This window comes from Mustelus asterias, chromosome 1 (assembly GCF_964213995.1).
Source record: "Mustelus asterias chromosome 1, sMusAst1.hap1.1, whole genome shotgun sequence".
Classification (NCBI taxonomy): domain Eukaryota; kingdom Metazoa; phylum Chordata; class Chondrichthyes; order Carcharhiniformes; family Triakidae; genus Mustelus; species Mustelus asterias.
In genome coordinates, this window is record NC_135801.1 from 171400801 (window position 1) to 171544979 (window position 144179).

Below are 144179 nucleotides of genomic sequence, written 5' to 3' on the forward strand. Positions count from 1 at the left end.
CCTATCCCCACATATTTTACCCGCTAATCCCTCTAACCTACGCATCCCAGGACTCTAAGGGACAATTTTTAACCTGGCCAATCAACCTAACCCGCACATCTTTGGACTGTGGGAGGAAACCGGAGCAAACCCACGCAGACACGAGGAGAATGTGCAAACTCCACACAGACAGTGACCCGAGCTGGGAATCGAACCCGGGACCCTGGAGCTGTGAAGCAGCAGTGCTAACCACTGTGCTACCGTGCCGCCGAATTAAAATAACTCTCGGGGTGTGAGCATCACTGACAAAGCTGGTATTTATTGCTCAGGTTTGTTGCCCCAGGAAGGTGAGTGCGAGCCTTCCTCTTGGATCTCATGGGATAAAGGGGGAGGTGATTAGATGGGTGGAGAACTGGCTTGGTCACAGAAGACAGAGGGTGATAGTGGGTCTTTTTCCAGCTGGAGGCCTGTGACTAGTGGTGTTCTGCAGGGCTCTGTATTGGGACCTCTGCAGTTTGTGATTTATATAAACGATCTGGAAGAAGGTGTAACTGGGGTGATCAGTAAGTTTGCGGACGACACAAAATTGGCAGGACTTGCAGATAGTGAGGAGCACTGTCAGAGACTACAGAAGGATATAGATAGGCTGGAAATTTGGGCAAAGAAATGGCAGATGGAGTTCAATCCTGATAAATGCGAAGTGATGCATTTTGGTAGAAATAATGTAGGGAGGAGCTATACGATAAATGGCAGAACCATAAAGGGTGTAGATACACAGAGGGACCTGGGTGTGCAAGTCCACAGATCTTTGAAGGTGACGTCACAGGTGGAGAAGGTGGTGAAGAAGGCATATGGCATGCTTGCCTTTATAGGACGGGGCATAGAGTATAAAAGTTGGGGTCTGATGTTGCAGATGTATAGAACGTTGGTTCGGCCGCATTTGGAATACTGCGTCCAGTTCTGGTCGCCACACTACCAGAAGGACGTGGAGGCTTTGGAGAGAGTACAGAGGTAGTTTACCAGGATGTTGCCTGGTTTGGAGGGGCTTAGTTATGAGGAGAGATTGGGTAAACTGGGGTTGTTCTCCCTGGAAAGACGGAGGAAGAGGGGTATAAAGGGGTATATAGAGGTGTATAAAATTATGAAAGGCATAGATAGGGTGAACGGTGGGAAGCTTTTCCCCAGGTCGGTGGTGACGTTCACGAGGGGTCATAGGTTCAAGGTGAAGGGGGGGAGGTTTAACACAGATATCAGAAGGACATATTTTACACAGAGGGTGGTGGAGGCCTGGAATGCGCTGCCAGGCAAGGTGGTGGAGGCGGACACACTGGGAACGTTTAAGACTTAGCTGGACAGCCATATGAACGGAGTGGGAATGGAGGGATACAAAAGAATGGTCTAGTTGGGACCAGTGAGCGGCACGGGCTTGGAGGGTCGAAGGGCCTGTTCCTGTGCTGTATTGTTCTTTGTTCTTGAACTGCTGTAATCTATGTGGTGAAAATGCTTTCAAACTGCTGTTAGGTTGGGAGTTCCAGACTTTTAACCCATTAATGAAATGTATACTTCAAGTTTTGTTTGATTGGAACATTTTAGATACATTTGTTAAGAGTTACACGTTATCGTGGTTGCTTTGCTTTTGTTTGTAATTGATAGAAGTTATTGCTGATTTTCTTACTATACATGTTAACTATATTCTTCAATAAACTTTGTTTGACAAAAGCACCCTGGTGGGTCATTTGAAGTGAAACATATCAGGCTTACCCTAGCCACATTCAAAGTGCAAAACTTATGATCCAGGCGGGCTTCATAAAACACTTGGAACGCTTTGACAAAGGATCATCTGGACTCGAAATGTCAGCTCTTTTCTCTCCTTACAGATGCTGCCAGACCTGCTGGGATTTTCCAAAATTTTCTCTTTTGGTTTCATAAAACACTTTGGAGTTTCTGACCTGAATTATAACATTAGCCTCCTGAGAAGGTAGAGGCAGTGGTGGGCTTTCTTAACTCCAGATTCGGCGTGGATGGACCAGGACAGATTGTGGGGGATCTGGACAGCTAGTCATCTATGTCTGCCTTTGTCAAGAGGACGCTCCCAAATGTGGAAAATTGTCCACGTTTTTCCCAGATCTCACCATTTATTTTAATCAAAGGCAGGAAATTGTTTTTGCAACTTTTTTTGTTTTCTGGGTGTTCTGAAAATGATCCGTTTTCTCATATGCTTCGGTGGAGGAGTCAACAATGACCTGGAGCTCGTTTCTGAGTTAGCGTACACACAATTGTCACCCTACAACCATTGGTGAAGTATCACCAGCAAGATCCTCCAAATCCAGTGGCAAGGAATGCAATGCAGCAGCAGCCTCCTCTCCCAAGCTAATATGCCCAGCAGTGGGCCAGCTCTGCTGGGCATGACATGTCATTTGTATGCCTGACACCAGACTCCTGAAGCAACTGTTTTATTTGGAACTCTGTTGGGGCAGAAGATTCCAAGAGGACAGCAGAAATGATTTAGGGATGCCCCCAAAGCAAACATCCTCGCAGACTCATGGGATTCCCGAACCTGTGACCAACCAAAATGGCGAATGTTCATAGACATAGAAAACTACAGCATAAAACAGGCCCTTCGGTCCCACAAGTTGTGCCGAACATATCCCTACCTATAACTCTCCATCCTATTAAGTCCCATGTACTCATCCAGGAGTCTCTTAAAAGACCCTATTGAGTTTGCCTCCACCACCACTGACGGCAGCCGATTCCACTCGCCCACCATCCTCTGTGTGAAAAACTTCCCCCTAACATCTCCCCTGTACCTACCCCCCAGCACCTTAAACCTGTGTCCTCTCGTAGCAGACATTTCCACCCTGGGAAAAAGCCTCTGAGAGTCCACCCTATCTATGCCTCTCAACATCTTATATACCTCTATTAGGTCTCCTCTCATCCTACGTCTCTCCAAGGAGAAAAGACCGAGCTCCCTCAGCCTATCCTCATAAGGCATGCCACTCGATACAGGCAACATCCTTGTAAATCGCCTCTGCACCCTTTCAATCTTTTCCACATCCTTCCTGTAATGAGGTGACCAGAACTGAGCACAGTACTCCAAGTGGGGTCTGACGAGAGTCTTATATAGCTGCATCATTATCCCCGGACTCCTAAACTCAATCCCTCGATTGATAAAGGCCAGCACACCATACGCCTTCATAACCACCTCCTCCACCTGCGGGGCTGATTTTAGAGTCCTATGGACCCGGACCCCAAGGTCCTTCTGATCCTCTACAGTACTAAGAGTTTTTCCCTTTATATTGTACTCCTTCATCCCATTTGACCTGCCAAAATGGACCACTACGCATTTATCTGGGTTGAAGTCCATCTGCCACTTCTCCGCCCAGTCTTGCATCCTATCTATGTCCCTCTGTAACTTCTGACATCCCTCCAGACTATCCACAACCCCACCAACCTTCATGTCATCGGCAAACTTACCAACCCATCCCTCCACTTCCTCATCCAGGTCATTTATGAAAATGACAAACAGCAAGGGTCCCAGAACAGATCCCTGGGAGATCCCTCGGTCATCACTGGTGACCGACCTCCATTTAGAAAAAGACCCATCTATACCCACTCTCTGCCTCCTTTGGGCAAGCCAGTTCTGGATCCACAGGGCAGCAGCCCCTTGGATCCCATGCCCTCTCACTTTTTCTAGAAGCCTTGCATGGGGGACCTTATCGAACGCCTTGCTAAAATCCATATAAACCACATCTACCGCTTTCCCTTCGTCAATGTGTTTAGTCACATTTTCGAAGAACTCCACCAGGCTCGTAAGGCATGATCTGCCTTTGACAAAGCCATGCTGAGTATTCTTGAGCATACTAAAACCTCTCTAAATGCTCATAAATCTTGTCCCTCAGGATCTTCTCCATCAGCTTACCAACCACTGAGGTTAGACTCACCGGTCGGTAATTTTCTGGGCTATCCCTATTCCCCTTCTTGAAAATAGGAACCACATCCGCAATCCTCCTATCCTCCGGCACCTCTCCCGTCTCCATCGACGACGCAAAGAGCATCGCCAGAGGCTCTGCAATCTCTTCCCTCGTCTCCCACAGTAACCTGGGGTACATCCCATCTGGACCCGGCGACTTATCTATCTTGATGCCATTCAAAGATTCCAGCACAACCTCTTTGTTAAAGTCCACATACTCAATTTTTTCAGTCCACCGCAAGCCCACAGTACATCCACCCAGGTCATTCTCCTCTGTGAAAACCGTGGCAAAATACTCATTAAGCACCTCATTCAGGAAAGAATTCACTTTCAATCGAGAGACTGTCGGAGGGAGCGCACAAACCTCTAAACAACTCATCTACCTGACCCTCCAAACACCACTTGTCCTGCATGTGGCAGAGTCTGCAGATTGCACATTGGACTTACCAACCAGCTCAGAACCCATCCAACCCAAGTGGTCATCCTCAATCTCGAGTGACTGTTTTAAGATTGAGAGAACATGATGATTAATGTTTAAAATGTACGGCTTAGGTCACTGTCTGTGCGGAATCTGCAAGTTCTCCCTGTGACTGTGTAGGTTTCCTCCAGGTGCTCCAGTTTCCTCCCACAATCTGAAAGACATACTGGTTAGGTGCATTGGCTATGCTAAATTCTCCCTCAGTGTACCGGAACAGGGGCCAGAGTGTGGCGACTCGGGGATTTTCACAGTAACTTTATTGCAGTGTTAATGTAAGCCTACTTGTGACACTAATATATAAACTTTAACTTTAAACTTCAAAAGTGGACTTTTATTTATCTGGCCTTTATGTTTCCAGGCGAATCTAATGGCCACAAAGAGACTGGCCAGAGGCACTTTCGAGTGGTTCCATTTAATGAATTGAAATCTAAGAGGGTTTTTTGGTAGCTCTTTGGCGACGGACGTTGATCTGTTCCCCAGCTCCAGCAGATGGCATCACTGACCTAGCCGACAATGTGTCAGAACTGTAGGCACTTAGCATAAATAGTAATTATACATTTAATACGGTGAACATGTTGTTCCACGCGTTTTGTGAATGAAAGAGGAACTTGGGTGAAGTCCTTTTTGCTATTTAAAACATTTTGTAACATAAGTAATAGAAAAAAAGGCATTATTTCCACATTATGAACCACAGCAATGAGTCTCAGTGAATGGGATGAAATCAATGAGTGGCATGCCTTACTTCCCTACTCGGCCTATGTTTTAAAGCATAAGCAATGCAACAGGCTTGTGGTGGGGTGGGGGCGGAGTCTCATTGAGTTTTGGATTGAATGAGACAACACAAGAATCTATTTAAAAATAACAAATTGACTTGTGCTACCTTTATTTCAGACACATATCTTAAACATATTGAGACTGAGAGTGGACTTTAATGCAGGTTGTTTCTGGGCAGACATGGTTTGCAGAGTGGAATGCAGAAAGCTGAATGGAATGAATGAGCTATATTGCAATGATTGCTGTGTGTGTGTGTGAATGCTCTTCTGTGATTTATTTTCCCAAAATATACTTTATTCATAAATCTGTGAAAACACTACACTCATTCCAAAATGAGCACACAGAAAAAGCAATAACATTCAGGTTCTTTACATACATCAAGTAACATTCTGAGAGTGTGTGTGTGTGTGAGTTACTGAGTGATTAACCTGCTGCCGGGCTCCCACGAGGTCCCATTGTTTATAATCTGGGACCCGGGCTGGGCCTGCTCCATCCCGGACGAGGGGGAGGGGGTGCAGATTCTGGAGGGCCGCGCGCTTTACTCAGGATGGGCGCCCTTCCCCCATCTAATTCCCCCCCCCCCCCCTGACGCTGCCTGAGTGGTGGATGCCGAGGTTATAAAAGCGGCTGCGCCGGGCCACCGGCTCAGTTCTCCTGGCGGTTGGGAGAAAGATGCAAAGGTGAATGAGACGCTGCGGGTTGATAGTCGTACGTTGCTCACCTTTCTCATAAACAAATGTGCCTTGTGTGAAGAGAAAGGGAGGAAAATAGTAAAAACTGGGGCAAGATTGTTATTTTAAAGAAGGCGAGCTTGATGTCCTGTAATTTTGTTGCAGAGATGTGTTAAGTGTCCAGGTATATATATATATCTATGAAAAGGGCCGGTACAGTAACATAGACATAAGTGGCTCAGAGAAAGGTTTTTTTTACGGACGAGTTTTTATTGTTGGGGGGGGGGGGGGGGTCGACCGTTGGGGCCTCTCCTGTCTGGGTTTCGCACGGCCTTGTGGGAGTTGTAGTTCGCCCACTCGCGATGCGATGCGGCGGGAAGGGGGGTGGAACTCCATCTCCCGGCATTCCGCGCGGGGCGTCGCCCCGGAGGCTGCGCACTGAGGTGGAGGGGAGGAGAGACGCTTGATTGACGGGCACGCTGGCCCAATCGGACGCGGCGAAGGCCGTGCAGGCTGTGGCGCGGAGCCACCAATCAGCAGGCGGCGGGTGGGCGGGTCTAAAGCGGTGGTGGGAGTCAGCTTGAGTTTGCTCCTGGGCTTGTGTTGCTCTTGCGGTTGTTGTTGTTGATGGAGGGGGGACTTGAAGCTCTCTGTCAGACAAAAAGAGGGGTGGGTAGCACCTTGTTGTTCAGCATCTCTCAGACGGAGGGAAGTTCAACTTTAATGGACACGGTAAGAAATAACGGTGAGTGATTTTCAAAGGAATGCATTAAAATAAACATTTTTTTCTCCTTTATGGATGAATTGGAAATGAATGCAACATGAATATAAATACAATCTTTGATTCGACTCCATTGATTTAAAGCCAACAATTATTTACCCTGGATGGTTTTCTTTGTTTAATAAAAACAAACTGAGCAGGATGTTTATTTTCCCAAATGATTTTTTTTGACCCTTTTATCTGTTGTGTGTTTCTGGTTTTAATTGGCAAATTTGTTTTGGTATCTATAAATGAAAATTTTGGTTGTAAAAATGTGTCCAGTCTGTGTGAACATCAAATGAATAATCAAATACATCTCGGATCACTATTCGTCTTTCTGTTCTTTCTCTCTGCGAAAGCCTTTAATGATGTCATTGTGATGTTGTCCTGAATCTTGTTTTTAACGCTATATGGCTGTTGCTGTTTTGCAACAAGAGCTGAATTGTTGCTAAAGCAATTTTGTAGCTTTAAAAAAATCGTCTTTTATACTTCCACAGTGTTGAAACATCAGACGTGTTTTGATTTTTTTTCATACGAGCTGCATTGAATGGTCAGGACTCTTTAGGATTCACGACATATACTGAGAATATGCACTGTGACGTACAGGCAGCAGACAGCATTTCACCAAGGTCTCGCTACTGAATGTTTTTGGATTGGGAATGTGAAGGGTTTTTCCAGTTTAACCATATTCATGTTCCCCTGTATGTAAATCATGAGCCGTCAATCCTAAAAGAGCTATTCAGTGATTTATGAACTTATTTGCATTCCGTGGTATATAATCTCGGTATTGAGAGGATTCAAAACTTGACATTTTTTTGAATTTGCCCACTGGGCAAGCCTTTTTAGTAAATTTTATCTTTCAGTACTGAGAAATTGAGGTGAGTTAGTCTGTTATTCACGTTCTCAGACGTAGTCATCTAATCTTTTGTGCTGATGTGGATTAGCTTTGCTAAACTGCAACCACAAGTCACTCCAGCTTGTTTAAAGAAATGCTTTAATTGTGGGCAGTAAAATTTCCTTCCAGGGAGATTCCATGAGCTGCATGCAGATTTGAGAAATCATGTTATAAGTAAATAGACTCTTAGTAAAGGTGAATTTAAGGGAAATAAACCGATTTTAATTCTGAAATGAATAAGCATGAGCAGTATGTCGTTTTAATTCACTTCAAGTATAATGAGGTGAGCTGTACATCTATTGGAAATCTGTTTTTAATGATGTTGGAATAGTCTGAGCAAATGGACTTCATGTCCTGTGGCTGTAGATCTGCAACAAGCTTTAACATAGGAATAGTGTCACAAGAAATAACATTGACGATCAGTCCCTTGACCTAGATGTGGTCATGAAAGCAGAAATGGGGACCTTACGAATGGTGGACGCTATCTGATGTGCACCAGAAAAGTATATGGAATTAACAATTTGATAAATTGTTTATTATAACTCAGCTATGCTTAGTCCCTTTAATTTTGGTTTCATCTCCCATTTTCCATCTGAAGTGTTTGCAAGGCCTTGATTTCCTCACAGGGGAAAAGGGCGAAAGAAAATTTCACAGGACCTGATTCTAAAATTAGCTAGTATATTTAGAAAGAAACTGATTCAGAGTTTATCAATTTTACCAGAAGTGATTTATTTTTCCTGTGTACAGAAGGAGATAGAAATGTATTTCGGAGGCCATAAATATGCCTATCTCAGTTTGAAGACTTATCTGTTAACCCTAAAGCTTCTAATTTTTTCCCCTCTTGCACCCCTATTTTTCATCTTGGTTGACTCCATTCAACATAAATCAAAAGATCACGGCTGCTCTGATGTCACATCAAGGCTCTACTTCCACTGAAGTTTGAGGAAACGACATACATAGACTTCAGATCAGCCATGATCTTGTTGAATGGCGGGGCAGGCTCGAAGGGCCAGATGGCCTACTCCTGCTCCTATTTCTTATGTTCTTATGACACGCTGAGAGAAAAAAATTCTCCTCCTCAGTCTTTAGAGGGCGATTGCTTGTTTTTAAACAGTGACCAGAAGAGGAAATGTCCTCTCCACACCCACCTTGTCAAGACCCCTCAGAACCTGTTTTGTTTCAATCAAGTCACCTCTTACTCTAAATTCCAGCAGATACGGGCCTAACCGTTCCAGCATTTCCTCAAAAGACAATCTGCCTATTTGATGTAAACCTTAGAACCTACAGTGCTGAGGGAGGCCATTTGGCCCATTGAGTCTGATTTTGATTTGATTTATTACTGTCACATGTATTAGCATAGGGAAAAGTATTGTTTCTTGCACGCTATACAGACAGAGCATAGCGTTCATAGAGAAGGAAAGGAGAGTGCGCAGAATGTAATGTTACAGTCATGGCTAGGGTGAAGAGAAAGAGCGACTGCACCGACCCACATTTTGTTTATTAATCCCCCTAAATTGGACATCTTTGGACACTAAGGGGCAATTTAGCATGGCCAAACCACGTAACCTGCACATATTTGGACTGTGGAGGAAAACATACCACCCAAAGGAAACCCATGCAGACATGGGCAGAATGTGCAAACTCCATAGAGTCACCCAAGGCTGCAATTGAACCCAGGTCCCTTCATTGAGGCAGCAGTGCTAACTACTGTGCCAACGTGCTGCCTTATCTGCACTGCTTCCACCCACATTTGTGACCTCCTTTATATAAGGAAACTAATACTGTACACTCTACTCTACGTGTGGTCTCATCAATAAGTGAAGCGTAACCTCTTACCTTTGGGTTCCCCTTGCAATAGAATATAATATTTTATCAGCTTTCCTAATTACTTGCTGTGCCTGCATACTAACCTTTGGTAATTCATGCATCAGGTCACTCATGTCTCTCTGCACCTCAGAGCTCTGCAATCTCTTGCCATTTAGATGATGATCTTTATCTATCCTTCCTGCCAAAATGGATAATTTAATGTTTTCCTACATTGTATGCCATTTGTCAGATCTTTGCCCATTCAACCTATCTTGCAGCCCCTTTATGACTTCACAACGTGATTTCCTATCCGTCTTTGTATTAACAACAAAGTTAGCAATCATACCTTTGGCCTTTTCATCCGTGTCATTTAAATTGTAAAGTTGAGGCTTGAGCCCTGATCCCTGTGGCAAACTGATTTATTATTGTCACAAGTATTAATGTACAGTGAAAAGTATTATTTCTTGCACGCTATACAGACAAAGCATACAGCTCATAGAGAAGGGAAGGAGAGAGAGTGCAGAATATAATGTTACAGTCATAGCTAAGGTGCAGAGGAAGATCAACTTAATGTGAGGTAGTCTGGCAGCAGGGAAGAAGCTGTTCTTGAGTTGGTTGGTACGTGACCTCAGACTTTTGTATCTTTTTCCTGACGGAAGAAGGTGGATGAGAGAATGTCCGGGGTGTGTGGGGTCCTTAATTATGCTGGCTGCTTTTCTGAGGCAGCGGGAAGTGTAAATAGTGTCAATGGATGGTAGGCTGGTTTGTGTGATGGACTGGGCTTTGTTCATGATCCTTTGTAGATTTTTGTAATCTTGGACAGAGCAGGAGCCATACCAAGCTGTGATACAGCCAGAAATAATGCTTTTTATGGTGCATCTGCAAAGGTTGGTGAGAGTCGTAGTGGACATGCCAAATTTCCTTAGCCTTCTGAGGAAGTAAAATTTATCTATTAGTCACAAATAAGGCTTACATTAACACCGCAATGAAGTTATTGCGAAATTCCCCTAGTTGCCACAGTCTGGCACCTGTTCGGGTCAATGCACCTAACCACGTCTTTCAGAATGTGGGAGGAAACCGGAGCACCTGGAGGAAACCCATGCAGACACGGGGAGAACGTGCAAACTCCACACACAGTGGCCCAAGCTGGGAATTGAACCCGAGTCCTTGACGCTGTGAAGCAGCAGTGCTAACCACTGTGCTACCATGCTGCACAGTAGAGGTGTTGGTGGGCTTTCTTAACTATCGTGTCAGCTTGGAGGGACCAGGGCAGGTGGTTGATGATCTGGACACCCAGAAACGTGAAGCTCTCGACCATTTCCACTTCGTACCTATTGATGTCCTCCATTATGCTTCGTGAAGTCTATGATTATCTCCTTCATTTTGTTGACACTGAGGAAGAGATTATTGTCATCTCGCCATTTCACCAGATTCTCTATCTCTTTCCTGGATGCAATCTTGTTGTTGTTTGAGATCTGAACCACTACGGTTGTGTCATCAGCAAACTTGAAAATTGAGAAAACCACTCATTATATCTTACGGATCAGAAAGTGGCTCACTGTTTTCTGTTAGCTAGTCAACCTTATCCATGCCACTATGCTATTCCCAGCACCATAAGCTTTTATTTTCTGCAATAACCTTTGATGTGGCACCTTATCGAATGCCTTCTGGAAATCCAAGTACAGTGCATCCACTGGTTCCCTTTTATCCAATGTTACTTTTCCAAAGAATGCCAATAAATTGGTGAAACATGACTTCCCCCTCTCAAAACTGTGTTGACTCTGCCTGCTTACCCTGAATTTATGCTGGAAAGTCTTTAATAATGGCTTCTTGGATTTTTTTGCATGACGTGATAAACTAACCGGATTTAAAGTTGCTATTCTCCAATCTGATAGAACTAACCATCTCACTAGCTACTTATTTTAAGATCCTACGGTGAAGTCCATTAGGATCCAGGAACTTGTCAGCCCACAGTTCCAACAATTTGCTCAGTGCCACTTCCCTGGTGATTGTAATTTTCTTGAGCCCCTCCCTCCATTCCATTTCCTGATTTACAGCTATTTCTGAGATGGTACTTGTGACCTCTGTTCAATTCATCTGCCATCTCCTTATTTTCCATTATTAATTCCTCAAACTGGCTTTCTTTGGGACCAAGGCTCACTTTAACGTGTTTCTTTTTAAAATATTTAAAGAAACTTTGATATCTCTTATTTCTAGCCAGCTTTCTCTCATACTCTTATTATTCTTTTAGTCACTCTTTGCTGTTTTTTATAATCTGTCCAATCTGACCTGCCACCCATCTTCGCACAATTATATGCTTTTTAAGTTTAGTGCTGACTTTAAACTTTTTATTAGTTAACCACAGATGGTGGGTCCTCCCCTTGCAGGAAATACTTTTGGGTTCCTTGAGCCTTCCATCATGAATTCTGTAATGAATGGCTATACAGTTTGTCATAACCTTTAAGTGAACCAGAAGTACGCAGTCTGTTATGAATAACCCATATTTGTTTAGGCTTTCCACAGGAACTGTACACTTTAGGCCAAAAAAATGAATTGTGGATTTTGTTTCCAGTAGCACCCGCCTATCATCTGAGTGTGTTAATTTATTCTGGCCTGGGAATGTCACATTTCTTTACCCATGGTTGGAAGCAAGTTCTAGCAGGATTGGCAATTCCCAATCGTATAAATTAAAAGTAAATGTTTGAGGGTGTATGTGTTGATCGCTTAGCAACTAAAGGAAATTGCGTTGCGTTCTGGTGGTTTGGGCCCTGGTCATAAAGAGCTGAATTATAAGCTTTAGTCATCCATTCACAAATGGAGTAATGACTATAATAACCTCTAGTACACAGTGTAAAGTTGTCCTGCTGGAATATTTCTACTGGACTGGTAGACTGGGTGATTAGCAACTCTATAAATTTAGAGCAGTGAGGTTGATTTTTAAAGGTAAAAATGCTATACAAATATTTGTGGTCAAATAATTCACATTTGGTCATGAGAACTGTTCTTAAAATGTTGCATTTTTGCTATTATGTCAATGCTAATTTTTGGAAGTTTTACAAAAAAAGTATTGAACTCCAGAAAATGTTTTATTTCAGAGCAAAAACAGCCTTGAATGTAAGCCTCTGCATAGCCAGTTATTACATTGGAGCAGGAGTAGGCGAATCAGCAAATTGAGCCTGCTCTACCATTTAATTAGATCATAGTAATCACAAGACATCTGATTAACTCTAGGAAAGCAGTAAGTGGTTTACATTGCTTTGGGACTGACATATCCAAGTTACAGGCTTTTGGGCTATTTCTCACCCGTGGAAGCGCTAGTTCTTATCTGCTTGTATTTTTATATTTTAGCCTCTCCAGTTTGATCTGGATGCTTGTAAAGTACTGCTTTCAGCAATGCTCTGGTTGCTGGTTGCATTTGACATTTATCCAAGTTCATTTGGCGTTAGCAGCTTGAGATGTTTATTAGCAAGTTCACTTAAAGTGAGTCTGTGGGCTTTTGTGGTAGCTATTTAAGCGACCCACAAAGTTAGGCTACTACTCGAGGTTTGCAGTGCTGGTACAAGTCGAATTTTTAATACAATTGTAAGGAATGTTTAACCCAATGTGATCTAGGTCAGTCAGTTTTGATGACTTTTCTTCAAACAGACTGAGGTGTAGCAGGAAGTACTTGGCTGTGTGGCGATGATCTTTAAAACTATAAACTAGCACTCCACTTTGGTTCTCCAGTGTATGTAATCAGGGTGTAGAACCTTGCTAATTGAACCTGTGAAAGGCTTTGTGATTTATCTTGTCCATCATTAAGTCAGTGGAAACCGTAGTGTCACAGTAACATCAGCTTCACCAGAAAGCAAGTGGTCCCCAAATGGTGTATCTTGTGATGTATTTATTCCTGTGTAGCCCTGCTTCCAAGCTGCTCCTTAAACACCTTCCCACTGTTAGCTCCTGCCATCACGCTCTCAAAGTAGTCGGCCACAAATCTCCAAAGCACAGCACTTTCTTTTTAAAAAAAAATCTAGCTAACTCTGATGCATTGCATGTTTTTATTTTTAAAACGTTTTTAAACTTGGTGTTGAAATTCATTTGCCATTCAAAGTGTAATCGAGAAGGGCATGAAGTGATTTGCAAAGAGGGAATAAAGGCAGCTGTTGAAGTATCAGCAATAATCTAAGATTTATTTTTTTCAGTTGTGCAGCTTTTAAGTGTTGGGACAAGTCACTGCACCCTTTTTTCAACATTCAATCGGTTGCTGTTGAGGCTGGAAGAAAAAGACATGAACATTCTGTTTGCTGCAGTTAACACACGTACCTTTGAGCTTTCCTATCCTCTCCCTCTTTTTCTAAAGTCATGAAAAACCAAAGCAGAACTGCAGATTCCTTTCAGATAATTTCAGATAACCTCACGTGGTTTGGAGTTGTCCCTCACCAATGAAAGGGTGAATCACTCGGGAAAGGTTAACACGTGCTGCGCTCACCATTCTTTTCACCTGTGTGGAATGATCCCTCAGCACGCTTGTGGCATGCCCAAAAATGGCTGAATTGGTGGTCAGAATGGCAATGACGCATGCTTCACTTTAGTGGACTAGAGACAGCCGTGGGCTGACAAAGCTATCTCAGTAAGCAGTAGTTTTGGACATGTGTAAAGAAATGAGCAGCTTTCTTTTCATTCGCTCCGGAATAGCTCCACAGGCATGGGCAATGAATTATGCTCTAGTTTTAACAGCTAATAATTTAAAACGACATGTAGCATTTTTCTCAGTCTCTAGAAAAATTATTTTCTCTCCTATTTGAGGTCACTCATTTCTCAGCCAAGGTGAGGTGGCAGGGGAGGACTGGGTAAGTAGTGGAGTGGATAATTTACTGAGTAGCGATTACTGCTCCTGATCCTGTTAGGTGACCAAAGTAATTATTTCTCCTTTCATTCAGGGCATTAAGTTGAGGTCTGTAAATCTGACTAGTGACTTGTTTGATAGCTATTGTAGTTCTATTGATGTTCTTCTATTGCTTTTTAAGAAGTAGCATTGACCAATGCTCCTACTGAGAGCCACATCAAGGGGAAATAGCCTGCAACTGTCCCCTCCCACTGCCAGTAGATAGTTCTGTGGTCTGACACTGGGAAAGGTAAAACATGCTTCAAAACTAGTTCACAAATCTCCTTCAGCTGGTGATTCAGCTGTATAGGATAAGGTTGACTTCACCCGCCTCCGCCAAGGCAACTAGGGAAGGGCCATTAATGTGGCCTTGCCTAGCCAAGAATAAGCTTTGCATGTTTTCACTTGCTGGTATAATTTTCTGATTAAGTTTCTCTGGACTGCAAGATAGATGTAATTAAATCAACAAGTGCTTGCTCATCAGTAGGTCTTCAGTAATAGTGCGATGTACCTTTGTGCTGGATTGGTGTGGAAATTATTTGTGCTGGAAGATAACCATTTTTGTAATGTTATCTTTGGTAAAATTGCAATATGTTTTTGTTGCTTTGGAGCTTTAATTTTTTTCACCAGTGCACTGCTTAAAGTTTGTGTCAGGCACAGCTATTTAAACTGAAATTGTATGAAATTCTTTTGTGCCAAATTCTGTGTTGCTGCAAAATATACAGCAACGGTAACTTAAGTAGAAAGTTATCTTGAAATCTGTGGTTAGTTGATTTTTGACTTTCAAAGCTAGTTATTGCAAGATTTTGTTTTGCATTAAAATTATACACACGGACCCAAATCTCTCTACTCTTCCACAGTTTCTGATCTCGCCATTTAGAAAATGTTCTGGTTTCTTTTTCAGAACCAAAGTATAATCTCATCTGCTCACGTTAGTCTCCATGTCTGTAGTTTTCCCCACTTGCTTAGCCTATGTCACCAAGCAGCTTTCCACTCTCATACTCAACCTACTGAGATTCCTGGCTTTGCCTCCAGTTTGTAAACTGAATTTGTGTGTCTGACTTGCTGGTCAATAATTTGGCAAGTGCAGTTCATCACTACTTGAATTAGTGGTGCTGCTGTTCTTCCCAGTTAGCCCAATGCTTTTGTTTTCACTTCTTGTCTGTCAAAAGCAGATTTGGATGTGGGGAAGGAGGAAAACTGTCCTGTGTTGGACAGACCTTTAGCCGATTGGGAAGCTAATCATACATTGTGTAGAAACCCTGTACAGATACTCATTAAAATTGTAAAATTGGTGTCTTGACAGTACTGGCAATTTTCCAGTAGCTTGGATAAAGACTGTTTTCTCTGTTAGCCTAGGTAGCCTGAGTTAGTATAACTATTTGACTGTGCGTGTGATCGCTGCCTGATCACTGGAAGTTGTTGGCTTTTGAGTAGCAGGCTTAGATATGGAGAAAGAACAGAGCCCTCCCAAACTTGACTTAACTCTGTAAAATTTATTGATTATCCCCAGCAGCACAGAAGAATTGGAGAACATTTGAGCCATGGGTTGGCTTTGACCAGAGGCCATGTGTAACTTGTGTGTACCAGATTCCATCCAAGGCTTTGTTCAATAATAGAGGATTAAGCAACAGTTTTATTAGCTTGGTGAATGTTGAGATGAACTCCTGATAGGACCACAAAGATTGCACCTGATGAGTTCATCCTGTGGTTTATTTCTCTCAAACGGCTGTTGCAAGTGAGACCTAGCTGTATGACAGTTCAGAAAAGCTCTTACCTGTTGAATGCTGAGTGAAATACTAAAGAACAAAGAACAGTACAGCACAGGAAACAGGCCCTTCGGCCCTCCAAGCCTGTGCCGCTCCTTGGTCCAACTAGACCAATCGTTTGTATCCCTCCATTCCCAGGCTGCTCATGTGACTATCCAGGTAAGTCTTAAACGATGTCAGCGTGCCTGCCTCCACCACCTTACTTGGCAGCGCATTCCAGGCCCCCACCACCCTCTGTGTAAAAAACGTCCCTACTTTGGCTTTATTTCTTGCTAGTACCAGCTTCACCGAAGGATCAATATTGAGTGTAACTGCAGGAAGGAAACCAGTTTTCTCTCTTTGATTCGGTTTAAAACCTGGTGCTGCTGATCAGAATTTAAACTTGGATTTGAAAGCTTTACCGTTGAGTTTAGCATTCATGTCCTTCAAAAAGATGTTAATGATGCAGTTATCTTTCATAACCTTGGACTGAAAAGTGCATTTGAGGTTTCCCTCAAGAGCGTGCAATAATTAATTGGATCTTAATTATTAAGGTAATGTTTCTGTTCCTGTTTTAGTCTGAGCAGTGTTTTCAGAGCAGGCTGTTGGATATGGATTGCTCTGAAGTCTTATTTTATTAGTGTCACAAGTAGGCTTACATTAACACTGTAATGAAGTTACTGTGAAAATATCCTAGTTGCCACGCTCCAGCGCCTGTCCGGGTACACACTGAGGGAGAATTTTAGCATGGCCAATATACCTAACCAGCATGTCTGTTTGGCCTGCTCTGAGATGGAAGCTTTTAATAAGATTTTTTTCCTCCAAGTTTGTTGTTATAGAGCATCAATTAGGCAGAAAAGAGGCTCGAGGACAAGCTGTTTAATTTTATTTAAGGATAGTTAAGACAACACGGTAGAGTGACAAGTCGACAGAGTACCCTCTTCACTTGTTCTGTGTATAATCCTACAGTTATAGTTTGCATTGAAATGGATAATTTGCCAGAGCTTAGTTTTTTTGGGTACGGTGATATTTTGCACTGGTCATTGATCAATGAGTTGCAAGCTTACTTTAAACATGCTGAATGTAGAACCAATTAGATTGGTGATTATATTGAATGATAAACATTTGCAATAGACAAGCTCAACCTTTCCTACTGGAAGTTTTACAGCCCTCAAGTTGTTTTTGAGCCTCTATCCTGTGTCGCAGTGTCAATATTATAGCTCTGGACAGTTTTCATTTGGTTGGGTGCTCATAATCATGTGCTACAAGGTGTAAGGGGATAATTTACATCATTCTGCTAGTCACTTCACTCTATTTCATAATTGGTTTCTTCTCATCTGGCACATTTTCTTCAACAAGAGATTTGGAAGTGGTAGTGTACAATGTTGCTTATAATTGCTTGCCCTAGAACAGGTATTTGTCAAAGGATTTGATCTTATCTGATAACCAAACCTCCTTTCATTTGACTTGGGTCTATTCAAATGTAAGTATTCTTTGTCCTTTTCTGTTTGCTCTTGGTGCGGCTGCCAAGCTGGTATTTATTGTTCGCTCTGTTGTTTTGGCAAGAGTGGCTTGCTTTGTCGCTTCAGAGGGTAGTTAAGAGGAGTCCATGTTGGTGTAAATCTGGAATTTCATATAGGCCATCCCAGCTTGGCAGGTTTTCTTTCCAAAAGGACACAAGTGAACCATTAAAATTGTCATGAAACTGCAACTGCTTCATAGTTTTAGTGATAGCAGCTTTTGTTAAAGTGCAAATTCTCAAAACAGCCATTGTGGAATTTGTATTCTGTGATTTATTAGTTCAGGCGTGTGGGTTATGAGTCTAGTAACATGACTACACTATTGTCTATGTGCATAATGCGTCACTTTAAAAGGTCACCTGTAATGTGCAACTGATGATTTTTGTGAAATTTATCATCTTTGGCTGTGTTTGTAGTCTTCCTGTGCAAAACATGGAGTGGTTAGGTGTTTTATGCCCCCATCAATATTGCCCTGGGAAATTGAGTCTTTCCTCTCTACAAAACTCTCTTCCAGGGACCTTTATATGGTTTGAGTTCCATTTTTATGTATTGAGACCTTACACTTGACAGCTGCTGCCTGGGAGTCTAATGTAGGAATGGTTGTGTTTTTGGCAGCATGGGCCATTTGGGTGCTTTGTATGAAGACTTGCTGGGAACAGTAAATTTAAGATAACGCTCTGTTTAATCTGCCTCTAATCTCAATCTGTTTGCACAACAGATGTAGGTGATTTGATTTGAGCTTTTGCATGTAAGGCAGCAAAGCCAGGAACAGACCTCTCCATATTTTCAGGCTCATAGCTAAATGAAAATCAAACGGAGCTGCCGGGGGTTTGTAGGCCAGAGTGGATCGTGGTTTTGGCACCCTCTTTTAATTCAAATTTCAAACAAATCTTGCAGGAGCAGACTGAATTTACAGCGGTGGCTGTATTTTTAATTGTTACATTTGCCCTAGCCACTCCCAGAGCATTTCCACCCAGTCCCTCCGTTTTCTTTCTTGCGAGTTTCATGGCTCGGTATATTCCTTGTATCTCTTTACACCTCCATAATGTCACCTGGCTATGCACCTGCCTTAACTTATCAGCTGCTGAAAACCTCACCCATGCATTTGCTATACCTAGACCTGACTCTTCTGACGCACTCCTGGTTGGCTACCCACTGTTTCGCCCTGCTCACCAGTGCTCCTGGTTAAGCTACACCTTGACTTTTAAAATTCTCATTCTTGTTTTCAAATCCCCCACCTCCCCATGGCCTCGCCCTCTTCCTCATCTCAACAATCTCTTCCAGCTCCACAAGCCTCTCAGATATCTGCACATCTCCAATTCTAGCCTCTTGAGCATCCCTGACAATGGTTCCACCATAGGCAGCTGCACCTGCAGAAATTCCTGACCTCCCACCGCCACACTTTTTAAAACTGAACTCTTTGACCAAACCTTTGGTCATCTGCCCCTTATGTGGTTCAGTGTCATATTTACTTCAGTGCACACCTTGTTACATTAATGGAGCTACATAAATAGAAGTTATTGCTTTGCCAAGAACCATAGAATCCCTACAGTGCAGGAAAAGACCATGGAGTTTACACTGACCCTCCAAAAATGCACCTTACCCAGGGCTACCCCCATGCTCTATCCCCGTAACCTCGTGTGTTGACCGTAGCTAATCAACCTAACCTACACATCTTTTGGACACCAAGGGGCAATTTAGTGTAGCCAATCCAACTAACCTGCACATCTTTAAAGAAAAATATTTTAAAAATATATAGAATATACTTGATCCATTTTGAAAACTTTTTGCATTACCAGATCTTATGGCTAATCTTCCTGTTTGGTTAATTTAGGCACTAATTTAGAACATATCAGATGGGATTGTGGTTTGTGGCTTGATGTTGCACATGTGTAAGAAATGAGGCCGCTTTAGCTTGTCAGATGGCATTGACTAAGTGATGCATTAGTGGGTCATTGTGCAGAGTCTGCATGTTTTCCTCATGTCTGCATGGGTTTCCACCCGATGCTCCGGTTCCCTCCCACAGTCCAAAAAATGCGCTGGTTAGGTGCATTAGCCATGCTAAATTCTCCCTCCGTATACCTCAACAGGTGCTGGAGTGTGGCGACTAGGGGATTTTCACAGTAACTGCATTGCAGTGTTAATGTAAGCCTACTTGTGACACTAAATAAACAAAGCATTAGTGCAGAACTTTAATGAGCTTAGGCCACACGATTCTGAAGTGCGTGGAATCAAAAGAATAATACAGAACAGAAGGGGTGATGAATTTTTGTTTTTACTATGCTTCTGTTTGTCATCCCTCTTTTTAATAATGAAAAATATAATAAACTCACCAGCTGCACTAAACCAATGGTCCTTCATTGAATCTGCATTGCTTTAGATTTTTATTCTTTTATGGGATGTGTGCGTCACTGACAAAGCTGGCATTTGTTACCCAATCCTTGTTGCCCTTGAGCAACTTGAGTGGCTTGCCACATCGTTTCAAGGAACAGTTAAAAGTCAACCACATTGCTGTGGGTTTAGAATCTCATGTTGGCCAGGCCAGACAAGGATGGCCAATTTCCTCCCCTAATAGGCATCAATGAACCAGATGCATTTTTACAACAATCGACAATGGTTTCATGCTCATTACTGAGACTAGCTTTTCAATTCCAGATTATCTCTTAAATTCAAATTCTGCCAGCTGCCGTGGTGGGATTTGGACCCTTGTCTCCAAAAACATTAGAGTCATTGAGGTTTACAGCATGAAAACAGGCCCTTTGGCACAACTTGTCCATGCTGCCCTTTTATAACCAGTAAGATAGTCCCAATTGCCTGTGTTTGGCGCAATAGAGTCAAAAAGGACAATTTAGTATGGCCAATCCACCAAACCTGCACATGTGTGGGACTGTAGGAGGAAACCAGAGCACCTGGAGGAATCCCATGCAGACACTGGGAGATTATGCAAACTCCACACAGATGGTCGCCCAATGCTGTAATTGAACCCAGGTCCCTGGCGCTGAGGCAGCAGTGCTAACCACTGTGCTACCATGTAGCTCATTAGTCTAGGCCTTTGAATTACTAGTAGTGACGTTACCACTATCCCATCGTCATGGAGATTCGGACTGTGGTGTACATTCTCACTTTTGCACTGAATGGCAAGATAGTTAATAGTCCAATTTTAACGGTGAAAGATATTTTCCTGTTTTGCGAAGGCCTTTGTTTCTCTGCAGGTTATCTGCTAAAGTTACACAAAATCGTGAACCAACGATTGATTCTTGTTCATAATTGATTGAATTGATGTATAATTCCACAAAATACTACAGGTGAACATTGATTTGAAGTCTCAAGTTAGCTAACCTTTCAGTTATTAACAAAATAGAAAATACTTACATGCAGATTGTTTTGTTAGACAGGCTTGGTAAGAGCTTTCATACTAAAATACTGGTTGAAATTGAACTTCTCTAAATGGCTATCCTTTTTAGGATCTTATTGACAATACAGAACCTTTAGAAGCTGTGTACTTTAATTATGCCCTCGCTTAAGCTTCCCAGAATTAAAAGGTATAATTAGGCTACTTTGATGCAGCTGCATTTAGTGTTCAGAATCCTGCCTTTTCTTTAAGGAAAAGACATATTATACTAAATATAGGGGGTAGCTTTAGTGTTGGAAGGACTTATTCCAAAATGGCAGCTTTGGAACATTCGGATTCTCAGGACAGGTAGAGGCTGAAGTCAAATTTAATTCTGTTTTGTTTGTGGAATTGTGCTTGTAACAATTACACTTTTTGTCCCAGATGTTGAATGCAAACTAATTTTTGAAAAAAAAAACACAAGGGAGCACAGTTCTTATGTAGATTATTTTTTTAAATTTGTGATGAAGCGGCTTAACACTGCAATGAAGTTACTGTGAAAACCCCCCAGTTGCCACACTCTGGCACCTGTTTGGGTACACTGAGAATTTAGCATGGCCCACCCATCTAACCAGCACGTCTTTCGGACTGTGGAAGGAGCAGCCAGAGGAAACCCACGCGTAAACGGGGAGAACGTGCAGACTCTGCACGGTCGCCCAAGCTGAGAATCGAACCCGGCTCCTGGCGCTGAGAGCAATGCTGACCATATCTCACCATGTAAAAATAAATAAAGCTTTGTAGCACCTTCCAAATGTCCTGTGAATGCTTAAAATGCGAGCATATTGTATGACACGCCTATGCAAGAGTCAGTGAGTTTAATCAAAATATCTTTAAAATGAATGGTTTTTAAACTGATATTGCTCCAGGGTGGAGGGGGTGTGGGGGAAAGAAAAGGGTGGACTCTGCAAGATTGCATTTGCTGCAGCTTAATTACAGCTTTTACTTGAATCTTTCATTTGGACTTCATTTGTGACCTTGGAGACTGTGTTGTTAAGTGAGTTGGCCTTTGCCACCTGTAGAAACCTATACCAAGAATGTTTTGGGAATTGTAGAAAATCTTGATGAAAGCAAAGCAGTGTGCCAGATGAGTTTCTTGCACCTAATTGAATAAAGGTGAATATACACGACCTGCAGTTTGTTTGAATTTGACATGATGGAAGGCTTTGAACATCTGGAGAAAGATGATTTACTGCTTTGGCAGTAGTGTTTGATTGCAAATTTCATGTTACAGCAAGGTGCCAAGTTAAAAGGTGCACAGTGTAGTCTTCAGGTACCATAACTGTGATGTGGATTGTATCAAGGTTTCAAGACTGCCATTTTGTGTAGTTATGATAAAGGTGTATGAAACTTTCCAATTTACTTGCGTACAAACATAGGAACAGGAGTAAGCTTTTGACCCCTCAAACTTGCTCCATCATTCAGATCACAGCTGACCTGAGTGCAGCCTCAACTTCACACTTCACTTTCTCCTGATAACATTATATTCCTGATTAACGAGGGAGTCCATCTTTTTTATTCATTTGTGGGGCATGGGCATCGCTGGTTGGCCATAATTAATGCCCATCCCTAGTTGTCCTTGAACTGAGTGGCTTGCTAGGTCATTTCAGAGGGCAGTTGAGAGTCAACCACATTGCTGTGGCTCTGGAATCACACGTAGGCCAGACCCAGTAAGGGCAGCAGATTTCCTTCCCTAAAGGACATTAGTGAACCAGATGGGTTTTTCCGACAATTGACAATGGTTTTGTAGTCATCGGTAGATTCTTAATTTTTTTGATTTGATTTATTATTGTCATGTATTACTATACAGTGAAATGTATTGTTTCTTGCGCGCTATACAGACAAAACATACCGTTCATAGAGAAGGAAACTAGAGAGTGCAGAATGTAGTGTTACAGTCATAGTTAGGGTGTAGAGTGAAAGATCAACTTAATGCAAGGTAAGTCCATTCAAAAGTCTGACAGCAGCAGGAAAGTTGTTCTTCAATCGGTTTTCCAGATTTTTTTATTAAATTCAAATTCCACCATCTGCTGTGGCAGGATTCAAATCTATATCTGCCTTAAAAATATTCATTGATCCTGCCTGCACTACTCTGGGGAAGAGTTCCAAAGATTCCCAACCTCAAAAAAAAAATTCTCCTCTATGGGAGACCCCTTATTTTTAAACTGTCCCCTAGTTTTAGTTTTTCTCACAGATGCTATCAACATCCACCCTGTGAACTCCCGTCAGAATCTTGTATGTTTCAATCAGATCATTTCAATTTTCTAAACTCCAATGGATGCAGGCCCTAGCCTGACCAATAAGATTAGGCCTCCATCCTAGGTATCAATCGAGTAAACCTTTTCTGAATTGCTAATGCAATTATATTCTTTCATAAATATGGAGACAGAACAATACGCAATCCTCTAGATGTGGTCCCTCCAACTATAGCAAAACATCTCTACTTTTATATTCCATTTGACTTTCAATAAATGACAACATTTCATTTGTCTTCCTAATCACTTGCTGTATCTGCAAACCACCTTTCCTGATTCATTTACCAGGAAACCCAAATCCCTCTGCAGAGTTCTGAAATCTCTATTTAAATAATTTCCTTTTTTTATTCTTCCAGCTTAAGTAGACAACTTCACATTTTCTGCATTATACTCCATTTGCCACTCTCTTAACCTGTCTGTGTTCCTTTGCAGATGACTTGTCCTCTTCACAATTTGCTTTCCTATCTTTGTGTCATAAGCATAATTAACAACATCCATTCAGTCCCTTCTGAATTTGCTTCATGATTGGGAATAAAACATTTATGAAATTCAGCACATGATTGGGAATAAAACCTCTAATGTAGTTGATATTTAATGAGGCGTAGGATTACGTAGCAACTGCATTTTAAAAACTTGTGCCCATTTTAGATCACTACCTATGCAAAAAATATTTGGGAATTGGTTGTAAAATAAATCCACGTAAGAAAACCCCAACAAAAGTGGGTGCGGTTGAATTTAATGTGTTCAGAATTGCAAGTGGTGGCAGATGCTTATTTGCCCTTTGTCTTCCCGGACATAATTTGACTAAAACTACTTTTACGGAGATCTTGCTTGCTTATCAGAATGGCTTTAAACTTGAGTAGTTCTCTCAGGAGATTTACTCAAGTAAATTCTTTTTGGGCAATGAATGTGACTGGTCAGAGGGTATCTGAGCTTGAATTGAGATACTTGGGTGACATTTGAAAAAAATCTTTTATTAAAGACATTTAGTAAGAAAGAATGCAAGCAGCATGATAGGAGAAAGGAGCTAGGGAGGTAAAAGTAGACTTCACTCACTCAACTGATGGTGTTAACCTGCTTTGCTATTCAAGGACCAGTTTTCATTAAGGTTTTGCAAGGGGATGGCATCACTGGATGAAGATATGGCAATCACATCTTCCCCTAATGTAGTTAGCGCTGCATGATGTCAAGAATTAAAATATGTTGGCTGTATGTACTTCATTGTTTGATGACCAAGTATCTGTCAGTGATGGGAGGTAACCATGCATGCTGCTTAGGCTAGAATGTACCTGGATCTTAATTTTTGAAGATGTTTTATCACCATTTGGGCACCATTGTTTTTGGATTGAGTTTCATAACTGGCGGAGCTTGGAGGTATGTTGCTTCCTGGTATGGGCTGGCATTCTAATCTGGATATAGCATTTTGGCAACAACCAGAGTTGTGGTGTGAGGAAGGATCTGCCTTGTGTGCTCAGCTGGTTTTAACTTTTTTCCATTTGAAAACTTTCATAGTGGGGCTTAAAGGATTTTTTTTGAATCTTGATTTGTTGTGTGAAGCCACTTGAGCAACCCTGTAGCAATAGAGCAGCTTGGTTGGCTTATTTGTTCAAAAGAAATCCTTAAAAGAACTGCTATGGGAGGAAAAATTAGTGACTACTTCAATATTTTTTTCAAAAAGGATGGTTAAAACTTTAGTGAAAGTACTCCTCCCCACATTTATTTCCCTTTCTGAAGACTCCAGTTCCTTGTCCATAAAAATGAAACTATATAGCTACCAAATTTTGAGTTTGTAGAGTACTTTTGTTTTTGCGACACTCCATTTTAGAACAACATCTAACATCTAGTGGTTAGTCCGAGGTAGGTTTTTTACTCAGAGTGGTTGGGGTGTGGAATGGACTGCCTGCAGGGATAGTGGAGTCAGAAACTTTAGGAACATTTTAGAAGGTATTGGATAGGCACATGAGTACTTCGGGATGATAGGGAGGAAATAGCTTGATCTGGGTTTCAGACAAAGCTCGGCACAGCATCATGGTCCGAAGGGCCTGTTCTGTGCTGTACTGTTCTATGTACTATCTCGTGCCTTTACCAGTGTCATTGGTGAATTTGGCTAGTTGTCAAGCGTCACTAGCTATTTGATTGAGACTTTGAACTCCAATCAGTAACCTTGTCAGTTTCAGCAGATTTTATTCTTTCACAGATGTGCCTGTCACTGCCCAGGCAAGCATTTTTATCGCCGATCCCTAATTGTTCTTGAGAAGGCAGTGATGAGTTGCCGCCTTGAACCACTGCAGTGAGTGTCCTGTAGGAATATCTACAGTGCAGTTTGGGAGGGCGTTCCAGGATTTTGATTCACCAACAGTGAGGGAACTGCAATATATTTCCAAGTCAGGATAGTGAGTGGCTTGGAGAGGAACTTGCAGGAGGTGATATCCCCATGTATCTGCTGCCCTTGTCTGTCTGGGTGGATTTGAAAGGTGCTGTTGAAGGAACTTTGATAAGTTCCTGCAGTGCATCTTGCAGATGGTACATACTGCTGCAACAGTGGTGGAGCATGTGACTTTGGAAGGGGTGCCAAATTGAGTGTTGGTGGAACTGCATTTACCCAGGCAAGTTGGGAGCATTTCATTGCACTGACTTGTGCCGTATAGTCAGGCTTTGGGGAGTCAGGAGGTGAGTTGCTCTCTACAGTTACATAAACTTTAGCAAGATTTTTGCACAAGACAATTATTTGAGGAAAAATAGAGCATATAAATAACTGGCTTTACTGGAAAATCTTATTGGTCTAAACTCCAATTGAGTTTTTACTTCAGACTTTGATGGGGCCACAATTAGTATTTAGAAATAGGTTGTATCTGAATTAACTTGGGCACGGGTTAACCTGACATTGTAGCAAAGTTCCAAGTTTTCCTTTTTCAGCTTATTTGTAAATTAATTTTGCAATAAAAGTTTTAATTAATTGTTGCATTTGCAATTTTGACAGATTGAATGTACCAAAGGAAATGTTGGCTTGTGAGCAAGTGCAGCTGTTGTGAAGGTCTATGAATAAGAACGGGGATGCAGCACGGCAACCAGGGAATGCATGGGGAATATTGAAACCCCGCATAAAGAACCTTCAATGCTTGTTAGTGTGAGCAGTGGAAAAGGGACAACTACCATGGTAACGCTAATCACAGAAAAATTGCAGAATCAGAGCCTGGAAGATATCACTTGCAAGGCCTACAGTATTAATCTGGTAAGAACTTCACAAACTCTTGGTAAAACTTGCACAATAGACTTGATTCTTATACCTTCTGTGCTAGTCCTAGTTACTGTTTATGTTGCATTTTAATATCTTCCTATTAATAATTTTAGGCATAATTATGATGAAAGCATATAGTGGAATTCCTTTAGTCTCAAATATTTATCAGAGCTTGAACTATATAACGACAAATCACCAACTGCAACATCACTGCTTCCATCACTTGAATTTAACACTTATGTCCACTGGGTGAGTATTTGTTGGCCAATCTTGCCAGTTTTATCATCTTTCCCCCCTCGGGGAATGCACTGCAGAGTGCTCTTTCTGAAGGTCAGATTAGAGGGGAGTGGGAGTTTTGTGTTGCTTGAGGTGCGGATTCTCCGCCTTTGAAACCATGGGAATTAATTTTTGTCTGGACTACTTTCCCAACCTTAAGAGACATCTGGATGGGTACGTGAATAGGGAGGGAATAGAGGGATACAGACCGAGTAAGGGCAGAAAGCTTTAGTTTAGTTAGAGGATCATGATCAACGCAGGCTTAGAGGACCAACGGGCCTGTTCCTGTGCTGCACTTCCATTTTTAAAAAAAACTTTACTTCCAAAGTTAGGCTGGCAAAAAAGCCACATGACCTTGTTGCGATACTTCTGTATGAGGTTATTCTTCTCCGTTTGAGCTTGCCTTACATATCTCAAGTCTGCCCTTCTGTGCACTATCCAATTGGGACTCATTTCATCACCTGAAGATGCTTATGATATCCTAAACAATATAAGCATTTTCTCTGTCTCAAAATGCTGCACATTATTCCATGCAAAGGCAGGTGGCCTGCTCCCTTTCTCTGCCAAGTGCCATCATTGAACAGGACTGTTGATTTACTTTATCCTATCTGAGCAGAAATGCATAACCTCCGGTCAAGCTGAGATAAGATTACAATCTGACAAATTGAGGGCAAGGCCCTTATCCTCTCGTCATGCGGCACCAGCTGACACTTGCGAATGCTAATCTGTTTTTGCATTTATGGGGCGTTATAACTTTTAATTACGTCAAATGTTTTATCGAGTCCAACATTGCAAATTGGGAGGGGTACATTAATAACATTTTCGTGTCTTTGGTTATATTAGTTTTTAATGGAAGATCACGCGTCTGAGATCACAAACTAATATCACGTTTTTAATATTGGTTTCATAATGGTGGCTAAGGTCTGTTCAGTGTTGAATAAACTTTTGTCCCCATAACAAATTACACCTGATTACCCATTGTATTTTTCGAAGTAAGATTATTTGGCCGAATTTTTCCGTTGATGGAAAATGAATGGTGCTTGCCGTTCAATACAAGTACAGCTGCCTGACGATTTTTCGTGAGCTTGTATGTGGCAACTTCTGATAATTCAATATGAATGTGTGGCATTTCTCCAGGGAATCTGGGACTGTATTAGGCAAGCAGAGTTTTCCTCAACCAATCCAATGGAGAACACACTCAGAGCCACGCAGAGTCTGAATCAGTAAGGTTTAATATTTAACTCATTTTAAAATTGCTTACAGAAAGTGAAATAAAGAAGAGAGAGAAAGATGGGATTGAGAGATGAGAAACAAAAAGTTTAAACAAAATTGTTCTTTTTAAATTGGACGATGATAGTTAAAATCTGAAGGAATGAAATCCCGTGTTTTTCAATGCCAGCGAGGTGGTTTGATAGTTAAGTCTTGTTACACCATGAAAAAAAAATCACCTGCGTTTGAATGGGCAATCTCTAACTTTTAGTAGGAAAGTACTGCAACTTCACACCCTTCGTGTGTTTTAATGCTAAATTTCTTTGGTACCGGTATAGCAAAGCTTGTGAAGGATCAACTTCTGGGTTTCTATGTTTAACTGTACATGTGTGGATACTGGAAATGGTTGTCCAGTTACTCAATAATTGTGAGCACAGATGGTGTTTCTTGAACAAATGACTTGAATCAAGGGGATCAGGTACCATTTTTCGAGGCCTAGATTGGTTTTCATTAAAACCCCACAAATTTTCAGCAAGTCTGCCCATTCTGTTCTAAAATGCACTGTTACACTGCACATTTAGGAAGCTGCTATTCTATTCAAAATGTTTTAGTTAATACTTAATCCTTCCTGTACAGTTTACTCCTGTCATATACACATCAGTGAATTACTTTTGAAATGTATTGATTTGTATGTAAACAGATGACACATTTGGCATACAACATTTGTCAATGATTTCATGGGCTAGTTTTGCTTATTTTAAAGGATCGGGGAGAACATTTCCTGTTGTTTTGTTCTGCCCTGTGGTTGTGACCCTGGGTGAGTAGGGAGTGTTTTCATTACATAACAAGGTATCATTCCATGGGGTGTGTTAGCTTTGTAATAGGCCTTTTCCTGTTACTTATTTTCATATGTTAGTATGCAGAGCTACCTTAGCAGCTCAGGAATATCTATGGTGGGGCTTGAACCCACAGCTGTCTGTCTTACTTTCACTGGAAGCAGGAACAGGCATAGGTCTGGTCTTGATTTCAGTTCTAATGGAAGATGAGTTGCAACTCTAATTGCCCAAAATAGTCAGCGCATGATATTTTTGGCACGAGATACCAAATTATCCGATGATTATGATGGAGGTGGGTAGCCTCAACATTTAAGTATTTTGATGAGCACATAAAACACCATGGCATACAAGGCTACGGACCAAGTGCTGGTAATTGGGATTAGAATAGATAGGTGCTTGATGGCCATTGTGACATGATGGGCCAAAGGGCTACTTACTGTGTTGTATAACTCTGACTACCAATTCTTATCTTATACCAATATTTAGCTATTTATGCTTAAGACAGCAAAGGTCAGAGTATCACCATTGTGACGATTTTCACTGCTTGCATTCTTTCATGGCGTTTGTTTTCAATTTCTTGGAAGTGGTGATATACATTATTACCTATGCCCCATCAACCTTTCACCCTCACCACCCCAAACAAACTAAAACTGTACCCATCTCTTCAGTCGGGTTTCTTCCCCATACCAAAATGGTCTTAATCAGAATGATGTACTATGACTGCCTCTACTATCTGTTTTGTCTGTTGCCTTTTGCATGAATTCAAAGGAACTGTGATTTTATAGTGCCTTTCATGATGTGCCAAAGTGTTTTACAGCTAATGAAGTACTTTTAACAGTGTAACTCACTATTGCAATGTGAATAACCTGGCCCAGTTTTGCGCACAACAAGGTCCCACAAAAAGCAGTTATTGTGATTAGATCCATTTGTGATGTTGGTTGATGGATCATTATTGGCCAGAACACTGGGGAGAATTCTGTCCTCAAAATAGTACATGAAATAGGGTGGCATAGTGGTTAGCACTGCTGCTCCACAGCGCCAGGGACCCGGGTTCAATTCCCAGCTTGGGGACTATCAGTGCAGAATCTGCACTTTTTCTCCCCGTGTCTGTGTGGGTTTCATCCGGGTGCTCCAGTTTCCTTCCACAGTCCAAAAGACGTGCTGGTTAGGTGTATTGGCCATACTAAATTCTCCCTTAGTGCACCTGAACAGGCACTGGAGTGTGGCAACTAGGGGATTTTCACAGTAACTTCATTGTAGTGTTAAAGGAAGCCTACTTGCAACTAATAAATAAACTTTAAACCTTATTGTCATGAGATCTTTTAAACTGATCTGAGAGCAGTGGGCCTCCATTTATCGTACCAACCAAAAGATGGCACCTCTGATAATGCAGCACTCCTTCAATATTGCACCTGAGCGCTAGCTTAGATTTTGTGCTTAAGTTTCTGATGTGGAACTGAACTGCATCTGACAATATCACCAACTTCCTTATGTAGCTCAGGGGAATTATCTTTAGTTTCCCTCATAATCCAGTCAAAGACAGATTGTCCCCAGCTGTGGCTTCTCTTCCTGCCCTGCCGCCTTGCCTCTGGAGCCCACAAAGATCCAAACGTGTGCCAGGCAATAGTTAATCTTTCTCATTTACTAATATTGTACTATGATATTCTCATTATATTATAGTGGGGACATGCGTCAAATTAAAGAACTGGTGGGCTATTGGATCAGGGTTAATGCTGCAACAATGGTCAGTTTCAGGGTGAAGTAATAATTAGACATGCCATTGCATTGTGAATCATTTGATAACTGTGTGGGGAAGCAGTTAGTTCTACAAAGGAAACATCTGAGCATACATCCTTTTTAATTGGTACGATTGATACAGAAAAAAAGACCAACTTCTAATTATAAGGTTTCACTTAAAAGAATAGCAATTGTATGGAACTAGAATGAAACCATCTAAGAATAAAGTAAGGGCGTTATACTTGTTAACAGAAAAAGAACTGCTTCAGTTAGGAAAGCCAAAGTTAGATATAGGCAATATGTCAATTAAGTTTTTCATATATGGTTTTGTATTTTTACTTCTATATATTGCATAATGCATAATAGTGTGGACGGTCATATGGAGTGAATAATTGAGAGGTATAAAACTGGCTGACTGCTCAGTATTTTGATTAGTGAAAGCTTAAAGTATCAAGCTTTGAATTGTAACTCAATGCCCAATCAACCATCACCATCATGCACCTTTAAGTGCATGTTTAAATACTTTACTGCACCTAATAAATCTGACATGATTTTCATGCTAAAGAAGCTTATTGATTTGAGGAGTAAATTACAAGCAAGACTTGCTGATATTTCTTCCTCATCTGCATGCCCTTTGGTGAAACAGCCCTCTAGTGAGTTCACCCTTCACATGTGGTGACAACATCCAGTTCTACTTCTCCACTATCTCACTTGATACAGGATGGCACGGAGGCACAATGGTTAGCACTGCTGCCTTACAGCGCAAAGGATCCGGGTTCAATTCTGGCCTCAATGACCTGATTTGCACATTCTCCCCGCATCTGCGTGGGTTTCCTCCGGGTGCTCCAGTTTCCTACCATGCTCCAAAGATGTGTGGGTTAGGTTGATTGATGTATTGGGTTACGGGAATAGGGCCTGGGTGGGATTATGGTCGGTGTTTGCTGTTAAAGGCACCATACAAATGCAAGTTATTGCCACAGTCAGTTCTGTAATAAGTGATTTATTACTGTTACGCAATCTTAATGCATTCTCTTAAATGAGCTTTATTCTGTATTCGAAGGGTTGAAGAACAGCCTTGTCATCATGTTTTAAGAACTTGTAGCTGTAATTGTAGCCTTTCCACCAAGCCTTAAAAAGGCAAATCTGAAAAATGATGCCTGCAATGCTAAAATTAATGAGGTGCAGTATGTGTAGGAGGTGCAACCGCAGTACGTTTTATGGGATTAAAGGAGAATAAATATCAGGTTTTTTTTTTGTTTGTGCATCATCATGCTCACTGATGAACTTCCACAGCTGAAAGATCCATAATGCGGAATTGGAAAAATGCTTGTTCAAATCTTAGATTTGGTTTTGGAAAGGGTTGCTGTATAATTATTTGCAAAAGATTAATGTATTGAGAGCCCTTTATAAATTTTTCAATTTGTTTGGATTATTCACTGCAGATATTTGACTGAAGTCAGCAAACATTTTCTAAAGACTCATTTGTTCTTTGTATATGGTGAGACTGGCAAGGGGGCATTTATTGTGCATCCTGTAGTGCTCTGGGAAGCAGGTGCTGAGCCTTCTCCTGCAATAGTGCTGTGACTTGGGGAAGGCTTTGGAGGGCATGATGTTATCAGAGCATTCCGACTATTCTTCTGCTGTGGAGAAAGGAGCTATAATTGAAGCAACCTTGGTGAGATCCTGTAGAGCTTGTCTTTTGTAGCTACAGTGCGAGGTGATTTGTAGAAGTTGATTGAGTCCAGTAGAATGGAGGGGGTCACCAAAGGGCATCTGCTCACCGATAGCCAGACCATTGTTGAGTTTGTTCCAGCAGCATCACTCTGTTCCAGACCTCATTTACAGCCTTAATCTAGACATGGAGCAGTTTAACTAGGCCTGCATCAGCTGGTCACAACGTTTGGTAATGTTGGAGAATTTGCATGTGTGTAGTTTCTCTCGGGAAATTGAAGGTTATTATGCTTGTTTAGTGAAGGCTGTATTTGGACAGCCAACTAATAAAAACTAGAAGCGGGAGTAGGCTATTTGGCCCTTCGAGTCTGTTCCTCCATTCATCTTGATCATGGCTGATCATCGAATTCAATATCCTGATTTCCCCTTCCCCATATATCCCTTGATCCCTTTAGCCCCAAGAGCTATACCTAATTTCATCTTGAAATCAGACAACATTTTGGCCTCCACTATATTCTGTGGTAGTGATTCCCACACATTCACCACCCTCTGGGTGAATAAATTTCTCCTTGGATTTATCCCCTATCCTCAGACTATGACCCCTAGTTTTGGAATCCCCCAACTCCGTTGTACCATGTGGCCTATCATGTTGCAATTTTTGTTACATTGCTGTTCTTGTGTTCACTTATGTTCAGCAATGTAACCATACGTGCCGTGCCCAGTGGAAGAAACCAAACCCCAGCAAAACAGTGTTACATTGCTGCTGGGTCTGAGGCAAATGCTATCCTCACCTTGAACACTGGTGACTGCACAAATCACAGAATCCCTATAGTACAGAAGGAGGCCATTCAGCCCATTGAGCTTGCACTGACGACAATCCCACCCAGGCTGTATTCCTGTAACCCCACATTACCCTGCTAATCCCCCTAACAGTTGGGGGGATTTACCATGGCCAGTTTTAAAGCTTTGCAACAAGATATATTCTCATAAATAAATTGCGCAGTTGGTAGCTCTGCAGGCTACATTGATTAATTTGTCCTTTATTTGAAAAGTGCTGTTTCAGTACGTCTGATTATTAATATTCTTTTATACATTCTATCTATTTTAGAATGTAAATGGAGTCTGGTGCATTTACACTGTTACACTGCCAGTGTAAGAAAACCGACATCCCAACAGCTTGGATATCTACAACATCAGCAACCTGTATTAAGATAGCACTTTTAATATAGAAAAATGTTCCAATGTAGAAACAGAGCCAGAGTTTTGAGAGGAGGGGGTGACCAAAACCTTCGCCAGAGTTGGGTTTTAAGGATGATCTGAGTGGAGCCTGATGTTGAATTCAACAATGTTGGACTTGGTATCCTTGAAGTCGCCCACGTGCTCTTCAGTAGAATAGCATTACATTGCATATATTATTATGCTTTTACCCTTTAAAAACACCATCTTCAGACTTCCCGTGAGCACAATGAGTAATTATTCGTAACCTTATAAAAGCAGTGAATGTGATACTTTCCATTTGTTTTCGTTTGTAATACCATATTACTCAGATTTCTGTACTAAGTTGCAAAAAAATGAAGCAGCTCTTGCTATAGGACCAGAGAAATGTCTTTTTTAGGTAGAATAAGTCCTCATTTAAAATTGTAGCTGTGTTCCTGAGAAGTACAGCCTGAGTGAAAGGACTTTCTGCAATGTAAAAGCTGTGGTTAGGTTTTGTTGGTCTCATCAGAAAAAACATTGCAATGTTATACTCTGTTGAAATACTCTATATTGCTAAATTTCTACAGTGAGTAAATTAACCAACATTTAAAATAAAACATTGAAATGTGGTAACTTTCTACTTCTCTCCAGTTCAGGACAAAGAAAAGTATAGCACAGGAACAGGCCCTTTGGCCCTCCAAGCCTGTTCTGATCATGATGCCCTAATTAAAAAGAACCTTCTGCCCGTGGTCCATATCCCCCTCTTTCCTCTCTATTCATGTACCCATCCAGATGCCTCTTAAATGTTGCTAATGTTCCTGCTTCCACCACCACCTCTGGCAGCGTGTTCCAGGCACTCGCCACTCTCTGCGTGAAAAACTTCCCCAGCACATCTCCCTTAAACTTTCCCCCTCTCACCTTGAACCTGTGCCCCCTTGCAGTTGACACTTCCATCCTTGGAAAAAACCTCTGACTATCCACCCTGTCTATGCCCCTCATAATTTTGTAGACCTCTATCATGTCTCCCCTTAGCCTCCATCTTTCCAGGAAGACAATCCTAGTTTATTCAATCTCTCCTTATAGCCAACGCCCACGAGGCCAGGCAACGTCCTGGTGAGCCGCCTTTGCTCTCTCTCCAAAGCTTTCACATCCCCTTCTGGTAATATGGTGACCAGAACTGCATGCAATACTCCAAATGTGGCCTAACCAAGGTTTTATATAGCTGCAACATGATTTCCCAACTCTTGTACTCAATGCCCTGGCTGATGAAGGCAAGCATGCCATATGCTGCCTTGGCTACCTGTGTTGCCACTTCTGGGGAACTATGGACTTGCACGCCCCGATCTCTGTTAATATTCCTAAGGATTCTGCCATTCACTGCCAGTACTACTTCCTGAACCTCCTGCGTGACACGCTCCACTCCCTAACCCACCCTGTCACTGCTGACCCTCTGGCTGTTCTTCTCCCAATCCCTCACTCAGTGAGGGTTCAGGAGAGGCAAGCTGTGAGCTGGAGAGTTGACATGAGGGAGGGTCAGGGAATGGCACACGCTGTTCCAAAATGACACCGATCAGGTCATGTGGCCCTCCATCAAAGCAGTGCAAAGTGACTTTAAATTGAAACTTTTGATGCTAAATAAGAATACAGATGCATTAAATGACCAATGTTAAAGCAAAATAAAATGGGGCAGTGTAAAACAGAAACTTGCTGTGTAAGATCCTCATGATTTACTGAGTAACAAGAGAACTGCTGTTTATTAGTCTTTGTCCATGATATCTGGCATAGAACATAGAACAGTACAGCACAGAACAGGCCCATCGGTCCACGATGTTGTGCCGAGCTTTATCTGAAACCAAGATCAAGCTATCCCACTCCCTATCATCCTGGTGTGCTCCATGTGCCTATCCAATAACCGCTTGAATGTTCCTAAAGTGTCTGACTCCACTATCACTGCAGGCAGTCCATTCCACACCCCAACCACTCTCTGCATAAAGAACCTACCTCTGATATCCTTCCTATATCTCCCACCATGAACCCTATAGTTATGCCCCCTTGAAATAGCTCCATCCACCTGAGGACAAGTCAAAAAAAGTATGATTTAAGATTCTGTTACTGAATAAATGCATAAATTCTAAGGGTCCAATGGAAGTTGTGCTTTTATTTTCATTTTAGTAAGAAAATATCCAAGCGGCAATTTAATTCACACATTGCTAAAATGGCCATCTCAAATGACAAAGGCTGGATACACAAAACCAGGGAACAGAAATTTTAAGTAATGCTCAGTGCCTCCTTGATAGAATTTATTCAAAAATTATTTAAACACATTGCACTTTCTTACCCTTCAATACAAATTCTCCAAATTTAATTCCTTAACTTTTCCACAACTGTATCTCCTCAGTAACCATCACAATCTGTTAGTGCTGTAGAATTTACCACCACTATCATATAGTTTTGGAGGGACCATTTCTTTAAAATCCTATCAGTGTAGGTAACCTGGCACAAAGGTCCTCACAGGAGTGGCATGGGGCTAAGGAGCATAACTGCAGCATGTATATGAAGATGTTTGCGCATAATTAAAGCATCCTTTAAGTATCAGATACATAATGATTAATCTAATCAATTCACACGTGTAACTTTGTCGTTATTGTTCATAGTATTCTGAGATCAGCTTCCTAAATTTAACTAGGAGGAGCCTTAAACCGCCATTTCTCTTTCTCAGAATCCTGTAAGCTTGTTGGTTTGCTAAAATGGGAAAAATTGACTAAGCTGAAAAGAACTCCATTTCAGCCATTTGCAAGCAAATGATCTGATTGGAATGAGAAGAGACAAGCCAAATATAAAAGGTTTTATTGCAGCCAGTCCATGGGAAGTTCATTTGTTCTGTTGGCAGCCACAGGGTATGATTTTTATTTTGTGTGGTGAGAAACTGGTCTGCAGAGTTCTTGCATGAAAATAGGTTGGTGACGAGCAGATTCTGCAGTGTTGATTTAAGCGACTGCATCATTTCTATGTGGTCGCTTGCTGTAGGTCGCAGAAGCAGCATTTCAAGTGTGAACTATGTGGAAGTTTAGAAGCTTGGTGTTGGGGTTTTGACAGCCGCACAGAGTTGCTGCCACACAAGACCCTCTTCACTAAAGTGGACAAATGATGTTTTGTTAGTCTGCGGAAATTAAAGGCAGGCAGTAAAGATGGAGGATTAATGAAATGTTTGCTTTCTTTTCATGAAAGTAACTGCAGTGCTCAACAGCAGATAGTTGTATTAATGCGGAGATAGAGGCAACTTCTGTTTACTTTTAAAATAGTTTCTTAACTTTGGAATTTGCCCAAAGTATTTTGGACAGGGGTTCATTGATTTGGTGGTGTGAAAGTGGACTTGGTCAAAGTCATTAAAATTCTAAGATGTTGAATTTGAGTGGAGGAATTACTCGCTCGCTTGTTCAATGGAATAAATGGTGGCTTCAAGAGTTTAATCTATCGAGTAACCTTTCACATGTCACTCTGGTGCCAAAAGAAAACTCTTGTTTATAATATTTAGGCAAAGTTTAGAAATTATAATGTAAAATAGTTTTATTGAGATTCTTTGGCCTACAATTTCATTTATAAGAACTTAGACTTTTCAGAATTTGTCATATTTCTATTCTCTGCAGTCTATTTCAGTCAAGGGCCAGAATATATAGCTTGCTGTTTCTTTCTCGAGTGAACAAAAGTTTTTTTGTAAATTTTCTTCCACATTACTCATCATCCAAGATTGACAACGTGCTTGGAAGCTAGCAGCTAGAAATTTTACATCATTGTGGTTACCTGTTAAATGTTATGGTGGCTGAGAGTCCGTTCCCGTGTTGGTGTGATTATTCTGCATTGCTTATTGTCCCGCTCACTTTTGCAGTTGCATTACAACTTGGTGCTTTTTATCTGAGCACTGTTAATGTTGTGATCCTGTTTTTATGCTAACCTGAAGATAAACACAGTCTACTGATGTGGCGGCAGCATTGGAACCCTTTCGCATCTCTTAGAGGAAATTGGTGGGTTTATGCAGCACAAGGATATTGACCTCTACCTAGTCCACAGCATTACGGTACAGTAACAACAGGCACTGAAGCAGTGATGTCAGGAAAGATTGAGGCAATCAATTCATTTAATCATTGGCATCAGAATCTAATCTGCACTTTGACAGTTGATCCTAACTTTTTCCCCTTTCTGATGGTTTCACCTGGGAGTAACCCTCTGTGGATGCAGAGACACAGCAGGTGATGGGATATCGCCCCGGCTCTCAGCTCAACAAAGTGAAGTTATTAGTCCTAATACTTGGGCCCGTTGTATCTTGCAACACGATATTAAGGTGTCAATGTCAGTTGAAGCTTCATCACTTGTCTTGATATGGCAGGCCATCCATCTGCACTGTGGTGATTACCACTTAGACTTGGCTCGCTTCAAAATGCAGTCAGATCAAGGGCATGAGGATCAACATCTGATGGCCTTTTAAATAACCTTTTGCTGAAAAATGGACCTAGTCATCGCAGTCTACCTCTTGACTAGGATGAAGAGTTGTCATCCTCACTGGAAAATGTATGGGTCTTACATTTGCTACAACCAATTTATCCTAGCCTATCACATCTAGTGAAGCGATGGTAACAGCACTCAGCTGAAGTTATGCACCCTGTCATCCATCAGGCCAGAGATCTCCATAGCCTTAGGTTCACTGTTAGTTGAGGTTATTGCATTTGCTGATGCCAAGACTCTTTGCACTGCGGCGACTTTCTTCCAAATGCATCAACCTTGACTTCTCCTGATAAGACGAGACCCTTTATTCGTACACATGACAGATCGTGCTTATTATGTAAGCAAGTGGGTCAATCAGATAAACATTTCCTCAGGAAGTGTATTTTCTGCCAGCATTGGGCTAAAGCTTGTAGGATAGCTTAGATGAAAGCATCTCAAATCCTTGTTTAGACATGGGATGAGGAACCTGCTGATGTTTTTTGGGAATTAACTGTACTTTGTGCAAATTTGCTACTCCCCCTACTGCTATTGAGTGGCCATTGAGTTTGTCACCTTGGTTGATGAAACGCACTCCTTTCTGGCCAGCGGCTATCACACCCTTGCATTCGAAAGATCCAGGTATTTAAAGAATGAACTGCAAGGTTAAGAAAGTAATTTTTAGTGCATAAAAATCAAAACATGAACACTAATAACTACACTTTACCTTGAATAGTCAGACTGGCCAAGCATCCAGTGCTAATTGGTAACTCCACCATCTATGCTTGCAGAATTCATGCTTCCTTTGGCCCATGTGGAGTTAGGTGAGCCAATTTGCCCAGGCATTTTATCAAAATGACTCTAATGGATAATCTTGCAGACGTTGGGACATTTGCAGTTGAACCATACCTCTCCCTTCTGGACCAAAATTTTATCAAGCCACTCAACACTTGGCTTCCACCACATTTATTGACGAGTGCTGCTGACAAGATTGCAAAACTTTCCCATGAACTACAAGCCCTAGCTTGCAATGAGCCTTGTGCTTAAATGTGATCTGTCTTCACCAGCAAACAAGATTCTTAATCTTTCCAGGGCAATAGACACAGCCGCTTACCAAGCAATGCACATGTTAAGTGCCATCAACTGTTTCTGGAGTCTGTTCTTGTGGATCTAGATCACACCCAGCCTCCGCACCCATGGTCAGTTCCACGCATACTTTCAGGATAATAATTGATGTCTTTGATCCAGCGTTCCCAGTTACAATGACAAAGCAAGACCCTTCAGGATTAATGTCAACGTGGGATCCAAATGACCCCCACAATGCAAGGGTTGCATTCCTAGGTATGCCGGAGATAAACTTGTTAAATTTTGATAACATTGAAGTGTTTACTCGACCTGAAGATGTGGGGGGGGCGGTCACTCTGGCATACCTTACTTAACCCATCATTTCTCATGTTGGGTGCTGCAATAAGCTGCAACTTTCACTCATGCCAGACTCAAGATTGCCCACTAGAAACACGTCACTGCAACAGATCAGACCTTTTACCAGATTCATTGGAGTGATCTGCCATGAACTATTGTGGAGTGGTCACACCTGACTGAGGTGCTTGTGTAAGCACTCTGCCATGGGCGTGCCTAGATCTGAAACTGCCCCCGATGAATTGACATGTCCATGTCCTGGGTGATCTTCTCAAAGGCATAATCACCAAGCGTGCAGACGACCTGACCTCTGATGGTGGTAATTGTTCGTAGCTGGCACCATGTACTACATGCTCTGTCACATGTGACCATAAAACTAAATTTATCACCAAGGATCCGCGATGATCTGTGATTGTGCCCATTTTACCTATTTCTATATTCATACATTGGGATGAGTGTTGCAAGGCCAGCAGTGATTGTGCATCCCTAATTGCCCTGGAGAAGGATTGGAGAGTTTGTCCTCTGCTTGCCAGTAATATGGCTGTAGGAGATCTGGGTGTTGAGGATTTTTAATGAAATTTTGTGTCAAAGTTTAAGCTTTCTTATTCCAATCTTATCACTTTTCTGTAGAGTTCAACATTGGCTAATTTGGGTAAAAGTCTTAATGTGGAGCATGTTCTTGCTCCAACTATGCTGTAGAGATAAGGTAAGTGTGTTTCTTCACCCAGCAGAGTAAAACACTAGAGTTAGATGGCACTTAACACTGTGACCTTCAAGCTGGCTGGTGTTTTTCTCAACATGAAGTTTACCAAACTTACTCAGCCCTGCATTCCTGAGCAGCAATGCGGAGACTTGGTTTTTACTTGTTTCTCATGTTTTCCTCCATTCTCATTAACTTTAATAGTCTAGCTCATTAGTTTAGAAGCAGCATAGAGTTCCTACTCTGCGTTGAAAAATTGTACCTCCTCCTAGTACACAGCAACCTGTGCTGGAAATTCCAAAATTAGGAAAAGATAAACAGGAGGTTTGTTGTGAGCTTTCAGTAAAATGTTAAAACTCTGAAATGAAATTTGTGGAAAGTTTGTGCTGAGACTTTTCATAGGCTGATGTTGAGCGTTAAACTTTCTACAAGTAAAATTGATTATGGAGCAAAATATATTTTTCACCCAGGAAATATTACAGCAAACTCATTTTTGCTTAACGAGCCAATCTTGAGGTCAGGGTGATTTGTACGGTTTTAATTGAAGAAAGTGGTAGAAAATCTGGCCCATCTAAGTTGATCTATGACTGTAACACTATATCCTGCACCTCTCCTTTCCTTCTCCCCTATAAGTTTATAAGTTGATTTATTTATTAGTCACAAGTAGGCTTGCATTCACACTGCAATGAAGTTACTGTGAAATTCCCCTAGTCGCCACACTCTGGCGCCTGTTTGGGTACACTGAGGGAGAATTTAGCATGGCCAGTTCACCGAACCTGTATGTCCTTCGGGCTGTGGGAGGAAACTGGTGCATCCGGAGGAAACCCTCGCAGACACGGGGAGAACGTGCAAACTCCATACACCAGAGGCTGGAATTGAGCCGGGTCCCTGGTGCGGTGAAGCAGCAGTGCTAACCACTCTACCGTCATGTCATTGTGTTCTAATGGTGACTGATGACCTTTTGGATCTTATTGTTCAAAGGATGGATTCTGGCTCACTGATTTCAACTGGAAACTGACACTCTCAAGCTCCCTGCACATGTCGGGCTCTGGAGGGCATGTTGGGAGTGTTATCAATTATGGAATTACTGCACATCTGTAGTCAAAAGCATGCTGCTAATTTTGTCGTCTATATGTAAGCTGGAATCTGTCTTGCTGTGTCCCTGTGCTGAAGGGCACGGACTGGTAATCTAACTGGTTGAGTTTAACTAAATTTTAACCAAATGTTTAGCATATACTCTGATATATGTATAGACTTGGATTTCCAAGTTGTGGGTGGGAGAGAGTTTGAGGCTCCCACCTTTCTAGTCTGGTACATGTGATCAGTAAGTTGCTTTAGGCTTTTCCCTGTAGTTCCGTCACCTGATGTGTACCATGTACTAAGTTTCTGTTCAGATGTTAATTTTCTTGAATTCCCATGTTCTATTGAAGTGGTGACTCCTAATCCCTCTTGAAATGAACTTCATTTTCCCCAAGGCTGATCAATTTGGTTTGAGACAGATTTCCAATTCTGCAGTCAGGCAACACAAAAACTGGCAGAATCCCAAGAGGTAAATGTCTTTTCTTGCAGGAGAAGGGTGTGGAGTGTGAAACTGAGGAACTTGAGAGGCTCAAAACATTGGCTCTTGCAACTTATATTCTGTCTTTTTTTTTAAAAACACCTCTTTCCTCGCACCCCCTCCCAAACCAGCAACCTGAAATAAAAACTCTATTGAAAAATGTAGAAACTAGAAGCAGGGGTAGGCTTTTGCATTGAGGCAGTCTTCTGCAGGTGGTTATACAGTGATGGACTTGAAATGTGAACATAAGTTAATAATTTAAATGCTGAATGTTGTTTGCTTTTTCACTATTAGCTGATTTGCTGGGCACTTATCTATCTTTGAACATCTTGTTGAGTCAAAAGCTCAGTGGCTCCTCCACCCATACATTCCACAGAATTTCTCATTCTGCGGATGGATTTTAATTTTATATATTGAAGTTTTTACTCAGGGCAGCATGCGTGCCGTAGTAATACTCCTATTACCCGTGTGCTTAACTTGCTGAACTTCACAAAAACCTGTTTTACCTATATCCCTAGAACTGCAGGGATCTATTGCGGTTGGCAACATTATGCATCTCGAACAGTATTGCTCAAGGATGTTTGTTTAATCCCTACACGAGTATCCGTGCAAGAGGAAATCACTAAACAATGCTTTGTGTTCTGCCAAGCTTCTCCCAAAAAAATAGAAAATGTACTCAAATATTGCAATAAACGGCCAGGTTTGCATCAATTAGATTCTACTCGTTCCAAATATAAACCAAGCGTTTCTACAAAATGGGTCAGAGGTCAATTTTATAAACACATTCATGTGTATATTTTGCACTAGGTAACGGTAAATTTATATACTGTTATCCATGGATAAGCAAGCCTATTGTATAAGCAATCTCAACTATCAAATCAGCAGGGTTGGTAACCTTCGATGAACATGGGAACAGCAATTTTTATCGTTAACTTCTGTTTTTTAAAATACTGGTTGCACTACTGCAGCCAGGAGGGATGAATCTTTGCAAGTTGATCCTTACTGAAGTGGCCACACCAATATCTTATTTCATCACCTCTGATAGAGCAACTGAACTCCTGACTGGGATTCATTTGAATATCGTACGCTATCCAACTGTACAAACCATAAGTCGGCCTTCAGAAGGTTACTGGAGTTTAGCCTTTTGACAAACCTGAAACTGTGCGGATAATCCCTGGTCCAGGCTTCCACTTTGTTGCAGTCTTTACCACCACTGACTTTTGCACCATTTTTGCTTCTATGGTGTTGAATTTTTTTCTCTTTTGGTTGATTTCAGCACTCAACTGAGAAACTGAATGAAAGTGGCAGCTTGTTTCCATACGAAATCGACGGTAAGTTTCTTTTGCTTTTTCTACCCCAGGTGACACCTCAGTAAAAATAATGACAGATTTCCGTCAAATATTTTAGAAGCTGGCAGTTCTTTGCAGTGGGAAGAACCAGAGCACAATAAACTTCCGTTGGAACAGGAGTAAGTCATTAAGCTGCTCAAGGGTTTTTCCACCATTCCGCTTGACCATGCTGTGTATAAAATTTTGCATGCCTCCCTCCCAAATCTCCTTAACATCAGTGAATATCTTGCTACTGAACAAAAATCTGTCAACAACCGCTTGCATTTTCTAAAGCAGTTTTAGCAGTGTCAAAGCCTTTCACAAGACTGTAATCAGACAATAGTTGACATCAAGCAAGGAACCTCTTCGACAGAGTTTTAAGAAATGTCTGAAGGAGAGCGAGGTGGAGAACCAAGGAGGTTTAAGAAGAGAATTCCATAGCTTGGGTCTGAGATGGCTGAAGTTGTGGCCGTCATTGGTGGTTTGAAATTACACAATTTGTCCTTTCAAATTAGTTCTTTAAGCATGGTGTTAATATGATTGTCTTAGACTCTAAAGACAGTGCATCCTTGCAGAAAGAACTCCAAGGTTTTGCACAATGTTGCTCAAGTTCACCTCCCCACTCTCTTGTATTCTAACAGTTTTGAGATGAAGGCCTATGTTTCATCAGCCTTTTTTGTTTATTCCATCTACTGGCTTTCCAAAAGTCAAGTACTTACATTAATTTAGCATCTTTGCATGACCTCAGGATGTCCCAAAGCACTTTACAACCAATGAAGTGTATTTACCGCCTTCCTGTGGCAGCCAATTTGCACTCAGCACATTCCCACAAACAGCAATGGAACAATGACCAGACTTTTTTGAGGTTATGGGGTAAATATTGATCGGGGCACAGGATAACTCCCATGCTGCTCTTCACCAAACCCATGGGACCTTGTATGGAGCAGATGGGGCCTTGTGTTGTCTTAGTGCACCCTCAGTTCTGTACTAGAGTGTCAGCCTGGACCTGTGTGCTAAAGTCTCTGAAGACTCACAGCTATTTGACTTTTGAGGTGCGATTGCCACTAACTGCACCCGGCTGACTAGCACAGTTGTGATTTTAGTAAACAGAACACCCAAATCCTTTTTTTTGCTTTGGTAGTAGCTAGCGTCTCAACTTTAAGAAAATATCCTGCTATGTCCTCCTCTAATATAAAGTGATTGACATTGAACTCTATATGCTAGTTATGCACGTTCATTTAGCCGTTGTCATTTTGTGATTTCCTTCTGCCACCTCCACAACTTACTGTGCCTCCTAAATTGTAATTTGCAAACTTTGATATATAGCTCTCTTCCTTCATCCTGATCATTGATGCAAATTATGGAAAAGCTGAAGGCCCCCAGCTAAAAGATCCCTGGAGAACAAATATTGCCCTTCACATCCCACCAATCGGAGAACAAATCCTTTATTCCTATTTGTCTGTTATCTCCCAATGAATTACCTGCCCACGTCACATGGTTGCCTCCAGTTCTGTGTACTATCATTTTTTTCTTAGTAACCTTTCCTGCAGAACCTTATCAGATCCCTTCTGGAAATCCATATAGGTAGTCCACAGGCATTCCCCTACCAACTATGCTCTTCAAAAAGAATGTGTTTCTTTGCTAAGTTGATATTCAAGTATTCTGTCACTCTGCCCTGATAGTAGAACACTGAGCTCTCCTGTGGAAATCACGTTTGTTCATTTACTGTATTCTAGTTTGTAATTGAAAACCAGGATCTTTCAAAGAGCCATGATCCTGAGTCGATGCACATTTAGGGGCACAATTGTGACTCTACTTATTGAGAAGTGATTTTCAGAGAACACTCTTTTGCAATGCTAAGTATATGTCCTTAACTGAATTACAGGTTGTTAGCCATATTTAAATATGAATAATCATTAAATTTCCTGTTTAGTACTCACACCTGAATATTTACCCTTATTGGTTGACTTTTCCTTATGGGTGAATTTCATGTCTGAGATCAAAGGGTTGTGCATCTTTGGAATCAACTACTTCGAGAGCTGTGGTCGCTCAGTCATTGGGTAAATGCAAGGCAGAGTTTGATAGATGTTTGGAAATGGGATAGTGTGATAGGTGGAGTTGAGGTAGAAAATCAGCAATGATTTTATTGAATCCGGCGCAGGCTTGAAAGGCCAAATGATCCACACCCGCTCTTACATGTAATGTATAAAATAGGCTGAATAATACATGAAAAAAATAGTGCTAGAAGAATTCTGCCTTAAAATGGTGTAGTAGAAATGTTTTTCTAAAAACAACTTTTAATGCTTCTCAAATTGACCTGTAAAACTTCGGCCTCTTTAATGCTTGTTTTGAAAATTCTCCAGCACTAGCAAATGGATTTTGAAAGCATCATAGGAGAGTTAACCTCTTGCCCTCTTACTAAACAGTGCTGAAAATAAAAGTACTCGACTCGCTGAATGTGCAGTTTTAAAGTTCATATCGCTTTGTCTGTAAATGTGCAAGTAAATTTGTATACTGAATTTGCATGTGTATGGGGTATAACTGCATATTGGAGTGAGCGTTGAGGTAGTCATCAACTTCAGTTGTTTGAGTAATTTCAAATTTTCATCTGCAGGGTTAAATGCTGAGTCTTGCATTTCTTAAGCATTTTCCCACCTGTTTTAGTTTTGCATGTTCAGCTATATAAATGAAAATAATTTTGCAGCTTTAAAAAATATCTTGCTGTGCCTTCAATGTTGATTGCATTCTTCAATGTGCTGTGGCACAAATTGAGTTCCAGGAGTGAAAATATATCCTTGGAATGCTGACTCACTCCTGAGTTCAGTAAGTCAGGTACAAATTAGCACGGAGCCTTGCAATGTCCTTGACAGTGCTATTCCCACTTGTCCTGACTTGCTCCTGCTCACACAGCTTCATCTCCTAGCTGTGGAGAGGTCGGGGTTGTGTAACTAAAATTGCATTGTGGATTGGCTGTGCTGCGTTCAGTTTTGGGTACCATACTCAAGGATATATTGGCTTTGGAAGTGTGTAGCTCATTCATCAGCATGGTGTAGGGGTTTAATTCCTATGTAATGGAAGGCCGTGTCCTATTTAATTACTTTAGTGTACAATATGCCATTTGTTACAGTGGCTTTGGAGCAACCCATTGAAATTTAGAAAACTGAATTCAGTAAACCTGGTAATCTGAGCTGACACGAGGAAGCAAATAGTGACCATGCTCTGCAAAGTAGAGGGTCTGTTTTAATTGTCCTGGTCCGCACATGGTTCCAGTCGGTGTAATTAAGTCTTAATCTGCTGAAATTGCTGAACAGGCCATGCAACTGCAAAAAAATTCTTTCCCAGTAAATATGACCTTGCAAGCATTGCCCATGTCCCGAGGAAAGTTTTTTAAAAAAGTAATAATTTGGACAGTATTGTGTTGGAAGGGTCACAGAACCAAATCAGTGTATTGATCATTGAGCATAAAATGTTGAGAATCATTGGCTATTCTTCATAGCAGTGTTTGATACAATTCTGTTGAATCTAGCTTTTTATTGACCTGCTATTTAGGGTGTCAGTCAATTAAAAGCTTGCTTCTACCCTGTCAGTGAATTTGTGGGAGCAAGAAGACAGGGCAAGAGTTTTCAGATGAGGCTGAGGATCTAACGCGAAGTGTAATTGTAAAAACTGGAAGAGGCGAGTGAAGGGTGCCAGGCAAGCGGAAATTCTGCTTTCACTGGAAAAGTATTTGGGACTTCATGATTCGTTAGAGTAATTATATTTCTGATATTTAACATTGAGTAGGGAATCGAATCCAAGGAAATTCCCAACTGAGCCATCTAGTGTTTTATTATTCAAGGAATAGATGGTGATCTGCCATCTTGAACTGCTGCATTTGATGTATGTGTCTGCTTGTATGGTAGCATAGTAACGATGTTACTGGGTTAGTAATCCAGAGGCCTGAACTAAAGAGCCAGAGGTAAAAGTTCATATCCCATCTGAGTTTAAATTCAGTTAATTAAATAAATTCAATTAAAAAGCTAGTGCAGGTACAGTGTCAAAACTGGGAGCTCCCTGCCAGTTTTTGGTTTGGGACAGTCGGGTTGAGTGGGTCAGGTTAAGCGTTCCTCGAAGCACTCTTTGCATGAGAAAGATCCATGCACAAAGATGGTATGCCACTGCACCAATGCCCATCAGTCCAGTAGGTTTTACTTGTCCAATAATAAAAATTCATGCCGGGCAGCTTAAAACCAATTTGGTTTTCAGACATTGGAGGTTTTTGGGTAATTAGATTTTAGACACTGAACCTATTTTTTCTGTTATTAAAGCCCATCCGGTTCACTAATGTCCATTCTTGTTTTGGCTTATACGTGATACCTAACCCACAGTAATGTGATTGACTCTTAATGTGACTGCCATCTGAAATGATGTCCAAGCTACTTAATTATAAAGAAGTGTTATGAACTAGTAAATAGCTGCATACAGACTGCAGAAGTTTAAAAAGGTAGCTTGAGGACAGTTGGGGATGGGCTGTAAATGTAGGCCATGCCTTTGATGTCTGCATCCCCAGATGAATAATTAAAACAACAGGGAGTTGGGAATTTCCTTAGATCTGCTGATGGTTGAAATGTTAATTTCAAAAAGTGCTCCAAGGTTGTCTAAATGAAACATTAGGCCAGATTTGGCCTAACGTTGCAATTTGTGTAGCACTGCTTTGAAGAATATTCTATTGCCAATTTTATTTAATTTTTAAATCCTGATTCCATTATTCTGACTGCTGCTCCCTGATGCTCAGTTGGATTGCATCAGGGTCACCCAGCTCCTGACCTCTTAACAATCTTGGTTCTAACATGATCAAAAGAGGAGGTAGGAGTGACTGCCCTTGAAGTCACCTTTCAGTTGTGCGGCTTCAAGGAGCCCTAGCAAAACTGCAGTCAGTGGGGGATTTCTCTGCTGGTTGGAGACGTACCTAGCATAAAGGAAGATGGTTGTACAGATTAGTCTCTCTGTCCCAGGGTATCACTGCTGGAGTTCCTCAGGGCAGTGTCCTAGGCCCAACCATCTTCAGCTACTCCAATGATCACACCTCCATCATAAGCTCAGAAGTGGTGATATTTGCTGATGATTTGTTCAGCACAATTCATAATTTCTCATGCTGAAGCAGTCCCTGTCCAAGTGCAACATGACCTGGACAATATCCAGGCTTGGCTGACAGCAAGTAACACTTGTGCCAAACAAGTGCCAGGCAATGACCATCTCCAACAAGAGAGGATCGAACCATTGCCCCATGACATTTAATGGCATTATCATTGTTGAGTTCCCATCATCAACATCCTGGGAGTTACCATCAGCGCAAAACTGAACTAGACTAGCCATGTAAATCCTGCGGCAACAAGAACCGGTCAGAGGCTAGGAATTCTGCAGCAGGTAACTCAACACCTGACTCCCCAAAGCCAGTCTACCATCTACAAGGCACAAGTCAGGAGTGTGATGGAATACATTCCACTTGCCTGGATGAGTGCAGCTCCAACAGCACTCCAAGCTTGACGCCATCTAGGACAAAGTCTGCTTGATTCGCATCCCTTCCACAAACCTTCACTCCCTCCACGATCAATGTACAGTGGCAGCAGTATGTGCCATCTAGAAGTTGCACTACAGAAACTCGCCAAGGCTCTTTGTACGACACCTTCCAAATCCATGACCACTACCATCTAGAAGGACTAGGGCAGCAGACATCTGGGAACACCACATGGAAGTTCCCTCCAAATCACTCCCCATCCTGACTTGGAAATATATCGCTGTTCCTTCACTGTCGTGGGTCAAAATCTTGGAACTCCCTCTCTAGCAGCACTATGGCTGTACCTACACCACATGGACTGCAGTGGTTCAAGTACGCAGCTCACCACCATCTTCTCTAGGGCAATTAGGAACAGGGAATAAATGCTGGTCTAGCCAGTGATACTCGCGTCCCAGGAATTAATTTGAAAAATTCTCTAATGCAATCTACTTCAAGACATTTTATAAAATGTTCTCCAGTTGGATTCAATTTCTGTACTCTGTTCAAGATTTGAAGTTGCGTGCAGTGTTGATGTACATCAGGGAAAAATGTAAACTGCCAACATTTTTCTTATGCTAAATTAGGATACGATGCCTTGTCTGGCTGAATGAAATAAATGTTGCCTTGCTTGAATTGAAGTTCATTAAAGTTGCAATTTGCTGCTTATAATTCTAATTCATCAAATACCACGGGACCAGCTCCAAGCAGCCCAAAATCTTGGCAATTTCTTAAGCACTCTCTAAACCTTGTTTTTTTTTTCATCCTGAAGTCCTTGTAACTATATCCTTGATTCCAGCATTGTCTTTCCATCGTATAATTTGAATGCTGAATACTTTTGAGTACCTTGAAGTAAAAGTAGCTGATGTATTCCATCCCAAGGCCTAATGTATTACGTAACCAAGAGCTGGCCTTTATATGGGTGCATTTGAAAGTAGTAGGAAGTCTCACAACACCAGGTTAAAGTCCAACAGGTTTTTTGGAATCACGAGCTTTTGGAGTGCTGCTCCTTCCTTAGGTGAGTGGAGAGGTGGGTTCACAAACACAGCATATATAGACAGCCAATTGCAAGATAATTGTGCAACCTGGTGTTGAGACTACTTACTGTGCCCACTGCAGCCCAATGCCGGCATCTCCACATCGTATTTGAAAATAGGCTGCGAAGTATGCTATGACTAGCATAAAGAAAAATCCTTTAGCCCGAAAGCAATTTTCTGTCTTATCCCAATTTCTTTTAAGATGTAAAAACTGACTTGTATTCAAATAGCCTTGTTACCCTAGCGTTTCAGGGCTTTATTGTGTAATAGAATAGGGAGGCACAAGGCCACTTTTATTAGTGTTTTGTATGAATGATTTAAAATATTTTTATGGATGTTTCAATGATCTACTATGCTCATCTGTAAACTGGAGAAATTGTTGACTCTACTTTCACTTTTCTCAACAGAAGAAAGTCCATGGACACTTGTAAACAGGACTTGTCCAACTAAAGCTGAGACAAACCGCAATGTGGCTTTTCCTTTTTCAACATGTACGTTTAACCATGGCCTAGCTGACCACGTTGGGTTACAGTGGCAGATCAACACAAATGAAACCTCTGTCTCCGGCTGGATCAGTGAGTTGAATCTCAATGAGAACTCGGGGACTCCCTTGGCCCCCCCCACAAAACGACATTGCAGGTCTCTCTCGGAGCCTGATGAATTGTCCAGGTGCCGGTCTCCATGGAAACCCTGCAGTTCCAGGGTCTGGACTCCTGTGTCAAAGCGGCGGTGCAACAGTGGCGGCAGTGCAACCTTGCAGCGCTGCAACAGCCATGGAAGTGCCACACTGCAGAGAAGCACAAGCATCAATCTGCTCCAACATACCAGTAAACATACATTATCGCTCAACAACAGTATATTTAATATCACCAGCTTCAATACTTCACCAGTACCAAGGCCCTCATCTGCCAGCAGTGGATTTGTAGACAGTAGTGAGGGAAGCACATCAAGTGTCCGTTGGAACTCTGCTGGACAGTTTGATTTTAACCCAAGGCGGCGGCTGTCACTTTCACAGGAGCACATTACAGAGACGTCAAATCTCTTGCCTTCAGCAAACAGCACTCCCACCTCCACACCCGAGCTGAGCCGTCGACAGGGATTGCTGCGATGCCGCTCACAACCTTGTGTGCTGAACGAAAGGAAATGTGGGCTAAAGCGCAGGCGGGAGGAAGACGTCAGGTGGACACGACCCTCTTTGGACTTCCTAAAGATGACCAGGGTAAGTTGGAGGAAGTCTCGATATTTATGAAAAACGTAGTAAATTTTTAGTTTGGGATGATTAGGAGAAGGAATAATTCATATACAGGAGCTATGGAAGATAGACAAATTTTCATTTTCCCTGTCTTTTAAGAGTACAAATTTGGCCAAAGTATGTTTTGCTTTAGTACCTGAGGCCACTTATACATTTTTGAGAGAATTCTAGTCTCAAGTCTTTCCATCAGGACCTATTTTAACACCACTTTACAAAGATTCAAACTATTTCTTTCTTTGGGGGGGGGGGAAGCTCTGTGCCCTTCTGTTTTCTGCTTAAATATTTTCCAACTTGTACAAGCTTGTCCTTGAGAGATTAGTTTAATTTGTAGTGCTATTTATGAATTCCCAGGTGATAAAGATTGGCAAAGTGTAAAGTTTACAAGCAGGGAAATTAACTCGAGTATCATGGGTCTTGGGTAGACCTTAACCTTTCAGTCACTTGGGTCAGTGTTATAGGGAGGCAAAAGTGTAGTGGTATTGTGGCCAAACTACCAATCCAGTGACTCGGTAATGCTATGGGGACCTGGGTTCGAATCCCACCATGGTAGATGTTGAAATTTGAATTCAACAAAAATCTGGAATTAAAAGTCTAATGATACCATGAAACCATTGTCACAAAAACCCAACTGGTTCACTAATGTCCTTTTAGGGAAGGAAATCTGCCATCCTTACTTGGTCTGGGCTACATGTGACTCTCTGAAATGGCCTAGCAAGTCACTCACGAGGACGATTAGGAATGGGTAATGAATGCTGGCCTTGCGAGCAATGTCCACATCCCATGAATGTGTTTTAAAAAAAATGTCCAGAAAGTCCTTCTGGCAGACCAGCATGAAAATAAACAGCTGTTCAGCAGGAAATGCTACACGGGAGAGGATTACTTCTGGGGTTTTTGTTGTGGCCTTTCGCCCGATACCTTGCCATTCTTTCTTGGCCTGTGCCTGAGTGTCTTATTAGGCTAGGTGATGGGGAAGGAGTTTCTTGCAGATGAGAACAGTTCTTACCCATTCTATATATTGTAATGAGACCATGGAGGTGATTTGTAGCATCGCCCAGATTGGTCGTCTGCTGAGAAATTGAGGACCGGGCACAATCCCTTTCTTCTGTATATCTTTTGAAAGGTGGCAGTTTTGGCATATCCCATCTCCACGATTTTCTCCAGCAGGCCCTTTGCTGCAATATCCTGCCTGATGTGAGGAGACCGGGTATTTGAGAGGACTGGTAGACAATTAGAGTTTGTTAGTCTCTTGAACCCTGTTATTATTTGTATTGTTTAATTTAATTGCGTGTCAACTAGTTTTGCGTGGGACATATTTAACCACATAGGGGTGCATTATTTTCCAACTGAGTAGCAGAGAGCTAATGCTAAAATTGCTCAATATTTGCATGTTAGCTCCTCAAATTGAGCTTGCAAGCTTTTTGGGAGGGATTTCTGCTTTTAAACTCCTTACAAAAATTTACCAGCGGTGCACAGCTGGGATGATTTTCAGTTAGAGGAAGGGAGGAAACTATGGTTGGATCATTGAACCAACATGTTGAATGTCAAGTATGGAAAAATCTTTTGCCTATTTTGACATTCTTGAAGCAGCTGTATGTATAATTTTCAGGTGTCCTTGTTCTTCCCAAATTACCTCCGATTTGGCTCCCCTCATAGTTCGGGTAGCACGGATCAATTCAGCCCGGTCAGTTATCTGTTTGTCAAGATAGGCAAGTAAATGAGGGGGAAAGCATAGAGTTAGATGAACTAGTGAGAAAATACTCCTATGGAACATGGGCAATGACGAGTTGGCTATGTCATGTTAAGTAGTTAATCTATTGGATTAACCGCTGTGACCAGATTCCTATTTTAAATTGTGTTGGCTGTATCCATTAGTCAGCATTTCTAACTACGTACGTTTCAGTTGGTAGCTGCATTTCAGGAACACCTGAAAATCCCAAGCTCACTGATGCCTGCAGGTACTCTGAAACCTCTCCAGTCTGGAATGCTTGGGGGCAAGGCACTTCTGGATTATAGAATGACATTGGAATGCCTAACAGCAAGTTTGACAAAGGGTCATCTGGACTCGCAACGTCAGCTCTTTTCACTCCTTACAGATGCTGCCAGATCTTTCGATTTTCCAGCATTTTCACTTTTGCCTGCAGAACACCATCACTAGTTACAGACCTCCATTCAGAAAAACACCCATCACTACCCCCTGTTTTCTATGGCCAAGCCAGTTCTAAATCCATCTAGCTAGTTCACCCTTGATCCTGTGTGATTTAACCTTTTGCACCGACCTGTCATGAGACACCTTGTCAAATGCTTTACTAAAATCCACCTCAAAAAAAGCTCAATCAAATTAGTGAGATGTGACCTCCCTTATACAAAACCATGCTGTCTGTCACTAATAAGACCATTCAGTTCCAAATGTGTATCGATCCTATCTCTAACAATTTTGCTATCACTGACGTCAAGCTCTCTAGCCTATAATTACCTGGGTTATCTTTGCTGCCCTTAAATAATGGGACAACATTGGCTATCCTCCAATCCTGGTACTGTGAATGCTGGAGGTCTGAAAAAACAAAACACATAGACAGCATGGACAGGAATAGACAGCAGGCTAGTCTATCTGTGGAGAGAGTCATTTTGAGTTCATACCTTTTCATAAGAATGGAAAAAGTTAGAAATGTAGTGGATTTTAAGAAAATGAAAAGGATGGGGTTTAGAAAACAACAAGGATAGATTCAATGACCGAAGAGCCAATGGGACAAGTAAAGAAACAAAAAGTATATCTCGTGAGGTCCAAATGGCAGAATGATGAACCGCTGCCATCGGAAAGGGAACTGAAAACGGAAACAAATTGGATGGGAGATGGGGGTGGTCAGAGATTACAGCCAAGACTAAGTGCCGTTCATCGAAGCTGCATTGTCATTTAATTTTTCCCATCTTCCACCTTATCATGGACCTTTGTGTGGCACAATGGTTAGCACTGTTGCCTCATCACACCAGGGACCCGGGTTCGATTACAGCATTGGGTGACTATCTGCACACTCTCGTTCTCCCTCGTCTGCGTGGGCTTCCTCCCACAGTCCAAAGGTTTGCAGGTTAGGTGGATTGGCCATGCTAAATTGCCCCTTCGTGTCCCAAGATGTGTAGGTTCGGGCAATTAGCAGGGTAAATGTGTGGGGGTTACAAGGATAGGAAGGTAGGCCTGGGTAAGACGCTTTGTCGGAGAGTTGGTGCAGCTCAATGGGCCGAATGGTCTCTTCTGCACTATAGTGATTCTATGATTCTACTTTCCCTTTTCTTTTTCCACTCCCTATCACTTTCAGAAACATTTCCATTGCACAAACATTGCATTTCCATCTCCCAGTTCAGGTGAAAGGTTATCAACCTGAAACAATAACTGTTTTTCGCTCTTTCTCTGCAGATGCTGCCTGACCTGAATATTTTCAGCAGTTTCTGTATTTATTCCCAAAGACCAGGCATCTGATTTTTATTGCATTTGAGTAGAAATCATTTTGCTTTTGTGCTCAAATCTGCATTATAACCTTGGCTTCAGTTTATCAATTCTGGTTGACTCTGTGCCGATATTTAAGTGCACAGTGTTGATTCTGGGATTTTTTTCTAAATTGGATTCTGTTGCATTAGTTACTGAGCAGAAGCCTTGCTAGACTTTAAGAATTACTCTGGTACAGCTTAAACAGTAACTGCACAAATTACACTGTTAACCATTAAAATGTTAACTTGAGCCAGTTGCTCGAAGAGCAAGGTTAAACAGCAACAACAGTCGACTCACCCAACATCCAAGTATAATCAATGAAGTAATTGTTTCTATTTCTACCTGGTGATTGGAGCTTTAAAAATGTTAATTTTGAGGCTCCAGGGTTGAGGTAAGCAGAAAATCAATGCAGCATTAAGTTGAAATTTATTTATTAGTGTCACAAGTAGGTTTACATTAACACTGCAATAAAGCTACTGTGAAAATCCTCTAGTCGCCACGCTCCGGCGCCTGTTCGGGGACACTGAGGGAGAATTTAGCATGGCCAATGCACCTAACCAGCGTGTCTTTTGGACTGTGGGAGGAAACCAGAGCACCCGGAGGAAACCTGTGCAGACTCCGCACAGACAGTGACCCAAGGGAATCGAACCTGGGTCCCTGGCACTGAGGCAACAGTGCTAGCCACTGTGCCACCATGCTGCCCCTGGGATCACTCCATATCATTCAAGCTCCATAACAGAGCAAGATTTTGAGTTGGAGCTGTATACGTATGTTGTAAGAATATTAAAGCGGTGCTCCCAAGAAATTGGTTTTCCACTGACTGCCTGCCAGAGTATATCTTGGCTCAGTGCTGAACTAACAGGGCTTGCTGTTGGTGTTCAAAGAGCAGCTGCTTTGCAGTGTGTCTCCCTAATTTTACTTTGGAAAAAGGGATTTCAGTTTCCAGAAGTTACAGTTGAGCAGCTGCGCAGGATGGATATAAATGGGCAAATCATTGGTGTGAAAAGACGTGCTCGTCTGGAATCCATTGACTTGGGGGAGGGGGGTGGGGGGGGGGGTCTGGAATCCATTGACGGGGGGGGGGGGGGGGGGGGGGGCAGCCATACTCTGGTAAGGATTTATGTTCTTATCCTTACAAAGGTTTCTTTGGTTTTTATATCCTGTTTCTCCCCCTTCCTCCAAGCTGTACACAATTTCTTTAGTGAACAGTGAAATTGGATAATCTCCAGGCATCTCCTGGTGCTGCTTTTTGCACAGTAACTGGGAACTGTGCACAATATGACTTGACCTTGCTTTCACTCATCGCCCCCCCCATCCCCAACCAAAATCTGAATCTTCAATCACTTACAATTGTGAACCTAAAATTTCATTGAAATGCAGAGCATTGAAGTTGCAAAACACGGATATTTTTTCCTGATCTAAAAGGAGCTTGCTTTAGATGTTCAGCAGATTCAGGATGTCCAGTCTGCAGGAAGTTTTAAGGATGATATAGACTTCACTAATTTGAGATTGCAATTGAGAATGTGAAGAGAACAAGCTTGAATGGTATTGTTTAAATAGGACCTTTATTTAAAGAATGTATTCTGTGGATTTCAGTGATGATGGCAAGGCTGCATTGATTTCCTATTTCGAATTGCACTTGGAGGTGAAGGGCATTATTCTTGAACTACTGCAGTCCTTGTGATGGCCCTCCCAGAAAGGTGTTAGATATTGACCCAGTGAAAGGCAATATATATCCAGTTCAGTAATTTGTGCGACTTATCGGTGTTTCCACAACATTGCAATGCTCTGCCTTCCCATGGTAGAGGTTGCAGGGAAGGAAGAACTATTGAACTATTGATGAATTGCTGCAAACATCCTACCATTAACAGTATTAGTAGTCGTGATGGAGAAAGTGAATATCAAGCCCAGTGTCACAGATACTGCTTAGAGAGGTTACTCTGTCCTGCTTGTTGTTGGATCACTTGAATACAGCTTCTTCTGGACACATCTAAGTGAGGGGTTGAATATTCAATCACACTCCCAACCTTGTCGATGGAAGATTTAGGGGGCAAGAGGTTAACCGCTTATCCCAAAGTACCAAGCAACTGGCTGTTGTAGCTACATTGTTAATATTTTTGTTGTATTTAAGCTTCTGGTCAATGATGATGATTTCCAGCAGTATATACCTCAGTATAAAATCATAGAATTCCTACAGTGCAGAAGGAGGCCATTCGGTCCATCAAGTCTGCACCGATCGCAATCCCACCCAGGATCGGCCCATCCCCGCAACCCCACATATTTACCCTGCTAATCTCACTGACATTTAGTATGGCCAATCAACCTAACCCATCTTTGGACGTGAGAGGAAACCGGAGCACCCAGAGGAAAGCTACGCAGACACGGGGAGAACGTGCAAACTCCGCACAGACAGTGATCCAAGCCGGGAATGAAACCTGGGTCCCTGGCGCTGAGGCAGCAATGCTAACCACTGTGCCACCCCATATATTGGCGTGGCATGAGGATGTGTGGTTGGTGCTGTTGAACATTAGGGGGAGATGGCTGGTCCAAGATGATCATTGTCCAGCACTTATAATCTTTAGGACCTCGACTCTTGTGGTTGGCCACTGTTGCAAACACGTTAGCATTGTACATGTGTTCTCCGCTCCTCGATTGTTGAGGACGGGGATGTTCATGGATCCTTCTCATTTTGGTTGCCAGGTATCCCATCACCATTGCAGTAGGGCTGGGGAGCTATGCTGCTTTTTTGGTTGTGGAATTATTGTTGTCTGTTGCTTTTGTTGTTTGTTATACAGCTTGCCTTGTGTAATAACTCACCAAGTTGGCCCAGTTCCTTTTCTTCTAGCAGGTATGTACTGTTAATGCAAATTGTCTGCTAGCAGCGGACACAAACCATAAAGTGTCAGTAAGCAGTTTTAGCTTCAAGCCCTACCTTGCTGACGTGGGAGTCACCAACAACCAAAAGAGAGGAACACACTCCTTCCATCAGTTGTGAAAATAATGACATCTTGCAACCTGAGCGATGACTGGTAAATAGAAACAGCAGCATTGCAGGAGTTAGACACTCCTCTTCAGGTGGATTGTTCATGTACAAGCTGAAAGACCTTTAATAAACTCCTCAATTTGCCTGAAATAGAGTTTGTAAAATGGTAAGAATAAATAATTAAGGCAATCTAAAGTGTGGAAAACTTATTAAATTGCTCCAACAATAGGCAAACCTGGCACGTTAAAACACCCATGGATTGCAATGCAGGCAGCATGCTAACTTGGTGCTGTATGCTCATCTGTGATATCCGCATCCAATCAGTGCTGGTCATTGGCTGAATGTAACATTAGGATTCAATGGCTAACACTTATTAAAAAAATGCATTGTGCCTGTAGCACATCCATAAGAAGGTGGATCTGATCTGGGAAACATTGAAGAATGACACAACATGGAAGGGCATGGACTTCCAAGGTTTTCAGGCCCTGCACTGGGGACCTTGGTGAAAGCGAGGTGTCCTTAATCCTGTTGAGGCAGCATATAACCCCTCGAGATCAATGCTGAAGTCAAGTACCAAGGACCTGGAATGCAGGGCTGGAAGAAGTTCAGATATCTGACACACACACTGGTCATGGTCAATGAATGCATCTAAAGTGCCGCCATCCTACCAACTGCACCACTAGCTTCAGTCACTACTTAATTCACCGCAATCCATCACTCATGTCCATCAATCAGGACTAATATCTGACATTCAAATGCGCTGCTGCTTGTCTTGCCCACAATCAAATCTTGCACATACTTAAACCATAGCTCTATGTCGCAGACAAATTGCACGACACTCGTTGACACACCGCCCCCCTTTTTTCCCAGACAGGATAGCACACAACTAGAAAAATGATGGGGAACATTTGGGGAGAAAAAGTGATGCGGCTCATAGGTGTAAGTGGGAAGTGCAGAACCATTAGCAGCAACTGCTAACCAAATGAATTGCTGTTTCAATGAAGCTCAATGTTGGAGGCTGAGGACAGTGGGATTGAAGCAGATAAAGTGATTAGTGACTGGAAACTCTGAGTCACGCTTGCAAACTGAACAAATCCCTCGGCAGATATTGGGCTGAATTTTCCTGTCCCGCCCGCCACGGGAATCGTAGTGGGCGCGCCACGGACCATGCAAAGGTCCATTGACCTCGGGCGGGATTTTCTGGCTTTGGGGCACATGTGGCTGGAAAATCCAGTCCATTGACTCCAGATGAGACCACTTTCCCCCTTCCCACTTCAGCCTTTGTGCATTCTGCAAGGGGATTGCCTACTAGTGTAGCCCATGATGAGGAGCAACTGGCTTGATATTATAGAAATCTTAATATATGCAAAAAAAAACCTTGTCTTGCCACTCCACTTCCTGTGGACACTTGCAACTTGAAATATCTATACAAAGCACTTGTAGAATTGAAGCAGCAACCAGCAATTAACCTGAAAGTTAGTCTGTTTATATTGCACTGGTGCAATGGTTCCTGAATGTTACACCATTAACTGGAGTATTGAATTTTAAAATGACACCGCAGTTGATTAAAGTCATGATTTGCCTGCTGTGTGGTTATTTACTGTGCGCATAGTAACGTCTTGATGGTAAGGTGTCAAATGCAATTTATTCCAAAAGTGTGTACAGTACATAGGCTGTTTTGGCACTGAAGACATTGTAGAGCTCTAACAGGCACAATCAATCTCCTTTTCTCGCCTGTTGTCTTCAAGGACCATGCATTGGTCACTCACCTTTTGGAGCTATGATGTAGCAGACAGATGTATTAGAACCATAACCTACCTGGAGATGAGTCTAAACAGGTAGGTTGATCGTTTGTTTGTGATGCATGAGCATAAATTTTAAAGGATGCTGACTATAATATGCCACAAAGTACAGTATAGCAGTGATGCCAATATTTCAAACATCAATAAATTTGCTATAAAATCTTTACATAAACTTATAAAGGCAATACCTTTGCGCAATTTATATCAAAAGCTCAATTGTAGAAATGATTAAACTTGGGTTAACTGAAACATTTAATGTTTGGTGCATAAATGGGCTATAGATTGTTACTTAAATAAGGCAACGTTTTTGAATTGATTAGTCCAGTGGAAGCCTTTCTGGAATTTATAGAGGGCCCATGGGAGGACGATATTGCCATTGAATAACCATTTGAAGCAGTGATTTTCGTATTCCAGGAAGCTTGCCAATTTTGTTGGCCATTAATTCCAATGGCGTGACGGACACCTAATTTTAGGAAACCAAAGTAATATTTCAACCGACTTAATGCTGAAGTAAAGCATTCAAGTTTTCTTGGTCTAAGATAGTAAGAGTCTGCTTTAGATAATGCATCAATCTATCTGTATTTTAAAATACTTTGTAGTTCTGTACGATCTAAGCACTGACCAGGTAGAGTGTGAACATTTAATTTTAATTGTCTCCCCTTAAGGTAATGACACTCTTGTCCAATGTCTTAATCGTTAATGCCTCAAGGCAACACTCATTTGCTATGGTTCATTCTTTGGTCTTGTGTGATGTAAATTTATTGCCGTGCAGTTGACATTAGTCAGTGAGTGTGCCTAAAGCTGGCAAGGCTTTCCTGTCACTTCAGTGCCAGCTACTTTGTGTTACAGATGCCAGCCCAACTAGTTTTAGTTTGGATGCAGGGAGAAAGTAACTTTTTGTGCACTTATCTGTCCTTCCTTGATGTAGGAGGGTCTGTGGGGAACAGTGTTGCCTTTAAGCCTCCTGAATGTACAGCGACCCGAAGAGACCCTGGGCAGGCTGTGCATAAGTTGATCCCTTTAAGTTATCGTGTTTGCATGGATGTGCAGAAGACTTCAATCACCCATGCACTCATTCGAAATGAAATTAGAGGAAATGTTGCTTGGGGATGGGGAATGGTAACTCTGTTGTGAAGCACAGATTTATTGAAATCCTTATTCCTGTTGCATCTTTCTCATTATTCTCCACCTCTCTGCTATGCAGTTTCTGCTTGAGTGCTTTGTTCCAGACTAATGGTCTAATAAATTGTGATGCACAGAAATAACACACAACTGAGGGTCGTGAGTCAAAAATATTTCCATTGGGGGCAAATGCGAGCTCTGATGAAGGGTCATCCAGACTCAACATTGGCTCTATTCTCTTTCCATAGGTGCTGTCAGACATGCTGAGATTTTCCAGCATTTCTACAGTATTTTGCCTGTATCTTTGTTCTGAGACCTCTCACGCTTGGAAGTGGAGGCGGGCATTAGAAACATAGAAAATAGGAGCAGTGGGAGGCCATTTGGCCCTTTGAACCTGCTCTGCCATTCAAATGATCATGGCTGATCATCCAACTCAGTAGCCTGATCCTGTCTCCCCACCCCCACCATATCCTTTGACACCGCCCCCCCCGCCCACTTTGCCCCAAGTGCGATATCTAACTACATCTTTAAAACATACAATGTTTTGACCTCAACTACTTACTGTAGTAGTGATTTCCACAGGCTGAGTACTCGGTGAAGAAATTTCTCCATCTGTCTTAAACGGTCTACCCTGTATCTTCAGATTGTGACCTGTGGTTCTGGGCACCCCTACCATCGGGAACATCCTTCTTGCATTTGCCCCGTTTAGTCCTGTTAGAATTTTATAGCTTTGAGATTCCCCCCCCCATTCTTCTAAACTCCAGTGAATACAATCCTAACCTTGATGGGCTGAAGGACCTCCTTCTGTGCTGTATGATTCTAACCAACTCAATCTCTCCTTGTATGAGAGTCCTACCATCCCAGGGATTAGTCTGCTAATGCTCCTCTGTACTCCAGAGTAAGAACATCCTTCCTCCAGTAAGGAGATCAAAAATGTTTGCAATTCTTGCCTGCAATACCTGGAAGACAGATAATCGTGCTGAATTGGAAATCTCAAACCAAGCCTTTAGTCTCGGTGGGAAAGGGCTTTAATAGATTTAACCAGTATGGAATATATCGAAGACAGAATGCAAGTCATGATTTGGAGCAGATGTAAGATCTATTCCAAAAATACCCTTGGGAAATCTATACATTGAAGCCATCTAAATCTGTTACCTTTGGGATTTAACTCTTTGTTTAAGCAATAAATCAAATCAGAATGTAAAACATTTTAAAACACGAGTTGGGTTGTAATTTTACCACAAAAAAGTACGCTTAATCACACATCTAATGTTATTTCAATTTCTAATGCATAAAGTTCCTTGCCAACAGAAACGGTCTCTTATTTATACAACTATTTCTTGCTGCAGTGTGCATTTTTGCAAGTGACCAGATCTGGAGACAGTTGCGCTTGGTGCTTTTCTTCAAATATTTTGAGACATTTATGCTGTTGATTCTTTAATAATGTGCATAATTTTGAAGGAATTCCTTAAACATCATAAACATCTCTTGCCAAACTCTTGATTTATACTTTGAAGAGAATTGAGCTAAAATTATACAATTTTGGTTCATCCAGAATCCACGCAACTTTGGAGGAGATGAATGTAATTTTTGAAGTATCTACCACCCTTGGTTTTGATCTGGTAGCTGCAGTTTGCCTGTGTTGATTACTTTTTGTTCTGAGCCTTCTAACTTCCTGTGAAACTTGCAAAATTTTAAATTTATTTCCCTGTTCCCAAGTAGCCTAATTTCATCTAATATTGCACAGGATAGAGATTATTCCTGCAGTATATGAAATTTAATTTTCTTTCAGTTTTTGGCTTGGTTGTTATCATTAGCGTCACAAGTAGGCTTACATTAACACTGCAATGAAGTTACTGTGAAAATCCCCTAGTCACCACGCTCCGGTGCCTGTTTGGGTACATGGAGAATTTAGCATGGCCAATCCACCTAACCAGCACGTCTTTCAGACTGTGGGAGAAAACTGGAGTACCTGGAGGAAACCCACGCAGACACTGGGAGAACGTGTAGACTCTATACAGTGACCCAAGCCGGGAATCGAACCCGGGTCCCTGGTGCTGAGAGGCAGCAGGGCTAACCACTGTGCCACCCTGCCGCTCATTTGTTTGAGACAAATGACAATTTCCATGGGTTTGTTTTTGATCGGATAATCAAAATGGCAAAATCTGAACTGTGACTGAAGTTTGCCAAACAGAAAAGCGATCAGCTTAAGTTTTAGCTTTTATTGCAAACAAAAAATCTGCTTGCGGTACACACCGCTCTCGCCATGATGGTATAAATGTTTAACTTGCAACCAAACTCATTCTTAGTGAACAATTACAGGTCTTGTTTAATTAGTCAGCTGGCCTTTTCTAATTTTGATATCATTTTTATTATTAGTAAATTGACCACAATCATATTGCAAAACATGCCTTTCTCCCTGCTACCCAGTTAGTATAGTGCTGCTGTAATTTTCACTATTGCTACACTGACAAACTATCATCAAACAGTTGAATTTTACCACAAACTGGATTATACACCAAAGGAGGACAACCAGATCATACCATTTGTTTTAACATGCCTTAACTCTATACATGTGCAGAGTATAGATTTCAAAACCATCAGTGTTCCTCTTCGCCAGTACCTAAGTATGCACACAAGATGTGGTAAGTTTTGTGAAAAGCTTGCTGTATCTCTTGTAACTTCCTCCTGTTCATTTGCATGGTTGTGAAATATTGATATCTTGCGGTTTAGGCATCTAGACTGTGCATTTTCCCCTAACTTGGATGAACAGATTAAGGTTGTGTCTGGCTTGAAGCAAAACATGTAATTAGGCTGCTTCACTGAAGAATGTTTTGACCATCATGACAGAATTTCTGATTGCAGTTGCTTTAATATTCTGTGCAGTTGCAGCAGTCAATATAGCCACAAGTAACTCTTCTCCTGACTTTGCCAAAGTCATCCACAAGGCACAAGTCAGGGGTGTGATGGAGTATTCTAAACTTGCCTGGCTGAGTGTAACTCCAACAACACAAACTCAACGCCATCAGGACAAAAATGACTTCCCTAACATTTACTCCTTCCACCATGAATGTACAGTGGCAGTAGTGTACGATCTACAAGATGGGGGTAGCACAGTGGTTAGCGCCAGGGACCTGGGTTTAATTCCTGGCTTGGGTCACTGTCTGTCAGAGTCTGTATGTCCTCCCCATGTCTGCATGGGTTTCCTCCAGGTGCAGTTCCCTCCCACAGTCCAAAAGACATGCTGGTTAGGTGCATTGGCCATGTTAAATCCTCCCTCAGTGTACCCGAACAGGCGCCAGAGTGGTGACCAGGGGATTTTCACAGTAACTTCATTGCAGTGTTAATGTGTGCCTACTTGTGACACTAATAATAAATAAAAGATGCACTGCAGGAAATCACAAAGGCCCCTTAGCACCTTCCAAGCACACGACTACTGTCCAGAGGACAAGGGCAGCAGAAATGTGGGAACACTTCCACCTGGAAGTTCCCCTCCAAGCCACTTGAGGGGAGGCACTGGTGTCGTGGTATTGTCACTGGATTGGTGATTCAGAGACTGAGGGCAAGATCTGGGGACTTGGGTTCAAATCGCACCATGGCTGATAGTGAAATTTGAATTCAAGAAAAAAATCTGGAATTTAAGTCTTATGATGAAGAAACCATTGTCTATTTGTTGAAAACTCCCTCTGCTTCACTAATGTCCTTTATTGTTATGAAGTGCTATGTTGCCTTTGGAAACACAATACTTAAATTCCTCTGGGAGTCTGGAGCCTATCAGAGCTGGTTTTGAGTGATCAGTGCCTCGATGCTGGACAAGTTGACTTTGGAAAAAGATGCTGCTGTTGGATCACCTTCCTTGCTGCTTTATATGGAGGACTTTGTGAAGGCACCACTTACAGTACTACTTTACTTTGAGATGCCTGCTCAGTACTCAGGAACAGTAAGAAGTCTCAACACCAGGTTAAAGACCAACAGGTTTATTTGGCACTAGCTTCCGGAGTCTCAAGCTCCATCAGGTGAGTGAGGACATGTGTTCACAAACAGGTCATGTACAGACAAACTCAATTTAGGTTGTAGGGCAGCCATTCCATCGTCTAATGGGATAGACAGATTTTTGGTATCTCAGGGAATTAAGGGTTATGGGTAGCAAACGGGGAAAGTGGATTTGAATGATAGTAGTGAATGGATGGAGGAGGGTCGACAGCCCATATGGTCCACTCCTGCTATTTCAAGAAATACCACTACAATACCACTACACCACTGCCTCCCCTCAGCAACTTGGAGGGGAACTTCCAGGTGGTAGTGTTCCCACATTTCTGCTGCCCTATTTCAAGAAATAGCAGGAGTGGACCATATGGGCTGTCGACCCTCCTCCATCCATTCACTACTATCATTCAAATCCACTTTCCCATTTGCTACCCATAACCCTTAATTCCCTGAGATACCAAAAATCTGTCTATCCCAGCCTTCAATGTATTAGACGATGGAATGGCTGCCCTACAACCTAAATTGAGTTTCTGTGTATGACCTGTTTGTGAACACAAGTCCTCACTCACCTGATGAAGGAGCTTGAGACTCCGGAAGCTAGTGCCAAATAAACCTGTTGGTCTTTAACCTGGTGTTGAGACTTCTTGCTGTGCTTACCCCAGTCCAATGCTGGCATCTCCACACCATAGTACTCAGGAATGCAGGGATCTCAAGAAGGATAGTGGAAATGCTTTGGGGATGTCCTCAAAGAATCCATGAAGATACCAAATATCCCACTTGACTCGAGTCCCTGGCTTGTTACTGACCACAATGAAGAAACTTCATTCAGGAACTGATCCCAGTATTGATCACATCGAGACTGAATATGCAGAGGTGAAGTTGAAATGTCCAAAAGAGGATAAATACCTCTAAGCACACCTGCCCAATCCTTCAAGCAGCACCTGCATCTGGCATAGTTTTAGATCTTTCTTTGGATTTATCAACTAGATCCTTTGAACTGGAGTGGAAGCAAGTCTATCCCAAAGGACTGCCTAAGAAAGAGATTTAGATTTCAACTGCCCTAAATTGTGGTGTTATGTTCCAGTTTCATGATGGAGAATACATTTGAGCATTCATTTCTCAATCCTAATTGCTCTTGAGAATTTGAATAATAGATTTTTATGTATGCATAATGTTACCTTGATAGTTCCTGTAGGCTGCCAAGCATGGTTATCATTTTAAACTCTGGCTTGAAATTGAACTTGAACTTTTGCATGCCTTGGGTTATTTTTTAAAAAATTCATTCAAGGGATGTGGGCTTCACTGGCAAAGCCACCATTTATTGCCCTTGAGAAGGTGATGGTGAGTTTTATTCTTGACCCCACTGGAGCCCATCTGGTGCAAGTACACCCGCAGTGCTTTAGGAAGGAATTTCCAGATATTAGCCCACTGACTGAAGAATGATGTATTTCCAAGTCAATATAGTGAGTGGCTTGGAGGGAACCTCGCAGGTGGTGGAGCTCCCAGTTATCTGCTGCCCTTGTCTTTCTCTGTGTACTGGTTTGAATGGTAATGCTCAAGGATTGAGTTCCTGCAGTGCATCTTGTAGATGGCACACATTGCCACTGTGCTGGTGATGGAGGGAGTAAATGGAACCCATCCACAATCAACCAAATGGGCTGCTCTGATCTGGATGGAGTCGAGCTTCTTGAATGTTGTTGGGGCAGCACTGATCCACGCAAATGGAGAGTATTCCATCACACTCCTGACATGTGTCTTGTGGATGGTGGACAGGATTTGGGCAGTTGGGAGGTGAGTTACTTCAACCTTTCACGATCAAGTATGAGGAAAGAAAGACTGGTGAAACTTTACATTGTGTCCTACAAAAGACAGACTTGCATTTTAATAGCATCTTCCATGACTTCAGTAAACCCCAGCACTTCCACAGGTAATTAACTGCCTGGAGTATTCAGTGTAATGCAGGAAGTTCAGTAACCATTTGTACCTAGCAAGGTTCCACAAAGTGCATCATTGTTTTATTTTAGTTAGTGATGTTGATTGGGGAATAAATAATAGTGACATGGGATTTTTGTGACAACCTAAACGTATAGATGGCTTTTTTTTATTCATTGTCTCATGCAGGGGGGGAAATAAAGCACCTCTGACAGTGTAAACCTCTTTCAGCTTGCACTGGAATGTCAGCCTGGATTATATACTTTCTACTGTCTGGAGTGGGACCTGGACCCACAACCTTCTGACTTGGAAGTGAGTACTGCCAACTGAGCCATAGATGACATTAAGCATCCAAGAGTGATCTTTAGCAGCACATCAGGATTTTGGATTGAGGCGGCAGTTGCACTATTACAATCTAAAAAGAAATTGTCTTTGCACTATACCTGATATGTTCCTTTATCAGAATGGCATGAACTGGTATTACATGTTGAGAGGAGCTGAGCATATTAATCATAGAAGAAATCATAGAAACCCTACAGTGCAGAAGGAGGCCATTCGGCCCATCGAGTCTGCACTGACCACAATCCCACCCAAGTACTTCCCAAGAGAATAAAGCCACAAGACCCCATGTTTTTTAAACAAACAAACATTATTACACACAGTCAGGAGATTAAAACAATTTACAATATCTATGTAAAATTATAACAATCAGAATTAACATAGTGCTTGTGAATTAGCAGGCAAGCTATGGATGAACACTACATTGCATGATAAATGGCAGATGTGACCAAGGCCGATCTCCCCCCCCCCCCCCCCCCCCCCCCCCCCCACACACACACACACACACACACACACACACACACACACACACACACACGCACAGGAATTCAAGTCTTCACTTTCAGAGTTAGTTTCTGAATTTCTTTGAAGTTTTTCCGACTGGGACTGCCTCAATAATGGCTAAGGCCCCATTAGTTTAAACTGTTCTCCTGAGACTGCATTCCACTGGTTTCCCAAGGCTTCGCTCTGACACCGACCCATGAGCACAACTTCAGCTTTTCGTACCACAGAGCAGAATATTCCAAAGGGTCAACTTTGCTCAACAGCTCGCAACACAGAGTCACTGACCATCCACCAGCTTCTCCCGAGTCCTACCTGGAGCCTGCCGACAGCAGCACTTAGCTGCCTGGAGCCTCTTCGACCTCCCAACACTGACTTCTCTCCCTACCAGTTGCTACATGAGGTGGTCTCCTTCTGGTTCCTTCTCCAGTGCTCACTCTGGGTCCTTTTTCTTGGTTCCCTTCCCTATTTTAATTCCCTCAATCTGTCGCGGGGCTCCCTGAAGGTGCTGAACTGGTATCTGGTGGTTGTTCATGCAGGCACACTCTTGGTTTCCTATATGGTTGAACCATTTTTTAAAAGACCAGAACAGACCTGTCACTCTGCCATCCCCTTGGCAATGTCCGGAACTTTGGGCCTTTTGGAAAATTAAGCTCTCTCTCTGCCCAGAACTAGGTATGTTTCTATTTCTTAATCATGTGGTAGTATAATAACAGCATAGAATCAAACTATTTGGCCGATCTGGTCCAAGCAGATGTTTATACATCTCGTGGATCTTTTTTCACCCTTCACCTAAGCCCAGCAAGCTAATCCCTTTATTCCTTTCTCAGTCATGTTTAACAGGCTCTGCTCGTCATCTGTTATTTTCTGTAGTGGCAAGTTTCACATTTTGTGCGAGAGTTCTCCTGAATTTCCTATTGGATTTTGTAGTGACTATCTTGTATAAATGCATATGGTTGCCTCCCCTGTCCATAGAATCATCTCTCTGCTCCATCGCACCCATATTTATAAAGGCCTCTCAGGTCACCCCTCAATCACCTTTTCTGGATCCCCAACCAGTACAATCTTCCCTGGTAGGTTATAAGACATTATGGTATCTTCGAAATAAATCCCTTTTGTATCTTCTCCAGTGTTTCTATATTCTATCTGTAATACAGAGACTAGCACTGTTCACAGTATTGCAAATATGATCTAACCTAGTTTATCTATTTTCTTTGGCTGGGTTATTTTACAGGATATGGGTGTCACTGGCTAGACCAGCATTTGTTGCCCATTTCTAATTGCTTTTGAGAGGTGGTGGTGAACTGTTGTCTTAAAACCACTGCTGTTCCTGTTGTGTAAATATACCGTAAGAAGTCTAACAACACCAGGTTAAAATCCAGGTTGGACTTTAACCTGGTGGTGTTAAACTTCTTGCTGTGTTTACCCCAGTCCAACGCCGGCATCTCCACATCGTGTAAATATACCCACAGTGCTGTACGGGAGGAAGTTCTAGGATTTTGACGCAGCAACAGTGGAGGAACAACAATATAGTTCCAAGTCAGGATAGTCTGTGGCTTGGATGGGCATTTGCAGGTAATGTTCCCCTGCATCTGTTGTTCTTGTCCTCGGTGGTAGTGGTTTGGAAAGTGCTATCACAGGAGCCTTGAGTTGTTGAAGTGCATCTTGTAGATGGTACACAGCAGCCACTGTGTGACCGGGGTGGAGGGAGTGAATGTTGAAGGTGGTGGATGGGGTGCCAATGAAACAAACTGCTTTGTCCTGGATGGTGTTGAGTTTCTTGTGTTGTTGGAGTTGCATTCATCCAGCCATGTGGGAATATTCCATCACATTCCTGACTTGTGAAGGTGGACGTGCTTTGGGGAGTCAGTTACTATCTGCAGAATTCCTCGCCTCTGAACTACTCGTGTAGCCATTATTTATATGATTTGATTTATTATTGTCACATGTATTGGTATACAGTGAAAAGTATTGTTTCTTGCAAGCTATCCAGGCAAAGCACACTGTTCATAGAGAAGGAAACGAGACAGTGCAGAATGTAGTGTTACAGTCATAGCTAGGGCGTAGAGAAAGGTAAACTTGATGCAAGGTAAGTCCATTCAAAAGTCTGACAGCAGGGAAGAAGCTGTTCTTGAGTCGGTTGGTACGTGACCTCAGACTTTTGTATCTTTTTCCCAATGGAAGAAGGCGGAAGAGACAAAATCCGGGGTGCGTGGGGTCCTTAATTATGCTGGCTGCTTTGCCGAGGCAGCGGGAAGTGTGGACAGAGTCAGTGGATGGGAGGCTGGTTTGACCAATCCAGTTCAGTTTCTGGTCAATGATTCCCCCGGATATTAATCGCGGGGAATTCAGCGATGGTATGCCATTAAATGGCAAGGTGATGGTAGTTTCTCTCATTGGAAATGATTATTGCCTGGCACTTAATAGTGTGTTATGTCCCTCTTAAAAGCCAACCCTGATATTGTTGACATCTTGCTACAAATGGATATGGCTTGCCTTGGTATCTGAGGAATTGTGAATGGTGCTGAATATGTATAGTGAACATCCGTCCTTCTAACCGTTGGAAGGAAGGTCACTGATGAAGCAACTATAGGTGGTTGGGCCTAGGACACTCCCCTGAGGAACTCCTGCAGTGATGTTGGAGCTGAGATGATTGACCTCCAACCACCACAACCATCTTCCTTTGTGGCAGGTATAACTTGAACCTTTGGACGGTTTTCCTTGATTCCCATTTAACATTTCTCTGCTTTTCAGTTCTGCCCCAGAAATGAAACATCGTGCTTGGTTTGCTTTGTGTAATGACCTTTAACCTGTATTGCACATCTAATTGAGAGCTCGGTGTTAGATTATAGGACAAATTATTCTAAAAGTCTGTTCTCAAGGAGATATTTTTAACGTCAAGTCGTTAGATTGCTAGCCAACCTGCATATCTTGAGATTTTCTCTCAAATAATAAATGTTGCATTGTTTTGGAGCCTTGGATCATTTAAAATGCAACCATTGCTTTGCTTGTTTTAATTAAACATTTCAAAAACATTGATTTGCCTTGTGGTTGCTGAGCATTTTAAATGAGTACCATGTTGATTACAGCAATTTAGATGTATAGTGGCAGAATGCCAAGAACCCTATTGCTGTACTTGAATTTAGAACTTGCTCTTCAGAATATGAACCTCCTGAGTTGCAGGGCCCTTGAGCTGCACAAAGTCTAAACAATAGTATTCAAGTCAGCCTTGGAACCCATCTGCGATGTAATCCGAACGCCATGTACAGACTAGTATGTACTAGTAAACTTGCAGCATTGATATCAAGGAGTAGATGGATGCACGTAGTTGATTTGTGAAAGGTAAGTGAACTGGAGATGGGAAAACTGTGCAGCCCAAAGCTACAACCATTAATTGCAAGATCTTTTTGAAGGGCTTATTAGATATTGCTTTTAAAGGTTGACTCATGGAGTAGACTATTTTCTTCTCTCTTCTCTTTAGAAGGTGTGCTGGTGGATGATTGTACTAGTGCTAGTACCTAAGCCTTTTGGTAATCTCGTGTATTTTGAATGTAAATGGTGCTGCGGGGAGACATTTCGACTGTGGGCTATTAAGGCCTCATTTTCTGCAGGTGGAAATCTTGCAGCAGCAACACTATAGGATCAGGGGAAGATAAATCCTAGAATCCCTACGGTGCAGAAGGAGGCCATTCGGCCCATTGACTCTGCACCCACTCCAACAGAGCATCTTACCAAGGCCCACCCCTATAAATCCCCATAACCGCACGTAATCCTAACTTACACATCTTGGGGCACGAAAGGGCAATTTAGCATGGCCAATCCACTTAACCTGCACATCCTTTGGACTGGGAGGAAACTGGAGCACCCGGAAGAAGCCCACGCAGACACTAGGAGAATTCCACAATCTTGCCAGTGTTCCCTTTGTTGCGAGTGGCTGGCTTGTTGCGCTGTACGGTCACTTTCAGATTCTCTCACAGCTGTGAATGCATACACCCTAAAGGAATGTTGCTGGTGTGTTTGCAAGACTAGTTTGTTCCCTGACCATTGACCATGGTTGTACACGTCCACAACTTGATAGGAGCATTGAACCAGATCACAAAGCATACAGAAGCTACCTGGAATTATAGTACCCAGCACTCTGGCTGAGTTTGTGTAACTAACCCACACCACAAATCAAAATTGTTTATCATGCCTTGTGTGGCAAATTGATCTATTGAGTCAATAGGCTGCATCCTAATTAATTCTGTGATTTGTCTAATAGCTGATCAGGTGGATCACTTTTTCACACAACAGATATGTTAGGCTGAATGATATTTGGACAAAAGTAGAAGATCAAAACATTGATAAAAGTCACAAGCTGGTGTTTTATGATGCATTGAGCAGTAATTTGTGAGGAAAGGCTACGTTTATTTTTGGAGACCATTGGACTGATTAAGTCAGATAATATGTGCAGTGTGCAAAAAGTAAACCAGTGGCATGTCACATTCTGTTGGCTTTGATCAACCTCTTGAGCTATGCTGAAATTTCTTCCTTTGGTTTTTAGAGACTGAAACCCAATTATGATTTGTGGTCAGAAAGCAGTAAAATGGATGTTTTTGCCAAAACTGTTACCCTGCTCACAGAGCACCGCCAGGCTTTCCAGCTTGCTCGGTAAAGGATGTGGCTGAGGTTAAATACAGAAAATTAATGGCCTGTTTTAACTGGGAAAATGAGTCTCAGGCCCAGTTATTCAGATTGCATCCAACTGCAAATTATTTCCCTGCCGCGATGACAGAAAAGGAACAGAAAGAAGTTGCTTCATAAAAATCACACCTCCAGAAGTTTCTGATTGTAACTCAATTCGCTACTTTTATTTTCTCACTTAAGTTTTGGGTCCAAGTTTTACACAACAACAAATATTAATTTGTTATCTCTAGCACTGACTATTCCAATACTCTTGTTGGCTGGCCTGCCGTCTTCCATCATTTGACCCAAAGCTCTGCTGTGTCCTATCCTGTACCAAGTCTCATTCACCCTCTGTCTGCTAATCTATATTGTTGAACTTGCTACGGTTTGCATCTGGCATTAAAAGCAAGATCCAGAACTGGCTGTTTTAATCCTGGCAAGTTAATTATCACTTTCTGTTGACCATGCCTGGCCTTTAGTGCAAAACCATCTAGCTACATTTCGAAGAAGCTGGCTTGAAAAATAGTCGCCTTTTAGATCTTTGACTGTTTGGAACTCCATTGTGGAAATCATGTTGAATCATTTGCTTTCACCAAGAGATTGCACTGGAATGTCTTGTGGACTTGAAGCATATTTCTGAAAAAAGTCATTTTTCACTAATTGCAAGGAGCTGCCATGTTTATGACTTGGATGAAGGGATGGTTGCCAAATTTGATGTTGGAACAGATAGGTAGGAAAGTAAATTATGAAGAGGACATGAGCCTTCAAAAATATATAGATAGGCTAAGTCCGTGGGCAAAGATCTGGCAAATGGAATATAATGTAGGGAAAATATGAATTGTCCATTATATATGAAGAATTAAAGAGGCTCATTATCTAAATGTTGAGAGAATGCAGATTTCCAAGGTGCAGAAGGATCTGGGTATCCTAGTGCATAAATCACAAGGTTAGCATGCAGGTACAGCACATTAGGAAAGCTAATAGAATTTTATTTATTGTGAGGAATTTATGATTAAAGTAGGGTTATGTTTCAGTTGTACAAAGCACTAGTGAAACTACATTGGGGAACTGTGTGCAGTATTTATGGAAAGATGTAAATGCATTGGATTCAGTTTAGTGAAGGTTACTAGACTAAAGCCTGGAATGGGAAAGGTTAGCCAGGCTAGACTTGTGTCCAGCGGAGTTTAGAAGAGTAAGAGGTAATTTGATTGACATGTATAAGATCCAGAGTGGATGTGGAGAGAATGTTTCCTTTTGTGGGAGAATTTCAAACTAGGGTTCACTGTTTAAAAATAAGGGTCGCCCTTTTAAAAGGGAGGTAAGGTGCAAATCTTTTAATTGAGTCTTTGGAACAGTCTTCCTGAAAGGGTTATAGATGCTGTGTCCTTGAATATTTTAAAGCCAAAAATGGATAAATTCTTGGCAAGGGGGTTATAGGTTATTGGGAGAAGGTGGGATGCAGATTTGAGGCTACAATCAGATCAGCCATGAACTTATTAAAATGACAGAGCAAGTATGAGGGACTTGAATGGCCTACTGTTGTTACTTGTATGTTGGTATTAACCTTGTGTGCATTTTCCAGCAGATGCCTTGCATTGACCAGTGAGCATAACCTACAGTTTTTCTTGTACCATGAAGAATGATCATATTCTGCATTCACATTCCCTCCCAAGTGTATTCCTGTGTAGCAAAAACATTGAACAAAAAATTAAAGTCTAGAAATGTACACATTTTCCTGTTAATAGTTGTCCCATCAGTTGGAGAGAAGTTTGTTATTTTCTCCAAAAACAGTTTTCAAAAACAGTAAGAATAAAGGAATAATAGTATTTAGCCTAGATCCAAAAGAACATCGCTATGTTCTAATCGTATACCCATGATGCAATATTGTATCTTTCCACTTGTCCATCTAATACTTAAAATTAAATAGTTGAAGAAACTACAGATTTAAAAATTTAGTTATTTTTTGTTAAATATGTAACCATTTAACAGTGGCACTTCCAAAAGTAGCATGCTGATATGCTGAAGCTATCTTGCCATCTCCAAACATTATATTTGCAAGCGCCATGTCTAATTTGTGCGCTCTTTGAGGCCACTGCTGCCTCTAAATAGTAGCATTGGATCTTTAATATTCATTTAAATCATTAGAACAGCCAGTTGGAAACTTGGTTAATAACTCATCTGAAGACCAGCACTTTTTGCAGTACTCCGTGTCATCTTGAATTATATGCTTGAATCCTGCAATGAAGCTTGAAATCAGAACCTTCTGACTTAGTGGTGTGCCATCCAACATTTGTGACTTCCTGCGTTTGCTTCTTCACTGTCTACTAATTGTGCAGGCCTCTTATTTTTGAACCAAGATTTTTCATAGAAACCCTACACTGCAGGAAGAGGCCATTCGGCCATCAAACCTGCACCGACGACAATCCCACCCTGGTCCTATTCCTGAAACCCCTGCTGATCTCCCTGACACTAAGGGGCATTTTAGCATGGCCAAGCCCCTAACCTACACATGTTTGGACAGATGAAACCAGCACACTCGGAAGAAACCTATGCAGACACGAGGAGAACATGCAAGCTCCAAACAGGCAGTCGCCCAAGGCCAGAATTGAACCCGGATTCCTGGCGCTGAGACAGCTGTGCTTGCCACCGTGCCAGCTCCATTTTTCTTGCTATTTCAAATTGCTTTTGAGGTTGTTGCTGGCTATGTGAGGCTTAATAGCATCACCAGGAGCAATTTGCATTTATGAAGCTCTTTGAATGCAGGAAAATGTCCCTAAGTGTTTCACGAGAGTAATAACACATTACACTGAATCAAGAGGAAATATTGGGACTCCAATCTTAGTCAAAGGAGCAAGTTTTAATGAGGGCCTTCCAGATTTTGGGATGCAAGATGACTGAAAGCACAGCCAACAATGGTACTTGCACTCAATTATAGTACAAAGACTTCTGCAATTAATAGGGGAATGCAAGTGGATATTTACAACCCTGATTGGTTGGATTGAAATTATTTTGAAATTTCTAATCCCATTCCCATTAAAGGCAAAGTGCAGATACTCCCTCCTTTTACAGAGCCATCTGATTTTGTTTGTGGTGTTACAGTAACAGGAAATAGCACTTGTGACATTAATGCCTACGTTAAGACATTATATAAATAGTGACCACAATTCGGTGTCTTTTGTTATTGCAATGGAGAGGGATAGGGCTGTACGGCAGGGCAAGGTTTATAATTGGGGGAGAGGTAATTATGATGCGATTAGGCAAGAATTAGGGGGCATAAGCTGGGAACAGAAACTGTCAGGGAAAGGCACTAATGAAAAGTGGAACTTTTTCAAGGAACAAATACTGTGTCTCCTTGATAGGTATGTCCCTGTCAGGCAGGGAGGAAATGGCCAAGTGAGGGAACCATGGTTCACAAAAGAGGTGGTTTGTCTTGTAAAAAGGAAGAGGGAAGCTTATGTTGGGATGAGGAAACAAGGTTCAGATGGCTCGATTGAGGGTTACAAGTTAGCAAGGAATGAGCTGAAAAAGGGGCTTTGGAGAGCCAGGAGGGGGCATGAGAAGTCCTTGGCGGGTCGGATCAAGGAAAGCCCCAAGGCTTTTTACTCTTATGTGAGGAATAAAAGAATGACCAGGGTGAAGTTAGGGCCAGTCAAGGACAGTAGTGGGAACTTGTGTATGGAGTTAGTAGAGATAGGAGAGGTGATGAATGAATACTTTTCTTCAGTGTTCACCAAGGAGAGGGGCCATGTTTTTGAGGAAGAGTAGGTGTTACAGGCTAATAGGCTGGAGGAAGTAGATGTTCGGAGTTTTGAATAAACTGAAGGTCGATAAGCCCCCTGGGCCTGATGAAATATATCCTAGGATTCTTTGGGAAGCAAGGGATGAGATTGCAGAGCCTTTGGCTTTGATCTTTGGGTCCTCACTGTCCACGGGGATGGTGCCAGAGGACTGGAGAGTAGCGAATGTTGTTCCTCTGTTTAAGAAAGGGAATAGAAATGACCCTGGTAATTATAGACCGATTAGTCTTTCTTCGGTGGTTGGTAAATTGATGGAAAAGGTCCTTAGGGATGGGATTTACGACCATTTAGAAAGATGCGGATTAATCCGGGATAGTCAGCACGGATTCGTGAAGGGCAAGTCGTGCCTCACAAATTTGATTGAATTTTTTGAGGCGGTAACTAAGTGTGTTGATGAAGGTAGGGCAGTTGATGTCATATACATGGATTTTAGTAAGGTGTTTGATAAGGTCCCCCATGGTCGGCTTATGATGAAAGTAAGGCGGTGTGGGATAGAGGGAAAGTTGGCCGATTGGATAGGTAACTGGCTATCTGATCGAAGACACAGGGTAGTGGATGGAAAATTTTTGGACTGGAGACAGGTTGCTAGCGGAGTGCCACAGGGATCAGTGCTTGGTCCTCTGCTCTTTGTGATTTTTATTAATGACCTAGAGGAGGAGGCTGAAGGGTGGATCAGTAAATTTGCTGATGACACCAAGATTGGTGGAGGTGGAGGGCTGTTGTAGGCTGCAAAGAGACAGAGATAGGATGCAAAGCTGGGCTGAAAAATGGCAGATGGAGTTTAACCCTGATAAATGTGAGGTGATTCTTTTTGGTAGGACTAATTTAAATGTGGATTACAGGGTCAAAGGTAGGGTTCTGAAGACTGTGGAGGAACAGAGGTCTTGGGGTCCATATCCACAGATCTCTAAAGGTTGCCAGTCAAGTGGATAGAGCTGTGAAGAAGGCCTATAGTGTGTTAGCTTTTATTAACAGGGGGTTGGAGTTCAAGAGCCGTGGGGTTATGCTGCAACTGTACAGGACCTTGGTGAGACCACATTTGGAATATTGTGTGCAGTTCTGGTCACCTCACTATAAGAAGGATGTGGAAGCGCTGGAAAGAGTGCAGAGGAGATTTACCAGGATGCTGCCTGGTTTGGAGGGTAGGTCTTATGAGGAAAGGTTGAGGGAGCTAGGGCTGTTCTCTCTGGAGCGGAGGAGGCTGAGGGGAGACTCAGTAGAGGTTTCTAAAATGATGAAGGGGATAGATAGAGTGAACGTTCAAAGACTATTTCCACGGGTGGATGGAGCTATTATAAGGGGGCATAACTATAGGGTTCGTGGTGGGAGATATAGGAAGGATATCAGAGGTAGGTTCTTTACGCAGAGAGTGGTTGGGGTGTGGAATGGACTGCCTGCAGTGATAGTGGAGTCAGACACTTTAGGAACATTTAGCGGTTATTGGATAGGCACATGGAGCACACCAGGATGATAGGGAGTGGGATAGCTTGATCTTGGTTTCAGATAAAGCTCGGCACAACATCGTGGGCCGAAGGGCCTGTTCTGTGCTGTACTGTTCTATGTTCTAAATAGAAGTTGTTGTTGCCTACCAAATAGTCACTATTAAGGATAAACAGAACACCTGTGCATGAGATTGGAATACTATTCCGCAATCGTGGAGATCAAGTTTAAGATGCCAACCTTAAAATCAGGTGGCTGTTTATAGGGAATATCTAGGAACTTTTGTTTTTTGAAGTGTTTTGAAAAGATGAGAGAGTATATCCTTGGAAGCCTTTAGAAGTTTTTTTTAAAGTTTAATTTATTACTTAATGCCATTCCACAATTAATAGTGAATCCATTCCAAATTATCCCAGTTGTCCAGGTCAGATATTCACAGCTGTCTCCAAGGGATGTGTACTCCAGAGATTCAGACAATGTGTATAGAATTACTGGGTGAATCATAGCACAGCTGTAAATGTATTCGGACAAATGCTGTACCAGTTTTCACTTGGGCTTTTTTTGAAATGCCCACATCTTGCCTTGCGTTGTTTTTCTGATCCTCCAATTTCAATGGCCCACATTTATTTGAGTTAATTTTCCTGCCTTACTATGGTAAAATCCCAATTCCCACAATACCTGCCATTCTGTGTTTGAAACAAATTACCCATATGAAAGTTGGAGGAGTAAAATCTTGGCCTGTTGCATGGTGATATGTGTTGATGTTGGATTGGACCACTTTTCTGGCTTGCCTCTGCACCTTGATAAGGTGGCACAGTGAATTTGCTATTTGCAGACGAAGTTCCCAATGCCAGCTCAATTAATTGCCCTAATGTGAGTTTGCATTGCCAGATTTGGTACTCATAATGTGAAGCATTCTTTTTGATCTTGTGCAAGACGCTTGTCAGTGGGAGAGGATGGCGGAACTGTTAATCATATGCTTTTGTCCTCTTACAAATGGAGTTGACAATGCTACCTGTACTGGTTGTGTTCCTCCAGCCAAGAGGGTGGTCATGCAGCATATTTTGTGAACCTACTAAATTCCACTCAAGACCCTCCATGTGACATGTAAATTATTAACTCTATTTCACAACAAATCGCAATCTCATGCATCTGTAATTTTCAGTTAAATTTGGATTCCAAAATTTCATACTGTCCAATACCTCAAAACAAATAAATTGTGCTCAAAAGCATAGAGGAATGGAGCCTATCTAAACCTTTATGTTGAGTTAATCCAGGATAGATCGAGCAGTGCTGCTGCTGCATCAGTATTTCTCAGTCCAGACAAAATCATTGGATTCCTGGTATTTGTAGGAAATTGCACAGGTGTTAGAGGTAGGTGAGGGCATAATGCTTTCAATCTTCAATAGCCTGTCTAATAATACTACCCTAGCATTATTAGACTGGCGTCATTGAAGTCAAATCCCCAGTATGAAGGAGGTTGTCATCGACTTCAGGAAGCATAGTGGAGGACATGCCCATGTCTACATCGATGGGGATGAAGTAGAAATGGTCAAGAGCTTCACGTTTTAGGTGTCCAGATCACCAGCAACCTGTCCTGGTCCCTCCATGCCAATGCTATAGTTAAGAAAGCCCACCAATGCCTCTACTTTCTCAGAGGACTAAGGAAATTTGGCATGTCAGCTACGATTCTCTCCAACTTTTACAGATACACCATAGAAAGCATTCTTTCTGGTTGTATGACAGCTTGGTATGGCTCCTGCTCTGTCCAAGACTGCAAGAAGCTACAAAGGGTTGTGAACGAAACCCAGTCCGTCACTCAAACCAGTCTCCCACCCATTGACACCGTCTACACTTCCCACTGCCTTGGAAAAGCAGCCAGCATAATTAAGGATCCCATGCGCCCCGGGCATATTCTCTTCCACCACCTTCTGTCGGGATAAAGATACAAAAATCTGAGGATCCATACCAACTGACCCAAGAACAGCTTCTTCCCTGCTGCTATCAGACTTTTGAATGGACCTACCTCGCATTAAATTGATCTTTCTCTACACCCTACCTTAGATTAATTTGAATCAGGAGAAGCTACTTCAGCATTAAAGTTTTCAATTTTTGGACATGAATCAATAAATTCTGATCTCATTGTATTATTGATTTCCATCTTTGTGTGTTGTACTTGTTCTTGATATTTTTCAGGTTCTTCTGTGGCCCCTGGGATATTATTGCGCTCTCGTTTATGTATAGTGTGCAAGAAACAATACTTTACATTGTATACTAATACATGTGACAAATCAAATCATTTTCTACCTCCTGGCACGAATAGGAAAAATTGGGTTTCACACTATTTCAACTCGAGCTGTACAAATAAATGGACTATTTTAACAAAACGGTAATTAGAGAAATTACTTCAGTAAGTTGATTGTGTAGACTGACTTCTAAATTGCATGTCATGAGATGGTAGATGTTTAAAGCATTACTTTAAATTCAAAACAATGACTTTCAAACATGGAACCATTACTGCGGAGGGGAAGAATATACAAAAGATACCTTGAACAACTTCTCCATTCAAACCGTGATCAACTTTTATTTCATCTGGTTGCCCAAATGAAACAACAGCATATCTAATCTGCAGCAATACATTAAGTGTCTTGAGTTTGTGTATATCGTGTCACTTAAGTTATTCATTCCGGTGGCTGCACTTACAATGTAAGCTATTGGAAATTTGTCACCCTCCTGCCAGAGGTGGCGCTGCATTGTGCTTTAGTGGCTAGCTGCTCAGCCTGTACTGTAGGGAAAGACATTCACTAATCCACTTCTGTGCTTCCTAAATTGTTACCTGTTTTTCTTAATAATAGAAACTCTATTATAAAATGTAGGGACAAAGTATGACTTCAAAATGGGCATTGAATTACTCCTAACCCTGTCCTGTAGTCCCACCTCACCTAGAGACTGATGCACTGTGCATAGGTGATCCTAGTATTTTATAAACTGTCACATTACAAGCTGTCAAAATAAGAAAGACAAAGTATTTTTTTTTAAATGATCAAGAGCTGGCAAATCTACGAATGTCTGAACATTTGCAAACTTTTAACTCCTCGAAGCGAGTCAGTGACCACAACCTCTGGGCCATTGTGGGAATATCTTAACAATAGATTTCAAAGGACAGACAAGCTAGTAGCTAATTATCATAGTGGTGCTTCAGAGCCCCGAGGCTCCTGTGCCCATCAGTTTCAACACATTGAGATTTGGAATAGATGGCATGCAGAAGCTAATCTCCCAGTTATTTTAATCAACTGTCATAATTTACCATTATTACACAGATCAATCTTGCAGCTTTGTATAATATTTTTGCTTAAGGTGGGATTTCTTTTTGAAAGTACAGGAACTCCCCTCCTGGGTTTATATAGAATGAGAATTCACTCGCTAGTTCTGAGGAGATGGACTTAAAGTTCTCAAACATATTTTGGGGAGAAAGATGAAGATCTGGTGGATAACTAAACATTCAACACAGGTTAGGGAGTTGGCTGCAATTTCATAAACAGGATGCTGTTGTTGTTATGAGGTTTGGTTAAGGGAAGTTCCTATCAGTCCTCTGTTAGGTCTTCGCTCATGAATGATCTGGAGAATAGATAAATGATACCTTTCTCATGTTTGCTGATTCAAAGATATGCTGAGGATTTTTAGTGGAGAACAAATTGAAAGGATATAGGCTGATTTAAGTAAGTTGGGTAACTGGATCCAAGTGTGGTAAACAGTATTTGGTGTGGACAAGTATAGGGTCAAACCAATAGGGTTTGGAAACTCAGCATGTCACGAGATTGAGGATAATGGTTAATAAATTGTTAAAAATGCACTAGTGACATTGCTGTGGGTAAGGATTTGAGTTGCATTACTGTTACTACAGTTACCCGACACATACAACTTAGTTTTTGGGGTCTCTACATGAAGAATATTGAGGGTAACCTCGTTTATTTATTATGGTGAAGCACAGGTTTAGAAGATAGGTTCTCAACTAAGGCAAATAGGTATTTTAGCTGGAGAATCATTTTTGACATTGGCAAAGTTGAAGATGAGGCAAGTGAAATCTGTAAGCAAAGAATTGGATTAGATGGTAGGAAGCCCCTCCCCACATGTTCATACAACATTTGAATATGGAGGCTGCTACGGATTCGCTAGTTATGTTGTGAGCTAAGATTGTGGCAAGTGGCTTCGAAATCAATAGATTGTTACCTCTGTACTGATGGGTGAAGAGCCCAATCCTGGATGCACATATGCAGTTGCGTATATGGCATTGAAAGCCAGGCGAGGTGGATAGATGTGTATCTTGCATGCCATGCTCTTGGCAATGAGATCCCAATCTCACAGCCTCAGTTTTATTCAAACTGACCCAACAGACATTCTGCCATCACAGTCTGTTGATGCAAACTCAGAAAATGCTGGAAAATCTCAGCATGTCAGACAGCATCTCTGGAGAGAGATGTTTCCAATCTGGATGACTCTTCGTCAGAACTACAGACAAAACAGGACAAGATTTTCAGAAATAGTTAAACTACCCAGTGGAGATTCTCCTTCAAGTCTCTCACCACCCTGATTTAGAAATATATTGCTGTTCCTTCACTGTTACTGCATCAGAATACTGGAATTCTGTCCCTAAAATCACTCTGCATGTACCTGCACCCCGAGGACTGTAGCGGGTTCAAGAAGGTAGCTCACCACCACTTTCTAATGTGCAATAAATGCAGGCCTAACCAGTGATGCTCACATTAAAAAACAAAACCTTGGAACAACTGCCAATCATCTCAGCAAGGTCTCCAGCTACCTCCCTGAAGTGTCGGCTAACACTAGCATCATACCGTTTCTCACTCCATCTGCTGTGGCTGACAGAAATGTTTGGTGGAAAAGCAGCCTGTTTGGACAGTTCCATGTAGACATCCACAGTCTTGAGAAGCAACGTCTTGCCCTTCACACAACCTGTGAACACACATGTCCTGCGAGACTTTAATAAAACCAACATTGTGTACCACTGCAAGCACAAAGTTGATTGCTTAGTTTGCAGATGTTATTGTGGAGTTTCATTTTGCCAATTCTGAGTATGTATTTTTCTGTCCAATGTTAAGTAAATGAGAAATGGAAAATCCTGTCCCAGCATGTGGCTTTTGGGCTGGTTGTGGAATATGAGCCCTTCAAATCTGGGAAGAATGTAGAAAAGAGCATTGGACCTTCTGTGGCCATTAACTGGACAAAAGAATTCAATTCTATGAATTGTGATGTACTGTGGACGATCAAGTAATACATTTTTGAATGTAGCCCAGTAATTCAACAGTAGGCATTATGGCCCAAATAATAGATGAAGGTTATGAGTGTCATTGAAATCACTTTGATACTGCACCAATGCCAACATTTTTAAAACAATGGATTGCAGGAACCTGTTTGGCATGTTGTCATCCCAGCAGACAGTCAGCTACAATCAAACTACTTTGCCTTGGTTGGCAGTGTTTTGGTCTTAAAGTCAGCTTAAAGACTGATGACACGGTCCAACCATGGACATGGGTGGCATGGCGGCAGAATGGTTAGCCTCACAGCGCCAGGGATCCAGGTTCAATTCGAGCTTTGGGTCACTGTCTGTGTGGAGTCTGCACATTCTCCCCGTGTGGGTTTCCTCCAGATGCTCCGGTTTCCTTCCACAGTCCAAAAGACGTGTTGATTAGGTGCATTGGCCATGCTAAATTCTCCCTCTGTGTACCTGAACAGCGCTGGAGTGTGGCAACTAGGGGATTTTCACAGTAACTTCATTGCAGTGTTATTGTAAGCCTACTTGTGTGACTAATAAATAAACTTTAACTTTAAACTTAAAAACCCATTCCTTCACATCCTGTCAGTCCCCCTTATGTTTATGGTCAGTGGCAAAGCACTTGCAGCATACTGTAGCTAACTGTCAGTTCTTGGAACTAGCTCTGTTTGGATGAATTGAGGGTTTTCCCAAATTTATCACTATTTTCCACAGTTTTTCCTGTTGGGTTTTTTCTGTACAAGGGAACAACATTTCTGGGAGATGTTGAAGTGATGTTCAGAATTCTGCAGTTGAGTGAGGGCTGCTTGATGAGCCTCTGGTCTTTTCAAATTTAGGTTCCTTCTAAAATTGACCAATGCTATTAGGAACAAGATGAGGCCATTTGGCCCCTCGAGCATGCTCTGAAATTCTGTAAGATCATGACATCTGATTGTGGCCTCAGCTCCTGTTTCCTGCCTTTCTGCTTACAGGTCTAACTCAGCCTTGAATGCATCTAATGACTCAGCCTCCACTGCTATCTAGGGAAGAGAATTCCATAGATCAATATCCCTCTGAAAGAAGTTCCTCTTAATTTCCTCCTTTAATAGGTGACCCCTGATTATGGAACTTTGCCCTCTAGTTCTAGGTTTTGTAATGTATTGTCTATACCATTCACCAAAGACCTTTTCAGTGAAGAAAAGGAGGTTTCTGTATGTGTTTATGGGTGTATGCATATCTTCCAATCCTCCTCAGACACGTGATGCCAGAGGATTGTAGAGTTGGGGTATAAGCATTGCAATTCTAGGTCAGTCTCTTCAATGTCTGGCTGGGGGAGAAGCTTTTAGGAATGATATATTAGGTCAAAATTAATAGAAACTTGGATAAACATGGATCAATTAATGAAAGCCAGCACAGATTTATTAAAGGGCAAAATGAGTTAAACTTGTTTTTTTATGGGTAATGTGGTTGAGGTGGCATACATGTGCTTCCAAAAGGCATTTGATGATGTACCGCATATCCGAATTTTGAGCAATTAAGTCCATGGAATAAAAGGTACAGTGGCAGCATGGTTGTGATGGCTGAGTGACAGGCACCAATACTGGATAGCAAGCGTTTTTTGGACTGGAAGAAAGTAGACAGCAGGCCATTAATACAAATCGAGGAAATATCCTATAGAATTTCTAACCGGACTAGTCAGGGTAGATGCAGGAAGGATGTTCCCAGTGGTCGGCATGTCCAGAATCTGAGGTTACAGCCTGAGGATTTGGGGGAGACCGTTTAGGTCGGAGATGAGGAGAAATTTCTTCACTCGGAGATCACTTTTATGACTTTTTTCCATGGGACTTTTCTCTTTGAATAAATGGCCGACAATCAGGTGTCCGAGACACTTCAAAATTTGCACATGGCGCGAAACTTGAAAGTATTGTGAACTGAGAAGGCTGATAGATTTCAAGAGAATATAAACTGGTGAGTGATCAGGAGACCATGGCAAGTGAAATTTAAAGCAGATAAGTGTGAGGATATACATTTTTGTAGGAAGACTGAGGGAAGGCAGTATAAAATTAAGGGTACACTTCTGAAGGGGGTGCAGGAGTAGAGGGACCTGGAGGTATATGTGCACAAATTGTTGGAGGTGGCAGGGCAGGTTAAGACAGTAGTTAAGGCCATGGTGGGCAACCTGTGGCCCATCTGGGTTGAGTATGGTTACCCATCACTGAGTTAAGGCAAAGGGCTCCTAAATAGAGGCATGGAATGCAAAAGCAAGGAAAATATGATGAGCTTCTATTAAAAACACTATCAACCTCAACTGAAGTATTGTCCCACTCTGGGCACCATATGATACGAACGCATTGCCAAAGGGGACATAAAAGAATTATAATGGTTCTGGAGATGAGTGATATGGATAAATAGGCAAAACTGGAACTATTCTCCTTGGAGAAGGAAAGATTGAAAGGAGATTTGATAGGGTTCAAATCAAGAAAGGTCTGGACAGAGTAGATGGGAAGAAATTATTTCCACTAGGAGAAGAGTTTGCGGACAAATACTTCAAGTAATTGACAAAAGAACGACAGGTGACATGAGGTAAAAGTACTTTACACAGTCATTATGATCTGGAATAGACTGCCCGTGGTGGAGGCAAATTCAATTGTGGCTTTCAAAAATGAATTGGGCAAGTACCAAAACAAAAAAAAAGTTGTAGGGTATAGGAAAAAGGAAGGGGTGTAGGATTAACTGAGTAGCTCTTGGAGAGCCAGCATAACATGTGTCAAATAAGCCTCCTTTGCCAGTCTGCCAAAATAATTTGCGGTTCCATGATCGTACAGAATTGATGGTCTGAGAAAGACCAGATGGTCCATCAAGTCTGTCTGCAATCATGTTGGCTGGAACATAATGACGAGAGAGAGTTCCTAAATCTCCCCATACCCCTCAAACCACCAATCCTGTACTGGCCAACAGATTTGATTCATATTTGAACAGTGACTGGAAAGGGGTTCATTGAGCAAAATAAGATCTTTGTCCTTGCCACTTGGGCATATTTTCTGTTGGCTGTATGTCTAAATTTGACCTGAGTATGAGGTTTGAGAGGAAAATTAACTGGAATGTTTTGGAAAAATTCAAGCAAGGTCAATTTTGAGTTCAATTAAAGTAGAAAATGGACATGGTAATTGTGTTTGGGAATCTTAGATCGTTGTGGGTGAAAAGGGTTTTTTTCTCCTGTTTACTTGGCAAGCAGCACGGTTACTTCAATTACTTTATGGGGGGAAATGAATGGGTGTCTATTGAGCAGCTCTGAGGCAGACTGTTCACTCAAAGGCTTCTTGGTATAATGCCCTTTCAAGAAATGACTAACAGCTGGTTGAGCATATTATTAAACCAGCTTTCTTTGTGCCGACATTACTTTAGGGCTGTGCAGCTAAATGTACAATAAAAACCACATTATGCCAGTTTGCAAAGCAGTGTGCACTTTGTGCCAAGTTCGTTCAATTGCTTATTTATCTCCCTTACATACATACACCTGTTGACATAAACCCTTATTTCTGATAGGAGATCAGGTGTCCCAGGCTGAACGTTCAGTTGAATTGAACCATTGAGCGGGGGCACTTGGGGCACGTATCGATTAGAACAGCTGCCGAGCCATCTTTTGCTGCAGACATATAGATTAGCTCCCCAAAGACATTGTATACAATAGCTTCCTGTGAAGATGGGATATTTGCAGAAATGCCCATTTGTATAATATGATAGTCGCACCATTTGTTTCTGAATATTTATGCGCAGTATTGTGCCAACTTTGGATGTTTTAAATATCTTCTGCGTAGATTCTCTTATCTGTGCCCAGGCAACAATTTGAGTCAAAAGAAACCCAGTGAACTTCTCTAATCATTGTCTTCATGTCTGTTTGTCGCACTTGGTTAGTGTGGTGACTGTTAATGGTACTGGATTCTACCACCAAAGCAATGCTGTGATTACAAGGTGGGTGTTGATATGACCTCACCATTACCTTCCCAGAAATCATCCTTTTATTGGCTTAAAAAAAAAGCTGCCTTCACTTGGCTTTCCATGTATATCCTGAAGTCACTTCATAGATGGTACTTAAAGATGTGATGCAAAGAGGTGCAACTGAAGGGCATCTCCATAGAATCCCTACAGTGCAGGAGCAGGCCACTTGGCCCATCGAGCCTACACCAACAACAATCCCTCCCAAATTTGTCAGACATGACCTCCCCTTGACAAAGTCATGCTGACTCGATCCTACTTTATCATGCATTTCCAAGTACTCTGCGATCACATCTTTAATAATGGACTCTCAAATCTTGCCAATGACTGACGTCAGGCTAACCGGCCTATAATTTCCCGTCTGCTGCCTCCCTCCCTTAAACAGCGGTGTTACATTAGCTACTTTCCAGTCCTCTGGTACCCTCCCTGCCTCCAGTGATTGTTGAACGATCACCAGCAAAGCCTCCACAATTTCCTCAACTATCTCTTTTAGAACCCTGGGGTGTAGTCCATCCGGTCCAGGTGATTCATCCACCTTCAGATCTTTCCGTTTCCCCAGAACCTTCTCCTTAGTGATGACCACTACACTCACTTGTGCCCCCTGACTCTCCTGGAGCTCTGGCATCCCACTGGTGTCTTCCACTGTGAAGACTGACGTAAAGTAACTATTCAGTTCCTCTGATATTGCTTTGTTTCCTATTATTACTTCTCCAGCCTCATTTTCCAGTGGTCCAATGGCTATTTTTGCCTCTTACCTTTTATATATTGAAAAGAAAGTTCCTATTTCTTATATATTACTAGCTAGCTTACACTCTTATTTCATCATCGCCCCCCCCCCCCCCCCCCCCCCCCCCATTGCTTTTTTTTATTTGTCCTCTGCTCACTTTTAAAGGCTTCCCAATCCTCTGGCCTCCCACTATTCCTTGCCAGTTTGTATGCTTTTTCCTTTGCTTTTATGCTGTCTTTGACTTCCCTCGTCAGCCATGGTTGCCTCGTCCTCCCCTTAGCGTGTTTCCTCCTCGGGATGAATTTCTGTTGCGCTTCCCAAATAACTCTCAAACTCCTGCCATTGCTGTTCCACTGTCTTCCCTGTTCGGCTCCCTTTCCAATCAACTCTGGCCAGTTCTCCCCCTCATGTCTTTGTAGTTCCTTTATTTAATTGTAATACCGTTACATCTGATTCCAGCTTCTCCCCCTCAAACTGCAGGGTAAATTCTATCATATTGTGGTCACTGCTCCCTAAGGGTTCCTTCACCTTAAGTTCCCTAATCAAGTCTGCCTCATTACACATCACTAAATCCAGAATTGCCTATTCCCTAGTAGGCCCTGTCACAAGCTGCTTCAAAAAACCATCTCTTAAACATTCCACAAATTCCTTTTCTTGGGATCAACTACTACCTGATTTTCCCAGTCCACCTGCATATTGAAGTCCCTATGATTATTGTAATATTGCCTTTTTTATATGCCTTTTCTATCTCCCCGATTTATTTTCTACCCCACATCCTGACTACTGCTAGGGGGCCTGTACATAACTCCCTTCAGGATCTTTTTACTTTTGCGATTCCTCAACTCTACCCACAGAGATTCTATGCCTTCTGATCCTATATCATTTCTTGCTATTGATTTAACTTCATTCCTTACTAACAATGCAACCCTGCCCCCTTTGCCCATCTGCCTGTCCTTCTGATAGGACACACATCCTTGGATATTTAGATCCCAGCCCTGATCCCCCTTGCAGCCTTGAATGGCAGAGCAAGCTCGAGGAGCCAAATGGCCTACTCCTGCTCCTAGTTATTAAAATCATAATTAGGCACCAAGCCACATGAGGTGTTAGGACAAAAGATTGGCTGAGATTATCAGATTTTGTTTTGGGACTGTAAGGTAAAATAAAGAGGTTCAAGTGACCTGATAGTAAGCCTGGTTGGTTTCATTTTTGGAGGTTAAAGGGGCCCAGCTTGTTTTACTGGGAAGAATGCTTATGCTTGGAGTCAATGACAGTAGCCAGTGTGCTAACAGTGGATAGACTGAGAGTCTCCAATGTAGTATTGAGAATGTTGGGTGGTAAACAGTTGTGCCTTAAACTACCCATTTAGTTCCAAGATGAAAGTTAGGTCCTTGAGGATAGCTGATCAACATCTCTACCTTGATCCAAGGCCTGTGTTGCCATAGGAATGGGCCTTGAGGAGGGAAGGATTTCTAAAAGGAGGAGATTAGAGATGGGACGAGGGGAGCCAGTGTAGGTCAGCAAACACAGATGGTGTTGGTTGACAGGACTACTTGGGAAAGAAGCAAGAGAGGTTTGGATGATATCAAGTTTATCCAGACTAGAAAATGTGAAGCCAAATAGGAGTATGTTGGGATATTAAGCTAAGAAGTATTTATTATTTGAGTGGATTGATTTTGAAGTTTGTCTAGCTTTGTCCTTTGCACCCAATTGTATTGTTAAAAGTGAATGAAGGAAACTTGAAGTTCTGTGTGGAAGATGACCATTATTTGTGCAACAATGCACAAGTCTGTTAGGATTACTAACGTCAACATTGCCAGTTTAATTTTAGCAGAAAACCACCTCTGTATTTGATTTGAAGTCATTATAGATGGCTTCATACTTAGTACCAGTTTGCTGCACTGTCGGAAGTAAACTGTGCTGATGACATTTTTCCCTGCCATTGCATCAATTGGTTGCTTTGTGGGACTGTAACTAATAGAGAATTCAGGAATTTTTCTGTGATAGCTCTCTGTTCATCATGGAGAGTTCTAGGTAGAAATGAATTTGTTTTCATTTTGAGTTGGTTGTCATTTCCTTTAATGTGTTTTTCCAGGAGGGTTTGAATCTTTGTGTGCATATACATGCTCAGAATTGTAATTTCACAGAATCGCAACTGTTATGGTGCAGAAGACGGTTATTTGGCCCATCACATCTGGACTAGCTCTCCAAATGAGCATTATAATGAACGGCTTAGATAGGATGGACGTAGGGAAGTTGTTTCCATTAGCAGGGGAGACTAGGACGCGGGGGCACAGCCTTAGAATAAAAGGGAGTCACTTTAGAACAGAGATGAGGAGAAATTTCTTCAGCCAGAGAGTGGTAGGTCTGTGGAACTCATTGCCACAGAGGGCTGTGGAGGCCGAGACGTTGAGCGTCTTCAAGACAGAAATTGATAAATTCTTGATTTCTCGAGGAATTAAGGGCTATGGGGAGAGAGCGGGTAAATGGAGTTGAAATCAACCATGATTGAATGGTGGAGTGGACTCGATGGGCCGAATGGCCTTACTTCTGCTCCTAAGTCTTATGGTCTTATAACTTTGTACCATTCCCCTGCCTTTTCCTCCAATGTGCTATTGGGATTCCATTTTTCTGTCTGTAGTATGTCCGTAATGGTTTATCTTCATCATCTAATCCTCCAATTTAGACTTCAATAAGATTTCAAAAAAATTAAAACTTGTACATTTTGCAATCTGCTGCAGCACATGTTCCTGAGATGGCGACTAGTGAACAGGTCTGACAAGTAGCTAAGGCAAATGACATTTTGGCCTTTATTGCAAAGGGATTGGAGTTTAAAAATAGGGAAGTTTTGTTGCAGTTGCACAGGGTTTTGGTGAGGTCGCACCTGGATTACTGCATACAGTTTTGATCCCCTTCCCTTAAAAAGGGAGGGAGGTCATGCCTAACAAATTTGATTGAATTTTTTGAGCATGTAACCAAGTGTGTGGATGAGGGTAGTGCAGTTGAGGTAGTTTACATAGATTTCCACAAAGTCCCACATGGGAGACTTATTAAGATGGCAAATGCACATGGGGTACAGGGTGATCTGATAATTGGATTCATAATTGGCTTAGCGGTGGGAGACAGAGGGTGGTGACAGATGGCTGCTTTAGTGCCTGGTGACCAGTAGCGTACTATAGAGATCTGTGCTGGGCCCCCCCCTATTGTTCATCATTTATATAAATGACATAGATGACTATGTGGGGGTTAGAATCAGTAAGTTTGATGACACAAAGATTGGCTGGGTGGTTAACAGTGAGGTTGTGTGTTTTGCGTTACAGAAAGATATGGATGAGATGGTCAAATGGGCAGATAAGTGACAAATGGAATTTAACTTTGAAAAGTGTGAAGTGATGCGCTTTGAGAAGTAATTTGACAAGGAAGTATACTAGGAAAGATCTGACACTGGGAAGCTCCAAAGAACAAAGGGACCTTGGCGTGTTTGTCCACAGGTCTCTGAAGGTGGAAAGGCAGGTTAATAGGGTGGTGAAAAAGGCATATGGCGCACACGCCTTTATTAATCGGGGTATAGATTACAAAAGCAGAAAGGTCATGATGGAGTTGTATAGAACTTTAGTGGGGCAACAGCTGGAGTACTCTGTGCAGTTCTGATTGCCATATTATAGGAAGGACATGAACACACTAGAAGGGGTGCAGAGGAAATTCACCAGGATGCTGCCTGGCATGGAACATTTAAGTTATAAAGAGAGGTTGGATAGGCTTGGGTTGTTTTCTCTGGAGCAGAGAAGATTGAGGGGCAACCTGATTGAGGGGCATGAACAGGGTAGATGGGGAGCAGCTATTCCCCTTAGCTGAAGAGTCAGTTATAAGGGGATACAAGTTAAAAGTGAGGGGTGGGAGGTTTAGGAAAGATTTGAGGAAAAACATTTTTACCCAGACAGTGGTGATGGTTTGGAATGCATGGCCTGGGAGGGTGGTGGAGGCGGGATGCGCCTCATCCTTTAAGATGAGTACTTGGCCCGCCATAACATTCAAGGCTATGGGCCAAGTGCTGGCAATTGGGATTGGGTGGGCAGGTCAGAGCCTTTAATGCATTGGTGCAGACTCGATGGGCTGAAGGGCCTCTTTTGCACTGTCGTATTCTGTGATTGTGATACAGTAACATTGGAGGTAGTCCAAAGGAGATTCACCAGGCTAATCCCTGGGATGAGAGGTTGCCCTATCAAGGGAGACTAAATAGTCTGGGTCTGTATTCATTGGAATTTAGAAGAGTGAGGGGTGACCTTATTCAGACATACAAGATCCTGAGGGGGCTTGACACGGTAGATGGTTTTCACTAGTGGGAGAGTCTTGAACAAGGGGACGTAGCTACAAGATTTTTTACTCTGAGGGTGGTGGGTGCGTGGAATGGGCTGCCAGCAGCGGTGGTGGAGGCGGATTCGATAGGGTCTTTTAAGAGACTTTTAGATAAGTACATGGAACTTAGTAAGATAGAGGGTTTTGGGTAAGCCTAGTAATCGCTAAGGTAGGGACATGTTCGGCACAACTTTGTGGGCTGAAGGGCCTGTATTGTGCTGTAGTTTTTCTATGTTTCTATAAAGGGCTGGTCGTTTAAAACCGAGGTGCGTAGAAATTTCTTCTCGCAGAGGGTGTTGAATCTCTGGAACGCTTTGCCCCAAAAAGTAGCGGAGGCTGGATCATTAAGAAGTATTTAATGCAGCGGTGGATCAATATTTGATAGATCGAAGAATAGAGGGAAAATGAGACAGAAAAAGGAGTTGAGGCCGGCATAGATGTTCTTGTGTACTGTGGTGGGGGTGAGAGAGAGATTATTACAGGCTATTCAAGGGCTATTCCTGTTCAAAGCCTCTGTCTCTATCCGTTATTTTTAATGAAGTTCCATTGTCAGTCATTTGAGTGCCATAGTGTCGGAAACCTTAATCCTACAGATTTTGTTTGGTTGGAGCAATGGGCTTGTTTCTGCAATTGGCTGTCGTGACCAGCTTCAAAGTCACCTGTCTGGTCCAAAGAGGCAGACCAGTAGATCTTACATTGGCACTGCATAAAGTAACGTTTTGCATTTTACCCTTGTCTTCCAAGGCTGTCCATTAATTACATGGGTTGCATACAGAATGGTGGGACAGAAGAGTGAACGCTTACCAGAGGTAACTGAGAGATGAATTGTTTATTGAACAACAGTTCTTGCTCTTGCCTTTCAGAGTTAAGTTTACTCTGTACCAAGGCAAACTTTCACATAACGTGGGCTGCCTCCTCCAGAATCATTCCAGCTACTGGTACACGATCGATGGTGTTTGATAGACAGCATACCATAAGCTAGAATTAGAAGCTTGGCACCTGAAGATATCCGGTGGTTGGAAGCGTTTTTCTTTTTCAAAAAAAACTTCACAGGATCCTAAGTGCTCATGAATCACGGTTGTGAGAAATGCTTGTTAAAAGCTAAAATTATAACGGGCATTTACATAGTGTCACATTGACGTTTTATTTAAGGCACCGCTCAGTCGTTTGACTAAGACTTGGCTGTTGGAAAGATTGGCTTGGTGAAACATAAGTGTGCAGGTAGCAAAGCAACGGGTTGAAGTAGGTCACTAGATACTGAGCTACTTGATTGACCGTTGGTGTGGTTACAGTTAGCTAAAACTACATGCGAGTCGAGGCAAAGGCTGCACTTGAGTGTAATGCTGTACTTGACGCTATAAATTCAGCTTTTTTTACAAAGCTGGTATCACTGCAGACTGTGTAGTGTGGCCTGACTTGCTTGGACATAGTAAGAGTTTTAACAACACCAGGTTAAAGTCCAACAGGTTTATTTGGTAGCAAATGCCATTGCTACTAAATAAACCTGTTGGACTTTAACCTGGTGTTGTTAAAACTCTTACTGTGTTTACCCCAGTCCAACGCCGGCATCTCCACATCATTGCTTGGCCATTGGCATGGTCTTCCTTCTTCTCACAGCAGGTTATTCCAGAAGCTGACTCTGCTCGATAATGTTTCTTTATTAGCAATTACCTGACTATACCAAAGCTTGCATTATAAATACAGTAAACTGTGAAGGTTTATAACTTTGCGTTGGTGATTATTACACCAGAGGCAAAGAAGAAAATTTTCATTTTCTGTTTCCACTCTGCACCAATCCTGGCAACATGGGTGAAATGTAATCCATTTTTAATGTGTATTTCTAAATTGTTAATGTTCAGTTGTAATGTACAGCTTAATAAATGGTGTCCTTGCAAGTTTCTGACTCATTGTGAGCTGTTTTCCCTAGTGGTCTAGCTTGCATTCACTGGAATGTATCCTTTTCAACAGTTTTTTTCCTATAATTCCTGATTTTTAAAATTCATTTGTGGGACATGGGCATCACTGGCTGGGCCAGCATTTATTGCCCATCCCTACTTGCCCTTGAATTGGGTGGCTTGATCAGCCATTTCGGAGAGCAGTTGAGAGTCAACCACATTGTTGTGGCTCGAGTTACATGTAGGCCTGACCGGATAAGGACAGCAGATTTCCTTTCCAAAGGACATTTGTGAACCAGATGTGTTTTTCTGATAAACGACAACGGTTTCATGGTTATCCAACATAGTTTTTTAATTCCAGATGTTTTTTATTGAATTCAAATTCCACCATCCACTGCGGTGGGATTTGAACCCAACTCCCCAGAACATTAGTTGAGTTTCTGGATTAATAGTCTGGCGATAATACCACTAGGCCATCACCTCCCTGAATTGTCGACATTTCATCCAGTGAACAGTTATCATGCTCCATAAAATGTTGCTAAGCTATCTGTGAAAAAGGGGGACAGAGCTGTTGTGAACATTTTTGTCCTATCAGCGTAAACAGCACATTTATTTAAACAAGCTTTTTATCCCCCTTTGCTTCAAGTTGCAATGTACAGGGCAACATTAGTTATGTTTTTTGGAAATGAGATTTTGCTGATAGGCTTGCAGCTTATGTGCAAAGCAAATGGTTCATTTTTTACAGAACAGAAAAGGCAATCCTTATTTGGGTGGAAGTATAATAGTTAAAAGCAGTACCTTTATCTCTCTTGGTTTATTCTCATATTTGCTTTGTACTTGAACTGTGGAGAATAATAGGCCCCACGAAACACTGCGTTTTAGGGAATTATCATCATAGAATCATAGAAACCCTACAGTGCAGAAAGAGGCCATTCGGCCCATCGAGTCTGCACCGACCACAATCCCACCCAGGCCCTACCCCATATCCCTACATATTTACCCGCTAATCCCTCTAACCTACGCATCTCAGGACACTAGGGGGCAATTTTAGCATGGCCAATCAACCTAACCCGCACATCTTTGGACTGTGGGAGGAAACCGGAGCACCTGGAGGAAACCCACGCAGACACGAGAAGAATGTGCAAACTCCACACAGACAGTGACCCAAGCCGGGAATCGAACCCAGGTCCCTGGAGCTGTGAAGCAGCAGTGCTAACCACTGTGCTACCGTGCCGCCCTATTACAGTATTTAAAATAAATTCAGTGTAAGGGGAAATTATGCCACTCTAGGGAGTTTCTAAAATTAATGTAAGCAAAGTTTCTGAAAGATTACAAGCCTCTAATGGATTCAGAAATAAGAAGCTAGCTTTGATGCCTGATTGCCTTCATAAACAGAAGTAACTGCAGCTAACCTGCCATCGCTGTTCTGATTAAAATTCCAGATCTTATTTCCCCCCCCCCCCCCCAATACTAGGTGTTGGAGATTTTCTGCTATTGTATACATCACATCGTCTTGCCTAGAATCTCTAGGATGCAGGATGTTTACTGTAGGAGTTAAGACAAGGTCAAAACTTGTTGAGAATGTATCTTTTTGAATTCTAATGTTTACTTTAAAAGACTTCCTTCGAGCTTGTAGCTCAGTTTTAACTCCTCAGTCCAGTATGCAAATACATTATGGGACTCAAAATCATAGAATAGACGGCGGCCATTTGGCCCATTGAGTTTGCACCGACTGACAGAGCATCATTCCCAAGCCAGCCCTATCCTTGTAACCCCATGTATTTACCCTGCTAATCCCCCTAACCTAAACATTTTTGAACACTTAAAGGGCAATTTAACATAGCCAATCCACCTAACCCGCACATCTTTGGACAGGGAGGAAACTGGAGCACCCGGAGGAAACCCACGCAGACACGGGGAGAACGTGCAAACTCCACACAGTCACCCAAGGCTGGGATTGAGCCCAGGTCCCTGCTGCTGAGAGTTAGCAGTGCTAACCAATGTGCCACCGTGCTGCAAGATGGACTATAAAAGTTTCAGCTTTCGAATCGTGTCATTTTGTCACCTGAGAACGTAGTGGGGTTGCCAGTTCGCTTGCTATTCTGCTCGGGGAGGGATGGGGATATGAAAATTGGCCATTTCTTTTTTGACAAGTAAAGTTCATTTTTCTGATGTGGGAATTGAGTGTTTGAATTCACCTGCTGGTGATGTGTGCTGTGCTCCCCACAGCATGTTGAGAATTGTTCTCCAGGCTGACTCATCACTTAAGTTAAGACCTGCCTGGGAGCTTGACCACAATTATTACACGGTAATGACCTATTTCAATAGAGGGTAAAGGAAGGAGGTGTAGTCACCTTGCATTGGAGATGTTTCACTGCAGTAATCCAGAATAGGTAGAAATGTGCTGGTTGCTAAATTGTTCTTTGTAGATGTTCTATGTACTGAATGTATGATTAGAAGGTCCAGAAAAAATACTGAACTGGTAGGCCAGGAATTCCACGTGTTGGAGTATCTGTATTGGGAATCAGCAGTACTTCCTAATTGAATCCATTCTTGTATAGCAAAACCAGCTGTAATGAAATGTAATCATGCATGAAGAAAAAACACTGCCCAACTCCGCTCTCCAAACTCATCTGCTTGCAGCACGCAGTACATTTGTCCCCAATCAATTTGGGTGCATTTTACTTTACTACTACTACTTTCAATTCTTAGTTTGTTTCTTAGTGTCACAAGTAGGCTTACATTAACACTGCAATGAAGTTACTGTGAAAATCCCCTAGTCGCCACACTCCGGCACCTGTTCAGGTACACCGAGGGAGAATTTAGCACGGCCAGTGCACCTAACGAGCACGTCTTTCAGACTGAGGGGAAACCGGAGCACCCGGAGGAAACCCACGCAGGCACGGAGAGAAAATGCACCCTGCACAGACAGTGACCCAAACCAGGTCCCTGGCACTGAGGCAGCAATGCTAGCCACTGTGTCGTCCTCAATTGTTATGGCTTTTCAGGCACTCAATCGCAAAAGTGTTGTCAGTGCTGCCATTCAGTGTGGTGTTGAAGTTTATCCATAAAAGCTATCTGGGTGTCTTTTTTTTTTCTGGATTTCAGCAGGTGACGGAGGAGGGCTGTGATAATCAACACTGTCAGCCATCTTAATCTCTCCAATTTCAGAATATGAGCACAGCACAATTTAACTGACCCCTGACGTGATGGCATGGGGCCAGAGGAATGGGTTGCAATATTGTGCTACTTGGCTAGAGTGGAAAGTTTTACTATTTGTACCTCTTGGTTTGGATTCAAATTGTACAGCTGTCCTCTTTACCCTAAGCTTCCTTTTTGCAGTCCTGCAGCTTGTGTTTCAGGATCTTGCATTTCACAGCATTGTGGTTTCAAAGAGCAGCTCAACATTTGCTCAGCAAAACCCTTGCTAAGCAAAACTAAAGGTCTTTATTGCAATTGAGGAAACTGGGTTCTTTGACAGCCTTTCACAATTTGAAGCTTTGTATGGGGTGAGGGTATTAATGTGCCTGTCTCTTTATCAGCCTGGCTGTGCTTGCTCAGGCCAAATTAACAGCGAACCACTTGGAGGTTGCAGGGTAGAGTTTCAAAGCCTAATAAAGGGGAATTGATACAACTCTAATGCTAACCATGGAATTCTAATGTTTTAGTTTTTTCAAAATCAATAAATACCAGTGCATCTTCAAGTCGCATTTCGAGTGGATTTGCATGGCCGCGGTTAATCGTTCTCGTCAGCGGAGCTCTGAAGTTGAAACCCAGCTACCCTAATGGAGTGGGAGACCAGGCATTGGATTGGTTCCTGACAGTGGTGGGTGAAGAGGGATGGACTGCCAATGGAATGGAGAAGCATATCCAAGTCTCGCCTTTTTTTTTTTGGTTTCTGGCAACGAGCGGCTAAAACTCTGGGAGGCCAGGAAGGATGATGCAGGTGGCCTGAGGACACTGAAGGGATGCAATCAATAGGCCATTTAGTGGACTTAATCAGCTCAGCAGAATATTGTGAATATTATCAATAGGTAGCTGTTTTATTTTTTTAAATGAGAGCCAGTAGCTTAAAATTGTTTTCCAAAAAATTGGAAGCTTAAAATGCTTGCTTTGAACAAAGAACAGTACAGCGCAGGAACAGAGCCTTTGGCTCTCCAAGCCTGTGCTGACACAAGGTGCCTTTCTAAACTAAAGACATTGTGTCCCTACATGGCCCGTATCCCTCTATTCCCTGCCTATTCACGTATCTGATGCATGTGATATCCAGAGGAGAAAAGGTGAACATCACTTGATTTCCTGTGGCATTTTGCAGGTCATTTGTAACTTGAATGCTGCAGTTCAGCAGCTGCCCTTTTGCTCCAAGTTTGCATGCCCTAAAATCAAATGAAGGGTTTTAATCTGCCAGCAACGCTTGTGTGGGCAGGATACTGAATGGATTGAGAAGGGCAGGAAGAAGGGATGGTCATTCTGAAAGTGCTGAAAACAAAATAGTTTATGTAATAACTTCAGCTGTTAATGGACTGCTTTTTGAAATACTATGGAGGCGCTCTTAGAAGTCTGTGCAGAATCCAGACACAGTGATTTATGAAGTACACTGAATAGAACCGTGTTCTAGTGTTGCAGTATAAAAAGACTCGGCAGCCCGAGATGCATTCAGGAACTGGGAAGGAGAAAATATTATCCAACAGTCAGTCGTCTCAGCTAAACTATCAGCTTGCTCCCTTTTGGCCCTTGTAGATAAAACCAGCTTTACATCTGTTTAACATCTGAAAGTATTTATGAATAGCCAATAGTTGACATCTTTTTATATAGTTTTGAAATGCAGGCGCTTTTGAATCCTATCTGTTTAATACATCTTCAGAAGTATTAACTTCCACATGTCCATAAAGTGAATTTTTTGAAATCTTTGTTTTTTTTTTCACCTTGTCCTTCATCTTTGTGAATTTGCTGAATCCTTCATGTGGATTTTGCAAGGTGGTTTCGGTTTCTGTCTCTCTCTCTCTCTCTCCCTTTCGCTCGACACTTGATTCTTCCAGCATAGAATATCATGTGTCAAAATATGGTGGCGTGATCATGCTTGCGTGACAGATCATATCTGGAGGGACTGAGGTGTAGTAAACCTGACCTTGTGGCTTGATTTTTGAAGCTGGATTTTAATAAGCATTGACACCATATAGCGTAACCTATCTTGACCGCTGTAGTTTATTCTGTTGGTACTAGTTTGATATGAGTAATGCAAGCCTGCAGCAGAATAATCTGGCACTATACTCTGCTTCAGAGTAGGAAAACCAGCATTGAAATTATGTCCCTGAATATTTTTGCAATTCTGTACTACCCAACATTTAAATGTTGGGGACTTAAAGAACTAACAGAACAACCTTGACAGCAGACTGACTTGGATTTTTGAAATTGCTAAGTTTTAAATGTCCTATTCACTGAAATCCAGACTCGTCTCACTGTCTTTAATCATAATTCATTCATTCTTAAGGTGCTACAATTATCTTCAGTACCCTCATCTTTTCTTCCTCCTACAGTCCACAGATTTTTAAACTTAAGTCTTATATCTTCTAATCACTACTACTTGTTTTCTTCTCATGCTTTCTACCTACTGGTGTCCTCTGCTGTGTCTTTGGCAATGTGGTTTGATTTCTCCAGTTTGGTCATCAAAAGGTATACCTGTGGGAATCCTTCTCGAGATGGTCTTGAGCTAAACCAGATGCAATTGGGTTTAGTCCAAAAGTTAGAATGCTTTATGTATCAGTACAAAGCGATAACCATTTTACACTGCCACTGAATCAGTGCAATTAGAATCATAGAATCCCCACAGCGTAGAAGGAGGCCATTCGGCCCATTGAGTCTGCACCGATCACAATCCCACCCAGGCCTTATCCCCATCACCCCTTGCATTTATCCTAGCTAGTTCCCCTGACACTAAGGGGCTATTTAGCATGGCCAATCCACCTAACCCGCGCATCTTTGGACTGAGAGGGGAAACTGGAGCACCCGGAGGAAACCCATGCAGACACTGGAAGAATGTGCAAACTCCACACAGTGACCCAAGCCGGGAATCGAACCCGGGTCCTGGTGTGATGAGGCAGCAATACTTGCCACTGTGCTGCCCCTGTATGAATTGCTGCTGGCCCGCCCCACACCTTAACTATTTGGGTGGTTTTCCAGTCCGAGAATGCAATAGTTGGTATGTTGCAGGTCTGGAAGAATGAAATCCGCATTGAAGAATATGTCTTTTCACTTCGGCTATGCCAAGTAAAGCCATTTTCTGGATGGATGTGATAAATAGTTTGCCATTTTCAATGATTGCTAACGTGCAGCTATCAGTAACTATTAAGTAGACAAATACAGATGCAATCAAAATAGCTGACCACAGAACCCTAGTGTGGCACAGATCCAGTGGTCATTTTAATACTTTACTATTTTTAACAACAGTTACAAGTAAAAGTGCTTGCTTGAACAGTTGCCATGTTGTGTGGAATGAAGCTGATTAGAGTTGAATACCACAACTAGATTTATTCTGGGGTGTGGCAAGATCACCTTGGATTGAAGAGAAATTTCACAGAACAGAAAATTTTATCTTTTTATTCTTTCCTGGAATGAGCGCTTTCTGGCAAGGCCAGCCTTTTGTTGCCCTCAAAGGTGGTGGTGAGCCACTGCCTTGAATTGCTGTAACCACGTGGTGTAGGTACACCCAGCATGCTGTTCGGGAGGCAGTCCCCGGACTTTGACCCAGTGGCAGTGAAGGAACGGCGATATATTTCCAATTCTGAATGGTGAGTGGCTTTGGAGGGGAATTTGCAGATGGTAGTGTTCCCATGAATCTGCTGTCTTCGTCAGTCGAGGTAGTGGAGGTGGTGGGATTGTAAGGTGCACTCAAAACAGCCTTGGTGAATTGGTGTAGTGCATCTTTTATATGGTGTACACTGCTGCCTTGGTACATTAGTGGTGGAGGGAGTGAATGTTGGAAGCTGGTGGATTAGTTGATTTTAAAACCCAGAAGAGAGAAAATTATACATGGACTGCAGATGGGAAGCTTTGGCACTTGCTGCTGTTTGATCTTGTGCATGGCCAGCTGTTGATGTGATGGCATTCTCTCTTTAGTACACTCTCAGACCAGAGGCAGAGACCACAAACTCCAGTATTTCTCCTCTTTGCACTCCGCACCTCCTCCACCATCACCATCCAATAGCCATGGCAAAACACAGCATCTGCTCCCCAACTCTGTAGCTTAGCTCTTCTCAGATCTGGTTGTTCCCTGCACACTCCATATTCTGCAGTAACCTCATTCTGCTAATTCAGTCCACCACCAAGGAACACTGGTTTTCCCAGTTGGTAATCATCTCTGTCACCACTGTACAACTTTTCCAGAGCTCAATACTGCTTTCCATCTGTGCCCGGATTCGATCCCAGCCTTGGGTGACTGTGTGGAGTTTGCACATTTTCTCTGTCTGCATGGGTTTCCTCTGGGTGCTCCAGTTTCCTCCCTCACACCAAAGGGGCTAAATTTCCCCTTATTGTCAGGCGGATCAGCAGGATAAATATGTGGAGTTATGGGATTAGTGCCTGGGTGGAATTGTAGCCAGTGCAGGCTCGATGGACTGTAGGGATTCTATGATTCTACCATGGAACAACGTACACTCAATTCCACTATGAACAAGTGAGACACACTCTTCTCCAAACTCTTGAATACTAATTTGACCCAATTATTAATTACCTTCTCTCTCATCCTGTTCACAGTTTACCCAGAGAAGGGGAAGGGGGTAGAAAGGATGTGAGGATGAGGTGAGGGAAGAGCATCCCCATTTACTTACCCCTCTTGCAGCCCATGGAGATGTAGAGGGGACATTAAGAAGAACTTTAGGCATAGAATTTGCTGCCTGGTAGAGGAAGAGACCATAAACTCTTTTTTAAAAATACCTCAATCTGCAGGTAAGCTACAAGGCTATGGGCCAGGTGCGGAAAGGTGGGATTAGAAAGGGCACCTGGGTGTCCTCAAGTTGGCATGGGCAAGATGGGCTGAATGCCTTTGTTCTGTGCTGTAACTTTTGATCTATGTGCCCCCTTTCCCCATCAGTGATTCTAACTGTTGAGTTGCTGTTGCCAGGCAAAGTAATGTTGCATTAGTAATAACACATTGGGTTTATTCCCAGTCTCTAAATAATATTGCTCTGTGAAATATATTTAGCAACATGAGGCTGTGTAATTTCCATCTGTCCATAATTTCCATTCAACCATGAACAATTTTGCTGAAAACCCCACTCTCCTGCCTGATTTTTAACAATGTCAGGAGAGTTTATTTGGTTTGGGGATACCTAAAGGTTTGCCTTTAAGAATATGCTATTTAGATTTTTAGTTGGCTTGAATCAAACTAGCTGTTGCTTCTATGTCAAATTCACAATTTAATGACAACATGAGCAAAATACTGCAGCTGCTGGAAATCTGATATAAAAGCAGAAAATGTTGGAAATATCCAGCGGGTTAGGCAACATCTGTAGATACAATACTTTTCACTGTATACTAATACATGTGACAAATAAAATCAAAGTAGAGAGAAGTGGAGTTAATGGGCAGAATTTAATAGTCATACTGGCTGGAAATCTAGTGGCAACTCCATCATGGCCGTTTTTGGGAGACCCGAAGGGACTTGATCCCTACTGGGCGCTTGCATGTTAGGCTTCCTGGCTGCCATGAGGGGAATTTCCCTGGAAATCCTGATACAGGATGGATAACCTGTCCCTTAGAGCTAATGGCTAATCAAAGTCCAGTAGCTTGGGGAGATGTTGGGAGCAGGTACGATTGCGGCATTTAAGGGGCAAGCAGACGACTACGTGAATAGGGTAGGAATGGAAGGATACGGACTCCGTAAGTGCATACGGTTTTAGTTTAGGCAGGCATCATGATCGGCGCAGGATTGGAGGGGCAAAGGGCTTGTTCCTATACTGTACTGTCCTTTGTTCTAATACTGACAATGCCACCAGGTGTGGGCTCTACCGGCACTCCAGTGGCAGCCAAGACCAGCGATGGCACATCAGGAAAAAGTTCAGTGGGAGGGTTTGCTGGGACTAAACAAGGAGGCCTCTGGAATGGGAGTTGCTTTAAAGGGCATAGGGGTGGGTTTTACTTTGTTGTCCAATGTCTGACAAAAAGGACCCTCCCCCCAGGCTGACTACAGGTTCTCTGGTTTTCCTGGCGGTATGCCTCCATGGTGTTACCCTAGCCCGGAGGTTCAATACCTGCAGCAGCAGGCCCTTCCCACTCAATCACATGGCTCTGCCACCCACCCCCTGCCTCCATAGGGAGCATGAAATTCAACCCCACATTTTGGGTTCATGATCCTTTGCAGAAATTAGGAAATAGAGCAATCTTCTGATGAAGGATCATCATGGACCCAAAACATTTAACTCTATTTATCTCCACAGATGCTGTTTGACCTGCTGAGTATTTGCAGCATCTTGTTTCTATATCGTTATCTGTGTGATGGGAATAAATGCATCAAAATGATTTGAAAACTCTTCTGCTCTAAGGCGTCTCTGGGGATATTGTATGCTAACTTTCTGATTTGTATAATTATCCTGTGAAGCTAATGATGAAATTTATTCTTGCAAAAAGTTGATTTGCTGTTTCTAATGTGTGAGCCCCCCCGTGTTACTGTAAACTGGCATTGCTGACACTGATGTTGGACCTGAGTTGGCTGCCGTGCAGGCTTTTGATTTTTGGTGCTTTCTGTTCAGTCCTTTTATAGAGGCTTTTACAAGGTCAGAATCCAGATTGTTGGGCAGAATGGTAATACAGATTGAAAGAACATGTCTATTGTTTAACCCAGCTTAATTCAGTCACAATTTTCAATTACAGCGGAGAAGCTGGATTGGTTTAACCTTTCCTAATTTGGTATAATCCATTGTAAGACAGACACGCAATGATTCTGGCAAAAACCTGTTGGATCAAAAAACCCGTTCCTTTGCTGAAAATCCTTTGATTTTTAGCCCACAAAATTGTCCACCTTTTTGAAAATCTGCCCGCTTTTGGGTGTTGCTAATTTTGGGGTTGGGCGGTTCGGGTCAGGTTAAAGGTCGCTCTGAGCGCACAGAAGCATGGGAAAAGGTAGACAAAAGGGCGGCATGGTGGCACAGTGGTTATCACTTCGTCTCACAACACCAGGGACCCGGATTCGATTCCTGGCTTGGGTCAATGTCTCTGCGGAGTCTGTACTTTTTCCGTCAGCGTGGGTTTCCTCCGGGTGCTCTGGTTTCTTCCCACGGTCCAACAGATGTGCAGGTTAGGTGCATTGGCCATGCTAAATTCTCCCTCAGTGTACCCGAACAGGTGCCGGAGTGTGGCGACTAGGGGATTTTCACAGCAATTTCATTGCCTACTTGTGACAAATTTTAAACAAAGCTAGTGTTAATGCAACACCTAGCCCACAATAAGTTAGTTTACTAAAACAATATTGGACATCACTGGTTTTCAGATAGCCAGATTTGAGACCATACCTGTAGAACCTAGCTGGGTCCAATTCAGCATAGAAACATAGAAACCCTACAGTGCAGAAGGAGGCCATTCGGCCCATCGAGTCTGCACCGACCACAATCCCACCCAGGCCCTACCCCCACATATTTTACCCGCTAATCCCTCTAACCTACGCATCCCAGGACTCTAAGGGACAATTTTTAACCTGGCCATTCAACCTAACCCGCACATCTTTGGACTGTGGGAGGAAACCGGAGCACCCGGAGGAAACCCACGCAGACACGAGGAGAATGTGCAAACTCCACACAGTGACCCGAGCCGGGAATCGAACCCGGGATCCTGGAGCTGTGAAGCAGCAGTGCTAACCACTGTGCTACTGTGCCGCCCATTGCCGCCCACTGTGCTACCGTGCCGCCCATTGTTTCAGTTACTGTTCATGACACTTAGGCTGGCAATAGATGATTGAGCTTCAGGGTGGTAAAACTTGTGGTCAAAATGTAGAGAGAATTGTGTTGCATTTTTAGAGATCAACTGTACATGTTTTATTAAATGTCCCACATTGACTCACAGAAAGGAATTACTGGGACAATAATTATGCATCTTTGTTAATGAATGACAAGTAGAAGTAAATATATTAGGAAATGGGAGTCACCATTTGTTGTCTTGCCTGCACTGCAGGTTTGATGTATTGAAGTTATTCATGTTTGCAACTGTGGCATTTTTGTTGAAATAATATACTGTGTTAATTCGCATACAAGCCATACTCTTAGCTTTTAAATGAGTGAGGCTTGTCTATGAATTGATATGGTTAAACTGCCTCTTTACAACCAGCACCCTACTGAAACGATGACTACTTTGACAATCGGGTGCAGTGAACTTCTGATTTTTGAGTCCTGAAGTTCCAAGGTCATTTCCACTTCTGAGCATTACAAGTTTGGTTTTTTTTGCCCCACTATCCATTAAGATGTGAAATCTATCACTACGTTACCCCAAACCTCTGGAATTTTTGCCGAGTGTCTTGCTGCATGCAGAGGCCTCCTGGGTGTCGAGTGTTTCACACTGATGAATGGAAGTTGAGTTGACGCAAGAGTTAATTTGAAGGCTCTTGTGTCCTCCCCCGGGGCAGCCGCAGCTCCAGTCGTCAAGTTGTGGTGGTGGGCGGGGGGGGGGGGAAGAGAGTTACGACGGGGGTGGAGGGAGAGTTACGGGGGGAGGTGGAGGGAGAGTTACGGGGGGAGGGGTGGAGAGAGAGTTATGGGGGGGGGGGGTGTTGGTGGTGGCTGGCAGCAGCTGCTTCCACTTTTCATTTCCCTCTCTGTAATTTAGTTTGGTCTAACAGAGTGAACTTGTTACAAAATATCATTAGGTTTAATGAGCTTGAAACTTGGCAAGCAGCTCCTGGATGAAACTGCCAGGAATGATTGTTTTCAGCTGGCTTATTGCAGATAATGACCATTTCTGCATCAGTGTTACCTTCCTGCAGATCTCCGATCTTTCTTTGTCCACCTTTCTGAAAATGTAGTCGGTTGATTTGGGTAGCGATAGATCTAATTTTCACTGGCTGAAATAATTTGAGAAGAATAAAAAGGTCGATGCGTGCTGATTCAGTTGGATTGAATTGTTGCCGGGAACGGTCTGGCAGTTGAGGTTCCCCCAGGACTAGCCGAGTGAAGCTGTTGAGGGCACGCATGTACTGAAGTAATGTAACGTCCACCCAGGGAATCAACTTGACTGCAAAAACAAGAATCCCAGCTTTAATCAACAAGCTTCTGGGGATAGGCTGGTTTATGCCAAACCCTATTGACTTGTACAAACCCAAGGCGATTGTACCAAAGAGTTGGCATTGAATATTCGAATGTGGGTAGTTTGGCAGTAAACTGGTGTCTTCAGCCAGAAAATATATATAACCTTACATCTCAACAGTGCTCAGTTGGGATCACTCTCCACTCTTAGTCAGTGAGATTGCTTGAACACATCATTCAAGCTAACCGTGTGGTACTGAGGGAACGTAGTATTGTCTTTGACTTGAGGCATTAAAATGGAGACCCTGCTGACTATTTAAGTGCCTGTTAAGATGACATCAGTTTGAGAAGCAGAGAATTTCCCTGATGTCCCAGCTTACAGCACCAAAAGCCAGGTTCAATTCCGGCCTCTGATCACTGTCTGTGGAATTTGCACTTTCTCACCCTTTCTGCGTGGGTTTCCTTTGGGTACTCCAGTTTCCTCCCACAGTCCAAAGATGTGCAGGTTATGTTGATTGGCCATGCTAAATTAACCCTAGTGTCAGGGATTGGCAGGGTAGATGTGTGGGGTCATGGGAATAGAGCCTGGTGGGATTGTGGTTGGTACAGACTTGCTGGGCCGAATGGCCTCCTCCTGTACTGTAGGGATTCTATGAAAAGCAGAATTTCCAGTGATTCAACACAGTAATTTTGCATACAGATACAAATTTGCTTGCATGAATCGCTGCAATCTTGAAGCAGTGCATCCTGTGATAGTTTTGGGATGTTCCCAAGAGGCAAAGTGTAAACAAAAGTTTTTTTCAGCGCATTTCCCAAGTCTAATATTGAGAGAAATTCTGTGCAATGTTTAATCCTACCATTTTCTCCATGCTTTGTAAGCCTGACAATTCAGTTAGTACCTGGTTGAAAACGTTTTTGCTATATGATCTCCTGTAAACTGATGCCCAAAGCCTATATCTATTTTTGTTGCCTTGTGGAGACTGTTTTAGTAATAATGGCATTCATATAGTGTGTGCAGCTTAAACTACAGTCTGAACTCGGCTACACATTTTGCATTTAGTGAATTTGCAACTAAATGGTAAATGCGGCCAAGGTTAGAATAATCTTGATTGAGGATCAAGAACCTCTAAGCTGCTCGTATTCTATAATCAGGCAAATAACACATGCTTGGTTGCTGTTAGTGTATATGGTGGCTAAATCTGGGCAAGTCCGATTTATGGATGTTGGAGTCAAAACTGAATGTAGTCATTGTGAGGATGACAGGATTAAAATGTTATCTGTTTAAATGAAACCATAGAACATAGAACATAGAACAGTACAGCACAGAACAGGCCCTTCGGCCCACGATGTTGTGCCGAGCTTTATCTGAAACCAAGATCAAGCTATCCCACTCCCTATCATCCTGGTGTGCTCCATGTGCCTATCCAATAACCGCTTAAATGTTCCTAAAGTGTCTAACTCCACTATCACTGCAGGCAGTCCATTCCACACCCCAACCACTCTCTGCGTAAAGAACCTACCTCTGATATCCGTCCTGTATCTCCCACCACGAACCCTATAGTTATGCCCCCTTGTAATAGCTCCATCCACCCGAGGAAATAGTCTTTGAACGTTCACTCTATCTATCCCCTTCATCATTTTATACACCTCTATTAAGTCTCCCCTCAGCCTCCTCCGCTCCAGAGAGAACAGCCCTAGCTCCCTCAACCTTTCCTCATATGACCTACCCTCCAAACCAGGCAGCATCCTGGTAAATCTCCTCTGCACTCTTTCCAGCGCTTCCACATCCTTCTTATAGTGAGGTGACCAGAACTGCACACAATATTCCAAATGTGGTCTCACCAAGGTCCTGTACAGTTGCAGCATAACCCCACGGCTCTTAAACTCCAACCCCCTGTTAATAAAAGCTAACACACTATAGGCCTTCTTCACAGCTCTATCCACTTGACTGGCAACCTTTAGAGATCTGTGGATATGGACCCCAAGATCTCTCTGTTCGTCCACAGTCTTCAGAACCCTACCTTTGACCCTGTAATCCACATTTAAATTTGTCCTACCAAAATGAATCACCTCACATTTATCAGGGTTAAACTCCATTTGCCATTTTTCAGCCCAGCTTTGCATCCTATCTATGTCTCTTTGCAGCCTACAACAGCCCTCCACCTCATCCACTACTCCACCAATCTTGGTGTCATCAGCAAATTTACTGATCCACCCTTCAGCCCCCTCCTCTAAGTCATTAATAAAAATCACAAAGAGCAGAGGACCAAGCACTGATCCCTGCAGCACACCGCTAGCAACCTGCCTCCAATCCGAAAATTTTCCATCGACCACCACCCTCTGTCTTCGGTCAGACAGCCAGTTACCTATCCAATCGGCCAACTTTCCCTCTATCCCACACCTCCTCACTTTCATCATAAGCCGACCATGGGGGACCTTATCAAACGCCTTACTAAAATCCATGTATATGACATCAACTGCCCTACCTTCATCAACACACTTAGTTACCTCCTCAAAAAATTCTATCAAATTTGTGAGGCACGACTTGCCCTTCACGAATCCGTGCTGACTATCTCGGATTAATCCGCATCTTTCTAAATGGTCGTAAATCCCATCCCTAAGGACCCTTTCCATCAATTTACCAACCACCGAAGTAAGACTAATCGGTCTATAATTACCAGGGTCATTTCTATTCCCTTTCTTAAACAGAGGAACAACATTCGCCATTCTCCAGTCCTCTGGCACCATCCCCGTGGACAGCGAGGACCCAAAGATCAAAGCCAAAGGCTCTGCAATCTCATCCCTTGCCTCCCACAGAATCCTAGGATACATTTCATCAGGCCCAGGGGACTTATCGACCTTCAGTTTATTCAAAACTGCCAAGACATCCTCCCTCCGAACATCTATTTCCTCCAGCCTATTAGCCTGTAACACCTTCTCTTCCTCAAAAACATGGCCCCTCTCCTTGGTGAACACTGAAGAAAAGTATTCATTCATCACCTCACCTATCTCTACTGACTCCATACACAAGTTCCCACTAATGTCCACTATAAAACTGTTAGTATAACTTGCAGTATTCTATGCGGCACTTTTTTTAGCTGGCTAAGATATCTCTAGATTTAGCTCAATAAATTTATTTTCCAGCGATTCCTGTTATATGGTAACAAAATGAACATCTAACCTTTTTTGGTATTCACTGGGGGAGTGGAATTTTAATCCTGTCATTCTCACAGGATATCAGGAGAATTCCTATATCCTTTAAATGCAACCATCCAGCTGGACATGCAGAAGATACCTCGGTGCACCATCAAGTATTGAACTGCTGAGGAGTTGGTTTAGCTCAGTTGGCTGGATGATACTAACAGCGTGGGTTTAATTCCCATACCAGCCGAGGTTATTAATGTAGGCCCGCCTTCTCAACCTTGTCCCTCGCCTGAGTTGTGGTGACCCTCTGTTAAATCCCCACAGCTCAGCTCTTCCAGTCATAGTCCCAGGTGCTGCTCTCCCCTATGACGACTTACTTTACTTTTTATTGAATTGCTGCATTGCACTGAGAACCTAGTTAATGTACTTTGAATCTACTGTCCAACTTGAACACTGCCAGTTCTGACCAAGGATTGAGAGCCAACAAAGCTGCTGGAATTGCATTTTTTAGGATATGAGCACATCATCCCAAGGGTCACAAGTTTGCTGGCCAGTTCTTGGAAAAGGTCTAGCACCGACCTATGTTGTCGATGCTTTCATTTGTACAAATCACAGCAGGACAAGAGTTTTGGTTCATTCCCTGATGCAATATTACTGACACTGGAAGCTTACTTGATTTATAAACAGTGAAATAATAGGAAAAATCAATTGTTTACCTATGTAGAATTTGAGGCATAGCCAAATGAGAATTTTGTTACCAAATTATTTTCAACCGACAAACTAAAAATGGATGATTTTTGCTGAAGGCATCCTACTATATTTTTAATGGTAAAAGTCTTGACTTTTTTTTGGAGGCAGGACTTGGTAGAAGATGAGATGGGCAAACAAATGATCAAATTTAGTGCCTTTCACATGTATATAAATTTGTGACCATAATATGTTCATTATCTGAAGGAAACAACATTTTTTTAGAACTTGAAACTGACATTTTTTTGGTAAGTTACGAATGCAGTTGCAGTAAATTATAACACCAAAAACTGCCGACAGTTTGTGTTGACTCGGGTAAATTCACGTGGCTTCTAGTAATTTTCACCATATAAATATCAACTCAAAGTCCAGAGGTGCTCAGCTCATTTGTGGAAATTACTGTCATCTGTTACTGAGTGAACTGCAATTTATGCACTCAAGTTTTAATCAGTTAAGGGTTACATTGTTGAATACTGAAGGCAACGGCATTAGAATGTTCAAACTCACGTCTTGAAATCCTACTTGTGACCTTGGGCCAAATGAAGTGATCGACTTGGCAAAATAAAATCTTCCATTCCGGTTAAAAGTACACTAAGAATTGTGAAGGAAAGCAAATATACTAATATTTACTGAGTTCCAAATGAATGCATGAGAGGACAGGACTGGAGTGTCCCTCAGCATACGTGTGTGTATGTGCATGGTTAGGTTTGAAAGTTGGCTGTCAACCAAAATAAAGCCTCTTCATTCAGAAGAAACCTAGTTAAACCTGAGGATTCTTTTTCTGAATGGAAGTGAATACTGTAGCTACAGGCGAAAAGCCTTCCTTCAGAATGGGAGCTACTGGATAGGCTATAGCCAGGCTAAGCCGAAGATAGATCTTAGCCCTTTCTTTTTGAGCAATGCATGAACAATCAAAGAGTCTTTTTATCTATCGTTTCTGAGGAGCATCCATTTAAAGTTCAAATTCCAACAGGCTTGGGAAGAAGGAAAACCGATAGCAGTAGGCTGGACTCTAGAGATGATAATCAACCGTCAAGGCTGAGCTGCAAACAAACCAGTGCTTTGTGCTGTGACAGCAGATAACAGGCTAACAGGCTGGGGTACTTGGTTCTGAATAGAGACCAGAGGCTTTTGGTGCAATGAAAGAGCACTACTAAGGTGGCAAGCACTGAGTGCATCTGGCATCTTGCTGCTTTCAGATCACCGTGGGGATCGCAGCGTGAAATTAACTCTGGAGAGGGCTTTAATGAAGTAACCTCTGCATTCACAGTTTCTTCTTGGTCTTTGGCTCTAACTTGTCTAAAGAATGACCAAATCAAGGCCTCTGGGAAAGAAAATGATGTCAAACAAATTTCATTATTACTAATGTTACCCTGCAACAAATGTTTTACCCGCCGGTTCAGTGTATTCTGATTTCTTGCTATCCTGGTGGGTCTGTTTTCCCTCTGCCACACCACTACCTTACACCTTTCTCACACCATCACCCCACCCCCACCCCCAAAAACAAAAACCCAATCTAACCAGTTATATTTCCAATCTGAATAAGCATTGCACATGGAGTTTTGTATCTTTTACTCTGCTTTCTTTCATTCAAATATGAATGCATGCAAATACAATGTCACTTTATCTTTAGTGCTGCTGTCCATTGTTTACATAGATACAATACTTCCAGATTTTGGTACAGCTCAAGGCTCTTAAGGGATTGCTGCACTTATGAGCACAATTCATAAGCCTTAATTTTATTGGTTGCTCCAGACACTGCACAAGGAGTGGTGTTAATAACATTTGATCGACCTTTGTCTTATTCCTGGAACCCCACATTTTGGTTTGATGCAAAAAATAAATGATTTTGGATTGAAGAAGCTACCATCCCAAAAGGATGAGCTTCCCAGTGATTATCAACACAAGTATTAGGTGGGCAGGAGGAAGGCAGGCAGAAACTTAATTCGCATCTTTAAATGTCCCTTGTGCAAAGGCAAAAAAATACATTTTCGCACATCAATTGCATTGTATATGTATTTGAGTGCAGTTGTTTATCTGCAGTGTGTTGAGGTTCCTGAGGCTAGCATTTTATAAGCACAGCTATTTCTTTTATACAAAAGACACGTGTAAGTCCATGAGCAAAAAAGAATCAGTCTTGAGTGCATAAATCAGTGAAACAGTAAGTGATAAATCATCCTCATACGGTTTAGGCAACTTAACATGGCTGACCACTTGGATTTGTTACCTGCTTGTGTACAGGGTGGGGACTCCAGAACCATTAGCTGACAAGAGAGGGAGCAAGTTCAACTCTGGGTCATATAGGAGAAGGGTCTCATTATTGGATTGGGCAACCAAGCCTAAGAAAGAGAAGTTCTATCATAAACAAATAACTTGACTGAATATTGCACCTGCAGGTACATCAAATATACTTTGGTTAGAAAACACGTTTTGGGACAATGATAGGCTACCAGCGTTACTTAACAGATGATTATTCGTAATCGCAGAATTGTTGCAGCGTAGGTAGAGGCCATTACTGTTTGCTCTGGCTTTTCCAAATGAGCAATTCAGCTAGTGCCATTTCCCCACCTTCTCCCTGTAACTCTGCCCATTCTTCCTTTCCAGATAACCATCTAATTCCCCTTGGAACGCTTCGATTGAACCTACCTCCTCCATACTCCCTGGCAGTGCATTCCGGACCCCAACCATTCACTGTAAAGCTTTTCCTCGTCGCCTTTGCTTCTTTTGCCAGTCACTCCAAATCTGTGCCCCCTCATTCAGTCCCCTCATTCTTGGTCCTTCCACCAAAGTGAATAATTTCTCCCCATCTACTCTGTCATAACTCCCTTATAATTTTGAACACCTCTATCAAATCTCTCGTCGATCTACTCCAAGGGAAACAGTTCCAACATCTCCAGTCTATCTTCACATCTGAAGTTCCGCATCCCAGGAAACATTTCTGGGATTCTGATGAAAAGTCAAAAGACTCAAGACGTTGACTCTGTTTCTCTCCTAGTGGATGCTGGCGGACCTGCTGAGTTTTTCTGGTGTCCTCTGTTCTTGTTAAGCATTCCTGGGAATTGTTTCTTCATTCTCTCCAATGCCTTCACATCCTTACTGATTTGTGGCGTCCAGAACTGGACGTGACACTGCAGCCGAGGCTGAACGTGTCCTATACAAGTTCAACACAACCATTCTGCTCCTGTACAAAATGCCCCCGCCTATAATAGAATGCTGTAAACTGCTTCCTCGCCCTGTCCAGCCACCCTCCATTACCTATGCGTGTGCGCACACACCCAGGCCTTTCTCTGCCCCACCCCACTCTAGAGTTGCACTCTTTCTTTGTATATCGTCTCATGTTCCTCCTCCCAAACTGAATCTGCCAATTTTTTTATTTTTACGTTTTCTATTTGTCTGCAAAAGTAAAGAAAATGTCTCGCCGACATGTGCTAATTTACAACCTGCAATTTCAATTTGTTCTTGTGCTACTTCACGTATGGAATATCATTAGAAATTTGACCTTATTTTAAGATATTTTAAATTTGTGTAGGGTGACTTGTTTATGTAGTCTACATAAAGACAGATCTTAGTTGACAGTACAATGCAATGAACTTTCTAATTCTTCTCTGACAGTTCAGATTTCTGATCAAGCTCACTTGTGGTGGGACGTTCTTCACATTTCACTGCTTGTGCAATTTTACAGCTGCTGTTAAAGTGATGGTGAATTATAAAGTAATCCTCCAACTGATACAGTTTAGGAGGAGTTCGGTTTAACCACACTAAAGTCTAGCAATGTTGACTCCAGTAACCGCCACCTTACCAAAAGGTGTTACAAGTTGACATTTGTATGACAAGAAATTTAAGGGCCTTCAATTTCCTATATTACCTTAATTAATGTATTTTTTTTTAGCAATTGTTTACCAAATGGGAATAAAACACAGTAAATAGGAGCTAGGGTAGACCATTTAGCCTGCTCCGCCATTCAGCCTGATCATAGCTGATCATCTATCTCTGCCATTTTCCTGCATGATCCATAAATCTTTCGATACCTTTAATATCTAGAAATCTATTGCCCTTGTGTCTCGAGTATACTCGACGACAACCTCCATAGAACTCTGGGGTAGAGAATTCCAAAGATTCACCATCCTCAAGTGAAGAAATTCCTCCTCCTCTCAGTCCTAAATGGACTGGCCTCCTATTGAGACTGTGTCCCTTCGTTCTAGAGCCCCAATCAAGGAAAACACCCTTCTTCAATCACCTTGCCTTTAAGAATTTAGTGTGCTTCAATGCTATATTCCAGTGAATATAGGCCTCCAAATGGAGGACTGTTAGGGACGGGCAATAAATGCTGGTCCAACCAGCAACGCCCACATCCCGTGAATGAAAATTAAGAGTCTCAATCTTTCCCCTTACAGCAATGCCACCATCTCGGGGTGAACCTTCATTGCATTCCCTCCATGGCAAATATCTCCTTCCATTGGTCAGGAGACCAATACTCAGTGTGCTCTCACCAAGACTCTCCACAATTGCAGCAAGGTTTCTTCACTCCTGTACTCTAATCCTTTTGCAGTAAAGGTCAACATACTATTTGCTTTCCTAGTTGCTTGCTGCATCCCTTCAGTGACTTATAAACAAAAACGTGCAGATCCCTTTGGGTATCAACACTTCCCAATCTCTCGCCATTTAAGAAATACTCAGCATTTTTGTTTTTCCTACTAAAGTAAGATAGTTTCCACTTTATAGAACCCTACAGCGCAGAAGGAGGCCATTTGGCCCATCAAGACTGCTAGTCCCTGACACTAAGGGACAATTTATCATGATCAATCAACCTAACCCGCACATATTTGGATTGTGGGAGGAAGCCAGAGCACCTGGAACAACATATTCCATCTGTTTTTTTTGCATGATCATTTGGTCTGTTTAAATCCCCTTAAGCCCTCCTTGCATCCTCCTCATAACTAACATTTCCACCTAATTTTGTCATTAGCAAATTTGGAAATATTATATTTGATACCCAAGTTCAAATCGTACATATTGTGAATAGCTGGAGCCCAAGCACTGATCTTTGTGGTGCCCCAATAGCCTGCCAACCAGAGAATCACCCGTTCATTCCTATTTTGCTTTCTGCTTGTTAACCAATTCTCAATCCATACCACTATATTACTCCAATCCCCTGTTCTCTAATTTTGCTTACTGACCCTGTGTGGACCCAGCCTTCTGAAAATCCAAATATATTGTATATATTGGTTTCCCCCTTACCTATACTACTAGTAACATCCTTAAAAACAAATAAATACATGATTTCCCTTTCATAAATCCATGTTGACTCTGCCGAACCCTACTTTATTTCCAAAGTGTCCATCTTTTATAATAGATTCTTGCATTTTCCCTACTACTGATGGGCTAAGAGGTCTATAGTTCCCAGTTTTCTCTCCCTCCTTTCTTAAATATTGTGATTACATTTGCTACCTTCCAATCTGCAGGAGCTGTTCCAGAATCTATAGGATTTTGGTAGATGACCACCAATGAATGTATCCACCATCTCTTTCAAAATTGATGATTATTATGTCCAGAGGATTTATCAACTTTCAGTCCCAGCTGTGACCTGTTTTTCTCTCCCTCTCTCTCCCTGCTCTAGATTGTTTTTTAAGCTAGTGGGCAACAGTTTATTGATTGGCCAGGTTCACCTTCTGCTAGGGAATGTTGGATGTTTTAAATGCTATTGCTTAGCTATGGATTCCCAGGGTGCACTATACCTGTATGAGATGCCTTGGAAATTTTACCTCTTCCAATGGAGTTCGAATGTCAAAACATTACAAGGACAGAAGATTATTTAGCCATTGTATCTGTGCCAACTCTTGCTAGAAAAGTCTTGAACTAATTAATTTCCCTGCACTACTCTCTCCTCATTCCTTCTTCCCCACCACCACTCATCCCTGCCTAAGCTTCTAAACTTGCTCTGCTTCAAGAGTTCCTCTTCCCTTGAGTTGCAGTGGTCTTTGCTTGTTTCCTGTGGCAAAGAATTTCTATGCTTTGAAATTTTAGTTCCATGTTTTTTAAAAAAAAATCTCTGACCTCCTGTTGCTGACTCCCAACCAGAGGAAGATAGAAACATAGAAAGAAACATAGAAAAACTACAACACAAAACAGGCCCTTCGGCCCCACAAGTTGTGCCGAACATATCCCTACCTTTTTAGGCCTACCTATAACCCTCCATCCTATTAAGTCCCATGTACTCAGCCAGGAGTCTCTTAAAAGACCCTATTGAGTTTGCCTCCTCCACCACTGACGGCAGCCGATTCCACTCGCCCACCACCCTCTGTGTGAAAAACTTCCCCCTAACATTTCCCCTGTACCTACCCCCCAGCACCTTAAACCTGTGTCCTCTCGTAGCAGCCGTTTCCACCCTGGGAAAAAGCCTCTGAGAGTCTACCCGCTCTATGCCTCTCAACATCTTATATACCTCTATTAGGTCTAGAAGATGCTTCTGTTCAGCCGATTAAAGGTCATAATTTTAAAAACTTCAATTAAATCTCCCTGGTCCCTTTTTGTCAGTGGAGGAAATAAATCACAGTATCCCAAGTTTCTCATGCCAGGTATCACCCCCGTGAATCTTCATTCGTTTTAATGCCCTTTCTGGAAAGGCTGCTTTTGCCCCATCTTTTGTCTCATCTAAATTTATCAGCACTCCCTTTGATAAGGAAGTGAGCTGCTTTATGTATCCCGTTGTTGTGGATTCTATTTTAACCACATGTGCTCAGCAGTAAGTGCGATGGGGAAATTCGCAACTGAAATGTATTTTTAAAGTGCAGAGGCGTCTGTTTTAAAAATCCTGTAATGGTGGCACTATTGTCATTAAGAGCCAACTTTTTTTAAAAATGGGCCTCTTGTGTATTTTACTCGTGTTCTCATTGATTTGCAGATGCAGATCAGGGTGCTTGAGGTAATGCCCCATTGGAATGTAAATAAATGAAGCAGGAATCTCTTTGCAATTTACTGCTTTAATATTGCAGGACTATTTGCATTAATGGCAGCAGTGTTGATTGGAGATAAGAAATAGCTCCAACTTGTTTTTCAATAGTGTGAAAAGCATTGGGGATCTTAAAATATGATTTGAGTCATTTAATCTTCCGTATCTCTACATTTGATCAGTTCCAAGCTTGCTGTCGGAGATAATCCAAAAAGGGCAGTTAAAAATATTTGTAACTGCAATACTTGTGGAAAAACCTGAAAAACTCCAGTCTATGCCAAGCTTGTGTGTCTTGAAACTGAGAACACAAGGTTTTATGTTAATGAGCATGAGTTCCATCAATCTACTGCGAAAGTCTTATCTCCAGGATTTTTGTGTGAAATTGTGTGGTCCTTCTGAGTTTCCAAAGGAACATTGATTATTTTTCTTTACATGCCTTTAGAATGAAGATGTAGAAAATATATAGTATGAAAAAGATTGTTGCATCCCTGTTAACCAAACATCCTTTAATATTGTCGACTAAATTGTTTTCTTGAAACATTGTTTTGCGAGATGGAGGCCTGGTAAATTTTATAATGAGCAGAGAACTCATTAAGTCTGCAATCTGCTTTATAAATTGTATGTGCGGAGGAGCTGAAGCATTATTAAGAGGTTTAGCACCATTCTGATTCTCCTGAAGCCTTTTCCTTTTCACACAGACTCCTTTAAGCATGTGGCCAGGGCATTTGCTGCCTTCGTTTCAACAGACAGTACCTTGCATTTATATAAAATGCTATTATTACAGTAAAATAGTCCAAGGTCCTTCACAGAAATGTTAGCAGACAACATTTGACACTGAGCTATGAGAGCTATCAGAACAGGAAAGAGGTAGGTTACAAAGTGCCACTTAGAGGTAGAGAGGTGAAGGTTGAGGGAAATTCCAGAGCTTGCAGTCTGGACAGTTGGGAGATATAGCTGCCAATGAAGGGGTGATGCAAATGGGAGATGTGCATGAGGCCTGAAATTAGAAGAGTACAGAGTGCACAGTGGTTAGTATTGCTTCCTCACAGTGCCACACACCCGGGTTCGATTCCCGGCTTGGGTCATTGTGTGGAGTCTGCACGTTTTCCGTGTCTGCGTGGGTTTCCTCCGGGTGCTCTGGTTTCCTCCCACAGTCTGAAAGTGTTAGGTGCACTGGCCATGCTAAATTCTCCCTCAGTGTACACGAACAGGTGCCAGAGTGTGGCGACTAGTGGATTTTCACAGTAACTTCACTGCAGTATTAATGTAAGCCTACTTGTGACACGAATAAAATAAACTTTAAATAAACTAACTTTAATCTTTTTGGAGTGGGTTCCAGTGATGGAGAAGGTTGGAAATGAGGATGGGCAAAGTCATAAAGGGATTTGAATATACGGATGAGGATTGTAAATTTGAGGCTTTTCACAGTGAAATTACATGCAAGTGTTGTTGATCTGTGTTGATGAGGTATTAATGGTGCCTCTGCAAATAGGGAGCCAAGATTGAGGGGGAGTCCTCAGCAATTTCAACTTTCTACTTGATCTTTCAGATGGGAAGCCATAATTTCATTAGTAATTAGCAGCTCAATTTTAATATAGGTGCATTGTAGTAAATATTTGAATTGTAATGTACGTCATTTTTATACACCATTCACGCTCCCTATGCAAGTAGCTTTTCGTTGCTGTCTTTGACTATGTTCTTCTATTTACAACTAAATAGGGAATTCAAGAGCTTGGGTATGTCATTTGTGGGAGGTGGGGGGAGGAGTAGGATGGGATGATTCTGGAGGTCAATGTCTTGAGGAATGGAAAGTTTGGAGGAGTTCTGTTGTGGGGGAGGTTGGAGATGCCTTGGGTGAGAGAGTTTAAAACCAGTTAAACATCGAAAAGAGCAAAGCCACTACCTGAGGGCCCAGCACCAACTCCACTCTCTTGCCTCTTCCTTCAGCCTGTTTCAGGCAGAATCAATTGTTTCCAATCTTAGCACCAAATTGAACTTCCAACCCCATATTACAAAAGCCTTCTCCCTCTGGTACGACTGTTGTTGAGCCCCTTATCCACCATGCTTTTGTGTCACCGCCAGACTCGGCTATTGCAGTGATACCCTGGCTGGCCTTGAGCTCATCCCAAACTCGGCTCAAATCTTACACCACACCAAGTCCCACTCACTCTGTATTCACCATCTGCAATGACTTGTGGTTCCCTCGTGCTCTGAATGCAAAATGCTCATCCTTGTGTTCAAATCCCTCCAATAAATCTGAAATAAAGGCAGGGGATGAGTTGCAATACGCAGTAAGTAAGGCGGCATCTTTGGAGAGAGAAACATAGATTTATCTCTCTCATTTTCAACCTGAAAAGTGAACCCGGTTTCTCTCTGCAGTGTATTCTCTTCATTTTCAGTGTGTGCAAGTTCTGTTTTTGCATTCCAGTGAATTCTAGTTGCCCTTCTCTTGTCACACAATTGGCAGTTTTGAGTGCAGCCTGTTAGACCCCATGCTCTGGAATTTCCTCCTTGCTCCTCCCTTTTGGATACCCCTCCTTATTTGATTCTTTGGTTCAGTATGCAATTTTTCTTTGCAACAGTGGGCTGTTTTCCTGTGTTAGATGATAGCATCTAGAATAGATTATTCTAAGGGCGGCACGGTAGCACTGCTGCTTCACAGCTCCGGGGACCTGGGTTCAATTCCCGGCTTGGGTCACTGTCTGTGTGGAGTTTGCACATTCACCTCGTGTCTGCGTGGGCTTCCTCTGGGTCCTCCGGTTTCCTCCCACAGTCCAAAGATGTGCAGGTTAGGTTGGTTGGCCATGCTAAAACTGCCCCTTAGTGTCCTGAGATGCGTAGGTTAGAGGGATTAGTGGGTAAAATATGTAAGGATGTGGGGATAGGGCCTGGGTGGGATTATGGTCGGTGCAGACTCGATGGGCCGAATGGCCTCTTTCTGTACTGTAGGGTTTCTATGATTTCTACGATTCTATTCTGGAGTGAGTCAGCTGTAAAGGTTCTGCCTCCTTTTTGGTGGTGGGGTGGAATAGTTCAATAATTTTGATATACTCCATACTTTTAAGTAGTTTGCACCAGTTTAGGAATGAACTCCAGGAAATATCATAGAATCATAGAAACCCTACAGTGCAGAAAGAGGCCATCTGGCCCATCGAGTCTGCACCGACCACAATCCCACCCAGGCCCTACCCCATATCCCTGCACATTTACCCGCTAACCCCTCGAACCTACAAATCTCAGGACACTAAGGGGCAATTTTAGCATGGCCAATCGACCTAACCCGCACATCTTTGGACTGTGGGAGGAAACCGGAGCACCCGGAGGAAACCCATGCAGACACGAGGAGAGTGTGCAAACTCCACACAGACAGTGACCCAAGCCGGGAATCGAACCCAGGTCCCTGGAGCTGTGAAACAGCAGTGCTAACCACTGTGCTACTGTGCCACAGAAATAAGCTCAATACGATTGCTTTACTTGGGTTATACATGGAAGCAAAAGGCAACTAACATGTATCAGTAATTAATTCTGACTCGGGCTCCATACCAGCAATTAGGTGTGGAGAAATGATGCTCTGGGCAAATGTTTCTTTTTACGTAGAATATTACCCCACCAAGATGAACCATTTGACCAATGAGGCCTGGTGTTTGCTCGACAGGATTCCTCTTCCATCCTATCAGTGTATTCTTTTCCTTTCACCATCATGTATTTGTCTAACTCCCCTTCAATGCTTCATTATTTTATTTTTCTCTTTCCTCTTTTCTCTCCTCTTTCTTTCTCATAACGATTGTAGAAGAGCTGTTGGATGAAACTTTGTAATCATTACCGACCAAAAGAATTTAATGCGAGAAATGTATAGTTGCAAGTGGAATGATTCTGAGAACTTTAGATTAATCAAGATGTCGTCTTTTTCCAGGCATTAAAGAACTCAAAAAGCCTTTGCTCTCTCGACTATGAAGAAGATGACGAAGATGAAGATGATCACCATATGAAGACTATTGTGTCCTCACCTTGTGACTCAAATGACCTGTTAATGAACATCATCACTCCAGGCTCCAGTCCAGTCAAAGAGCACGATTCTGCAAGATATCATGGTCCTGGGAGCAGAGATGGCTGCCATCCAAGGAATTATGGGAAAGAAGTCACTGTGAGCGAAAGTGAAGAAGATACAAGTGATTGTGAAAGCACTGAAGAAGGAATATTTCGGCTGGACTGTGGTGATCTGGATCTAGAACAGATAGAAAACAACTAAATGCTGCAACAATGTTCTAGATAAGACTGGTTGTTTTTATACTTTTTGTTGTGGTAGAGGATTACCTTTGCATAACTCATGTCCATTAAAAGAAAATTCTATTGGTTATTTTGGGCTGCTTGAAGATTTTTTGTGCAAAGCATCAGTAGTCCATGTCATGTGTGCGCAGAAGAAGGTAGAGGGTTCAGCAAATTTTATCTTGGATACACAAGGTTGCCAATGTTTCGGGTTTGAGAAACGTTTTGGACGAAGAGATTTTTCTATAAATCCATCTCTGTTGAGGATATTTTGCAACCTATTGCTTTTGACATGGTGGGAAAAGCTGACCTCTGCAAGGATGTGGATTTTTTTCTTTAAAAAAGGGCATTCTACATTAAACTAAACTATACAGGTTTAACTACAGTGGTGTCGGTGCGGGTATAGTGCTGCTTTTTGTGGGGGGGGGAAAAGTCAGTGTTTCAACAAAAAAAAATTGACGTTTTACTTTTTAAAAAAAAAAGAAAAAACTTAATGGCTTTGATAAACCCAAAATGGCCAAATGGACACAATGGACATCTCGTACTCCGGTCACAAGAATGTAATAAGCACTTGAGCTTTGGAAAGAGACTGTGATTGCTTGTTGTGATCGATTTTCCCAGGAGTCAAACCCCTCAGCAATATTAGAAGGAAGACTTATATAGTCTTTAAATCAAATAAAATGGACTTTTGCTTTGCATTTCCTTTTGTGGTGTGCCTCCTTTATTTGCTGGATTTTTCCGTATTGCTCTTTTGCTGTCTACATTCTACAGTTAAAGGAGGAACTCCACCTTGTGCAAGAAGTCTTTTTTTCCATTTTTATATACCAATGTTTTATGATGGTTCTAAAATAATGTCGGTTTGCAAACTATTTATTTTGAACCAAGTGTCTAGACTCTTAGTTCCTGAAGATATGAAAGTGAGACAAACTAAGGATGAACAATTGCCTTTAATCTTGAGTAACTCAGACATGGAGTATTGCCTTTGGGAGTACTTATTTAAATTGGGTCAAATCAATAATTGACATTTTTGATTTGGTGGAGGGAAGGATTTAAAAAGAAAATTGAATTCATTTTCCAGCATTTAGTGTTTTTTGATTCTGATTTTAACCCAAGCAGCTGGGGTCCAAGATTGCTGATGTATGTGTTAACACTCTTGCCTCTGAATTGCGAGATTGTTGATTTAAGTTTCACGACAGAGACTTGGGTGGATAATCTCGATTGGCACTTCAGTGCAGTACTGAGGAAGTGTTGTGCTGCTGCGGCCATGTCTGCTCTGTCAGACTGACTTTAAAGATTCATTCCACTTAATGCCCATTTGTTCTCCAAATTCACCTTACCTCAAATTGGGTGCCTGGCCCTTTAAATAACTAGTGCTGGGTCCCATTTGTGGTGGTACCCTTGATCTTTGAGTGATGTACAAACTCATCCCAATGCACCTGTGGGCTCCAAATTTGGGCAGGGGTCATCACAACAGCCAGTTGGACTGTGTAAAGTCAAGATATCACTAGTTCAGTTGCCTTTGTAGCGCACTGCCTGCATGGGTGCCCTCCATGAAAGAGCATGACTTGCTGTGCTGGAAGCAGCTGATGGAACAGTGCACAACCCTAGAGTGTGATGTCCTACAGGTATGAATGTTGCATCTGTGATCTCGTCCACTAGGCTTAAAACCAAGGGACAAGGTGATCCACGGCTAGTTTACTGTTTGCGGACGCTGAAACCAACTTATCTTGGTGACCATGCACATAAGTACCTTAAATTAGCCTGCAGTTGAAATTGGTCAGCTGGAGCAATTCTAAGCAAACGGTGGACTATATATAAATATGAGGAATGGAAAATAGATATCAGTACACACCCAGTTTAGAATAGCATTTCTGTGCTATTGGAGGAACAGTCTGAAATATGCTGGGCTGACCGATTATCGGGAGCAGCAGAAGATTCAAGTGTGCTCTGTTTCCTTAACACTCCAGTTAATGCACAAACATAGACCTGCGGGTGAAGAAGCATAAACTATATCCTAAACTGATCCGTAAAATCTAGATCACGTTTAACTTGAGCACAATGGCTTCAGCTGGCGATAGAGGTGTCAATGTTTGGACAGTATTACTTTACAATATCGGTCATACAGACATTAAATATTTAATCTGTGTAGTTCTTTCCCAGATCTGTGTGAATGTCAGCCGTAATTGCTTGGAGCCACTTGTTTGAGGTCACTGCATGTAACACGAGTGGATGATGAAGCCATATGTCTATTTTATCAGAAAAGGATTTGCATAAAGCAAAGCTTTGAGGTAATAGTTCCCCTTCTCTTTGTGAGGCTTTTGTGGAATATGAGCTAGGTTACTCACAACTAATCATTCCATGTGAAAGGTGTATTGAGAGAAATGTCAGTTTGACATGGTTTATCCAATAACACGAGGACAAATTGCAAAGAGAAGTAGAGATATGGGAGGAAGATTGGCCTTTCATTAACAATTTTGCTCTCTCACAGCATTTGTCTCTGAAAAGAATCTCGATTGGAAGTTAGCAAGTGTGATACTACTATTCAAGGAAGGAGAGCGAAACAGGCCAGTTGGCCTGACCTCAGTCCTATTAAGCAAGTCCTAATGCACTTAGCCTTTTATTATGAGAGAAATTGAACATGACAGGGTAGATGTGGAAAGGATGTTTCCACTTGGAGTAATAGAGCAATATTGCACGGAAATAGGTCCTTCGGCACAACTGGTCCATGCTGGCCATGGTGCCCTCCCAGCTAGTCTCAATTGCCTACATTTGGACCATATCCTTCTAATCCTTTCCCATTCATGTACTTATCCAAATGCTTTTTAAATGTTGATATTGAACCTGCCTCAACCACTTTCTCTGGCAGCTCATTCCATATACTCACCACCCTCTGTGAAGAAATTGCTCCTCGGGTCCCTTTTAAATCTTTCCCCTCTCACCTTAAGCCTCTACCCTCTGGTTTTCAATTTCCCCTTCCCTGGGGAAAAGACTGTGCATTCATCCTCTCTATGCCCCTCATGATTTTATACACCTCATTTTCCTATGTTCCAAGGAATGAAGTCCCAGCCTGGCCAACCTCTCCCTATAACTCAGGCCCACTGGTCCTGGCAACATCCAACAACAGGTGGATGAGTCCAGGACCAGAAGACACCCTTGTAGGACAGATGAGGAGAATTTGTTTGAAGAATTTGGAACACTGCCTCAGGCAGTGGAAAGAGCGTCACTGAAAATATTTAAGGCAGAATTTATAAATTCTTAGGCCAAGGAATCAAAGCTTATTGGGAGTAGATGGGAAAGTAGAACTCAAAGCAAATAGACCAGTCATGATCGTGTTGAGCATGGAATAGACTCGAAGGGCCAAATGGCCTACTTCTCCTATTTCATACATTGGTATGTTTGTAAAGTCATAGTATAATCAGTTAGTGGTTTTAAAAGGGGAATATTGTTCCACAACTATTAGGATTTTTTGAGGGTGTAATTAATATGGTAGATAAAGGTGAACCAGTAAATATAGTATGAATTTCCGAAAGGCATTTGAAAAGATGCTGCACAAGGTTAATATGCAAGATAAGGAGTTGACTGTTTGGAATTCTTTACCCTGGAGCTTTGAATGCCCTATTTGATGGAGTTAAGGTTGAGATGGACAGACTTTGATCTCAGGAAATTGAGATATGGCCAGTGGACATGATAGTGGTGATGAGGAAACCATGATTGTATAAGACATAGGAGCAGAATTAGACCACTTGACCCATTGAGTTGCTCTGCCATTCAATCATGGCTGATATTTGCGGCATGGTGGCACAGCGGTTAGCACTGCTGCCTCAGCGCCAGGGACCCGGGTTCAATTCTGGCCTCAGGTCATTGTCTGTGTGGTGTTTGAATTTCTCCCCGTACCTGCGGGTGCTCCGGTTTCCTCCCACAGTCCGAAAGACGTACTGGTTAGGTGCATTGACAATGCTAAATTCTCCCTCAGTGTACCCAAACTATCGCCAGAGTGTGGCGACTAGGGGATTTTCACAGTAACTTCATTGCTGTGTTAATGCAAGTCTACTTGTGACACTAATAAATAAAATAAAAATATTTTTCTCATCCCCATTCTCCTGTCTTTTTCTAAATAACTCCTAATCCCCTTATTAATCAAGAACCTATCTGTGTCTTAAAGACACTCAATGACCTGGCCTCCCCACAGCCTTCTGCAGCAACGAGTTCCACAGATTCACCACTCTGGCTGAAGAAATTCCTCCTTATCTCTGTTTTAAAGGATCGTCCCTTTAACTTGAGGTTATGCCCTCTGGTTCTAGTTTTTCCTACTAGTGGAAACATGCTCTCCACGTCCACTCTATCCAAGCCTGAAAGTATCCTGTAAGTTTCAATAAGATCCCCCCCCCTCATACTTCTAAACTCCGAGTACTGACCCAGAGTCCTCAACCGTTCTTCATACAACAAGCTCTTCATTCCAGGGATCATTCTTGTGAACCTCCTCTGGACTGTTTCCAAGGCCAGCACATCCTTAGATATGGGGCCCAGAACTGCTCTCGGTACTCCAAATGCGGTCTGAAAAGAGCCTTATACAGCCTCAGAAGTACATCACTGCTCTTGTATTCTAGCCCTCTCTGCAAGAATGCTAACATTGCATTTGCCTTCCTAACTGCTGACTGAACCTGCACGTTAACCTTAAGATAATCTTGAACAATGACTCCCAAGTCCCTTTGTTTCTGATTTCCTAAGCATTTCCCCATTTAGAAAATAGTCTATGCCTCCATTCCTCCTTCCAAAGTGCATAACCCCACTTTTCCACATTGTACTCCATCTGCCACTTTGCCCACTCTCTTAACCTGTTCAAGTCCTTCTGCCCCTGCTTCCTCAATACTACCTGTCCCTCTAACTGCCCAGAATAGTGAAGTAGACATGAGGGACTGGATGGTCTACTGCACCTATTCCTTGTAATCTTTTGCTTCCACTTTCCTGAAAGACCATTCCAGCTATTGATCTCTGTGAACAGTTATTTCCTGGCATCTGGCCTCTGGCTATCTTGGACTGGTTTTTTTTTACCTCTCCTGTCCAACAGTCATCTGTCAACTGTGGCTCAGAGGATACGGTTCTTACCTCTGGATGAGAAAGTTATGGGAACAAAGCATCCTCCATAGATATGAGCATAAAATCGAGGCTTGATACTTCAGTACAGTGCAGAGGAAGTTCTTCACTGCTGGAGGAGCTGCTGTCTTTTAGGTGAGGTGTTAAAACAAGGCCCTGTTTGGCTAATGTGAACGATCCAACGGTGCTATTAAAAGAAAAGCGTAGGCGTTTCCTTCCATGTTCTGGCTAAAGTTTATCCCTCGTTAAAACAGATTAAGCTGGTCGCCATCTCTTGCTGTTTGTGGTACTTTGTGCACAAATTGGCTGCCATTTTTGCGATGGTGACTACACTTTATGTTGCAAAACACTTTCCAACTACCTGTGGCCCCGAAAGATGTTTCTGAAAAGCAATTGCTTATGGTTTAACTTAATAGCGCTGAAGATTAATCTTTCCTATTCTACCTACCACCTTAGATACTGTAACAGGAGTGTTCATCAAGTGAGAGTGTGTGCATGTGTGTGTACTCCATGGGAGTACGGAGGAGCACGTGTGAAATACTTGATCACAATAGTTACAGTGCAGGGAGGAGGCTTGGCTTTCTTCGTTTATTTGGCTGACAGCTGGATTTAAAATGTCTCTCTCGGCTCCAGAATGATGCAGGTAAAAAATATTTTGTGCAAATACAATTAAATCTCCCCATTAAGTTTTGTATATCCAAAGGTTCTGACACTAATACAACTTGTTGAAACATTTCTAAATCGCAACAATAAGACATTAAAAATTGCACTGCGGATAACAGACCAACAAATGTAACATAGGGCAGACCAGCCGAGTAAGGAATGACTCACCTGGAACTGAATCGCTTGGGCTTCATAGACTACGAGGCCAAAGTTCACAGGACAGCTGTGACCTTAACAGCTTGGACACCATGTTCAGAAGTCTTACATTTGTTTCCTTTTGAGTGTCCAAAATTTTGTCACTTTCCCTCATAACTCAATCCCCTTACATGTGGGGTCAGCCTTCTGTTCTGTCTCTGCACTGATTCCAGGGCTTGGATATTTCTTTTGTAATTATGTTGCATGCTCCCTGATCGTCTGGACAACTAGCTTTCTCTTTGGCTGATGATAATTGGATTTAAGATGCATATCTCAGCTCCAGAATGTTTTTTTCTGCAAATCCCTTTCCCTTGGTCTTTTCTATATCTTGCACCCTCTTGGCCTCCCACACAGTTTCTTCTTTATGTTTGTAATATGTGTTTGTATACCTGGTTCTTTTCCCCTTGATTTCTGCTGGAGAACCGGAATGCAGTTGAGAGCTCTAACCCTCTGGTCGCAAAAATAATCTCGTATTTTCTGGTGTGAAGGAGGAAGGGAAATTGGGATGAATGCCCAAGGTGGGAGTGGTTACACAAATGCTTTGAGATCACTCCAGTAACAGGTTCTTTTTTTACTGTACAGGAATATTGGATCTTTAGTAATTTGCTGGTCAAAATTCTGGAAATCCCTTCCTAACAGCATTCTGGATGTTCCCACGAGGACTGCAACAATTCAACAAGAAGGCACCTCTCCACCATCTTCTTGAGGGCAATTGAGGATGAGCAGTAAATGCTGGTCTAGCCAGTGACCCCCACATCCCATGAATGAAAAAAAGTCAGAGATCAACTCTCTCCTGTTATGCTGTCTTTGGGCAGCATAGGGTGGCACAGTAGTTAGCACTGCTGTCTCACAGTGCCAGGGACCCGGGTTCAGTTCCCAGCTTAGGTCATTATCTGGGCAGAGTCTGCAGGTTCTCCCTGTGTCAAAGAACAATACAGCACAGGAACAGGCCCTTCGGCCCTCCAAGCCCGCGCCGCTCCCTGGTCCAAACTAGACCATTCTTTTGTATCCCTCCATTCCCACTCCGTTCATATGGCTGTCTAGATAAGTCTTAAATGTTCCCAGTGTGTCCGCCTCCACCACCTTGCCTGGCAGCGCATTCCAGGCCCCCACCACCCTCTGTGTAAAATATGTCCTTCTGATATCTGTGTTAAACCTCCCCCCCCTTCACCTTGAACCTATGACCCCTCGTGAACGTCACCACCGACCTGGGGAAAAGCTTCCCACCGTTCACCCTATCTATGCCTTTCATAATTTTATACACCTCTATTAAGTCTCCCCTCATCCTCCTTCTTTCCAGGGAGAACAACCCCAGTTTACCCAATCTCTCCTCATAACTAAGCCCCTCCATACCAGGTAACATCCTGGTAAACCTCCTCTGTACTCTCTCCAAAGCCTCCATGTCCTTCTGGTAGTGTGGCGACCAGAACTGGACGCAGTATTCCAGATGCGGCCGAACCAACGTTCTATACATCTGCAACATCAGACCCCAACTTTTATACTCTATGCCCCGTCCTATAAAGGCAAGCATGCCATATGCCTTCTTCACCACCTTCTCCACCTGTGACGTCACCTTCAAGGATCTGTGGACTTGCACACCCAGGTCCCTCTGTGTATCTACACCCTTTATGGTTCTGCCATTTATCATATAGCTCCTCCCTACATTATTTCTACCAAAATGTATCACTTCGCATTTATCAGGATTGAACTCCATCTGCTATTTCTTTGCCCAAATTTCCAGCCTATCTACATCCTTCTGTAGCTTCTGACAATGCTCCTCACTATCTGCAAGTCCTGCCAATTTTGTGTCGTCCGCAAACTTACTGATCACCTCAGTCACACCTTCTTCCAGATCATTTATATAAATCACAAACAGCAGAGGTCCCAATACAGAGCCCTGCGGAACACCACTAGTCACAGGCCTCCAGCCGGAAAAAGACCCTTCCACTACCACCCTCTGTCTTCTGTGACCAAGCCAGTTCTCCACCCATCTAGCCACCTCCCCCTTTATCCCATAAGATCCAACCTTTTTCATCAGCCTACCATGAGGGACTTTGTCAAACGCTTTACTAAAGTCCATATAGGCGACATCCACGGCCCTTCCCTCGTCAACCATTTTGGTCACTTCTTCAAAAAACTCCACCAGGTTAGTGAGGCATGACCTCCATCTCACAAAACCATGCTGACTATCGTTAATGAGTTTATTCCTTTCTAAATGCGCATACGTCCTATCTCTAAGAATCTTCTCCAACAACTTCCCCACCACGGACGTCAAGCTCACCGGCCTATAATTACCCGGGTTATCCTTCCTACCCTTCTTAAATAATGGGACCACATTAGCTATCCTCCAATCCTCTGGGACCTCACCTGCGTCCAGTGACGAGACAAAGATTTGCGTCAGAGGCGTGGGTTTCCTCCGGGTGCTCCGGTTTCCTCCCACAGCCCAATAGACGTGCTGGCTAGGTGTATTGGCCATGCTAAATTCTCCCTCCGTGTACCCAAACAGGCACCAGAGTGTGGCGACTAGGGGATTTTCACAATAACTTCATTGCAGTATTAATGTAAGCCTACTTGTCACAGTAATAAATAAACTTAAAACTTAAAAAGATTAGTGAACTAGATAGGCTTTTAACAATCATTGGCAATGGTTTCATGGTCATTTTTGGATTTTTTTAATTCCAGATTTTTATTTAATTTATATTTCACCACCTGCCTTGAGGGGATTCGAACCCATGTCACAGAGCATTACCCTCGGTCTCTGGATTATTAGTCCAGCTATCAAACATCAAGGACCTCAAATGTACCACAACTTAGCACATGAAGTACCACACTCTGAAATGTCTCAAAATCCAGAAGAAAATAGCTAAGCTCAACCAATAATTCACAGATCTACACAATTAGGATGATTCCAGATTCGGTTGCTGATCTGTGGCAGTGGAGCCCAGTTGGTCCACCAATGCAGCCATTATATTTGACATCAACATCTTCAGGGCCCGGGAATGACACATTTATAAAAGCCTGTTGTATGGTGGGCGTGGATTAAGTGAGAACAGGATGAGGCTAGCTGTGAATCTCTTCACTCAAATAGCCCAACACTTACTGCTGTGGCGCAAGTAGCTTTTTGACAATGTACAGGAACAAATAACATTCAGAACTGCATTTCTGGGTGGCAACACGCTTGGGTGCAAATGGCATTGCAAAAACCACAAGCTTTGTCTTTATTGCAATGAACATGACAGTTCCCTTGCAGAATGCTGATGGCATGTACATTAATAAGGAGAAATATATTTGTTCTCTAAATTAATATTTTTAAATATTTTACATATTTAGCTTTCCAAAAAGATAAGAAATTTCAGTAGCTCACATACACCATAAATCAAGACTTAGAAGGTCCTTGGAAATTTCATAATTTATTAAACCTACATTGAATAATAGGGCGTTAGTGGTTAGCACTGCTGCCTCACCGCGCCAGGGACCTGGGTTTGATTCCCGACTTGGGTTACTGTCTGTGTGGAGTTTGCACATTCTACCCGTGTCTGCGTGGGTTTCCTCTGCATGCTCTGCTTTCCCCCCACAGTCTGCAAGACATGCTGATTCGGTGCATTGACACGAACAGGCGCTGGAGTGTGGCGACTAGGAGAATTTCACTTCATTGCAGTTTAATGTAAGCCTTACTTGTGACTAATAAATAAACTTAAAATATTAAGATCAAATCTCCTTCAAAATCACTGCATTGTTCTACCCACCAGGCATACAAACAACATACAGAATTTTTCATGGCCAATGCACCTAACGTGCACATCTTTGGAGTGTGGGAGGAAACCTGAGCACTCAGAAGAAACCCAGGCAGACATGGGGAGAACGTGCAGACTCCGCACAGATAGTGACCCAAGCCGGGAATCGAACCCGGGTCTCTGCGGCTGTGAGGCTGCAGTGCTAACCACTGTGGCACCCCAGTTTGTCATTCTTGCCTGTTCTAGCCAACATGTGACTCCAGATCCACAACAACATGGTTGACTTTTGGAACGGTCTAACGAGACACTCAGTTCAAGGATAATTAGAGATGGACAATAAATGCTGACTCATGTCCCATGGATAAGTAAAGAAAAGTTAGCATCCTGTGTATAATTAGCACACGAGATCAGAATCTGTTAGACATTTTCTTACTCCTGTCTTGTGCTGCATTGCACGGGGTGTAAAATACTTTGAAATTAAATGCCAAGAAGCTTTGTTACCAAATTTCTTAGTAATGCGACAGTCATGTATTTGAAGATTTAAGCCAGTATATTTTCCAATAAGCCATCCATTAAAAATAAAGGTTGATTAGGAAGTATTTGAAACGTATGAAGAACCCTTGTTCCTTTCAGAGTTGCTTACAGTGCTAAAATATCAGCTCTTGACTAAGTATCCATTTCTAATTCATGGAATCCCTACAATGCAGAAGGAGGCCAATCAGCCCATCGAGTCTGCACCCACTCTCTGACAGGGTGTGTTACTCAGGCCGTGTTACCCCACACATTTACCATGGCTAATCCATGTAACCTACACATCTAGGGACACTGAGGGGCAATTTAGCATGGCCAAGACATCTAACCTCCACATCTTTGGCGTGTGGGAGGAAACCGGAGCACCCAGAGGAAGCCCACGCAGACACGGGGAGAACATGCAGACTCTGCACAGACAGTCACCCGAGGCCAGAATTGAAACCGGGTCCCTGGTGCAGTGAGGCTGCAGTGCTAACCACTGTGCCACAGTGCGTCCATCAATCATTTCATTATATTATATTATATCTTCCTATTGTGCTGTTTAATGAATAGAAGGTTTTGATTTAGAAGAGGATATTTGCTTTTCTTGGCTCAGAATAAAATATTTCCCTGCGTATTATTTACTTTGTGGTTTATCTGGAAGCCGGTGTGGCAGTGCATATCTGTAAACTGAATTGCACACCCACATTGAAATAGCAATAATATTTTGTATGTTTGTATGTAACCAGTATGTGGGCGCTTTTGTTTCTTCCCACAGTCTAAAGATGTGCGGGTTAGATAGATCGGCCATGCTAAATTCCCCCTTAGTGTCAGGGAGAGTAGCAGGCTAAATATGGAAGGTTAGAGGGATAGGGCCTGGGTGGGATTGTTGTCAGTGCAGGCTCAATGGGCCGAATGGCTTCTCTCTGCACTGTAGGCATTCTATGATTCTACAACCCTGCATGGAACTGTAACAGAAGCAGCCCTCAGTTTTAAATAAACTAGACTATTCAAATAGAAATTTTATTTATTCATTCAAGGGATGCAGGCATCATCAGCTTTTATTGCCCATTCCTATTTGCTCTGGCTTGCTAGGCAATTTAAGAGTCAACCACATTGCAATGGGTCGGTCTTGAGTCACATGTCAGCCAGACAATGGTAAGGATGGCAGATTTCCTTCCCGAAAGGATATTAGTGAACCAATTGTTGAAGTAAGGATTTAATTTGGTTACCAAATATTGACAAATCTACTGTGAGCAACAGTAGAGGTCGCTGGGAGGGAAATTCAACTCATGACCACTGGTTTAGCATGTGAATGACTGGTGGTTGACAGGTGCTAGGCGGGGGAGGGGTTGAGGGACAAGACCTCAATAGCCTCTTTGATGCCCAAGGCTGGCCTAATGCAAATTTTCAGACAGGCAAATAGCAGGCGCCCAAAACAGGAATATGTCTGCTTAAGTATGCAAATTGGTGTCCGATGCCATTTTTAGGATCCTAATGACAAACCTCAGGTACAAATATGTTGAGTTTGCCTCTGGTTGAACCAGTTGATTTGATTGATTATTGTCACATGTATTGGTATGCAGTGAAATGTATTGTTTCTTGTGCACTATACAGGCAAAAGCATACCGTTCATAGAGTACATAGGGGAGAAGGAAAGCAAAGGGTGCAGAATATAGTGTTGCAGTTACAGATAGGGTGAAGAGAACGGTCAGCTTAATATATGATTGGACCATTCAAAAGTCTGATGACAGCAGGGAAGACGCTGTTCTTTAGTTGGTTGGTATGTGTTCTCAGACTTTTCTTTCATTTTCCCGTTGGAAGAAAGTGGAAGAGAGTATGTCCGGAATGCATGGAGTCCTTGATTATGCTGGCTTCCAAAGCAGCGGGAAGTGTAGACAGAGTCAATGGATGGGAGGCTGGTTTGAGTGATGGACTGGGCTTCGTTCACGACCCTTTGTAGTTTCTTGTGGTCTTGGTCAGAGCAGCAGGCATACCAAGCTGTGATACATCCAGAAAGGATACTTTTATTGATGCATCTGTAAAAACTGGTGAGAGTTGTAGCAGACATGCCAAATTTCCTTAGTCTCCTGAGAAAGTAGAGGCGTTGGTCGTCAGTGGCCCTCAACTAGAGATCCTTAGAAGAATATCTTGAGTCTGCTCAAAATATAGGCAAAAATTTCAATGCAGTGAAATGTGAGGTAATGCATTTTGGCAGAAGAAGCATGGAGAGACAATACGGGCTCAATGGTACAACTTTGAGGGGAGTACAGGAGCAGAGGGACCTCAGGATTCAAGTTCATAATTCTCTGAAGATGGCCAGGCAAGTTAAAACAGTTGTTAAGAAGGCTTATAGGATTGCTGAGTTTATAAAAAGAGGCATTGAGTATAAAAGTAAGGACATAAGAACATAAGAAATAGGAGCAGGAGTAGGCCATCTAGCCCCTCGAGCCTGCCCCGCCATTCAATAAGATCATGGCTGATCTGACGTGGATCAGTACCACTTACCCGCCTGATCCCCATAACCCTTAATTCCCTTACCGATCAGGAATCCATCCATCCGCGCTTTAAACATATTCAGCGAGGTAGCCTCCACCACCTCAGTGGGCAGAGAATTCCAGAGATTCACCACCCTCTGGGAGAAGAAGTTCCTCCTCAACTCTGTCTTAAACCGACCCCCCTTTATTTTGAGGCTGTGTCCTCTAGTTTTAACTTCCTTACTAAGTGGAAAGAATCTCTCCGCCTCCACCCTATCCAGCCCCCGCATTATCTTATAAGTCTCCATAAGATCCCCCCTCATCCTTCTAAACTCCAACGAGTACAAACCCAATCTCCTCAGCCTCTCCTCATAATCCAAACCCCTCATCTCCGGTATCAACCTGGTGAACCTTCTCTGCACTCCCTCCAATGCCAATACATCCTTCCTCATATAAGGGGACCAATACTGCACACAGTATTCCAGCTGCGGCCTCACCAATGCCCTGTACAGGTGCATCAAGACATCCCTGCTTTTATATTCTATCCCCCTCGCAATATAGGCCAACATCCCATTTGCCTTCTTGATCACCTGTTGTACCTGCAGACTGGGCTTTTGCGTCTCATGCACAAGGACCCCCAGGTCCCTTTGCACGGTAGCATGTTTTAATTTGTTTCCATTGAGATAATAATCCCATTTGTTATTATTTCCTCCAAAGTGTATAACCTCGCATTTCTCAACGTTATACTCCATTTGCCATATCCTCGCCCACTCACTCAGCCTGTCCAAATCTCTCTGCAGATCTTCTCCGTCCTCCACACGATTCACTTTTCCACTTATCTTTGTGTCGTCTGCAAACTTCGTTACCCTACACTCCGTCCCCTCCTCCAGATCATCTATATAAATGGTAAACAGTTGCGGCCCGAGTACCGATCCCTGCGGCACGCCACTAGTTACCATCCTCCAACCGGAAAAACACCCATTTATTCCGACTCTTTGCTTCCTGTCAGATAGCCAGTCCCCAATCCACTTTAACACACTACCCCCAACTCCGTGTGCCCTAATCTTCTTCAGCAGCCTTTTATGGGGCACCTTATCAAACGCCTTTTGGAAATCCAAAAACACCGCATCCACCGGTTCTCCTCCATCAACCGCCCTAGTCACATCTTCATAAAAATCCAACATGTTCGTCAAGCACGACTTTCCCCTCATGAATCCATGCTGCGTCTGATTGATCGAACCATTTCTATCCAGATGCCCTGCTATCTCCTCTTTAATAATGGATTCCAGCATTTTCCCTACTACAGACGTTAAGCTGACCGGCCTATAGTTACCCGCCTTTTGTCTCCTTCCTTTTTTAAACAGCGGCGTAACATTAGCCGTTTTCCAATCAACCGGCACTACCCCAGAATGCAACGAGTTTTGATAAATAATCACTAACGCATCCACTATTACCTCTGACATTTCTTTCAATACCCTGGGATGCATTCCATCCGGACCCGGGGACTTGTCCACCTTCAGTCCCATTAGTCTACCCAGCACTGCCTCTCTGGTAACATTAATTGTATTAAGTATTTCTCCTGCTGCCAACCCTCTATCGTTAATATTTGGCAAACTATTTGTGTCCTCCACCGTGAAGACCGACACAAAAAACTTATTTAAAGACTCAGCCATATCCTCATTTCCCACTATTAACTCCCCCCTCTCGTCCTCTACCTCTACAAATCATTGGTCAGACCATATTTGGAGTATTGTGTTCAGTTCTGAGCACATTATTTAAGGGAGGATGTTAAAGACCTAGAGAGATTGCAAAGGAGATTTACTAGATTGATACCAGGAATGAGGAATTTTAGACACAAGGGAAGGTTAGAGAAATTGGGCTTATTCTCATTGGAGCAGGGAAAATTAAATGGTGACCCTATTGTGGTGGTCAAAATTGCGAACAATTTTGACAGGGTAAAGAAGGATATTCTGTTTCCACCAGTTTGTATGTCAGTTAGTATTGTCACAATTTTAAGATGGTCAGCAAGAGAGCTAGGAGTGAGATGAAGAGAAACTTCTTTACTCAGCGAGTTGTTGGGATTTAGAACACGCTGCCATAGGGGGTTTTAAAATAGAGCTGGATACATATTTGAAAGTGATGAATGTAGAAAGCTATGGAGATAGAGCTGGAGAATGGGACTAGCTGGGCAGCTCTTTCGGGAGCTGGTGCATAAATGACGGGCCGAATGGTCTCCTTCTGTGCTGTAAAATTGTATGATTCTATGAAAAGATTATTACTAGTTATTTTTCCGGACCTGGGAACAGCAGAAATGCTCCTGCTCAGCCCCATAAAGGGAAACTTTGTCTACAGGGCCCCTATGCTGTGTCCTCAGGCCTAACCTGTTAGCCAGCTCCACAAGAGAGCTCCACGTGAGAGGTAAGTTTACGTTTAAAAGTTTATTTATTAGTGTCACAAGTCGGCTTACATTAACACTGCAATGAAGTTACTGTGAAAATCTCCTAGTCGCCACACCCCGGCGCCTGTTTGGGTACACTGAGTGAGAATTTAGCACAGCCAATGCTTCTAACCAGCACGCCTTTCAGACTGTGGGAGGAAACCGGAGGAAACCCAGGAAACTCACCAATAACATTTAATTGAGGCCCTAGATTCCGGCCTGTCTCAGGCCTCAGGATGGCACAGTCTGACATGCGGAGCCAAAGCTCTACCGGACTTGCAGCCGGTTTGACCACAAGTTGAATTCCTTGGACACTGTCTCTTTTCACCTAAACTGACAGGAGTGCTTCGCACTATCCACTGCTCAATTTAACTGTGAAACTGAACTTAACATACAAAAAGGTGAAGAAAAACCAGACCACACCAACAGTGGTTAAAATCTAAAACGATGGGCAGTGTGGTGGGTTCTTACAGATTCTCAATTAAATGTCTCTCAACCTCAACTGAAAAGTCTGGTAATCATTTTTTAAGATGTTTTTGATCAGGACTTTTTTCAAGAATTAAATAGGTAAATAAACAGTGCTGATTAACATCTCTTGTTTGTTTATATGGGGCTTTTTTTGTGTGTAGAATGTGTCTTTTCAAACCATGGTGGTGACATTACCAGAGGGGATGTGGCTCTGAGGATATCTTCAGCACTCAGAGTTTGAGGGAATTGAACCATCAACAACAGACAGACACTTAGCAGCCCAAGCCTGCTTCAAGAGTCTGATCATTTCAATCTGTGTGTGCGCCCATGTGAGGGGGTGAGGGAGGCTGAGTGAGGATGAGGGCGTGTGTGTTAGGACGGTTTGCATATTTGGGTGCGTTTGCATGCGGAGTGGCTGCAGATGGTAGCAGGGTGCGTGTGTGCAGTGTTTGGGGACGGGTAGACAATGCATTGGGCTGGCGGGTTCATGGTGGGTGACGATAGAGAGGGGGTGTGTGGCAGGGTACTCAGCGGGGGGGATGTAGGGGTGCGGTCAGAGGGCGAGGGTGCACAATGTGCACTGTGTGGGTAGTGGGATATGTGTGAAGGTCTGTGTGAAGTTTGCACCTTGTCCCCTTGTCTGAATGAGTTTCCTCCGGGTGCACCAGTTTCCTCCTACACTCCAAAGGGTTAGGTTAATTGGCCGTGCTAAATTGCCCCTTAGTGTCTTGAGATGTGTAGGTTAGGGGGATTAGTGGGGTAAATATGTGGGGTTACAGGGATAAGGCCTGGGTAAAATGCTCTGTCGAAGAGTCGGTGTAGACTTGATGGGCTGAATGGCGTCCTTCTGTATTCTAGGGATTCTATTCTAGGGTGGTGGGTGCCTGGAACTCGTTGCTGGGGGAGGTAGTGGAAGCAGATGCAATAGTGGCTTATAAGGGGTGTCTGGACAAATACATGAATAGGATGGGAATAGAGGAATATGGTCCCCGGAAGGGTAGGGGGTTTTAGTTCAGATGGGCAACATGGTCAGTGCAGGCTTGGAGAGCCCAAGGGCCTGTTCCTGTGCTGTAATTTTCTTTGTTCTCTTTGTTCTATGATTCTATGAGTGGTAGGGGTGTGTTAGGGAGGGTATGTGTTTGTAAAGGTGGGATATGTGTTTGGGGAGTTTGAGTTTGTGTGTGTATGTATACGGATGGGAGGTACACTCTGAGGGGTGAAGATGTGTGTGAGATGGGGGAGGAGGAGGTTGAGTGTTGTTTTGAACTCAATGAGATTTTAAAAAAAGACTTTGAAGAGTCAGCGGAAAGAGAGAAGTCTCCACGTGGTATTAAAGTTGACCGTAATTCTTTCTCTCCTTTTTTATGTGAGTGTGAAAGGCTTTGGGAGTTAAAGACCTCTTTCAGATCTGTTGAGTTATTAGCATTGACTGAAAATTGCAAAAATAACCTAGCAATCCAAAACTCATTAATTTTCATTACTGAGCGTGGTTTCTCCCACAAGTATTTCATAGAGTGTTGTAAAATAAAGGTTGGTGATCCAGGGCAGAGTGATATGTTTTTGGAAACAGGGATGTGACATTTAATAGCTGTTGGATGGGCAATGCTTTAATCTCCAGATGAAACACATGCATTCTAGAGCTATGTGGTCTTTTTCAACAAAAAAGGTTTTATTTACCTCAGGTCTGCATGCAAAATATGCATTAAAACTCTTAGAAACTGTTACCTATTGTGGGATAGCAGTTGTTCTCAGTGAACCATAATTCACAGTTCTGCAATAAATAAGTAAGATCAACATTGAAGTTAAATTCAGTGCTATATTACCGCCAGTCATTTGTGGTTTGCTCTCCTGATGTGTCATTTCTCACAATATTAAATATTCCGTTAAACCTGGTTATGGTTTGTGTAATGACTTCAATATTTCAGTTTGCTCAGAGTTTCATCTTACACAAGGTAACAAACAGGATATAATTATTTCCTAATTTAGAAAGTGTGAACAGCAATATTTTGCATTTAAAAAATCACCCTTAATGTATTAAATGGTTCCAAGTTATAATCAAATAAAGATTGATCCTAAGTCACAAAGGACAAGACATTAGGGTGATTGAAACCTTCTAGAATCATCTAATCCCTACAGTGCAAAGAACAAAGACAATTACAGCACAGGAACAGGCTCTTCGGCCCTCCAGGTCTGCACTGTCTGAACTAAAACCCCCGACCCTTCCAGGGACCATATCCCTCTATTCTCGTCCTATTCATGTATTTGTCCAGACACCCCTTAAAAGTCACTGTGGTGCAGAAGAGACTATTCGGCCCAAGAAGGCTGCACTGACTCTCTAACAGAATACCTTACCCAGGCCCTCTCCCCCGCCCTATCCCTGTAACCCCACACAAATTTATTATGGCTAATCCATCCAACCTACACATCTTTGGACACAAAGGGGCAATTTACCCTGGTCAATCCACCTAACCTGCATATTTTTCTGCTGTGGGAGGAAACCGGAGCACCCGGAGGGAACCCACGCGGACATGAGGAGAACGTGCAAACTCCACACAGACAGTGACCCGAGGCCAGATTCGAACCGAGTCCCTGGAGCTGTGAGGCAGCAGGGAGGAGATGCAATTACGAGCGAAGAAACAGGTCCTGTGGGGGTTCCAAAGATGATGGTTTTGATCTTTGCCAAGTTTATTTGAAGTGAAGGAGGTGTGGGCTAGGTTCTTTTTTTCCAGGCACACATCTCTTTCTTCGAGGTTGCAGCATGATAACAACCAACTATAAGTTTCAGCCAATATAATGAAGTGACACCTACATAGGAACAGGCTAATTCCTGATGTCCACATGGAGGGAGCCGTGAATTAAGCTTTGACTTTAGTGAACTGGTTTCAGTGATTCAGTCTGCAGGCAAACCCACTAAAATTGGTAGCACCTCTCTCTTCTCTGATAGATGTGTCAAAGAATAGAAACATAGGCCGCGATTCTCCCAAAAGTGCTGAATTGGTGGGAGAACTGTTCTTAATCCCGACTGTTCTATCAGTTCAGCTTCTCACCTGAATCTCCGCACTCTGTGCACCGCAGAGGTCGCAGTTGTGAATCTCATTAAAAACCCAGGGGAGTGGCCCCAAACTGTCAACGTCCTGTTTGCTGGCCAGCCCCGCGACCCCCACAGTGCTGCCCCTCCAGCCCCCCTCCTCACGGCCCAATTGCGGCCCCCACAGCCATTCCCAGGCCAGCCCTGACCCTCCCCACCGTCCCGGAGCACCCCAATGTCCAGGCCCCGCCCCCCCAGCAGTAGCGATCCCCCACCCCCTCTCACCCCGGCAGCCCGCCCCAATCGCTGCCCTCCCTCCATCCCAGACCGATCCTGTCCGCAGAGTGGCAGCAGAACCCCCCACCCCCACCGATCGCCCCTAGGCCTCACCCACAATGGGCCCTGCCCCCTTGGCACTGCCCAATGCCCGGTGGGCAGTGCCAGAGTGCCCCCTAGGCATGGGCATTTTCCCCTTGGGCACAGTCTGGCACTGCAAGGGCCCCCATGCCCAGGGGGCACCACCTCCCCCGCCGCCTGACTCCCTGGGGGGCCCTGATTGCCCCCCCCTTCATTCCAGCGGGGTCTCCCGCTAGTTCCCCAAATGTGGGGAGCTAGTCTGAACACTGCCAGAATGAAGTACTCCTGGCGGGATGGGAGATTCAATCAGGAATGTCCTGATAATTAACAAATATACATATTTAAAATACATGCAGAAAAGATTCAAATGACGTACCTGCCTTCCCGCCAGTTTCCAGCGTGGTCTGGTCTCCGACTGTTCGCCGGCTCTGGGAGATGCGCATGCGTTCCCGGCGCATGCACAAATCCCTGTTCAAGGCTGCAGACGCGCGTCTCACACCGCAACCTGACAGAAAAGTTGCGGGTCGCAATGGGACAATCGCGGCCATAGAAACTAGAAACTGGAGTAGGCCATTCGGCCCTTCGGCCTGCTCCGCCATTCATTTTGACCATGGCTGACCATCGAATTCCATATTCCCCCCTTCCCTCCATATCCCTTGATCCCTTGAGCCCCAAGAGCTATATCTAATTTCTTCTTGAAATCACACAAGGTTTTGGCCTCAACTATTTTCTGTGGTAGTGAATTCGCCCTCACCTTAGTTCTAAAAGATTTACCCCTTATCCTCAAACTATGACCCCTAGTTCTGCAAGCGCCCACCATTGACGGCACAGTGGCACAGTGGTTAGCACTGCTGCCTCACAGCGCCAGGGACCTGGTTTCAATTCTGGCCTCGGGTCACTGCCTATGTGGAGTTTGCACTTTCTCCCCGAGTCTGCATAGGTTTCCTCCGGGTGCTCCGGTTTCCTCCCACAGTCCAAAGGTTTGTGGGTTAGGTTGATTGGCCATGCTAAATTAACTCTAGTGTCCGGAGGATTAGCGGGGTAAATGTGTGAGGTTAAGGGCATAGATCCTGGGTGGGATTGTGGTCGGTGCAGACTTGATGGGCCAAATGGCCTCCTTCTGCACCGCAGGGATTCTATGAACATTCTTTCTGTATCTACCCTGTCTAACCCTATTAGAATTTTATAAGTTTCTACGAGATCTCCTCTCACTCTTCTAAACTCCAGTGAATATAATCCTAATTTACTTAGTCTCTCCTCATATGACAGACCTGCCACCCCAGGAATCAGCCTGGTAAACCTTCGCTGTACACCCTCTAAAGCAAGAACATAACAATATAAGAACTAGGAGTAGGCCATCTGGTCCCTCGAGCCTGCTCTGCCATTTGACAAGATCATGGCTGACCTTTACGTGGACTCAGCTCCACTTACCCGCCTGCTCACCCTTAATTTCTTTACTGTTCAAAACTTTATCTATCCTTGCCTTAAAAACATTCAATGAGGTAGCCTCAACTGCTTCACTGGGCAGGAAATTCCACAGATTCACAACCCTTTGTGTGAAGAAGTTCCTCCTCAACTCAGTCCTAAATCTGCTTCCCCTTATTTTGAGGCTATGACACCTAGTTCTAGTTTCACCCACCAGAGGAAACAACTTCCTTGCTTCTATCTTATCTTTTGTCTTCATAATCTTATATGTTTCTATAAGATCTCCTCTCATTCTTCTGAATTCCAATGAGTATAGCCCCAGTCTACTCAGTCTCTCCTCATAAGCCAACCCTCTCAACTCTGGAATCAACCTAGTGAATCTACTCTGCACCCCCTCCAGTGCCAGTATATCCTTTCTCAAGTAAGGAAACCAAAACTGTACACAGTACTCCAGGTGTGGCCTCACCATCTCCTTATACAGCTGCAACATAACCTCGCTGTTTTTAAACTCCATCCCTCTAGCAATGAAGGAAAAATTCCATTTGCCGCCTTAATTACCTGCTGCACCTGCAAATCAGCTTCTTGAGATTCCTGCACAAGGACTCCCAGGTCCCTCTGCACAGCAGCATGCTGCAATTTTTAACCATTTAAATAATAGTCTATTTTGCTGTTATTCCTACCAAAATGGATGACCTCACATTTACCAACATTGTACTCCATCTGCCAGACCCTAGCCCACTCACTTAGCCTATCTATATCCCTTTGCAGACTTTCAGCATCCTCTGCACTCTTTGCTCTGCCACCCATCTTAGTGTCATCTGTGAATTTTGACACACTACACTTGGTCCCCAACTCCAAATCATCTATGTAAATCGTAAATGATTGGGGTCCAATACTGATCCCTGAGGCACACCACTAGCCACTGATCATCAACCAGAAAAACACCCATTTACCCCCACTCTTTGCTTTCTGGTAGTTAACCAATCCTCTATCCATGCTAGTACATTACCCGTAACACCGTGCATCTTTATCTTATGTGGCAGTCTTTGGTGCGGCACCTTGTCAAATGCCTTCTGGAAATCCAGATACACCACATCCACAGGTTCCCCATTGTCCACTGCACATGTAATGTTCTCAAAGAATTCCACCAAATTAGTCAAACATGACCTTCCCTTCATGAACCCATGCTGCGTCTTACCAGTGGGACAATTTATATCCAGATGTCTCACTATTTCTTCCTTGATGATAGATTCAAGCATTTTCCCTACTACAGAAGTTAAGCTAACCAGCCTATAGTTACCTGCTTTTTGTCTACCTCCTTGCTGTTTTCCAATCTGCGGGAACCACTCCAGAGTCCAGCGAACTTTGGTAAATTACCACTAGTGCATTTGCTATTTCTCCCGCCATCTCTTTTAGTACCCTGGGATGCATTCCATCAGGACCAGGAGACTTGTCTACCTTTAGCCCCATTAACTTGCCCAACACTACCTCTTTCGTAATAATGATAGTTTCTGATTCTCACCTGCCATAGCCTTCCTGTCATCAATTTTTGGCATGTTATTTGTGTCTTCCACTGTGAAGACCGACACAAAATACCTGTTCAATGCCTCAGCCATTTTCTCGTTTCCAGTTATTACATCCCCCTTCTCATCCTTTAAAGGACCAATGTTTATTTTAGCCACTCTTTTTCATTTTATATATTTGTAGAAACTTTTGTATCTGTTTTTATATTCTGAGCTAGTTGACTCTCATAATCTACATTACTTTTCCTTATAGCTTTTTTCGTGGCTTTCTGCTGATCTTTAAAGATTTCCCAATCCTCTAGGTTCCCACTAATCTTTGCCACTTTGTATGCATTTTCTTTCAATTTGATACCCTCCTTTATTTCCTTAGATATCCATGGCTGATTATCTATTTTTCTACAGTCCTTCCTTATCACTGGTATATGCTTTTGCTGAGCACTGTGAAAAATCGCTTTGAAAGTCCTCCACTGTTCTTCAATTGTCCCACTATAAAGCTTTTGCTCCCAGTCTACCTTAGCCAACTCCTCCCTCATCCCTTTGTAGTCTCCTTTGTTTAAGCACAAGACACTGGTATTGGATTTTATCTTCTCACGCTCCATCTGTATTTTAAATTCAACCATACTGTGATCGCTTCTTCCGAGAGGATCCCTAACTGTAAGATCATTAATTATTCCTGTCTCATTACACAGGACCAGATCTAGGATAGCTTGCTCCCTTGTCGGTTCCATTACATACTGTTCAAGGAAACTATCGCGGATACATTCTATAAACTTCTCTTCAAGGCTGCTGACTGACCTGGTTTGACCAATTGATGTGTAGATTAAAATCCCCCATGATAATTGTTGTACCATTTTTACATGCATCAGTTATTTCTTTGTTTGTTTCTCAAGGACATCCTTCCTCAGATAAGAACACCAAAACTGCATATAATAGTGCAGATGTGGCCTCACCAACACCCTATACAATTGCAGCAAAACATCCCTATCCCTGTACTCAAATCCTCTCGCTAGGAAGGCCAACATACCATTTGCCTTCTTTACTGCCTGCTGTACCTGCAGTGACTGAGGCGCGATGCTGTTTTTGTGATCGTAGACTAGCTGGCCAGGAATGGAGTGGTGGCCCTTTCTATTCACAAAGGCTGCTTGCTGTTAATATGATAAAGTGTATAGTCAAGGATGTGCTGGACACAAGAGAAGCCAGCCACTGCTGTAAATTCCCAATGCACTGCTCCTCAGATGGCTCCAAGGGAAAGTTACTCTTGGCATGTACAATCTGTAGGTTGGGGTATTGACTCAGATGAGAGGCACTCCACATCCTTCAGCTGCTCTAACACACCCAGCTCACGCTGTTTGCCCAGACTGCTGCTGCTACAGTCAGAAGAAGGAAATGTGCATCATATCGCAGATACTAATCATTTCATAACAGACTGCACAGAGCTATCATCTTCAGCTTCAACTTGAATACAACAATTTATAGATGTAGAACAGAAGAGATATTTAGTTTCTTCACCGCAGCTGCCTCAGGCTGCACACTGTTATTCCTATCTTTATAAAAACATTTGAATAGATGCCGGGGACACTAGAAACGTTGAATATATTAACAAGGATAAGGATAGTCCTTACATTTCACCATTAAACAAATCCATCCTATTATATCGACAGATAAAAGTAACCTACTCTCATTCAGTCTTGTCAGTCCAAAGATGTGCAGATTAGGTTGATTGGCCATGCTAAATTGACCCTAGTGTCAGGGGGACTAGCAGGGTAAATGCGTGGGGTTGTGGGGGTAGGGCCTGGGTGGGATTGTGGTTGGTACAGACTTGATGGGCCGAATGACCTCTTTCTGGACTGTACGAATTCTATGATTGTTAACATATCAGATAATATGCATACCAGGTAATCATACTTTCCCTATTGTTTTGGTTATGTAGTTCAAAATCTTATTGGCTTTGTTGATTGATGGTTTACATTCGTTGGACATGTTTGGGTCTAGTCCATTAGTACATGTCTCTTTCAGCATCACCCGTCGCTATTACAATGCCATTCATGGACCAAAAAGGGTCACTTGCTTATTC

At 42.6% G+C, this 144179-nt stretch overlaps 1 protein-coding gene across 5 annotated transcripts; it reads left to right on the forward strand.

Annotated features, from left to right (window-relative positions):
* Positions 1 to 5698: 5698 nt before the first annotated feature.
* On the forward strand, positions 5699 to 120283 carry LOC144500356 (protein FAM53A-like). Of its 5 annotated transcripts, none has more exons than XM_078223148.1 (5): positions 5699 to 5881; positions 26092 to 26343; positions 42705 to 42759; positions 49734 to 50545; positions 119842 to 120283. In XM_078223148.1, exons 2-5 carry the CDS (start codon positions 26191 to 26193, stop codon positions 120175 to 120177), a joined length of 1356 nt encoding a protein of 451 aa, XP_078079274.1. In that variant the 5' UTR covers positions 5699 to 5881; positions 26092 to 26190; the 3' UTR covers positions 120178 to 120283. The 5 variants fall into 5 exon arrangements, with proteins under 5 accessions (XP_078079274.1, XP_078079283.1, XP_078079255.1 ...); XM_078223157.1 differs by having other exon boundaries at positions 5849 to 5909; XM_078223129.1 differs by lacking the exon at positions 5699 to 5881 and adding an exon at positions 5940 to 6056.
* The last annotated feature ends 23896 nt before the right edge of the window (positions 120284 to 144179 follow it).

Excerpts from the sequence above, each read along its gene's own strand:
- LOC144500356 (XM_078223148.1), top strand. The coding sequence starts at position 26,191 with ATGGGGAATATTGAAACCCCGCATAAAGAACCTTCAATGCTTGTTAGT. Across the intron at positions 26,344-42,704 it reads AGGCCTACAGTATTAATCTG|CACTCAACTGAGAAACTGAA; the intron begins GTAAGAACTTCA and ends GGTTGATTTCAG. Across the intron at positions 50,546-119,841 it reads ACTTCCTAAAGATGACCAGG|GCATTAAAGAACTCAAAAAG; the intron begins GTAAGTTGGAGG and ends GTCTTTTTCCAG.